The following is a 144,179-nucleotide window of genomic DNA, read 5'->3' on the forward strand; positions in this document are numbered from 1 at the left end:
ACATATGAGAGAGCTGAACCCTGTTCAGAGCAGTTTGTTGCATTAACCCTTTCACAGCCTGAGGCTGCTGAGGCTGTGAAGTCGTATACTCTTGTTTACCCTTTCTGTGCCAGGCAGCTTCCTTGTTGCATTACAGTTTCCCCAACCAATCTACAGGGATCACCAACGTTGCAGGTTTTACTCAATTCCAATGAGCACAGGTGTTTCAATTAAAATAACTTTAGGACAGATGGATGCTTTTAATGCAAAATCTACCTATTCTCTGAAATGTTACATGTACTTGACAGTGCAATCACATTTCCATGTCAAAGAGCTTCCCAAAATCATGAATAAAGTAATGGCTGGGGCATAAAAAATGTATGGTCAGATCTTTTATTTAATTATTTTTTTTAGCTCAAAATTAATTAAAACATTTAACGTTGCGTACTTTACTGGTACATATCAGATGACACATGTACTACTTAAAATGGTATTCACTTTATTCTTATGAAAATCATTTAAAAAAAAATTGTATTGCATAATGGCTTTTTGTGGCAACAAAAAAAAAAAGACGGTATTCATTTTTTTTTTTACTTTTGTTATTCCAATTGTTATTGAAATGAACTATACAGCCTGAAAACTGCCACTGGAGTACTTTTAATGGTCCCTGAGTACTGGAGTTAGCTTAGGTTATAAAAATAACACTCAAACTTGACTCGTTGTTGTAAAAGTAAAGTTTTTTTCCATGACAGCCCCAATCCGCCCCACCAAATATAAAACCTAAACCAGCCTTTGAAACAGATCTATACAAGTAGTTCACTAAGAGAAGGAAGCAGGTCAAAAATATCTACCTTCTTTGGAAGAACGTATAGTTATCAATTTACTAAAGGAGTGACATTACTGCTGGCCATGCAAACATGTTTTTTTACATGACGAGTAATGAGTCTAAATGGCATCAATACTTATAATAAAAAATGTAATTTGAGCATGGCTCCTCAAGTACGGAGTTGAGTAAACCGCAGGTCAAGATCTCATACTGGAGGAGATTTACTAAAACTGGTGCACTCAGAATCTAGTGCAGCTGTGCATGGTAGCCAATCAGCTTCTAACTTCAATTGTTACAATTAAGCTTTGGCCATAAAGCCTGGAAGCGGTTTGGTTTCTATGCAGAGTTGCACCAGATTTTGCACTCTCCAGGTTTAGTAAATAACCCTCACGAGGTCTTGTAATCCATTTTATCAGTCCTCGTAATATTAGATTTGATGTATTTTAGGGGGTCCCATGAAGAATAAGATATTGTTAGCATGCATGAATGGCAAACTGATTATTGGGGCTCCAGCATGTTGCAAAAATGTTTTCAGAAGGATGGCTATACATATGTCATGTCTTAAATTCCACAGTATCTAGCAATTAACAGGACAAATTCCATTTCTGTTGTATGTGAATGTATGCCGAGCAGCAAAATGAACATTTGAAAGGTTAAAGAAAAGCAAACGTCATTTGTTCCTGGTAATATACACCAGTCAGCAGGTCTGTGATACATGTAAATGAAACAATGAGTCCTCATGTGCCTGTAAAGTAAATACTGACTGGCCTTCTGTGGTGGTGGCTTTTTAACATTTACTGTTAGAGCCTATTCACACCAGTGTATATCCATATAACATATGCCCATGGGTGTCCTATGGGCTGTCCACTGCATGGTTATAATTCATCTCACCATTACATTTTTAATTTCTTATTTTGTAAAACTTTATTGAAATTTAACAAAATTACATTTCATTCAACTCTATGCACGGCAGCGCCCTGTGATGCAGTGCTGTGCGTCATAACTTGCTGCACTGTGCAAAAATGAAACCTGTCCTACTTTTTCTCAGTGCACACTAACGCAACAGGTTTGTGTGAACTGAAACAAAAGTACCAATTGTTTCATTTCACAGCAACTGCCTTGTTTATGCTTCGGGAATTTCTTGGACAATAATGCCCAATGCAGCCCCATGGCTAGTGTGAACCAACAATGCATGCACTTCTTATATACAAATTAGTTATTATTTCACCCATTGTCATTTTAATGATGATCAAATCACAACCAACCTTATGAAATCTGCCTTTTAAAAAAATCTTATGAATGTCAGCTATTGCTAGAAGAAAGTTTATTGTGACTTCATAGCAATGCTAAAACTAATAAATGTAATGTCTTCTGAATTTAGTGATTTACAATCATTTTCTTAAACAACAAATAACAGAAGCTCAGATGTTATTGGCAATCCATTTATTTGGTATTATGACTCTTTAAACTAAATAACATAAAATATATATAAGCTGTGTCTATCTGACTAGCTGGGTCCCTCTTCCTGTATGGTTGTTTGTAGGGAACACTAGTTCACAGAGTAAAGCTGGCCATACACTATACAATGTTCTTATTCAATCGCCTTTAGATTTACCTTCAACTATGTAGTGCAAGGGCCTGCCTGAATGCATACAAATTGTAAGTGTTTAGGTTTGACCTAATTTTTATATGATTTTCTTAAATCTAAAGGAACAAGAAAATTGGATAATGTATGGACAGCCAATGTGTAATACTTTCAAAATTTCAACATTTCCCTTACAATTTCACAAATATTCAATGGATGACATTTTTAAAACCCACAAAAAATGAAACCTGGGCACACATTGCAAACTGTTTTCTAATGTACATATAATGTACATTTAGGTGTGCATAACACGTAAATGCATACATTTTATGATTTTGTGATGTATATAATAAAGCAACAATTATATTTTTTAGTAAGGAAAAGAAAACGCCTGTTTTCAGCTTGTGTGATTTTGCAAATGTCATCAGTATATTGAGGCCATGAAAAGCTTTATTCCCTAAAATCCACATCTGTGCTAGTCCAGTTAACATTAACTCATTCAGTTTAAGGCTGGGTTCACATATGTTGTGCCCAGCAGGGGGTCCAATGCGTCCCTGTTCACCGATTCAGGTGCGAATCAGGTCCGAATTTTTGTCTGAACTCACACTTGAATCAGAACCAAAGACGCATGGAACCCTTTTTAAATATGGACCGCAGCCAACCTGGGGCTGTGTGAACCGGCTCCATCGAGAGTCGGTCACACTATACTATCATGCAAATTGTATACGGGGAAATCCGCGTCCAATTTACATATGTGTGATCCCAGTCTAAAGGGATTTTATTTTCATTCTGATTTTTGGATGGAGATCTGCTGGTCAGGTGGAAGACTTTGTGTTAAGTAGTGCCATGATACAGTGTAGGAGTACAAATACACCAAAAGTGAACCAACTGAATGATATAAGTATCCCTTTAAGACAGTTGCACCTGCAAAAATGTAAGAGTAAGTTATTAATGATTAACCAAAAAATACACAACAAAAGAAGAAGAAACCCTTATATGGATTTAGAAGTATATCTTGTGTCTGCAGTAAATAAATAAATAAAAAAGTCTCAAAGCATTATATATATTATGTTTGCATCTTAAACAGTTGATTAATTGTCTTAAATCTTTTGCAGTGCAAATGTCTATTACATTCCATACATATATTTATTAGCAACCTTTTTTTTTTGCCTTAAAGTGTATCTTGTTTTTGGATATTACTGTGACTCATATGTATAAGAAATGTTATACCTATTGCTTTTGGAACTGAACCTTTTTTTCACCATGGAAAATAATTGGAGTGTAATGTAACGCCTGTATTAATTAACTCAGCTAACGTTCCTTCATCCTTTTAAATCACTGTTGTCCTAATGATTTCGTAGATGCTTTTCTGGGATTTGTGTAAAATCCTCAATAATCTAGCTGTCATGCAAAGTAATCTGTTGAAGAATTTTTTTTTTCTTTTCGACAGTCATCTATACTTTCTGGAGGGAAAAAAATGGTTCTTCCGATACAGAGACAAGTTTTTATTTTTACATTTTAGTTTTGAGTCCGGGTGGAATATTTTAGTCTAAGTCAACAGTTTCCTACCAATATTTCCTAGGGACTCCAGCTTCCGTCCTCCACTGTGTTCTTTCCCTCTATGAAGTCTCACTCCTCCTGCTATAATGTAGGTGTTTGCACACTTCACGTTGAAGCCCTATAATTCAAATTGAGATATCGATTAATACAAATGGAAGAGTCAAAGCTCCACGTACTGACCTTGGCAGGTGTGTAGATCTGGAAAGACAGCTTAGATTTCTCACCGCTGTAGTGCCTAAAAGATTAACAAAACCTATAGGGGCATTAACTTTAGAGAATCCACCAAAGCTTAAAACACAAGTATGAGGTGGGCTGATCCTTAAAAGAGGATGTAAATAAACTGAGACAATATGTATTTAAGTGAACTGAAAAACCTACCGCTTATTATGTTGTCATGACTTTAGGGGTAACAACTTCTCAGCTCCTCACAAAGGCCCTAAGGTGCTGAGGTTGCTTTGTTGAGAGATATGTGTGACCTTTAATCCTACATGTTATTTAATACAGTGTGGGAAACCAAGCAATTTCTGATCTTTAGAACTAGTTTTACTGATTATATGAACTTCAAAAGAATGGCTTCATTTTCATCCAGCATACCTTTCATAAACACCCCCCCCCCCCCTGTATTTTTATATTTTGTGAGATGGAGACATTAATTGTGGGGTTGTTGTGTCAGCAGGGGGGTTTCTATCTATATCAGAAGCTGGTTTTAGTTGTCTTCATTTAGGTTAAAATCTCATGGTCTGTATAAGAAATCAGATGTTTTTTCATATAGTCCCAATGGGGCTTGTGTTTGACAATTGTTCTAAGAGAAAAAAACTATTTTTGTCTTTAGCAACTAACCAGCTTCCAATGATCATTTTTTATATCTCAGAACTGAAAAAGAGATGTAGGCTTCTGATTGGCTGCAGGGGGCAACAAATATGTATTCCTTGGCATGGTTTTCAGAATCTAAAACATTTAATCTCCTTCTGTTTTACAGTAAAAAGCACATTCAACTTTATCTTACTTTCATTCAGTTTTTTGCTTTTATAGACAGCTCATTTTGAATGTTCAATAGAAGAATCCAGAATGGTCCCTGAAGGTGCAGAAAATATATTATTGTTAGTGAATTATAGTAACCAACAAATCATCACCTTCAAAAACAGGACAAAACTAAACTGCTCAAACCAGCCACCCTCTGTAAAGTTAGTTACCCTGCATAAACACTTCTATTTCAAACGTTTATTCCTTAAATTCTCTAGCACTTTATGCTTTGTTGGATTTCATTTTTCTTTTTATAACACCTTCCCAGTATGACGGCTGGGCGTGCCTTTTGTCCTTCTGAGTAGACATCATATGATGGCCTTTTTAGAGGTACCACTCGTGCAGAGCCCTGCAATCTGTCACCGACTGTGTCTATCGAACACAGCCGATGACTGATCACTATACCGTCCCACTGCCAGTATCATATGATCTCTGTGACCAATCACAGCAGATCACATGACAATTGTAAACAATGGATGGCTTCCTTTAATGCTGTCCATTGTATACAATTGTGATCACATGGTACAGACAGGAACAATCACAGCCCATCTGTACCATGGGATTAGCTGTGTGCATAAGTTCCTCTCAGCCACTCTAACACTTACCTAAGCCCATCTCAATCCAGCGATGTTGCAGGAGTGTTTCGGCTGCCCAGGTCTCCCCTTCTCATTGGCTGAGGTAGCAGCGTGGCTCCATTGGCTCCCGCTGCTGTCAATTAATGCTAGTCAGCCAATGAGGAGAGAAAGGGTGCGGAGCCAGGCTGCAGCTCCGTGTATGAGTGAACACAGGGAGCTGCGGCTTGACTCGGGTGCTCGGCCATAGCTGCTTGCTGTGGGGGCACGCAGCAGGAGGGAGGGGCCAGGAACACAGAAGAGGGACTCGAAAAGAGGATGATCTGGGCTGCTCTGTGCAAAACTATTTCACAGAGCAGATAAGTATAAAATGTTGTATGTATAAAATATAAAATGTATAAAAATAACAAAAAAAACCCCAGAGATTTTAGTATCACTTTAAAGTCAGAAGGTTTTTTTTCTTAATGCATTCTATGCAATAAAAATAAAAAGTTTTCTGTGTGCACCCCAGCACCCCCTAATACTTACTTAAGCCCCATCTCCAGCGATGTCCACGAGTGTCTTAGCTGTCCAAGACTCTCCCTCCTGATTGGCTGAGATACAGCAGCAGCATCATTGGCTCCCACTGCTGCCAAAATCAGTCAGCCAATCAGGAGAGAGAAGGGGCGGCTCCGGGCCACAGTTCCGTGTCTGAATGGACAAATGGAAGCTGTGACGCGGCTCGGGTGCCTCCATAGCAAGCTGCCTGCTGTGGGGGCACTCAACAGGAGGGAGGGCCCAGGCGTGCAGAAGAGGGACCTGAGAAGAGGAGGATCCAGGCTGCCCTGTGCAAATCCACTGCAACAGGGGAGGTATTACATGTTTGTTGTTTTTATTACAAAAAAATGAGACTGTACAATCACGTTAGGACCAGGCAATAAGCAGGTCAAGGCAGAGCGGCGACATATGAAGATATAAAAATTAAGAAGGAAACAGGATTTACAACTCCTATGACAGGTAAAACTGTAATCATATATGTAATTGAGCAGCATAATTACCTGTTTATCTGGAGTTTGGCTTTAAGGTTACAAAAATGGAATGATCTCATGAGCCACCACACACAACTAGGACTGAAGAATAAGAGAAATTTACATACAAATAATATTCTATTTGATATTTTTAGATATTTTAACTGATTTTAAAAAGGAAAGCTTGGAGTTGTATAGTTACAGCATAAAGTCTGATATTTGGTTGGTGTGATTTAAGTCACACCTTTGCATATATTATCAAAGAAGGTTCCTATATACAAGTATGACATCACAGAAGAAGCTGACTTTATATTAAACTAAGACGTGTGCATCATAAAAATAAGTACATTTAATGTATAATCAGAAAATACTAGTGATAGACGGTAGGCGGCCCACTGTTTCTCAGATATGTTCCTAGGCATATATAATCTGCACGCTAACTCCTAGCTCCTGCTACATGTGCATGTTCAACTGCCAAGCATAGATACAAAGTGTTATTGTTAGTTTTTCCCATTGCCTGTTTTTGTTGGAACTACAACAACTATATGTTTGCTATCCTGTTTAGACAAGATGATTCATCTTGATTTTTTTTAAATGGTTGTGTATCTTTGCAGCCTGTGCATGTGTATATATATTGGTGGAGTTTACAGTTGGCAGCAGCATCACAGCGTGTCCGTTTCCCATAACGTTAAAGACTGGTCCAATGCAACATCAAAACACTACTGGCAGTCTGTTCCGATCAGGGGATTTCGGGACACAAACATAATGTGTGTCTATAAAATCAACTCGGAAAGGAAAGGGTTTTCCCATCATCTGGTTAGGATTTGCACTGGTACAATCTGTCACAACAGTGTCTGTTTATTGTGCTGCTCTTCTACACTATACACTCTCCCCAGTGAGGTAACCTCATCCTATATAAAGATTTTCTTCTGCCTAGCAGCGTTTGTTGATAGAGAAATTATGCTTTCTGAATGCAGAGACTGCACGGTGCAGCCTTTATATGTAAATGATGAAGTGTCTGAAAGATTTAAGGGGTAACAGTGATTCACTGGGAAAGGCCCCTGTACCCCCTCAGTGGCGCCTAAGGGGACTGATGCCGCCTTTATGTTACTTCTTGCTTGATGGGCAGTCTGCTCCAGCCTTCCGTTCACTGTGCATCTGTGCCTGCAGGGCTTAAATCTGGAACCCATAATGTCCAGCAACGTTTATACTACCTTTCCATGATGGATTGGTTTTGACTGAAGGAAAGGAGAGAGGGAGGGGGGGTGAAGAGTTATTTGGAATCACAAAGTTAGAGAGAAGTTATGGATCCCTCCCCCCAATTTATTGGCTTGGATGATCCAATCAGAAGACGCACAAGGCCAACTTCTTGTGAAATCCCTCCTTAACATCCAAAAATGAGGAGTGAAAGAAAAGAAGGACGGATAGGAGCATTATTCGGGAAGCCTGTTAAGCTTAGGAGCACACACTCTGCCTGAATCTGCTGGCACACACACGCTGCTTTCCAGAATTTTTTTCACCTTACTTGGTACAGCCTTTTGCCTCCAACACTTTAAAAAGATTCTGGCACAAATAATAGTGCATTCCATAGCAGGCATCTGGGGGAGGATCACAAGTAGCATTCAGGCAGCAGGGACCACTTCATACAAGATGAAAGAAGAAGACACCTACCCCGACTCCCCTGAAGACAGCCAGGTAACCAGTGAGGAAGAGGCTGAGCGCCAACAGAGAAAGGCCATACGTAAGCGCACAGTACTGGTGGGTAAACCTGGTGATGGGAGGGTGCCCCTATCACCAACATGCAAACGCAACAAAAGGAGCCCCCCATTAGAAACATTTGAGGATGTACACACACAGAGAATTATTGCCAATGTCAGAGAGCGGCAACGCACACAGTCCCTAAATGACGCTTTTGCAGAGCTGCGCAAGATCATCCCTACTCTGCCATCTGATAAACTCAGCAAGATACAGACCCTGAAGCTGGCTTCACGTTATATTGATTTCCTGTATCAAGTCTTGCAGAGCGATGAGCTGGACCACAAGATTGCAAGCTGTAACTATCTTGCTCATGAAAGACTCAGCTATGCTTTCTCTGTTTGGAGAATGGAAGGTGCCTGGTCCATGTCAACATCCCACTGAGCCACCAGCCGATGTCCTTTGTGCCTGCTGTTCAAGAAGGTATGTGGGAAAGCAACAAGGCTTGGCAAACAGTTTTATGTCTATTATATGGAATCTGCAATGACTGTGTATCGCCTGCTCATCTGAAATGCAAAGATTGAAAAACTGAGGGTAATCTGAGCATTTAATATGCTTGTTTAGATACCATCCAGGATCTACTATTACAGTTAATATATGTCCTTGTTATCAAGGAACTCTGTGTTATGTAATAATATAGGAGGTGGAATATGCATTAGTGTCCCAATAATTTTCAGAAGAGTGGTCAAAATCTCACTTCTTTCTATTATATTCTTTTTCCCTCTCAGCAAACCACGAGGTGTTGATTCATAAATGTATATTTTCCTCTAGCTGCAGGCATCTACATCATTGTCCACACTTTCTGGAGGCTTGTCATCAATATGTCTTCACACAGGGTTACATTGTTTCACTAGTGGTCACTTTAAGCTTGCAACAGTCAGTGCACATGTCATTTATATCCCTGTCATTCAGACTACTAAGCAAAAAAGGATGTTATACACTCCTGTTATAAATTAGACAAGGAAGGGCTTGGCTGACCTAGGCCACATTATCACTTTTCACGGCAAATCATGTCTCCTGGGTGGGAATGAGGTGCAAGCATTTCCTTCATTACACTATCCAGACTGATTAAACTGTACAGCCGGAAAAGTCTTAGCCACACTTCATTACTTACAACAAGGTGCCCAGTGCTGAACATAGCACAACACTTAGAGCTCAATTAGCAGTGTCTAACATGGAAATTGCAAGGCAGTCTGTAGTTTTATTAAACGTTACAATAGAAACAAAACACTGAGGATGCAAAACAAAAAAAAAAAATTGGATTCCAAGTTCTAAGAGTAATGATATATATTTTTTTATATCACTGCTCTTAGAAGTCAATCCAATTTTACAAATGTGATATTGCACCTTAAAATATGAAAACAAGAATCAAATTAAAGGCTGTAAAGGACAAAAAAAAAATCCTTCTGCCCACATTTGTATATATGTTCTCTCCAAGTTTGTGCACAATTCTATATCTAATGTCAAACACTGATAAGTCACTTGTAGAGGTCTGCAGATCAATACAACCCTTAAAAACACACTACTTGTTAAGAACATCAAAAGAAACTACAGGCAGGGCCCGAGTTACATACAATCATAGATGTCTACAAATGAATGCAAATCATTAAAAATACACTACTTGTTAAGAACATCTAAAGAAACTACAGGCAGTCCCCGAGTTACATACGACTCATACTTACAAACAGAGGGAGGCAACAGGAAGTGAGAAGAAATCTACCCCAGGAAAGGAAAATCACTCCTGTAAGAGTTATCATGGGAAAAAGGTGTCTCCACTGAAGCTTTATCGCCAATCCTTGTTTCCACAACAATCCAAACTTTTCAACATTCAATTATCACAAGGACAGAAAGTGAAGTGAAATCTTCTGAACAGGGGCACAGACAGCAAAACAAACATTACAGGGGTGTTAACCCTTACCTATGCTATCCAAGAATGTAAAAAAAATGTTTTTCACCTGGAGTTACACTTAAAAAAATTTACCTGTTCCAACTTACATACAAATTCATCTTAAGAACAAGCCTACAGAACCTGGTTTGTAACCCAGGGACTGTCTGTACTACAGCAAAGCTTTATAAAGAACATCAAGGTATACAGGTAGATAGAATTATATAGTATAGGAGTCCAAACAGATGTATGATACAAAGTACACTTGACATAATGATATATCTAAAATGTGCCCATTGTGTCTGCACATTATCAATAAAATAGTGTTTCTTGGCAATAATAAATTAGGTGCAAACATATGCATTATATGTTTAGTTTAGGAAAAAGGATGATGCATTATGTTGCACCATTGCTATTTAGGGATCTCTTTTTCCACCAAAGCCTTTTTTATATATTTGCTACCTACAAAATTATGCTACAGCTAAATAATGAAGGCATGTCTTTCTTTCCTCTCATGATTTAAAAAGAAAAAAATATATATATAATGCAGTATATGGATATTTGTTGTGTTCCCATAGCTCATCCCAACAGTAGATACCTTAAAAAATGGTTAGGTGTTATGTAGCAATAAGTAGCATGGATCTAAAAATGATTCACATTCATCTTCCCATATGTCTTTGTATATCTGATAGTATTCATTCCAAGATAGTGGAAATAAACATTGACGTGTCAAGGACCGCATACAACTTTTTGAAATAGTAAGGTTCACCTTTGCTATTAGTATCTTTGGGTTTTAAGTAACAAATTAAGTTGTGGTTAAATCTGAGCTGACAGCTAAATTATACCATGTGGTAGTTCATTTAGTTGAAAATCAATATGTATGGGTTCCGTTGATTTATGCCCATGCTTAGGGTATGCAGACCACCAGAGAAAATCCGTGCAGCTATGTGTGATGTTTATTTCTATACATTGTCTGTGTCCCACAGCTTATTTATCTAGCATTCAAGAACTGTCCAAATGTTTCATCTCAAACGTTTCAGCTGCCTTGCTAACATCTTTCTCCAATAATCAAAGTAGTTTGCCTTGTCTATTTTGTGGTATAGACTTGTTTTTTTAAATTTTGCCTTTGGACGTGGTAACATAAACAAACTTTTAAGCATTCCTTCATTGTAGAACACGCAGGGGGCTGCGTGCATGACAAAGATGTATTTTGCTGTGTGTGTACGTACCAGGAATCTTCCTAGAAGAGAACTGAACTTGCACCTTTACATGTGTTACTGTAATACAGTTAGCTGCATATTATAAACACTCAGCCCATAATAAAGTATTTATAATCTTGGAAATCCCATAAAAGCTAGAAGCAAATGTAGATTTAACAAATCAACTTGGTTTATTCAATAAGGTAATAATAATAAGTACAGAAGAAAGCCAACACTTGATTGATCCAACTGCAGTAAACTAAAACCTGATTGGCTGTTTCGGATTGGTGCACCTTGTACATCCTGACTGCTCACCACACTGCTTTATTACATTCACCAAGTGTATTTCAAGACAAACTAGACAAGGATTGTCATTACCTCTGATTAATGAACTGTTGTGGTTATGGCTAAGAAATATCATACTAGTCTGTAACTAACCAAATAAAGTTTTGATGTAAAAGGACATAAACATTACATCTCATACATTCACTTCTGCGGAAATCTGTTACTTGCTGTAGATTTAGTAATGACTACTGCTGTTCGTCACAGCGTACCGAGTGATATGTTCTGTCATCGCAGGCATTTTCTGCTCATTTTTACTGCCTGCTTAATAATTTTATTATGTTACTGGCTTTAAATGTGCTTATCATTCCCCTTTGTTCATTTTCTTTTTATACCCTTTTGTTTGTCATGCAAAAGGTAAGAAAGAAAATCTCTGTTAAATGTAACTCTAAAAAACATGCAACAGTTTTAGCAAGGTTTTGTGCAATATGTTAACATTTTACATGCAATAATTCTAATAACATAGGCATGTAAATAAAATAAAACTTTAAGCCAACATGTTAACAAATAAATATGAATTAAAGAATGGTATTCCTTAATTCCAACATCTTGGTATAAAATTTTGGTATGCATGATCTTATATAAGTTCTGCATTTTTACATTAATGAGAAAGGAAAGCAAAGCACAGAAAACATTTAGCTTGCTATATTTTAATATATGTCAATGTCAAGCTTATCGTGTTAGTGCTGTAAGACATAATTAAGGTGATATATTAGTTTGAGTTCACTGCAGGGAAGGAGTTTTATTAGACACATCCTTTTACAGACACAAATGTCAAAATCATGCTTGTTTAATTAACACTTGACCTTTCTGCTCCTGTTGGGACCTTTAGCAAATCGAAGAGCAATAGCTACAAGCTGCCTTTTCTTTTCAGGAAACGAAGAGCATAACGCTGTGGAAAACAGACATAAAACCTTGCCTGAAAAAAAAAAAAACTGTGAAAAGCAAACGTTCAAAACTGTTAGGTGGATTAGATCCAGGATTTGGTAAATTAGGAATATTTACAAAACAAAATGTGGTAAGTGAAGTCAAAATTGGCCAATCTACTTAATTTTCACACAACTTCTTTGTATATACTATAACTACAATTTTACCAGGGTCTCATTAGATATTTAAATTTAATATAGAGTAGCATGAAAATGAAACCTTTAGTAAATCACTTTGGGAGTCATCTGCAAAACTTGGCCATGCCTGGTGCCATGGCAGAAGTATTTCTTCACAAAAGGAGAAAATTAAGTACTGTCCGTGATACTGTTTTTATTTGCACTAACATACAATTTTTCAGGACAAGCTTTCGGGGTATGTCCTGTTCTTCAAGGTCCAAGCAGTACTGATTTAAAATGTTTTAAACATTTCACAAAAGGAGAAATCCATTTATTTTATTGTATTTTATATTTCCCTTGAAGCAAAGGATCTGGCCTAGAGTAATATATAAAGGAGCACCTAGAAAGTGTACATAAGCTTTTTAGTCCTGATATTTTCTTGGGAGATTGTGGTATACTACAATCGCATGATATAATAACAGCAATAATAGGATTAGAGACAGCTAAAAAAAAAAAAAAATACCTGAAAAAGCTGAGATCTTAGTATGACAATAAACCATGTTGAAATTTAGAGGAGGGAAATTCTAATAACAAAAAATCAGCATGTCCCTAGCAATAAGGGCGATTGGCAAACACAATTGCCTAGAATCCCTACTCAGTTATCAACTCTTTCACATAATTTTGTTTTTATGAAACACCACAAAATCATTAACTAGAAACTCATTTTGTGATGTGGTTCTTTAAACCACGGTTACCATTACTATTATCTATCATTCATTTTATTATTATTAATACGTTTATTAATTATATATTTTTTCTTATTTTTATGATGGTATTATGGAACTCTATCTAACTTATGTATGCAACACATTGCAAATTCAAACATACAAATTAGCTTGGTGACGTTTTGCCAAAATGACCAATACTAAAAGATTTCTGCACAACTTCCTTGCTATATTATACAAAGCAAAAATGTGCAGAATACAAATTGGCTTATATATGCAGATATAGAATTATAACAACAAGTCCTACATTGGGCTGAATTGCAGTATCTGATCTACACACTCTACCAATGTTTTTAAGTAACATATATTTGACTGACGGATAGAAAGCTGCAATGGACATTAGACTGTACCTAGTGACAGCCTTGATTCGCTAAGAGCTGTCTTTGCATATCAGTCTTTGAGGGACGTGATCTAGTGTTTTAAAAAAAAGGGGGGGGGGGAACAATAAAGCTATTATAAAAAGAACATGAGCAATTGTAATGTACAGTAACACAAAGCAGGAGTCAGATCAATGACATCAAACAGCTGCAGGTAACTGCACTTTGCACATTGATAAGTGTAAAGACCTCAATCAGTTTAGGGAAAATATTAATGAGCTTAACTAGATGTTTAAAGCAAGCACAGGTCTGCTTTGGTAGTGTATAAATTACCTCTTTAGTATATCAGATTTTACTACTATAGAAAAACAGCAGACCGGTGAAAGTTCTATAACACTTGCAGAAGATTCCAAAATGACATACTTTACCGCAGGTTTACAGGTTCTGGCAATGAACGGTGGAAAGCCGGCCATGAAATACAGCCTGCTATTAGGATTAGTGTTCCTGTTTTTGCTGATAAACACAGAGGAATAGAATTTAGGATGACTTCTCCTATAATCTATCGCCTGGCCTGGATTTCCATCAACTTTAACTGAGTTACTCTGAAAACATAGTAAAGTATTGCTTCTTCTCCTGGGACACAGCTGCAGTTTCCAACATGCTGTGCAAAATGGTTTTATCTGAAACAAAAGTGCTTAGTTTTCCCGTAAAAGTCATTTATTACAGAGTAATTCCTGTGTGTGCATGATACTGGTGAATGTATCTCATACTGAATCTAGAGAAATCCAGGTAGCCTTCCTCAAGCTTGAAAGCAGTACTAAGAGAATATAGGAACTGCCATTGCTGCCCTCTCCTGGGAAGGTTTGTAATTTGGCTTCCATGCTAATCCAATGTCTTCTTTCGTTTCGGAGGCATGGACCTGGAACAAGTCAGCCTTACTTCACCGGGACTTTCTAATCTGTATACTTTTTCTGGGTCAGTGATTCAGAAAATATCAAATTTTGAAAGTCAGGTGACTGATATTACTAGAAGATTAACAATGGTAGTTCCCTTACTTCTCTTAGTACAGTAAATATAAGGACCACTCAGTAGCTGATGCAGTCATCTGCAGGTTTGAAAGTGTTAAAGCAAAATAGACTTACGGAGGTAAAGGAACTGATGGTGAAGATAGTAATAGCCCAGACATTTGCTATTTTTTGTTTTCTATAGTTTACCATAACCATTGTTACGTACGTATCCCTAGTTTACCATATCCATTGCACCTATTTATATAATTTATAAATGTGCTGTTGTATTATTGCATTTATCAATTGTGTTTTACCATAGCACGTGTAAGGGATACATTTTGCATTAACAGTTGATTAAGCAATAATTAATATCACAAATTAAAGGTTTAGTCTACCTAGAACTGAATAACCCTTTTATATTTGTTAGAGATTCCAACATCACATCTGCCACATTTCCTACCTGTACCCACCATGCCATAAACATTTATTTTTGCTTCATTCTTTTTAATGTAAAGTATGAAGTATTCAACAAGGAGAATGAGACCACCTTGTAGTGGACAGACAAATGGGCTTTAAGAGTAAAGATCTCACTGATGGAGCTTAAGGCACTTAAGAAGCCATTAGGTTACATTAATCTGCAAATATCAAACTAGAACTCAGAGATTAGGACTGACACCTTAAATGAGCTATGCTCATTATAGATAGATTACATTTTTTCAGTGATGTATACATTTTAATGGTACATTTACATCTGTTTTTGTTTACTTAAGAAAAAGGACCAGTTTCAGAGGGTCTACTTTAGGGGTTTATTGAGGTTCAATACAAACTACCCCATTTAACGTAAACTCTGAAATAGAACATGAAATATTTAAGTGGTATTAAACCAAAGTTGTGTACACTGCACTGATGTCCACAACAGAGATTCAATGAGTTTTATTTACAAGACTAGAACAGAGAATATATCCATAGCCTATTGAATATGGTGAAGTTGTGCTCGCAGATTCACCTTATTTACCAAGCTAAGCTAACACTTGTCTACTCCTTGTTAATCATCAGTCCTATTACCGTATTTGTAAGTGACTCATGGCAAATGCACCAAAATACAAATATGAGGCAAACGTAATGCAACCACAGCTTCAGGTCCAGTGTGAATGCTCCCTTGAAGTCCAGGACAACTCTTTGGAGATGTAGATATGTCAAAATGCTTTCATAGTACAGCCCATACCACTGGCTTGCTTACTGTGGAATATTGTTCATTATATAAATACACAGTGTACATGTAATAAAAGAGTACATAAAATAGAGAAAATCTTGATTAGCTTTTCCACCCTACATTTTTGATACGCTGGCTGATATTTTGGCCTGTGTGATAAAGATCTGAGTGTCACTCATGGTAACTGTGTTTAGTCCATGTTAAAAATATTGTTGAAGTGTCAGCTCATACTGTGTCTGTGCATTTGCCTGTGGCGAGACTTGTGTCTTTTTATCGTAGGACACTGCAAGGAGAGTTCATTCTGAATTGCTGTCTATGAATGCTGCATTGTGATGGGGGGAAAAAAGTCTGCAATATTTTATCTACACATTAATACTCATCTTTCTGATTTAGGTGTGGTGCATTGTATTTTACATTTGATCTAAGCCAGCCATACATGAATTGAAATTCGACAGTATTAACAGGGACCAGCTGAATTTAAATTTATTGTATGGGCACCCTGGTGGTACACAACTCAATAAATCAATTGACTTGTGCACAACCAGCCTGTCAGATTTTCCCCAAATGATTAGTGCCATTGGTTATAGCCAGCAACACTAGCCAGCAGGGAAGTCTCCCCGCCAGCAGAACACAATAGCGCGGTGGGAGGCATTTCCCCATCAACATTGACTGAGTTTATGGGGAAATCAAGCAATTTTCCACCCATGGTGGAAGGAAAGAAATCTGCAAAATCTATGGCCTGCCTTACATGGGTTAACAATGAACTTTATGAGGTTTATTTACTAAAGGCAAAAAGACTAGTCACTTAGCAAGACAAATTGCACTATGGAAGGAAGTTTGCCCCAGTAGTTCACTTAATAAAGAATACCTGAGCACATTTAAGGAATATAAAAAATAAAAAATAAAACAGTATTTTTGCTTGCACACAAGAAAGTCAGCAAAATGTCATCTGAGTCACTAAGCTCTGGGGCAAATTCCTTTGCAAAATCCACCTTTTGTTTTCTCAAGAGAGTGAGTGAAGAACCTATTTGCCATTAGTAAATCAACCCCCTATGTAACATGTGCTTTGAGAATAAGATGTTACAAGCAGGTATTTGTTTACCACACCTACAGCCCACCGGCGTGAATGGGTCCCAAAGGGGCCCAAAATAATGAAATTCACTGAATGTAAATGTAGGCAACATGCAGATTTGTGTGTATGACACAATTCAACCCATTGCTTCCCTCTACCTAAAAGACCTGTCTATGTCCCACCCATTAATTAAAAAAGCAACTTATGATTAGTGCCATTTAAAACTATGCTCACATAAGCAAATGTAAAAAGACATTCAATAATAAATGCTAGTTACTATAGATTACTGGGCTGAGAAAATTAAGTAAATGAATGTGATGTGAAGGGCTAGTAAATCAGTAAATAGTAGTGTTCGTAAATCTGTGCCAGCTTCAGAAATTCAATTGTGTGTCTGTTTTTAAATTTCACCAGTCTTTGAAAGGAACATAGTATTACTGGGCTCAAATATTGGAAGGGAAAATAGCATCACTGGGCTCAAGTATAAAAATGTCTTCCTTAGTAAATCTTTCAGCATGCTGGAAAATGCATCTCGTTGAGAGCAAAATTTGCTCAGAAATTATGTAACTGGCAAAATCCACACTTTTTCATTAATATATTTTAAAAATGAGTACAGTAATGAATTCTGAAAAATATTAATAGGTAACTATAGGAGAATGGGCATAAAATGAATATTATAGCAACAAAAGATCTGTCTATCTGTAGCCATATTACATGGAAAAATTAAATCTGTATTATATTATTTTATAAATGTCATTATTCTACGATGGCAATAGCAGCATGAACTTAAGAAAATACGATTTCTACAGTCAACATATGACAGATTTTATTCTTTCTAATTCACAATGAGGCCCTTTGTGTTTTTTTACAAATCTCAAATTTGATCTCATTTAAAGAAAAAGAACAATAACATAGGAGCTCTGTACATGGCACAGCGGATCCTTCGCCACTGTAATTGTCATTGTGTGCTTTATACAAACTCACAACATGAAGATTTACAAAACAAACAAGCATTACCCGTTCTCACTAACAGAACGTGCAGAGAGGCCACTACCGGGCCAACTTCAAAGGAAGGCGGAATTGTCTCCTGTCGTGCGGTGCAAGTCTGCACAGTATGTGGATCAACATAGGAACATTAGCTGCAGATGTGGCCACAATTTCCCGATAAACTTTGCACATTGGTAGAGATGAAATTCACTCACATAAAAGTAAGAAAAAAAAAATGCAAAGAAGGCTAAGGAGAAAGATCATTTTCAGGGTAATGGTTTACAGTTTCCGTATTTTATTGGTTTATCTAACTGCAGACACACGTTATGTCAACTCTTTACATCACATCTGAATGTGGCAGTGCACAGTAATTAACTGACGAGTACATAACCCTTCCATTTTGTACTCCAGGCTTCACATTTAGCGGTGTCACTTTCACAAAAGTCAACATCTTAACTAGATTATGGAAATTCAATTATATATATCATACTTATGTGGTGTGTGTGCTGCAGTGCCCAGACCTAAAAAACGGAAATCTATAGCACCAACAAGGAAACACTAAAGGCATTGTTTGCGTCTTTGATTAACTAATTAAAATATTGCATTAGTAGATCAGAAAAGCCTTAGAGAAAGGGCAGTTCTAAAAATACAACATCCTATTCTGTTTAAAGCTACTATATTTCTTTGGAAATTTATTATGTACTTTAAAATGGAATTTCCAAGAGAATATGGAAACGTTCTATTTGCCTGGGATCCTTTTGGTAGTAACACTTTATAACTGTGAGCACAAAAGGCTTCATTTACTAAAGCAGTAGTGAATTTTAACTTTTCAAATCTCCAATTAGCTTAGCCTTAGTGAATATGATGGAATTGTGTTTATCTTAAACATCAATTAACCTCCCTGGCGGTACGATTATTTCGGATTTTAGGTGCTAAAAGCGGTACCATTATTTTGCATGAAAATTTGGCGTTTTATATTGTAGTCCTGCAATTCTTAGGAATAACTCACTTAAATCTGTCCAAACCAGAGTCTAGCAGACATCCCGGGTATAATAAAGTTTGAAAAATGAAATCATAAATTATAATATAATAAATAATTATAAATAATTGTACCAAATAATAATATAACAATAATAAAAATTATTCAATAATGTAATCAAATCAAAAACACTGAAATTTGCTGAGTTGCAGAATTGTCACTGTCATTACTTTTCAGTATTTGATGACGGATCTCCCCACAAATCGCTATCGCTCAATTCTGCGAGTGATTCCAATTTATTATCACTGTTTTCTAGCTGGTCTAAAACCATTTTTGATGTAAAGGGACAGTTTTGGTTGCTATGGACAATCTCCAGTTTCCAGGCATAAAGAACAGTTTTTATTATATAAAACTGCATGCAGGACACTGGGCAGACCACTAGGGACAACGGGGATGTGAAATATTTGCATACAGCAATGTAATCTGTAAGATTACATTATACTGTATGTTTACTGTTTGTTTCACTTTTTGAATTTGGCGCCGATCTCCGTCCCCGTGCGTCGCAACGCTCGCAGGGCACGGAGATCTGCGATGTGATGCATCGAGCGAGAGACACGGCTCGCTCGTACAGCGGGGAGACAACGCTGGATCAGAGGGAGAAGGTAAGTAAACCTCCTCCTGGATCCAGCGATGCAGTCCCGAGTCTGGCTCGGGGATACCGCTTTTGGTATGAAAATTCCACCCCGAGCCAGACTAGGGAATACCGCCAGGGGGGTTAAGCATAAGCCAAAATACTTTTTTATTGTTTTTGTAAATGATTGGCTATTTAAAGTGAACATAGCTTCACTGTATTTGTTAAGTTGAAATTTTCTACTGTAGAAAATCAACCTCAAAGACTAGGAGGCAGGTTATTCTTTGAATCCATGAAAGACAAAACCAGAGAAATTACCAGCTCAACTCACCAACCAGTCGGCTTACCAACCGAATTAAGCTGTCTAACAGTGTGTGTTAAAAACAGGGGTTTAGTTAGCACACATTTGCAAAGGCATGCATAAGCTGCAAGGCCTCGTCACAGCACCCTGTATTACCTGCAGTCGTAACTCCACAGTGGAAGCACATGCATTCTAATAGATAGATAGGGGGCAGGTGGGCCTGGGGGTAGCCCAGTTCTCCTTAAAGGCACAGGGGTACAATGAACACCCAGCATTTTCTTTGAATCCACACTAGAAGGGCTGAAATGCAGGAGACAAGCAATCCTATGGAATAGGGTTTGAATTCTTAGGTAGTTCTTTAGTGAAATAATGTATAAAAACCAATCACAATCCATCTTCTACTGTCTGACAACCAATCATTATGAAGTAGAAATAGTAGAAATGGATTCTGAAATGTTGATTTTGGTTACTAATCAAAAAATTATTGTGTAAATCTGATAAGTGCATTTGTGTTGAAATTTCAAATAATTCTATAAAGAGACTGACATTTGGTGAAATAGCTGAATCCTGATTTTGCTACCCATAAAAACTACATTCAAGCAAACTAGAAAATGTTTCCCAGTTTTAATTTTGTTTTGTATTCCTTGATAACATCAATTTTTTTCTAAATACCTTTTGCTCCATGTTAGTTCATCTACAAAACCCCAAAAGCCTGCATATTTATTGCCTGTGCTTTTATTACACCCACTATTTTGAGGTCTGAGCATGCGTCATTTTTTAAATACACTTTAAACCGTTTTTTCAAGTTTAAATAAAAACAAAAATGAGAACCTGTGAAAAAGTACTGCAGGCATAAAATCTGCTACTACTAGGAAACATGTTTGGGCAGAACATTCAGAAATACAGAAACAGGCAAAATGCAGAGAACTTCCAGTAAAAATACAATAAGCACAGAAGTGAATCACTGCGTGGAGCACAGCAAAACTATGAAGGTCTGTGCAACATCAATTTTACAATATGATCTAAAATAAACCTGTATTGATATATAAGGGCTGCAGTTGCTTCTCTATTTCTGAGAATGACAGTTTCCTGGATGTTATGCTGACACTTTTCAAAGTCAATGACCTGAAACGATAATGCAGATCAGGTAGATCAGAGAAGAGGCATAGGTCTTTATCTGCATAATTGTTCTGGGTCAGGGATGCACAGTATTAAAGCCTAAAGGTCAGCATGACAGCCAGGCAACTAGCATCTTCAGAACCAGAGGTCAGTAACATAGGGGTTGATTTACTAAAACTGGAGCAAAATCTGGTGTGGCTCTGCATAGAAACCAATCAGCTTCCAGGTTACTTTGTCAAAGTTTCATTGAACAAGCTGAAGTTAGAAGCTGATAGCTGGCTACCATGCATGGCTGCACATGATTTTGCACATTCCAGTTTTAGTAAATCAACCCCATAATGTTCCTTTCATTTTGTTCATTTTAAACAAGAGCTACAGACCATGAATAATGGTAATTGTCAAAAGTCTACTTAGAAAAAAAATACTTTCCATGTCCATTTATATGTTGTTGGATGGATCATTTATAAAGATATAATAATTTTCTGCAACTTTGGCACTGTAGCAGTAGATGAGACATGAGCAAACTGCATTGTTTTCCTCACTTTCCGTGGCTTTCCTTTAATAAACATTAGTAGGCATGTTACTCAGAGCAAAACATTATTCTGTACAGCACCAGGCATAATATCTGTCTTGTGAATCTATTGATAAAATTTGGTGTCTAGGAAATGGGGGGGGGGGGGGGGGGGTGTTGTACAATGATCAGGCATTTCTAGAATACTGTCAGTCTATTGATAAAATGTGTTATTATTTACTACCGGTATGCATAGAACACAGAAATTTACGCAGTGCTTTGCATATTAGACAGGCATTGCCTACGTGGAGCTTGCAAGGTCCATATGTCACATGCATACATACACATTCTAGAGCCAATTTAGACAGGAACCAATTGGGCTACATGCATGCATTCGGAGTGTGGAGGGAGACCCATACCAGCAAAGGGAGAACTTGTAAACTATGCAGGTATTGTCCTGTTTGGGATTTGAACTGGGGACCGGGGAGTACTAACCACTAATCCAACGTACTAAACACTGAATGCAAATGATAAAGTTCACCTATTATTAATAAAAATAAATTAAATGTAACCCGAATCAACAGCCCATATTGCAGCATAACCAAACAAACTTACATTTTGTACCCCTTTTCCAGACTTTATTAAAGTATATTGCTCTGACCACGATCATGTCATTTTTAGCCTAGGTGTAGGTGATAAGACGGTGGATTTACTAAATAAGTATAGACTGTTCAACAAGCAAAGTGTATGTTCACTTTACAAAGTAACTGCTAACAGATAAGTAGAAGCTGTATTGACTGTGAATAACCAATGCAAGGGAAATAAGTGAGTGAAGTGAAAAAAAATGATTTTTTGCTAGCACATGATTGGGTATTCAGAGTGAGCACAGCTTGATCTTATTTACTAGCAGTCTCTTTGAACATTTACTTTGTGAACATTTATTTTGCTAGGTACAGGTTCTACTACTTTAGCAAATTAACCCCATGGTCTCAAACTGTGTTGCATTGAGGGTGATGGCAGCCCTTATGTACATATGGTATTACTAATGATACATGAAAACAGGGTTTTTAAAGCATTACAGCTCAACTCCGGGTACATGAAAAAAGAGAAAAATAGCCTCCACCAGCTCATGAAGAATTGGTTGCTTAGTTTTTCAGAGGGATGAGCTAACACTCCTTACTTTAAGGTCCTGTGACAGCCAGAACTCTTGTACGTCACTGAAATGTGGCCTTTCTATCAGTGGCATCCTGGATACGTGGTCTCTTCTTCTGCATTGATTACACTGCAGGATTTATGATGTTGTTGATATACCGTATATACTCGAGTATAGGCCGACCCGAATATAAGCCGAGGCCCCCAATTTACCCCCAAAAAAACTGGCAAACTTATTGACTCATGTATAAGCCGAGGGTGAGACATGCCTGTCCATCCCTGTGTGTGTGTCCGTCCATCCCTGTGTGTCCGTCCATCCCTGTGTGTCCGTCCATCCCTGTGTGTCCGTCCATCCATCCCTGTGTGTGTGTGTGTCCATCCATCCATCCATCCCTGTGTGTGTGTGTCTCCATCCATCCATCCATCCCTGTGTGTGTGTGTCTCCATCCATCCATCCCTGTGTGTGTGTGTCTCCATCCATCCATCCATCCATCCCTGTGTGTGTGTGTGTCTCCATCCGTGTGTGTGTGTGTGTGTGTGTGTGTGTGTGTGTGTGTGTGTGTGTGTGTGTGTGTGTGTGTCCAGCCTACCTGTGTCCCGAGCCTTTGTCCCGAGCCTCCGTCCCGTGCCTTGCCTCCGTCCCGTGCCGTGCCTTGCCGCCGTGCCTTGCCTCCGTCCCGTGTCGTGCCTTGCCTTGCCTCCGTCCCGTCCCGTGCCGTGCCTTGCCTTGCCTCCGTCCCGTGCCCTCTTCGTCGGCGCCTCGGCGGCCATTGTAAAATTCAAAAGCCTCCGCCTTCGCCTGTGATAGGCGGAACACTGAATTTCCCAGCAGCCTGTGTTCCGCCTATCACGGACATCGTATCATCCTCGTCCGTAGTACGAGGATGATACGATGTCCGTGATAGGCGGAACACAGGCTGCTGGGAAATTCAGTGTTCCGCCTATCACAGGCGAAGGCGGAGCCGGAGGCGCGGCTTTTGAATTATAGAATGGCCGCTGTCTGTCTGCTCGACACGCTGATCGAGCGGGCAGACAGCGATGACTCGAGTATAAGCCGAGGGGGGCACTTTCAGCCTCAAAAAAGAGGCTGAAAATCTCGGCTTATACTCGAGTATATACGGTAGGTAACAATGAGACCAGCCAGAGACTTGCATAAAGAGTGGCTTTGGTGGCTCGGTCTTCACAACTGCAATCTGAGAGGAGGAAGATTGTGGATCTATGGAGTAATGTGAATATTCCTATGTGTTCTTCCATGCCCTTGCAAAATAGCAAAATACTTTTAGAAATGTGGGGGCTTGGTATTTTTTTTTTTTTTTTTAATGCTAGGTAATAACATGCATTGGTAGGATTCTAGGTCTCTCTTAGAAAAGATTATTGTATGCAGCACAATACCTAGAGTAACACTTAGTAAGAGTTATCGATTGTACAACATACACAACCTACAAATGTATGCACATTGCAAATTGTAACCATTTGCAGCAACTAACTTACATTGCAGAGCTTGTAATGTAATGGAATTTATTTTAAAAATGTGCAATCATGGCTGCAAATCACCCATAAATATAAAGCAAGTCCATCCAATAAAAAAAGGCACATACAATTAAGGAATTTTTAAGATTAGCAATGAGTCATAAAAGAAATATAAAAATGAAGGGAAATCACATAGGCTACACTATGATATTTATATGTATTTCCAGGAGAGCTGATTCCATTATGAAAATGGGGATGGAAGCACAGATTTTTACTGATGATTTCATACATTTATGCACTCAACTTCCCCCACATGTGATTGGATATTTAATGTAAGCAAAGAATTAACTTTTATACTAACATTCTTTGAAGGCAATGAGTCCCTACCCCTGCAGTAAATCAACTCCTTCATGTCCCTTTTATTATTTAAGATTCTCCTGGTAAAACATATGAAAATTAAGATTTTGCCAGCTGGCCAGCCAGCCAATTTCTAGAAAATAAATACATCTCCCCATGGCATTCCATATGGCACTGATGAATTTCAAGTGCAAAAATCTGAAGACAGGATAAGGCTAACAAATCAAGGTTTCACAAGGTCAAAGCAATGCCAGCTTTGCTTGAAAGGGTTCCATCTTGACATGAAAATTACATTCCTGAGATGTTTTAACCAACACTTGGATTTTTTTAAAATTGGGTGAATGTTGTTTATAGGTGTTTTTTTAACACTGCATGTTATCCTACACACTATGATCCGCAGTGGTCCCAAAATTTTGATCTGATATTATGCTTTGATTAATAAATAACACTAGGAAGATGGATGGGTTGCTGGCTATTTTCTACTTAGCACTTACCTAATAAATAAACACAGGCACTTACTTAACATGTATTGTATTTTTTCTACTTTTGAATAGAGTAGAGAATGGTTAAAGCCCCTGCTAGTTTTTTTTTTTATTTGTGTACCATTGGGAACTTTACCTTCATATGCTGTCCCAGATTTCCACAAGGTAGTCAGAGGAAATCTCACAAAGTGAGGGAAATTCCCATCTTAGCCTGCTGTCCCCAGAACAATTGTCCCTGTTAGAATATTTCCCCTCACCTCTTGTTCTGGAGACTTTAAATCCTAAAATGTTTAATTTCATCTCACTTTCTTTCTTGGTGTCACCAGTAAAAATAGAGAGGTAAATGTTCGCAATGTAGACAAAGACAGCAATAAAAAATTGACAGAGTTTGTACTGTAATGCTGCCCTAATGCTGCCCTACTCCATCCAAAGTTAAAAAAAGGTTTTAGAGATACAATGTAATCTTTTGGCACAAATCATAATGTAAAGCAACCCAACATATGCAAACAGATTTCAGCTCTCATGTGTTTAACTGCTTATGGACCGCCCCACGTCCATATACTGTGGCAGTGCAAAATCACATACCTGTACATGATTTTTTTTCTTCGGCTCTGGGAGCCAATCAGTGGGTCCGGCAAAACCCAGAAATCGCTCCAAGAGAGGCAGAACGGCGGCAGTGCAAAATCACATACCTGTACATGATTTTTTTTCATCGGCTCTGGGAGCCAATCAGTGGGTCCGGCAAAACCCGGAAATCGCTCCAAGAGAGGCAGAACGGCAGTCTGCAAATGTAAACAAGGCAGATCGCCATTCTGCTAGTAAGGAAGACAGAGATCTTTTGTTTATGCTAAGCAGGACCACAGATCTCTGTCTTCCTACGTTTAAACCATCCCCCACACAGAAAGAAAGCACTCCCAAGGAACACATTCAACCCTCTGATCACCCCTGATGTTAACCCCTTCCCTGCCAGTGTCATTAGTACAGTGACAGTACATTTGTTTTAGCACTTGTCACTGTATTGGTGTCACTGGTCCCCAAAAAGTGTCAGTTATGCCTCGTACACACGAGCGGACTGTATGGCATACTTAGTTCGTCATACAATCCGACGGACAGTCCGTCGTACTTTCCACTGAACGGACTTGACCACACACGGATGCACAAACAGTAGGTCGAAAGCTTGCGCGATGACGTGTACAGCACGTACGACGGGACTAGAAATAGGAAGTCCAAGACACAGCAAAGCACCCTTCCGCCGTGTAAATCCTTTCTGGGCATGCGCCATTCTTAGTCCGTCGAACTAGCATACTGACGAGCGGATTGTCCGCTGAAACCAAAGTACGACAGACAGAATTTCGAAAAATCCAAAATTCTTAGTACGCCGGACTGCACGCTGAAAAAGTCCACTGAAGCCCACACACGAGCGGATTGTCCGCTGAAATGTGTTTCGACGGACTAAGTACGCCATACAGTCCGCTCGTGTGTACGCGGCATTAGGTGTCCGATTTGTCCGTTGCAATGTTTTAGTCTCATTAAAAACTCACTGATCACCACCATTACTAGTAAGAATTTTTTTTTTTAAATAATAAAACATAAATCTATCCCATAGTTTGTAGACGCTATAACATTTGTGCAAACCAATCAATATACGCTTATTGGGATTTTTTTTACCAAAAACATAGAATTTTACATAATACATATTGGCCCAAATTGATGAGTCAATTTGATTTTTTCCATTTTTTTTATTGGATATGTTTTATAGCAGAAAGTAAAAAATATTTTTATTTTTTTCAAAATTGTCAGATTTTGTTTAAAGTGAAAAAAATAAAAACCACAGAGATGATCAAATACCACCAAAAGAAAGCTCTATTTGTGTGGGGGAAAAAAGGACATAAATGTTATTAGGGTACAGTGTTGTACAACCGTGCAATTGTCAGTTAAAGCAACGCAGTGCGGTATGGCAAATATGAAAATGAACCTTCCGCAGCGGTTAATATAGTCACAAAATAGGCTTTCTTATAGGTTGCTATAGATTGGTGCACCCTATACACTACCGCTTTTTTTATGCTATAATGAGAAGGGTATCATTTTATTACCACCATACGTCTTTACTACATCTTTATACTGACATGTTTATAGTACAGTATACTTCAGCTTTGGGCATTACTTTTATTGAATATGTGGGAACAGTAGAAATAATATGGTATAACTATATGGTTCTAATATACAGGAATACATAATGTCCCTCTATATTAACAAGTGTACCTTGATAAAGTCTCCAGCATCTGGAAAACATGTCTTCAAAGCCAACCATCACCAATTTGGCCTACACTGTGAAATGTCTAAAGACATACCCAGGTGCCACTTCACGACATATGTTTACAGTTTCAATCCTTTTATGTGATATAAACCCAGCTTTCCTTTTAACTCGCACATTTTACTTACTCTTTCTGGATTTTAATAGCCTTCTGAAAGTAGAAGTCTTGCATGTCTTCATATGTCTTTGAAGCTGTTTGATACAGGCAAAAAGAGGATGTAGAGAGAGCCCTAAGGCAGAAAGGATGGGAACTTCCAAATGTTTGTGGAGAAAAGTAAACTAAAGTATACAGAATAACTTTTGCATGCATTAGGCAGCAACAGAGTTGCGTCACTCTTTCACAATAAGTATATTGGACAAACCATAAGGGCTCTTGTACAAGGGCATCAAAGATGGAAGCAAATCAGAAGCAGTATGCTTCAACTGCTTATGAGTAGCTATACATATATACAAATATATATATATATATATATTTTTTTTTTCTCTCTCTCTCTCTCTCTCTCTCTCTCTCTCTCTCTCTCTCTCTCTCTCTCTATATATATATATATATATATATATATATATATATATATATATATATATATATGTATATATCGGTAGATAGATAGATAGATAGATAGATAGATAGACAGACAGACAGATCTATAGCATCTTTGCTATGGTTTCCAGAAAAAAAATGCATAATGTGCATTACATGTAGTTCAATTGTGGTAAATAGAAAACACATAGGTGCATACGATGCACAGCACGTAAAACATTCAGATTTGAACTTATACACTTTTATACATGATAGAAAATGATTGAGGCTTTCATACAACATGTATTTTTCAATACAAAATAAAACTTGGATCAATAAAAAGATTTTGGTCATTTAGGAATAATTGCTTGAATTCACAGGTTACTCATTACGTAAAGGTTTCTGTAGGAGATAAGGAGAAATCTTTACTGAAATGGTCACAAATAGTCATATAAGTACAGCATATGGTTGACTGGCAGCTAGGCATTCATGGAAGGCTAGGTGAATGGTAAGAATAAACTACCACTGTTGTAAAATAACAGCAGATTAAAGCAAAAAATTGAGTTTTTTGGCCAATTTTATTTACATTTTGTCTTGCGAAAAGAAGAGGCATTCATAATTTACAAAACTTTTTGCTCTCGTAAAAAAAGAAACACATTGTAAAAATATTTTGGTGCTTTGGACTATATATTTACTGTCTTATTCAGTGTCTGGAGCCATGGGTAGTAAAGCCACCACTTTGTACCAGAGTTTAACCCCCTCTTCTTTCCGTTAGCTCGAAGTGCTTGGTTGACAGCACATGTGCGGTAGGACAGTGGAGGGTCAGTTGTCAGAACATGCAGAAAAAGTCACAGAGTGGATGGTTGCTTAATGTGGAGAGCCTAGTTGGGGCAATTTGGAGGGTATCAAGGACACCGGTGGACCAAGCATGTACGGTAAATCACATGGCACATATGTTTGCCATTTTAAACCAAGGCATGAATGCGTCTGATGATAACAGAAGCCCTAATCACATAGCACATGGTTGCCATTTAAAAATAAAGCATGAATGCCTTCAGAGATAGTAGGGCTCCACTGATACAATTACCTCTTACAGGACCATTAGTATGTTGTATTAAGTATTAAGTACTGAGATATACTGTATTTCCACTGGATAATGCAGCTGGGAGAGAATCAAACACTAGAGACCCAGACTATTACTGTGGAAGAATAAAAAATAAATAGAGGCCAAGTGTGGTTCCTCCGCCTTAGCACTAAGCAGTTGAGCAGGCAACCAGGAAAACTCTCCCATGATATAGTATGAGATTTCCCTATGTCATTAGTCAGTTTGATGTTATAATGTGCGGACATAAAAACAGAAACATTTTTCTCTTGATGTGAAATGCTGGACTGCATATCAGATTTTCTGCTTCGCAGGGAAAGCAGATTAATCTAATAAATAGTTATATTTAGACATTTTCTAATTTTTCCTAGTATGGAGATCTTTTTTAAACAAAGAAAAGATAAGGCAACGGGTTGCTTCAAAGTGACCCTGACATTGGTATGAAATGTCAATAGTACCCTCTGAGAAAAAAAAAAAGTCATACCTACCTGTCCAGTGGGTAGCCCCTCCAGTCTTTGCTGTCTAGCAGATCAATAGGCACTACTGGTATCTGATAGTTGTGAGTGTGTCAAATATCTTGTACTCTGCTACACACTGTGGTGCAAGTGAGTGAATATTGGAGTCACTGCCTGCTAGAAAGGTACCGTAAGTATTTTCCTCTACATAGTGGCACTATTTCAGTTATTTTATAGTAACAAGATGGCTTCTTAAACTGTTGCCCATAGCTTCACATAATCACCTTCCTTTTAACTACCCGCTGCTCTGGTCATCAGAAGACAAGAGAAAAGGGTTGATTTACTAAGACTGGAGCGTACAAACTCTGATGCAGGTCTGCATAGAAAACAATCCGCTTCCAGTTTAAAAAATTTTTTTTTAATCAAAGCTTCATTAAACAAGCTAAAGTTAGAAGCTGATTGGCTACCATGCAGAGCTGCACCAGAGTTTGCACTTTCTAGTTTTAGTAAATCAACACCAAAATGTGCTGCGTAAGCTGCAAATCAAAAAAAGCTAGGTTCACATTGGAGTGTCTGTATCGCATATTTTTGCGTGCGTTCACGAAACACATGAAAAATGCATGTGGCACTTGCAGCACCATCCATTGTTAATGGCATCCCAAACAAGATAAGCAGATGAATATTTTGCCACACATCAACATGCATGATAAAAAAAACGGGCAAAGCTCAACACCTAAAAAGGTAAATGAGCTACTTTGTTATGCATGGGGCTGTCCATTGAAATGAAGGGGATGTCCTTAGCTTGTAGCATGTAAAACACATAAAAACACAAACAATGTGTGCAAAAAACTTGTATTCATAAAACCCTAGGTGTGATCCTAGCCTTACAGCTAGGTCAGGGATGAAAATTCTGCCTTCCATGTGGGCGCCAAAACAGTCAATCAGCAAGTACCAACACTACTGGTGGTCAAAGCAGAATTAAAGGGATTAAAGGGGAGATGAGTACTGGCAGATGAAAAGGGTGGCAGTACAGTAAACGCGTTGCTTTGTCTTAATGGGTAAAGTGCATGTTGATTCTAAATCTGAACAAAATCAGATATGTAAGAACAAGCTAAATATATTCCTCTTTAAATACGGCACTATGCCTGCTTGTAAAAACTGGGGGCACTGTAGGACTTTATTAGGTCTGTGCAGCACACTGATCTGTTTGTGAAAAATACCACTTAAATATTTCTTTCCGCTGGACAAATGCCAAGGCAGTTTCATGGTGCTTCACATTAAGGGCCTAATTTACTAAAAGTGTATGATCGCTTGCCAAGCTGTCATTCTCAGGCGATGCTGTAGGGTAACCTATGCTGTAGGGTAACTTATTCAGATTTTACTAAAGCCAAGTGTTATATGCACATATGTGCACAAGCCACATGCAGCAACCGAGAACACATCCCACTGGGTGCAACTGCATGTTTTATGAATATACAGCTTACATTGGAGGAAATCTAATAGCGAGCGCACTTTGCAAAGCCAAAATAAAATGTTAAGGAATGATAGCTATTTTCTAATTGTTGACTTTTAGGTTTAATAATAAGTCATTACATTTAATTGAAAAAAAAACTGATAAATTATAATTTACTTAACCACTTGCCGACCAGCCGCCGTCATTATATAGGTCAGCTCCTTCCCGTGAAGGAAGGCCATAGCTGTACGTCGGCCCTTTAAACAGCTATAGCAGGCACCAGCTGCACGGCACAGGAGCTAATGCATGTCGTAGCCGGCTGCTGCAATGTCTGCCTGCCACTCGCGATCGCTCCACAGAGAGGCAGAATGGGGATCTGTCAATGTAAACTAACAGATCATTTGTTCTGTCAGGGGAGTAGAAAGTGATCATCTATTCCTAGTGATCAGGAACAGCGATCTCTCTCCTCTTCCAGTCAGTCACATCCCTCCACAGTTAGAAACGCCTCCCAGGGAACACATTTAACCCCTTGATCGCCCCTAGTGTTAACCCCTTCCCTGGCAGTGAAATTTTTACAGTAATCAGTGCATTTTAATAGCACTATAAATGTCAATGGTCCCAAAAAAGTGTCAAAAGTGTCCGATCTGTCCACCTCAATGTCGCAGTCCCATTAAAAATCGCTGATCACCGCCATTACTAGTAAAAAAGAAAAAAAATGCCATGAATCTATCTATATTTTGTAGATGCTATAACTTTTGCGCAAACTGATTAATATACGCGTATTGTTTTTTTTTTGTTACCAAAAATATGTAGAAGAATACATATTGGCCTAAACTGATGAAGAAATTATTTATTTTTATTTTTTATATTTATTATAGCAATAAGTAAAAAATATTGTTTTTTTTTCAAAATTGTCGGCCTTTTTTTGTTTATAGCGCAAAAAATAAAAACCGCAGAGATGATCAAATACCACCAAAAGAAAGCTCTATTTGTAGGAAATAAAGGACTTCAATTTTGTTTGGGTACAGCGTCGCACAATACACAATTGTCAGTTCAAGCGACGCAGTGCCATATCGCAAAAAATGGCCTGGTCATTAAGGAGGAAGATCTTCCGGTCCTTAAGTGGTAAAAGCAGTATTAACCACTAAAGGACCGAGCCCATTTTTGACACTTGTTTACAAGTTAAAATCAGTATTTTTTGCTAGAAAATTACTTAGAGTCTTTTTATAGAAAACAAAACACCTATAAGTGATTAATTGATTGCAATAGTAGTGAAAAAAAAGTTGATCTACCCCTCTAATAAATCAAACATACCATAATTTATAAAAATAATTATAAATAACAAGTGTTAATAATGAAAATCGAAAAATCCCAGTGAAGTGATAAAAAAGTCCAATATATGAAAAATAGTCCGGTGAAAACGTAATAAATACCTAAATTTCATAAGAATTCATGGAAAAATAAAAAATATTAGATTAATAGTAGCAATAAGAATGAAATGTAAAAAATATATATTAGTGATAATAATAAAAAATGGTGATAATATGAGTGTAATAATAATGTAAAAATAAAAAATAAAATAAAAAAATTAACAATACAAAGTGTTCAATCTTCTGTTTAACCAAAACACACCACGGATCGTGACCACCACCACACAAAATATGCGCTTACCAAAAGGCAAGTGATTTCATGCCCATAGTCAATCTCCACAGCACCTCCTCAGACCATGATCACAGTAGGCTCCCTTATTGAATGAAACAGGCCCGGACCGTCAACAGCAGTACGTGAAGCAGAAAGGTAGTACTCGGGATTTAATTTTTATTATACTATTAATCTAATATTTTTTTATTTTTCCATGAATTCTTATGAAATTTAGGTATTTATTAAGTTTTCACTGGACTATTTTTCATTTATTGGACTTTTTTTATCACTTCACTGGGATTTTTCGAATTTCATTATTAACACTTATTATTTATAATACTTTTTATAAATTATGGTATGTTTGGTTTATTAGAGGGGTAGATCAACTTTTTTTCACTACTATTGCAATCAATTAATCACTCATAGGTGTTTATATTTAATTTTATTTACAGTATTTATGCATGTGCACAGCTTTTTTCTTTTGTTATCTTATTGTGTTTACGTGTATCGTGTAAAACTGGGCTGCCGCGATTTTGAGATGTACTATGCAGATTAAAATTTAGCGCAGTATTTATTTTTATTTTTGATCTTTTATAGAAAAGACTCTGCAGAATAAAATAGCGGTCATTGCAATATTTTATGTCGAACCTTCTTTGCGCAGCGGTCTTTCAAACACAATTTTTGGGGAAAAAATACACTTCTTTGAATTAAAAAATAAGAAAACAGTAAAGTTAGCCCAATTTTTTTGTATATTGTGAAAGAAGATATTACGCCAAGTAAGTAGATTCCAAACATGTTTTGAACATGGTTGAAAATTGCACACACTCGTGGAATGGCGACAAATGTAAAAATATCCATAGGCGATGCTTTAAAAAATTTTAAGGTTTACCAAGTTAGAGTTACAGAGGAGGTCTTAAATATATTGCTCACATTCTGCCAATCGTGGCAATACCTGTGTGATTTGAACACCGTTTACATCTGTGGGCGTGACTTATGTATGCGTTTTCTTTGCTGCGTGAGAACGTGGGGACTGGGGGCGCTTTAAAAATATCTTGTTTTTTTCTTATTTATTTATTTATTTATTTTTTTAACTCTGTCCCTTTAAAAAAAAATCTGATCACTTTTATTGCTGTCATTGCTGTAAACATCCCTTGTGATAGTAATAGGTGGTGATGGACACTCTTTATGGAGGGATCAGGAGTCTAAAAGAACCCAAATCCCTCCTTACAACTTGAAAGCATTCAGATTGAAAAAGTCAGCTAATAATTTTAGGCACCACTGTCAGTGATAAATGGTTTGTCTCAACCCTCTAAGGCTTCATGGGACGTTTAAAAACCTCTCCTCCGTTGTGCTATGTTTACATGCCGCGTTTAGCCGCGTTTGCTAGGGTTTTTTACATTGTAAATGGTCAGAAATGTATCTCCTTTCAAAACGCCTAGAAAAACACCTTAAAGGAGAGTCACCGCGTGTATACGCATTTGCACGCTGTTACAAGCATTTAGCATTTCAAATGCCAATAAACATCCGTCCTGAACACAATTTTTTGCTTTAAAAAAAATGCCACAAAACTCAACTGCTTCTAAACGACTATAAACTACCTCTACTGTGTTCATGGACAGATAAGATAACATAAAGGAGAGTTCAGGGGCTACTGAAAAAAATGTCTGTTTATTTGCAGCAGTGTACATGAGACCTTACTGATACATTTGTAGGAGAGTTCGTTTTTGTTGAAAAACAACAGACTTACTGGCCAGATCACCAGGTGGAAAAAGTAAAAAACAGCCTTAAAAAGAAAATGAATTCAGCCATCACATCAAAGAATTGGTAAGCTGTAAATATAATAAATGTTTGCTTCTGGGGTTATTTTCTGCTAACTAACCTGTGTAAGAAAGATGTGAATACTTCCCTATTTTCAAGCTGATGACAATGGATGGGCCATTGAAGCCTGTAGGTAACGTCATCACTCCAGACCAGCCTTTCTCAACCTTTTTACCCCAGGGGAACCCTTAAAATAATTTTCAGGTATCGGTTGAACCCCTGATAAAACCCATTCATTGTGGGTCAGTGGGAAAAATGCCCCTTAGTTTGGTGGTCATTGAGAAGAATGCCCTTTTTTTACAATGGTGATAAGAATGGCCCCCTTGCAGAGAGCTATAAAATCATTGGTGTCATACCACTGGCTCCTCCAAGTGGCATTGACACAGAACTACGTAGCCACCATCAAAACAGGAGGTAAATCAACCACAGCTGAGGGAACCCCTAGCCACCTCTGGAGGAACCTTAGGGTTCCCCAAAACCCTGGTTGAGAATGGCTGCTCCAGACTTTACTAGCCATTGTCATTGAGTTTTGGCCCCTCCCCTCTCCCTGCAGCCACCATTTGCTGACACAGGGGAGATCACGTGACCGAGCCGGATAGGTCTGAAAATAGGTAAGTGTATACATCTTCCTTACACAGGTAAGTTAGCGTAGGTGTTAGGAAGGGGAATTCTACTTCAACTGACTTGAATGTCCACTCTCTAATTCACTGATCTTATTGGAGTAAGCCTTTTCAAACTGCACATGCATATTCATGTTGAATCCCCAGTGCCATTTTAGAATGGCCATTTAAAAAAGGCACTAGGAATCAGGGGTGAGGTGTTCAGGCTGAAACTGCCAATGATTGCCAGCATCCATCACTATACTCAGGAGCTGAAATGATCAGCGACTTGTCTTCCAATGCTCCTACAGAGCTCTCCATAACCGGCACTGTTGCGTCAATTTGTGCCCTTGTCAAGCCAAATGAGTTTTATCTTAACCTCCCTGACAGTATTCCCAAGTGTGGCTCAGGGTGAATATTCAGTACCAAAAGCGGTAACCCTGGGAGCGCATAGCAGGATCCAGGCAAAGTTACTTACCTTGTCCCCAGGATCCTGCGATCCTGCGACTCGCACTGTGTGTGAGTTGTGAGCTCCGCTCGATCTGTCACGGTGCGGAGCTCTGTTCCCTGCAAACGTTGCGACGCACGGGGATGGAGAACGGCGCAAATTCCAAAAGTTAAAAACCTATAACATATACAGTACACTGTAATCTTACAGATTACATTACTGTATCACAGTTTTTCCCCTGCCTTTGTCCCTAGTGGTTTGTCCAGTGCCCTGCCTGCACTTCTATATTATAAATACTGTTCTTTCTGCCTGGAAACTGGAGATTGTCCATAGCACCCTTTACATCAAAAGTGGTTTTAGACCAGCTAAAAAACAGTGATAATAAATTGGAATCACTTACAGAATTGAGCGATAGTGATTTCTGGGGAAATCCGTCATCAAACACTGAAAGTAATGACCGCGACAATTCTGCAACTGAGCAAATTTCAGTGTTTTTGATTCGATTACGTTATTGAATAATTTTTATTATTATTATACTATTATTTGTTATAATTATTTATAGTTATTTATTATATTATAATTTATGATGTCGTGTTTCAAACTTTATCTCACCCGGGATGTCTGCTAGACTCTGGTCTGGACAGATTTAAGTGAGTTATTCCTAAGAATTACAGGCCTACAATATAAAACGCCAAATTTCCATGCAAAACATTGTACCGTTTTGAGCATCAAAAATCTGAAATAATCATACCGCCAGGGGGGTTAATGCAATAAAGGCAATTCAGACTGATTTTTCCATTCATATGTGTTTGTGTGTGGCAAAAGGGAATAAAACTCCCCTAAATGCTTTCACTTTAAGCTTTACCATTCCACTATGTTACATAACAGTAGCATTTTAATCAGCAGATTTTATTGATTTTTATTTTGATATAAATAAAATCATCAAAGTCTACTGATTGAAATGCTACTTTTATGTATCATATATATGGGAGTGTACATGAGTTGGCTATAGGTGTACCTCATCCTATGGATATTTGGTTACAATCTGGGGGCAGTAGGGTTGTCTATCAGGCCCTCTGCCCGACCCAGGTGGTGGGGTTGAGGTGGTAGGATTTCCACTCCTGTCAGGCATTCTATGGTGTAATTGTTCCATTATATAGAAATGATATGTGGTTTATCCAGTGTGCAGAAAATTGGATGGTATGGCCTAGTGTGCATATGTGGGGGGTTCTGATTGCATAAGTGATGCTCATTCTTCTCTGTCCATTTTAGGGACAGAGTTTGGATGCTCGTCATTCAATATTGCGACACTCGTTCCGGCTCTAGTGCACATGCGGTCTTCGGCCGCAATCTGGTTCGGCGCATGCACGGGAGTGCAAACGGCTCATTGTACTATAAATTCCCTTCCCTACCTGCCCCACAGCCCGCCAGCACCCTCCCATTATTTCACCTGTTTTGCATAATTTGGATGCCGTTTTGGTGCCAAAACCGGCTATATAATCTTGATTGTAAGGGCTTGGTGAATGGTGCTGTGTTTGCTGATGGGAGACATAGGTGAGTCTATCTAAGGTTGTGCCAATGGACAGATGGCTATGCTTATTATGTGAGCTGATTTCAATTCACTGGATATGCAATTATCTATTCCTTAGATCCTTTGGGTGATGAATGTGGGTGGAAGATGAGGCAGGGGATATTGGCTAGACAGCAATATTAGTAGGGTGTAGAGTTTCATATGCCACCAGTCAGATGGTAAGTTGCAACACTGTTATACCCTGTTTTCAGTGAATCTTTTGTTTTCACTAGAACGCCTATACACACTTATTGAATATTAGTGAGTCTCCTTATTATGCAAGTTTGTATTATCTGCAGAATATACCTCTTACGTTGTTCTTACAAGTGAGTGAACACTTGGGGGGATTGTCGGACAAACAGTGACTGCATTTAATGAGATGCAGTCACTGTCTGGGTATTCAAGTAGCCATGGTGCTGCAGCTACTTGAATAAAATAGTTGTGAGTGCAGATTCCTCCATGCATGCTGTTTAGCTTGGGTGGTGGAAGTTATTGATTTTCTCTTGTTCCACTTCTAGGCTGCACAAGAGCTTTGATCATTGGGTTTATGTCACTAGCTTTAAACCCCTTTCACACTGGGGCAGCGGGTCCCTTAGCGGTAAAGCGCCGCTAGTTTTAGCGACACTTTACCGCTGTTATAGAAGCACTTGAGAGTTCCCTGCTAGCGGCCAAGGAAAGGGTTAAATAGTGCCCATTTTGTGGCACTGCTGAGGCACTTCGGTAGCGCTGCCCATTCATTTCAATGGGCAGGGCGTTTTGGGAGCGGTGTATACACCACTCTGGCACCGCCCCAAAGATGCTGCTTGCCGACTTTTTTTCCTGTCCTGCAAGTGCTCTGTCCCAGTGTGAAAGAACTCAGGCTTTCACACTGGGGTTGATGTGGCTATCTTTAGTGAGTTATTGGGGTTGATGTGGCTATCTTTAGTGAGTTATTGGGGTTGATGTGGCTATCTTTAGTGAGTTATTGGGGTTGATGTGGCTATCTTTAGAGAGTTATTGGGGTTGATGTGGCTATCTTTAGAGAGTTATTGGGGTTGATGTGGCTATCTTTAGAGAGTTATTGGGGTTGATGTGGCTATCTTTAGAGAGTTATTGGGGTTGATGTGGCTATCTTTAGAGAGTTATTGGGGTTGATGTGGCTATCTTTAGTGAGTTATTGGGGTTGATGTGGCTATCTTTAGTGAGTTATTGGGGTTGATGTGGCTATCTTTAAAAAGTTATTGGGGTTGAAGTGGCTATCTTTAGTGAGTTATTGGGGTTGATGTGGCTATCTTTAGTGAGTTATTGGGGTTGATGTGGCTATCTTTAGTGAGTTATTGGGGTTGATGTGGCTATCTTTAGTGAGTTATTGGGGTTGATGTGGCTATCTTTAGAGAGTTATCGGGGTTGATGTGGCTATCTTTAGAGAGTTATCGGGGTTGATGTGGTTATCTTTAGGGAGTTATTGGGGTTGATGTGGCTATCTTTATTGAGTTACTGGGGTTGATGTGGCTATCTTTATTGAGTTACTGGGGTTGATGTGGCTATCTTTATTGAGTTACTGGGGTTGATGTGGCTATCTTTATTGAGTTACTGGGGTTGATGTGGCTATCTTTAGTGAGTTATTGGGGTTGATTTGGCTATCTTTTTTTTCTCAGAAAGGATTTTATTAACAAAAAAGATAATAAAAATACATGGAGAAATACACTTCCCAGAATATAAAAAAAGAAAAAAAAAAGTACAAAATTTCCTTACATCCAGCAGCATGACATTCAATAAGTATAATGTAAGACAGGCCTCAGCACCTTTCAACTATACAGTTCCGATACAGTTATCTGTTGCAATGCACAAATTCGGCCCTCTCTAAACACAATCACATATGGTTTATAGAAGCAATCTATCCAATACTGATGTGGCTATCTGTAGTGAGTTATCGGGGTTGATGTGGCTATCTGTAGTGAGTTATCGGGGGTTGATGTGGCTATCTGTAGTGAGTTATCGGGGGTTGATGTGGCTATCTGTAGTGAGTTATCGGGGGTTGATGTGGCTATCTGTAGTGAGTTATCGGGGGTTGATGTGGCTATCTGTAGTGAGTTATCGGGGGTTGATGTGGCTATCTGTAGTGAGTTATCGGGGGTTGATGTGGCTATCTGTAGTGAGTTATCGAGGTTGATGTACTAAAGCAACAAAGACTGTTCACTTAGCAAAACAAATGTTAGAAAATAAGGTGAAGCTAACTTTGAATACTTAACCTTGTATGAGGGAAATTATAAAACAGGATATTTGTTAGCATGACTGGTTACTCAGTGAACATTTGCTTTGCTAAGTGAACAGTCTCTACCCCTTTTGATAAATCCCTGTGACCTGAAACTAATTTGAAGTTCAAGTGTTATAGTACTTGACTGATTGCATACCTGTTTTGAGTCACTGGGGATTGATTTGCTAAAGGAATATAAGGTGATCACTTTAAAAAACGTGAACAAAACAGTTGAAATTCAGCTGTTCAAATTCCGCGCCATGTGAAAAAAACAACAAATGAAAATAAACAATAAAAAGCAGCTCCCTAGAAAAGTGAGAAAAACACCTATGGAGTGATAACAGTGATTAAGTCAGAGATCCTAACTAGAGATCTTGACAAAGTGTCAAATAAGGAGAGACAATACCTATTGACCCCCAAGCCCAAATCCACTTTTAAGGGCGATTTAGCTTTTGTGCCAAGATTTAATAGACACTATAAACAAGTAGAGACCATTTTTAAAAAATATTGGCCCATTTTACTGAAAGATAAAGACCTTGCATCTACCATTTCAAATAGGCCGAGGTTCATCTATAGGAGGGCCCCGGGCCTTAGAAATCGGATAGCTCGAAATGTACCAGACCCCCCAAAGAAATTGGTAACTTTCTTGGATGGTTCTGGTTTTCATTTCTGTACCAGGTGTCGTGCATGTAATATTGCTAGGGGTCCTGGGACACCTAAAAAAATGCCGAATTTCACATCATGTGTAACGGGAGAGGAATTTAAGATCAAACCTCTCATCACTTGCAATTCAGACCACGTAACATATTGGAATGTCCGTGTTCATTGCAATATGTAGGCCGCACCACCAGACAACTAAAAATTAGAATAAATGAGCATCTTGCTAATATAAAGAAAGGTTTTCCCAATCACAGTGTCTCGAGACATTTTAAACAGTACCATAATAGTGATCCTTCCTTATGTAGGTTTTATGGGATTGATAAAATCACGAGACACTGGAGAGGAACACATATGAAAAGAGAAATTTCGAAAAATGAAACTAGATGGATTTATAAATTACAAACTTTGCAGCCATTGGGAATGAATATCGAACTAGATCTAAATTGTTTCTTGTCCAATGATTAGTGGATTGGAAATAATTTGGGGAATCTTTCAGGGTTCAGAGGTACACGAAGTAAGGTCCACTTTGTTTTCTAGTCTTGGCCCCCTATCCTCTCTCCATTTCCTATTTTCAGTTTTAAATTCTTATTTGTTATCGAGTGTTTAATCATTTTTTTGATTATATTTTATAGGGTTTCCTGTCTTTTTTAGGCAGGCATGTACCCTTTTATATGATAGGCGCTTGTGCTTATTTACATTTATTTGTTTTATTTTATGGTTGGTATATGCTTTTGTACATGTTTCCTCCCAATGGCTTAGGATGTGTAACATGTATATTGTTCATTTTCTTTTTATATTCCTTACAATATATATATCCTCAAAAAATATATATAATTTTTTATTGTTATATATTTTTATATTATCTTTTTGTGTTAGAATTATACAAAAGACTAGTAATTCATCTGCCATTTGTTTATGATTAGTTAATCATGTGCTTGTTTTATATATTTTTACTTTCGAATGGAAAATGTATTGTTGGTGCATTTTCCTATAAATTAATATTGAGGACATTAATGTTAATGATTGTATCTGTTCGTTGTGTTGCCTGGGTGGTACTGGGGCTGCGCACGACCTTTTTTCCCCATTCGTTAGAATTTGTTAGGGATCCGATACAATTGCATACTATATTCGCTATAATTCGTTAAGGATTTGATATAGTCTCCAATTGTATTTGTTATAAGTCGTTAAAGTTTTCCGACCAATTTTTAATCACTAGTGTTCGTTTGCCTGATTGTACTGAGGCTGCGCACGATCGGTGTTTCTTATTCGCTACAATTCGATGAGTGATCCAATATAAGCAGTAATTACGAGTGACCCAGTACGCTTCCTGAAGACGTTAACAACGAAACGTACGTCGGAGCGGTACTTGGTCACGCTATTCGACGCCACTTCCGGCCCTCTGGTTTGTCGGTCGGCAGGCCTGGAACGCACGCCCATATCGATTGCGGAAGGACCCCTTCTATGATTCGGAGAGTGAGTCTTTTAGTCAGAGCGAGCAGTCCCAGTGCCAGGTCAGGCACATAACCATATAAGGAGCCTTTTGGCTGTCTGTTTTTTTATGTATTTTTTTTTAAAGTCACTATTATGCTATGGATCTTTTTGTATTCTTCCACATTTGCCGCTTGAGTCTGTGAAGAGAGACATCCCAGCTACTGTCATTTGCATCATTATCCATATGAGCAGGCATTATCCTGTACAAGCGTTATTTGACTTACTTTTTCATTAAAGTGGTCAAACGGATCTGGTAAACAGTTTGGACTTGCATCTTCACAACTGGTGTAATGCTGCGTTTATGGTGGAGGGAGTCGCAAGCCTTTTTTCCCGACTTACTGTTTTATCACGATTAACATTTGTTTTCCATATTCTGGATCAGCAGAATTTATTGTAGAGACACGTCATTTTGGACTTTACTTTGCTAATTCAATTATTTTTGGTGGTTCACCATTGTTCACTATTATTTTTTCAGTGTAATGAATGTTATCAGTATATGTGCATATTTTCACTCTGGTGATTATTATATTGTCTTAAATTTTTTTCCACAGTTTTTGTAAATTAGTGGTTTAGGTAATATTTTTCTGTAGAGCGCCCCTAATCACTGTTATCACTTTGAAAAACGTACATTTACTTTTCAAAGTGAATAATAGTAAATAGAGGGAATCCCAATCGCGTGTGAAGAAATTTAAAAAAAGTATGTTTCCTAGCACATGATTGGTTCATTGAAGTGAACACAGCTTTAACGTATTTACTAAGATCAGTGAACATTCATTTTGCACTTTCTATTTCTTTCATACTGGTGGATGCCCTGCTGGGATTCTGACATTACTGCCTGATAGGGCTGTACACATGCCATGGCAGCAATGCTTTGCTTTTTACTTGTGCCGCAGTTATCAATGGGGGTGCACAGGAACTGTGAGCCATTTGGCTCACACAGTTGCAGTACAGTCCTGTAATGTAAAATTGCCATTTGTCAATTTAAAAAAAGTATAAAAAGGTGTGAAGAAGCAGGAGAAGTGCCTCCTGAATGCCAACCTGCCACTGCTATACCATCCTCTGAAAGGCAAACCACTGCTGATTCCTTTTCAGAAGGCAGTAAGCATTACTGCCAGTGTGAAATGGCCCTTGGTAGGTAAACATCTGTATCTTATCAAGAAGCAGGGAAAACAGTGACAGCCCTGAAGTTTGTACTTTCAAAAGTAAGTCGGCAATGTCAGCTCCAGCATTTCTTGGCTGGTTCCCTAAAGGTGAAGGGGGCTTTGAAGCCAATACTAGCCTAGGGGCAAATCCTGTACAATAAGACATCTGCAAATACTGCAAAGAACAGAAAAACACTACACAGTAACTTGTACAAAGCAAGGGTTAACTGCACTGCTAAATTATCCTGACGCTAGCAAAGCTTAGCTTTGATTTATACACACTTGCTCATAAATTCATTGTGTCCCATGGGATCCGGCTTTTCAAAGGACAACAAAAATACGCACAGTATTTTCTCAGATCGTTATTGTTTTTTAAATTACTTTTAAGAAGCGGTTTTGCCAGAAATATCTGAAGTTTTGCCCAAAATAATTTAGCGTGCAAGCAGATATGCCAAGTGCACACATGGGAACTCCAGTAATATGTTAAGAACGCAGATCTGAATCCATCCAAAGACCTAAGCGGTTTCCTGAATTGTGGGTAGGGATAGGTCAGAAATGACTCACCTCAGAAATTGTCTGTATGTGTGACTAAAATGATTAAAAGCCTCTAGGAAGCCTAAAACATAATGTAAAATGTAAAAAATGATGCCGGGGTACTTTAGAAGCTGAATGCTACGAAGGAAAATGTAGTCAAAACACAATTTGTCTAATAGATAAGTCAGGTTTGGTGATTTAAGGGAAAGTTGCACGATGGTTTTGACTTATCACAGCCAAGGCTTTGAAGGTTGCCATTCCCCGACTCACAGAAGTGGCAGTTTTGGGGGAGAAGATATCACTGTATGTAGGGGTGCTTTGTCCCAAAACTAGCCCTCCCCATAGCCAGGCAGTGGCAGTATCCAGCACTGAATAGGACGCTTGACTGTAATAGATAACAGTCTATAACAAGTTCTCTTTAAGTTTGTCAAACAGTGTTTTTCTTCTAATTTCATTAGTAGCAGATAAAAAAAACATGTTAATAGCAGAATTTCAAAAAAATTAAAGGGACAAATATAATATAAAAATTGCAGTCAGGTCAGTTCATGTAGACCAAGTCTTACCTGACTTTGCAAGCAACATATAACATGCTTAAAAAACACCATTTATATGGTGGTAATTGACTAAAGTCATAATTTTCACTCTTTGCCGTGTAAACCTGTTTGGTAAAAAAAAAAAAAAACATGCAGATGATCGAGTGTGTAAAGTGAACATAAATTAACCGCTTCAGCCCCGGAAGATTTTACCCTCTTCCTGACCAGAGCACTTTTTGCGATTTGGCACTGCGTTGATTTAACTGACAATTGCACGGTTGTGCGACGTTGCACCCAAACAAAATTGACGTCCTTTTTTTCCCCACAAATAGAGTTTTATTTTGGTGGTATTTGATCACCTCTACGGTTTTTATTTTTTGCACTATAAACAAAATAAGAGACAATTTTGAAAAAAAAACACATTATTTTTTACTTTTTGCTATAATAGTTATCCCTCAAAAATATATAAAAAAAAAATAATTTTTTCCTCAGTTTAGGCTGATAAGTATTCTTCTACATATTCTTCTACAAAAAATTGCAATAAACGTATATTGATTGGTTTGTGCAAAAGTTATAGTGTCTACAGAATATTGGATAGTTTTATGGCATTTTTATTATTAATTTATATTTATTAGTAATGGCAGCAATCTGTGATTTTTATTGGGCCTGCGACATTATGTCGGACGCATCGGACACTTTTGACACTATTTTGGGACCGTTGTCGTTTATACAGCGATCAGTGCTATAAAGATGCATTGATTAGTGTGTAAATGACACTGGCAGGGAAGGGGTTAACTACTAGGGGGCGATGAAGGGGTTAAGTGTGTTCTAGGGAGTGATTCTAACCGTGGGGGGATGGGCTTCAACTCACATGACAGCGATCACTGCTCCCGATGACAGGGAGCAGTGATCTGTCATGACACAAGGCAGAACGGGGAAATGCCTTGTTTACATAGGCACTTCCCCATTCTGCAGCTCTGTGACACGATTGCCGGGAGACCGGCGGACATCGAGTACGCCGGTCCTGCGAGCATGGTCACTCTATATGTGGCGCACTGTACGTCCCCAACTCTTAAAGGGGATGTACAAGTACGCCCATTTGCCCACCGCTGCCATTGTGCCAACGTGTATCGGTGTGCAGTGGTCGGCAAGTGGTTAACTTAATCAAAAGTTGTAATGACGCTGATGTTTTTAGCAGATCAAACCTTCTGCATGTTGTGTCTGTGTGTGTATATCTATCTATATCTATATATATATATATGTGTGTATGTATATATGTATATGTGTCCTTGTTTGCCAATGTGTCTCAGATATGTACAATGTGTCTATGTAGAGCCACCAATTGAAACCAAACCTACACCTAAAAAGACCTTTGAAGAATGAATATGTGGATGTGACTAAAGTCTTTGGAGAGGTACATATTGTGCATAGAAACTGAAGGCAGAAAAAGAGAGATTGGTTCTTTATTTAGAAGAAGAAATCTAAAAGCTGGCCCCACATTTTACGCTATAACTCTGCAATCTATAAACAAACTCCAACCACACATCAATTTCTAAAGCCAAGTACAAGCAATGAGATTATTAGACGAATGATCCATCCGTTTTTTGCATGCTAGTCTCCATATTGAAAACAAAGAGGTTACTAAAGTACGGAAATTCTCGTATGACAGAATAAAAACATTGAAGTGATGTAAGATATTGTATTGTATTTTCAGATAAAAACTGTACTGATTGAATGAAAATCTGGTATCATATGAGAAAAAAATTTGTGTTTGTCCTTTCGGAAAATTTAGGACGAAATCTGTGTATTAACAATCAGATTATTGTACAAACCTTTTTGAAAGTGGTATTTTTTGTACGATTTTCTCATCATGTGTATGGGGCTTTAGACATTTTCTGCCAGATTAAATTTACCGATAACCATGTCTTGAAAGTGCCTACCAATTTGGCTATGAGGATGGTTTTGGTGACCCCCACACCCAATACATAGAACAGCCACATGTATTAATTACTAACAGATCAAGTTTAAGAAAAACTTAATTTGTGTGGTACCAGATTTACCAACAACCATGTAGTGTTAGGATCTATTAGTGTGAGTTGGATAATTTATGAACAATCATATTGTTGCTATAATTAGTTGCCGGCTCCTGAAGAGCATGCGCTCTGTTTTTGAAATTTAATGTTACACCTGAATTGCTGTTTGGTTTGGGTATAATTATTCCAAATTTTGACCTCAGCATCAGTCTGATTGGACTATAGGGTGTTCAGCCTGGTCACCGGGGGCACTGTCTCTTCTGGCAGGCATGGAACCACAGTCTCGGGTGCTTTAAGGTTACTTTCTCTCTGAGCCTGACCAGTGGCAGTGTCACTCTTGCTGTGCTTTCTGGGAGAGGGTACTTAAGATGTGGATGTCACATGGTTCGGGGTTCCGGTCCAGAAGTATGTTCTGACTCCATGGTTCTCCTGACCAGCTCCCAGGAAGGCTATGACCTGGGGTGCAGATCCACCTGACATTGTGTCGCGGGGCTGGCTAGCCCAAGACAAGGGAACTAAAGAAGGGATTCCGAGGTGGTCCGGCGCCATCTCTGGTTGTGGAGAGGCCCAGCAACTTCGTAGCTATCCAGCGGAGGACTCTTCAGAGGAAGGCCACGTATGGGTTGGCTTCTTAGTAAGAGCCTGGTGAGGCTGAGGGACCTAAGTGAATCCAATCTCGTGGGTATCGTCAAACTGGCTGAAAGATCCAGGTATCACACGAGTGTTCTACAAGTTCTAGTTTCCTACATGTTCTACAACAATGTCTGTGGCAGAGACTTATTCCTACATGTTCTACAACAATGTCTGTGGCAGAGACTTGTTCCTGATTTAAGCACCTTGTTGGTTGCTAGGCCTTGTGAGAAAGGGACTATCCAACTTGAGTGAACATCCAGCTATGCGAACTTTGCTCCTAATCCTCTGATCCTATACTAAGAAACTGTGCCTTACGTTTTTGCAAATAAAAATCCCTTTAAGCGGATCTGTCGTCAGTCTCTAAAGTTTCTGGGCCATCTACCACGGGAACCCCTAGATGTAAATCGAGATGAAGAAGGTAACGGTTAGTCCAATCAAACCAGCAGCTCCTTCGGGGGTTAATCCTACATACACATTTAATCCCAAGTAGGGCAAAGCAACAGGTTCACTTTAAAGTGGTTGTACACCCTGTACTACCACTTTTACCTACAGGTAAGCCTATATTAAGGCTTACCTGTAGGTGCTTGAAATATCTCCTAAACTTTCACGGTTTAAGAGATATTTACTAAAAAGGTGAGCGCCGATGACTACAGCACATGCACACTTTATAAAGGGAAGATCATGCTGTTTCTAAAAGGGGTCATGCCGTGCATATTTCTGATATGTGCCTTGTACTTGTATGAAAAAAGTATTGTTTTGTCTTTGTATTGTTTTCTTTGTGTATCCTGGGGTATTCCTCACAGTCCCTCTGCATGCTTATTTTCACACTAGGTATGAGAGTACAGCATGGTCTGTTTTATGGCTGTGCTGGGAACTCAGCCTTCTATCCTCCAATGATTAGACTGGTGCTGATACGCCCCCCCCCCCCCCCAGCTATTCCATGGGAAGATTAGTGTGCTATTGTTTCTCTTTCCTTAGATTTTTCAGCTCATTATGCAGCTGAGCACTTAAAAAAAAAAAAAAGGAAAAAAAATGTGCTTAGAATGTTTTTATATGTATACACAAGTCTTGCCTTTCTATTTTAAACAGAATCGGTTGTTTTACAAGGTGAGCATTTACATAAACTTTAATTTCGTACACGTAAACAAATTGATGATGTTTAGAACAGAGGTCTCCAAACGTTCTTCAGACTTTAGGGTAGCCAAACTATGGCTGTGTGAGGAAGTACAAAATTCCCCAGCATTAGTAGGAGTAGCCAACGTCTCAGGCTTGGTGGTCAGCAGGAGTAAAAAAAAATTACATAATGCGTGTGGTCAGCAGTGGTAGCTGGTTGTATATATTTTGGAAGGGGGGCGGCAAACAATCCACTCGCACACGCTGACACCCCCGGTCGGTTGGATAGTCTGGTCACAGCCACCCCCCCGATCAGTCACCAGCCCCACACTTACCCTATCTAGGTCTCACAGGCAACGCTTCCTCTGGGCGGGGGGCAGTGGCTTCACCATGTGTCTCCTCTCCTCCTCAGCTTTGGCGGCTTGCCCTGCTTCTCCTCCTTGGCAGCCAATAGGATCACTTCTCTCCTCAGCCAATCGGTTGACAGGTCTTTCCTGATTGGCCGTGAGGAGAATCAGGAAGATAATAGTGGATATTCATTCGCTATTGTCACACAACTGGGTGGGCTGGGGGCGCAGTGCTCTGCGCCCCCCCCCCCCACCCTTTTTTGAAGCCAATTGGAGCCTCAGGCTCTAATCACATGCTTCTAAAAAAAAAACCCTATTGGAATCCATGTGGCCGGCTCCCTGCATGTAGATTAGGGGCCGGGTGCATGGATTAGGAGAGCGGCGCCCCTGCACCATATGTGGACAGACCACCACTGCTGGTCAGGTAGGATGAGGAACAGTGCCCCATCATTGGTAGTAGTGGGAGGAATAGTACCCCTTTGTTGGTATCAGTGGAGTGCCCCTTTGTTGGTGTCAGTGGGATGACTTGTGTCCCTTCTTTGTTGTCAGTGGGAGGAAAGGTGCCCCACTGTTGGTGTTAGCGAAATGAATGTTGTCTCATTTTTGGTGTAACTGGGATGACTAATGCCTGTATCAATGGAAGGAATAGTACCCCAAGGGCTGACTAAAGGCAAGCTTCTGGCCAGTGGGCCACAGTTTGGAGACCACTGAAATAGATTATATCCTAAACCGGACACCTGCTGTGCCCTGAAAGGTTATTGAAGTCAGTGGTAGACATGTTGTCTTTGTCCTTTCCTTGACCAATGGCAGCTACAATATACTAAGCAAAAGCAGTAGAAGCAAAACCACACACACACACACACACACACGTTAGGATTGTTAGAGACAAGGGACCCATTAAACAGTGTTTTCATTTCTACAGAAAGTTTTTTTTTTCTTCTGAGATGTATTTAGTTTACACTATGTGGTCAGTTAGGAGCAAATAAAGCTTGCAGAAATCGTCTTTATATTTCCTCTGCTATACTTTTAAGCTATCCGTTCACTCATAAATGGTAATCTAGTGAGACACTGGAGCAAAGAAGTGAGAGGATACACCAGTCTCATGTCATATTTTATACTGTTTTTTTTCCACTTTTAAAGGACCATATACCTAGATTTCATTGAATGATACAGATCATTTTTGAATCTTTAATAAAAATAATCTTTCTTTTAAACTGGAGCTAGCCTGTAAATGATCTATTTATGACACTTACGAATAAAATTTAAACAGATATTGTACATAAAGGCAAAATTTAGTTTTTCATTTTAAATACAGTAATGGAGAGTATAACCCTATTAATTTATTTGTTTTTTATCGTTTCCATGTGTCCCACTGGGGAGATTTTTCTTCACTTCCAGTCCCATAGCCAGAACAGAAAGTGGGAGGGAATTCCTCCAAAGTGAGGGAATCCCTGGTTATTGCTAGGGTCACTGGAATCTGTGTCCCCCTTGGGGGATTTCCCCTCTATTCCTGTTCTGGTGACAACTCAACATTTTAGATTTTCTTTTACTTTCACTTCTGATGATATTGGTAAACAGGACAAAAAATAGGGTAAATCTCCGTACTGAAGGCACATAAAGCATTACAAAACTGACAGATGTTCTAATCTCTCTCCGCTATATCCAAAACTATTCTTTTTTTACCTTTAAAGAAATTGTAAAGCTTTGTTTTTTTTAAATAACATACCTCCACTGTTTTGCCCCGATCATCCTCTTCTGGGGTCACCCAGCGGCATTCACTGCTCCTCTCTGCATCAGATAGCCCCCTAGGAGAAGCGCTCTCCCGAGGGGTTACTTTGCGGGCGTGCTTCAGAGTCCAGCGTTTTTCGTCCATAGACGCAGAATGTAGGACGCGGCCTGCCCCCGGGATTTGATTGACAGCAGCGGTAGCCAATGGCTGTGATGCTATCAATCTATCCAATCAAGAGCCGAGAACCCCGGGCAGAGAGGTCTCCGCCGAGGGAGTATAGGATGCATTAAGGTGAAAAAACACAAGGTTTTACAACCCCTTTAAGCTACAAGTTAAAATGCCTTATATTTTAGAGAATGGCCAAAGGTGTGGGGACAATCCAATAGCCCTAGCTGCATGCACATGAACGCTAGGCTGGGACAAGAGTTCATGCTTTCTGCTGTGAAATAAAGGGAGATGGCTGGTACTACTTAAAGCAGGAGTAAACCGGCTGACATTTTTTTTTTTTAGACCTGCAAGGGAAAAGGCATAATAAGCTAGTATGCACTGCATACTAGCTCATTATGAAATACTTACCTTAGAACGAGCCCCTGACATCTCGCCCAATCCATGCCGAGGGAGCTGACACGTTCCCTCAGTGTGTCTTCCGGGTATCGCGGCTCTGGCGCTGTGAGTGGCCGGAGCCGCGATATCGTCACTCCCACGCATGCGCACGGGAGACTTCTTTCCGGGATAGTCTGGCGTCTGCCGGGCTTTCAGCCGAAAATCCCCTGTGCGCATGTGCTACTGCAGTCAGCGGCGCATTGCGAGGGGAATATCTCCTAAACCATACAGGTTTAGGTGATCTTTTTTTTACCTACAGGCAAGCCTTGTTATAGGCTTATCTGTATGTAAAAGTAAAAAAGTCTGGTTGGCTGCTCCCTGCAGCGTGGCTGGATGACAGTGGTCTGAATGAATCACAAACAGAGGCTTGCTGCCCGAGCAGTTGCTAGTGTCAGGATCTCTAATGCCATGTACACACGATCGGAATTTTGGTAGGAAAAAGCTCTGACGGTTTTCCTGATGGAATTTCCGACGGGATTTCGCACAAGCTGTCTTGCCTACACATGGTCACACCAAATTCCAACCGTCAAGAACGCGGTGATGTACAACACGTACAACGGGATTGGAAAAGGGAAGTTCAATACCAAGTAGCCAAAAGCTTCCATCTCGTAGTTGAATCTGAGCATGCGGGAGTTTTTGCGCTTCGGAATTGCATACACACGATTGGAATTTCCGATAGAAACTTTTTCCGTCGGAAAAATTGAGAATCTGCTCTCAATCTTTTGCTGGTGGAAATTCGGCCAGCAAAATTCCAATGGAGCATACACACGGTCGCATTTTCCGCCAAAAAGCTCTCATCGGTCTTTTGCTGGCCGAAATTCAGATTGTGTGTACGCGGCATAAGAAATGGCTTACTTGCTTCTATGTAGTCCTTAACCCATAGACTGGGGGAAAAAGATGGTACTCACTTGATGACCCCTTGCTATCAAAGGAGATTAGGTGGTATTCCGACCAATGACAGAAAGATTTCATAAAGATAAAGATAAACTTGGGTGATTCTGCTGCTGGTAATGTGTTGCCAGCAGAAGAATTGTTCACGTGGCACGGCCCTGTCGGGTATTGAGGTTTTTTGCGTATATGTTTATTTAAACAATTAGGAGGCATGCACTGAAATATACAGAAATGCAAACAGTTACCACTAGTCAGAAATACAATCTTTGATTTTAAATGTAAAAGCGAGAAAACAAATAGAAGATAAATATGAAAAATGTTCACACAAGACCTTGAAAGGCTCATTCAGACCTTGACATTAGGTCTTTGTCCTCAATTCACTTTCAGACCCTTGATAAAAAAAAAAAAATTTAAAAATTTTAAAAATTTCAATAAAATAAAGTAGCAAAAAATAATAAAAAACATTAAATAAAAAATGACTGACACTAGTGCCAAACTACCTGGGGTCCCAAAGGTCGCACTTGCAGACAGGTCCTGGCATTCCGGAGATCAGGGGGAGGGCTTTCATGGTTTCTTGCACCGGGGGGCCCTGAAAGCTTCTGTTCACACCTCTAGTGACAAGTCTTTTCTCTGCCCCTTCTGTAGTTTTCTGCCGGCAACCTTTAGTCGGTGGGGCATGCCAGGTCCCTCCCACAGTTCTACTCTTAACACAGGCTATGTGTAGCACAGTGATGAGGTCAATAATAATTTTACAAGGTAATATATGGGTTTTCAGAGTCGCTTGGTGCATGCAAAATGAATTTAAATCCTTTGTGGCTATTGAGAAGTCTATTTAAATTAATGTTTTTGTGCCCGGGGTTCAGCTTTAATTAAAGACAGAAAAAGAAAGGTGTCTTGGGATTTACAGGTCTTGTAATTCACCCAACTATATTAAATAAAATGTAACCAGATAATCAGAGGTGGTTTATATTATATAGATCAGTTTATACATTTTTAGTTTACCAGTTTCCAAAATCTAGCTTACTCTAGAGCCCCATACACACTATCAGATTATCTGCTGAGTTTTTCCTTCAGATTTACCAAAAACCATGTAGTAGAAGGGCCTGCCTGATTGCATACACATTAAAACTCCTAAGGTTTGTCCTCATATTATATGGTTTTGGTAAATCTGAAGGAAAAACTCAGCAGATAATCTGATTGTGTGTATGGGGCGTGTCTATGTCGCACAATTCGATTGTGTGCAGGCTAATCCGATTGTTTTTCGTTTAAAAAAATCAGACGGACCTAGAAATAGAACATGTTTCAAATCTGTCCGACGGACTCAATCCCTATCGGGAAAACTGTTCATCTGTATGCTGGTCCAACAGACCAAATACGACGCAAGGGAATCTATTGGCTACTGGCTATTAAACTTCCTTTTCTAGTCCCGTCTTACGTCATCACGTTCAAAACGAACGGACTTTCGAAGGGACTTAGCCCGTTCGTGTGTGGCCAAGTCCGTTTGTTCGGAAAGTCCATCGGAACTCCGCCAAAAGTCCATTGGGAAGACTGTCGGACCTAGTCTGCCAGCAAGTCCGGTCGTGTGTACGTGGCATAAGAAGCCAACGGACTGGTAACAAGTTGAAACCTCATTGTGATTACAATTGTTTTATCACTTCTGCCGTGTGCCGGAATCCCTTCTGGACACAGAAATATCTGCCGAAATCACATTTCCAGCTAGTCATTGTACCGCCCCAGAACTAGTACATGCCGGGTAGTCTGAGGACTTTTGTAATGTCAGGAATATAAAATCATATATGTACAAGATAATATTAAAATATAAAACAATTCATATGAAATATTCCAACACGTTGAAGCCATCAGTTAACTGATCTTTTATTTCATGAGGTTAAAAGGTTCTACTTTAATAATGGGTTCCTGGATAGTAAACTTTTCAGCCTCCTTTTTAATGACACATCCCAACCTGTGTAATTTTGCCAAAATCCTTTTTTTAAATAAGCACACAAACATCAAACTTCATGCCGCTTGGATTATTTTCCTCTGATTACAGCCAGCGCGCATACAAATTAAAGTTATTTCCTTAGCTGAGCTTTCGTGCAGCCAAAAATGTGGCAAGATTTCTCTTTTAAAGAGGAACTGTAGTCATTTTAATGCGTTTAAATATTGACTTTGAAGAATACGTTTTTATGTAACCAATCTGATCTATGAGTTTTTATGAATTAAAATCCCTGTCCACTGGTAAATTGAATTATTTTCTACATATGTGAGGGCAGCATTTTTTATTATCTTATCACAATATTATTGACCGGTAGCTAGAGACCGTGGGGTTGATTTACTAAAGGTAAATAGACTGTGCACTTTGCAAAGTGCAGTTGAACTCTGTAAGAGCAATTGCTCCGGGGCTTAGTAAATGAGTAGAAGCTCTCTTGCCTTCCATCATCCATCATGTGCAAGCAAAAATCCTTTTTTTTTTTCCTTGCACGTGATTTTGCAAAGTGAAGCTTTACCTTCTTTACTAAACTTTGGAGCAACTGCACTTGCAGAGTGCAACTTCCCTTTGCAAAGTGCACAGGGGTTGATTTACTAAAGGCAAATCCACTTTGCACTACAAGTGCATTTAGAAGAGCAGTCGCTGTAGATCTGAGGGGAAACTCTGCTGATTTTATCATCCAATCGGGTACAAGCAAAAATGCTGTTTTTTATTTTCCTTGCATGTCCCCCTCAGATCTACAGCGACTTTACTTCCAAGTGCACTTCCAAATACACTTTCAGTGCAATTGTGGCGCAAAGTGGATTTGCCTTTAGTAAATAAACCCTACAGTCTATTTGCCTTTGGTAAATCAATCTCTAAGGCCGCGTACACACGGGCGGACTGTCCGCCCAACTAGGTTCGTCAAACAGTTTGACAAACAGTCCGTTCAAAATTAGCATGAACGGACTTGACCACACACGACGAACGAACAGTCCGCTGAAAACTTGCGCGATGACGTGAACGGCACGTACGACAGGACGAGAAATTCGACGTCCAATACACTGCAATGCAACCTTCGCCGTGTAAATTCTTTCTGAGCATGCGCGAGACTTAGTTTGTCGAACAAGCCTACACACGAGCGGACTGTCCGCTCAAACCAAGTTTCAGCGGACAGTCTTACGGAAATTCCGAAAAACTTTGTTCGTCAGACTGTCCGCTGAAACTGTCCGCTGAAGCCCACACACAAGCGGACTGTCCGCTGAAACACTGTTCAGCGGACAAAGTTGGGCGAACAGTCCGCCCGTGTGTACGCGGCCTAAGTGATCTAGATTGCCTTGGCTGGAAACTGGAGAACTGTTGTTTTTTTATTACGTCAAAAAAAAAGTTCAAAATAATCATCTGATTTGGTATGTTAACATGTGTTCTACTGATTCATGTGAAGTGTGATTTTTATTGATGGGAACATTTTAACCACTTCAAAACAGGGTACTTTCACCCCCTTCCTGCCCAGGCCATTTTTCAGCTTTCAGCGCTGTGAATGACAATTGCACGGTTATGCTACACTGTACCCAAGTGCATTTCTAATCATTTTCTTTACACAAATAGAAATTTCTTTTGGTTCTATTTAATCACTGCTGGGTTTTTTCAATTTTTTACAAAGAAAAAAGACTGAAAAAGTTTTTCTTTGTTTCTGTCAGTAAATTTTGTAAATAAGTAATTTTTCTCCTTCACTGATATGCGCTGATGAGGCGCAACTTATGGGCACTGATTAGGTGGCACTGCAGAGGAGGCATTAATATGCCGCACTGATGGGCACTGATAGGTGGAATTGATATGCAGCACCGATGAGCACTGATAGTGGGCACTGATAGGTGGCTCTGGTGGGCACTGATGGGTGTCCCTGGTGAGCACTGATGGGTGGCATGGATTGGCAGCACTGATGGGTGGGACTGATGGGTGGCACTAAGCAGCATTGATGGAAGGCACTGATGGGCATTCATTTGGCAGCACTGATGAGCAGGCACTGATGGGCACTGAAAGGCTGCACTGACTGGCATCACTAATGGCCACTGATTGGTGTCACTAATGAGCACTGATTAGTGTCATTAATGGGCACTGATTGGTTGAATTAATGGGCACTGATGGGCACTGCTGTGGCTTTTCTTTAATCAGGGCACTGATAATCAGTTTCCTGATTACCTGCCCTGGACTCCCCTGCATTGAGATACCGCTGATCAGCACTCCTTGCCACACGCTCTCTCAGTGTGAGGCAAGGAGAGCTGATTAAATGGCATTTCTGCATTTACATATGTGACCGGCTTTGATTGGACACAGCTGATCACATGGTTAAAGAGCTGTGTCATCAGCTATTTACAGAGATTGGAGTCATGCCCTGTCCTAGGAACATGGTGCGGTCACGATTGCTGCATGAGAGCGGCCGCTTTGGTGCGCCATCACATGACCTCCTCCCAGAACGAGAGCTGCACTGCTACTCCATCATACATCCCTAGACCCTGTGCTTTGTAAAGAAAAAGTTTAACATTTCTGATGATTTATTACTGCAGAACAAAAAACACTGATGACGTGAAAAGTACAAGTAGCAATTCATCAGAAATCATATGTTTAATGACCTGCGTATTGTAATGTAATTGGTTCATATGGTTGTTTAGACTGTGCACTTCTTAACCACCCTTTGCATCCTTAACCACTGTGGTTCACAACATGGGGTCCGTTGCATCTCTGTTCACCGATTCAGGTCCGAATCAGGACCACATTTTTTCCTGAATTCGCACCTGAATTGGGCCAGAAGACACACAGTACCCTTTACCAATGCGGACAGTGGCTTTCCCAGAGCTGTGTGAACTGTCTCCTTTGAGAGCCAGTTACACTTTTCTGTCATGTAAATTGGATGCAGGGAAACCCACATCCAATTCATATGTGAACCAGACCTAAGGGTTTATGTGTGCACCAGAGGTGTACCTAGCATATCTGGCACCCCAGGCCGATCTTTTTTTCAACTCCCCTTCTATTCCACGCACAGACTGCTAGCCAACATTTGTTGGCGGAAAGTCCGACAACAATTGTCCGATGGAGCATACACACGGACAGATTTACCACCAACAGCCTGACATTGAACATTTCCCGTCGGAAAGTCCGAACGCGTGTACGGGGCTTTATAGTTTTCTCTTAGACCCCTTTCACACTGAGGCGGTTTTCAGGCGTTTTAGTGCTAAAAATAGCGCTTGTAAACCCTGAAAAGTGCCTCTGATGCATCCACAGAGTTCTTTCATACTGGACGGGAAAAAAAGTCCTGCAAGCAGCATCTTTGGTGCGGTTTGGGAATGGCGTATACACCACTCCTAAAATGCCCTGCCCATTGAAATGAATGGGCAGTGCTGCTGAAGCGCCTGCAAAGTGCTTTGGCCGCGCCACAACACGGCCATTTTTAACCCTTTCTTTCAGCTGCTAGCAGGGGTTTAAAGCATGCCGCTAGTGGCTGAAAAGCACCGCTAGAATTACGGTAAAGTGCTGCTAAAACTACCGATGCGGACGCTGGGCGCTTCCAGTGCGCTTCCAGTGTGAATGTAGCCTTAGTCTCCCTGAAAATTGCGCAAATACCTATTGATCCTGCTAGTAAAGTCAACCTCATGCAGCTTCCTGTGATGGCGTGACAATGATGCTGCAATGCTCCTGAATTCAGAGCAGAGTTGTCACTCTCATGTAGGCTGTGCCAGTGGTATGAAAGATGTTGCAGAGAGCATTGTCACTGCCGATTCAGCCTGCAGCGTGTCAATCAGCACCTGACCACACCTAGTCCTGCCAACTGCTTACTTGATTGACAGCACTGCCTCTGTTGCTGACACCCTCCCACTGTGAGCTGCAGTGTCTAGGACAGGAAGCATGTGAGACACAAATGGAGGATTTGGCTCAGTCAGGGAGGGTTTTGGTTTACATTTTGAGGCTTGTGAATCAAATAGTAACTGGATGTGTTAGTTGTGTAGACTGCCATACAGAAGACTTTGGCCTTTGGTCTCACCAAATGCAGCTCTGAAATTGTGCGACTTAACTTGAGACTTGGAAGACATCTGTGCAACTTCATGCACAAATGTCTATGCAAGTCGTACCTGAACTTGCATAAAGTAGTGCAGGAACTACTTTCAAAATCAGTGTGACTCCAATGGAGTTGAAATTGCACCGATTTGACCTCTTCCTTTGCAGACAATAGGGTGCGACTTGTCATGCGATTTGAAACGATCAAATGACAAGTCGCATCAGTGTGACAGAGGGCTTAGTTGTACTTTAACGACGTGGAATATACTGGGTGTGTTTGGTGAGGTAAAAGGAGAAATTCACTGAGGTGAGGTTGTCCTTTAACCTATCCTAAAACCTAGGTGCTTATCTAATGCTTAAAGTTAACTCTTAACATTTAACCGTAAAGTTAAAATGAACTTGTAATGCCAGATTATGACAAATCAAAAACTTTTTTTATTAAAAAAATATGCGCTTCCATAAACTGAAAATGTGATGTGTTTTCTGTGTAAGCCCTTGTACACACGGTCGGACATTCCGACAACGGATTTTGTCCGAAAGTGGTGTTGCATACACACGGTCCGACAAAGTTGTCGGAAAATCCAATCGTTTGGAACGCGATGACGTTCGGTCGTTGCGATGGGACTACGTTCAGGCTAGTAGCCAATAGCTTTGGTTTTCGTAATTTGATCTGAGCATGCGTGGCACTTTGTCCGATCGGAATTCTCTACAAACGATCGGACAAAGTCCTATCGGATCATGTTGTCGGAAAATTTTATATCCAGCTCTCACACTTTGTTGGTCGGACATTCCGACTGAAAAAGTCATATGTAGCCCACACACAGACGGATTATCCGACAACGTGGTCCGATCGGACCTTTTCCGTCTGAATGTCCGGCCGTGTGTATAAGGGCTAAGAGTGATAGGGTGTTTGCTGTATTCTGACTGCTTTTATTGTGTTTGCCCAGGACTGCTTTGGATAAAAATCTCTCCTGTTCCTGAAAATCTTTATAATATTAAACATGCAAAGAATTAAAAAAAAATGTTGCAGACACATTTAGCATCTGCTACAAATTTGAGAATAGATTAGCAAAATATGCAAAGTTTGTGAGCCCGACTTGTAACAAATATTCTAGTTCAAGAGCCTGTAACTCACCCTTGGGGGCATAGTAATAAAGCAGCAATTGTGATTTTCACTAAACATTCACTGGAGACGAATTAATTGGTAGTGATGGCCGAACGGTTCGCCCGGCGGTCGTTTCGCGGCGAATTTCCGACTTTCGCCGTCCGCGGGTTCGAACGCCTTTTTCCGTCGTTCGCCCCGGCGGACTTACGTGTTTAATGTATACAAGAACTTTAACCTTTCGTGACACGTTTATCATGTGTTACAGGACAACCAATTGAGACATGACAGCTCATGGACACTTGGACATTCCCCCTAACCTATAAATACACCCGATCCGGTGGCCATTTTACATTCTTTCTTCTGTCACTGTAGGGAAAGGATCCTGTGTGGAGTAGGGACAGAGAAAACGCTAGCTATTTGGTACACAAAAGTTCTTTTCAGGACTGGTATAGGTGTTAGGTCAGCAGCCTGAGTTTCTTTTGTCAGTTTAGATAAAGGGACAGAGCGCTGTATGCTGCTATTTTAGGGACAGCTCAGCCAGATTAGTCTTTCTTCATCATCATCATCATCATCATCATTAGCTGTTACTATCAGGTCCACAAAAGAGCTGTTCCAGCTAATCGTTCCAGCCTACTCTTTTTTGCCAATTTGTATAGGGACAGGCAGGAAGCAGTGTTGTCAGGCAGTGAGGATAATTTTAAAGACTTGCTGTTACTATTAGTTCCACAAAGGTTCTTTTCAGGACTGGTATCAGTGGTACGGTAATAGGCTTGTACACGTATAATATTCTTTCTTCCAAATATAGAAAGAATATTATACTTGACTGCTGCCCTTCTGCTGCAGTCTGCTAATCATTCACAACTCACTTGTTCCACAAAGCTCTTTATCAGGACTGGTAACTTGGTCTGTCTAGGGTGCTACGGTACATAGGCTTGGGTGCGGTACAGTCTGCTGTTCTGTAAGGACCGCTATCGGTCCACAATACATAGGGTTGCCGTGCACTACTGCTGACCGCTGCCCTATACTGCAGCAGTCCTTCATTGGTATAGGGACTGACGTACAGTCTGCTAATCACTAACACACAACCTGCTTGGTCCACAAAAGTTCTTATAAGGACTGGTAACTTGGTATAGGGTGCTACGGTACATAGGCCTGAGTGCAGTACAGTCTGCTGTTCTGTAAGGACCGCTATCGGTCCACAATACATAGGGTTGCCGTGCACTACTGCTGACCGCTGCCCTATACTGCAGCAGTCCTTCAGCGGTATAGGGACTGACGCACAGTCTGCTAAACACTAACACACAACCTGCTTGGTCCACAAAAGTTCTTATAAGGACTGGTAACTTGGTATAGGGTGCTACGGTACATAGGCCTGAGTGCAGTACAGTCTGCTGTTCTGTAAGGACCGCTATCGGTCCACAATACATAGGGTTGACGTGCACTACTGCTGACCGCTGCCCTATACTGCAGCAGTCCTTCAGCGGTATAGGGACTGACGCACAGTCTGCTAAACACTAACACACAACCTGCTTGGTCCACAAAAGTTCTTATAAGGACTGGTAACTTGGTATAGGGTGCTACGGTACATAGGCCTGAGTGCAGTACAGTCTGCTGTTCTGTAAGGACCGCTATCGGTCCACAATACATAGGGTTGCCGTGCACTACTGCTGACCGCTGCCCTATACTGCAGCAGTCCTTCATTGGTATAGGGACTGACGTACAGTCTGCTAATCACTAACACACAACCTGCTTGGTCCACAAAAGTTCTTATAAGGACTGGTAACTTGGTATAGGGTGCTACGGTACATAGGCCTGAGTGCGTTACAGTCTGCTGTTCTGTAAGGACCGCTATCGGTCCACAATACATAGGGTTGCCGTGCACTACTGCTGACCGCTGCCCTATACTGCAGCAGTCCTTCATTGGTATAGGGACTGACGTACAGTCTGCTAATCACTAACACACAACCTGCTTGGTCCACAAAAGTTCTTATAAGGACTGGTAACTTGGTATAGGGTGCTACGGTACATAGGCCTGAGTGCGTTACAGTCTGCTGTTCTGTAAGGACCGCTATCGGTCCACAATACATAGGGTTGCCGTGCACTACTGCTGACCGCTGCCCTATACTGCAGCAGTCCTTCATTGGTATAGGGACTGACGTACAGTCTGCTAATCACTAACACACAACCTGCTTGGTCCACAAAAGTTCTTATAAGGACTGGTAACTTGGTATAGGGTGCTACGGTACATAGGCCTGAGTGCAGTACAGTCTGCTGTTCTGTAAGGACCGCTATCGGTCCACAATACATAGGGTTGCCGTGCACTACTGCTGACCGCTGCCCTATACTGCAGCAGTCCTTCAGCGGTATAGGGACTGACGCACAGTCTGCTAAACACTAACACACAACCTGCTTGGTCCACAAAAGTTCTTATAAGGACTGGTAACTTGGTATAGGGTGCTACGGTACATAGGCCTGAGTGCAGTACAGTCTGCTGTTCTGTAAGGACCGCTATCGGTCCACAATACATAGGGTTGCCGTGCACTACTGCTGACCGCTGCCCTATACTGCAGCAGTCCTTCATTGGTATAGGGACTGACGTACAGTCTGCTAATCACTAACACACAACCTGCTTGGTCCACAAAAGTTCTTATAAGGACTGGTAACTTGGTATAGGGTGCTACGGTACATAGGCCTGAGTGCAGTACAGTCTGCTGTTCTGTAAGGACCGCTATCGGTCCACAATACATAGGGTTGCCGTGCACTACTGCTGACCGCTGCCCTATACTGCAGCAGTCCTTCAGCGGTATAGGGACTGACGCACAGTCTGCTAAACACTAACACACAACCTGCTTGGTCCACAAAAGTTCTTATAAGGACTGGTAACTTGGTATAGGGTGCTACGGTACATAGGCCTGAGTGCAGTACAGTCTGCTGTTCTGTAAGGACCGCTATCGGTCCACAATACATAGGGTTGACGTGCACTACTGCTGACCGCTGCCCTATACTGCAGCAGTCCTTCAGCGGTATAGGGACTGACGCACAGTCTGCTAAACACTAACACACAACCTGCTTGGTCCACAAAAGTTCTTATAAGGACTGGTAACTTGGTATAGGGTGCTACGGTACATAGGCCTGAGTGCAGTACAGTCTGCTGTTCTGTAAGGACCGCTATCGGTCCACAATACATAGGGTTGCCGTGCACTACTGCTGACCGCTGCCCTATACTGCAGCAGTCCTTCATTGGTATAGGGACTGACGTACAGTCTGCTAATCACTAACACACAACCTGCTTGGTCCACAAAAGTTCTTATAAGGACTGGTAACTTGGTATAGGGTGCTACGGTACATAGGCCTGAGTGCGTTACAGTCTGCTGTTCTGTAAGGACCGCTATCGGTCCACAATACATAGGGTTGCCGTGCACTACTGCTGACCGCTGCCCTATACTGCAGCAGTCCTTCATTGGTATAGGGACTGACGTACAGTCTGCTAATCACTAACACACAACCTGCTTGGTCCACAAAAGTTCTTATAAGGACTGGTAACTTGGTATAGGGTGCTACGGTACATAGGCCTGAGTGCGTTACAGTCTGCTGTTCTGTAAGGACCGCTATCGGTCCACAATACATAGGGTTGCCGTGCACTACTGCTGACCGCTGCCCTATACTGCAGCAGTCCTTCATTGGTATAGGGACTGACGTACAGTCTGCTAATCACTAACACACAACCTGCTTGGTCCACAAAAGTTCTTATAAGGACTGGTAACTTGGTATAGGGTGCTACGGTACATAGGCCTGAGTGCAGTACAGTCTGCTGTTCTGTAAGGACCGCTATCGGTCCACAATACATAGGGTTGCCGTGCACTACTGCTGACCGCTGCCCTATACTGCAGCAGTCCTTCAGCGGTATAGGGACTGACGCACAGTCTGCTAAACACTAACACACAACCTGCTTGGTCCACAAAAGTTCTTATAAGGACTGGTAACTTGGTATAGGGTGCTACGGTACATAGGCCTGAGTGCAGTACAGTCTGCTGTTCTGTAAGGACCGCTATCGGTCCACAATACATAGGGTTGCCGTGCACTACTGCTGACCGCTGCCCTATACTGCAGCAGTCCTTCAGCGGTATAGGGACTGACGTACAGTCTGCTAATCACTAACACACAACCTGCTTGGTCCACAAAAGTTTTTATAAGGACTGGTAACTTGGTATAGGGTGCTACGGTACATAGGCCTGAGTGCAGTACAGTCTGCTGTTCTGTAAGGACCGCTATCGGTCCACAATACATAGGGTTGCCGTGCACTACTGCTGACCGCTGCCCTATACTGCAGCAGTCCTTCATTGGTATAGGGACTGACGTACAGTCTGCTAATCACTAACACACAACCTGCTTGGTCCACAAAAGTTCTTATAAGGACTGGTAACTTGGTATAGGGTGCTACGGTACATAGGCCTGAGTGCGTTACAGTCTGCTGTTCTGTAAGGACCGCTATCGGTCCACAATACATAGGGTTGCCGTGCACTACTGCTGACCGCTGCCCTATACTGCAGCAGTCCTTCATTGGTATAGGGACTGACGTACAGTCTGCTAATCACTAACACACAACCTGCTTGGTCCACAAAAGTTTTTATAAGGACTGGTAACTTGGTATAGGGTGCTACGGTACATAGGCCTGAGTGCAGTACAGTCTGCTGTTCTGTAAGGACCGCTATCGGTCCACAATACATAGGGTTGCCGTGCACTACTGCTGACCGCTGCCCTATACTGCAGCAGTCCTTCATTGGTATAGGGACTGACGTACAGTCTGCTAATCACTAACACACAACCTGCTTGGTCCACAAAAGTTTTTATAAGGACTGGTAACTTGGTATAGGGTGCTACGGTACATAGGCCTGAGTGCAGTACAGTCTGCTGTTCTGTAAGGACCGCTATCGGTCCACAATACATAGGGTTGCCGTGCACTACTGCTGACCGCTGCCCTATACTGCAGCAGTCCTTCATTGGTATAGGGACTGACGTACAGTCTGCTAATCACTAACACACAACCTGCTTGGTCCACAAAAGTTTTTATAAGGACTGGTAACTTGGTATAGGGTGCTACGGTACATAGGCCTGAGTGCAGTACAGTCTGCTGTTCTGTAAGGACCGCTATCGGTCCACAATACATAGGGTTGCCGTGCACTACTGCTGACCGCTGCCCTATACTGCAGCAGTCCTTCATTGGTATAGGGACTGACGTACAGTCTGCTAATCACTAACACACAACCTGCTTGGTCCACAAAAGTTTTTATAAGGACTGGTAACTTGGTATAGGGTGCTACGGTACATAGGCCTGAGTGCAGTACAGTCTGCTGTTCTGTAAGGACCGCTATCGGTCCACAATACATAGGGTTGACGTGCACTACTGCTGACCGCTGCCCTATACTGCAGCAGTCCTTCAGCGGTATAGGGACTAAGAGTTTTGTCACAGGGTGATTTAAAAAATGACAGGCAGAGGAAGAGGCAGGCCCTTCCGCAGGGGTGGTAGGGGTAGGGCAGGAGCAACAGCCTTGAGCCAAAGTGGGAAGTTGCAGAAGGTGCGTTCAATTACTTTAAAGGACGCACCAGACTTGGTTGAGTGGCTCACTCAGCCTTATTCTTCTGCACCCTCCTCATCCTCTCGATCTGCACCCTCTTCTTCACTCTCTGCTATGTGCACCCCCAAAGACACTACCACCAACAACACGACCACCACCACCACCACCACATACCTTCCGCTTGAGTCACTGGAATTATTTTCCGATCCATATCAAGAGGACATTTCTGATGCGCAGCCACTCTTGGTATTGGATCAGGAAGAGGAGGTAGCAACAAGCGCTACTCAGCAGTCTGACGCCAGTACCCAGATCAGCCCAAGGAGGAGGTTGGTCCCCGGTGTTGCTGCCTACTCTACTTATAGCGGTGGGGAAGGTGACGTTGATGATGACGTGTCTAGTGATGTCACGTGGGTGCCCACAAGAGAGGAAGAGGAGGGGAGTTCAGAGGGAGATATGGACCAGCAGATAGGGAGGAGAAGCAGCAATGACTTACATTGCACAGCAGGGACAAAGCAGACTGCAAATGTATCAGGAGCGAGTCATCGACCATGTACGGTCACATCTGGCGCTCCCAGGACACCGGCACATGGCTCCGCAGTGTGGGCTTTTTTTAACGTGTCCGCTGCTGACAATAGCGTTGCCATCTGCAATCTTTGCAGTCAACGCGTTAGTCGCGGTAAGCCCAATACTCACCTAGGGACGACCGCCTTAAGAAGGCACATGAGCAGCCATCACCGAGCCCAGTGGGAGCAACGGAACACACAAAGCCACACTGCAGGCTCTCACCGTCCAGCCTCGTCTTCTACTTCTCCTTCTCCTCTCTCCTCACAATTGTCCTCCACTCCACCTTCCATCACGCCAAGCTCACATTTTTCTGCAAAAAGGCAGGCTTCCGTGGGCCTAATGTTTGAGCGTAAAAAAATGATGACGCCGGATAACCCTCTTGCCCAACGGTTGGCGGCTGGCTTGTCAGAACTCATAGCCCGCCAACTACTGCCATATAAACTGGTGGACTCGGAGGCCTTTCGCAAATTTGTGGCCATTGGAACACCACAATGGAAGGTCCCAGGAAGGAAGTATTTCTCAGAGAAGGGCATCCCAGAGCTATATGGCCATGTTCAGCGGCAAGTGAATGTATCTCTGGCACACAGTGTCGGTGCCAAGATACATCTGACCACAGACACGTGGTCTAGCAAACACGGGCAGGGAAGGTATATCAGTTTTACTGCCCACTGGGTGAACCTTCTGACGGCCGTCAAGCATGTAACCCGTGGCACCCGTGTAGATTTGGTTTTACCGCCACGGATTGCATGCAGGCCTGACTCTTCTTCTCCTCCTCCTACTCCATCCTCCTCCCTCTCCTCCTCAGCTGCCTCCTCCTTTTCCGCTGCTAGCGTCTCTTCCACTGCACCGCCCAAGCTCCCCAGAACCTATTCCACATGCCAGGTGAGACGTTGCCATGCCGTGCTGCGTCTGTTGTGCCTGGAAGCAAAGAGCCACACTGGCCCGGCACTCCTTTCAGCTTTGCGTTCACAGGCAGATGAGTGGCTAACACCGCTCAATTTGACAGTTGGTAAAGTGGTGTGTGACAACGGTGCCAATCTGCTTAGCGCATTGAAACAGGGCAAAATCACGCACGTGCCGTGCATGGCACACGTCTTAAACTTGGTCGTGCAGCGATTCCTTGTCAAATACCCTGGGGTCCAGGACATCTTGCGGCAGGCAAGGAAAATCTCGGCCCATTTCAGAAGATCTTACACGGCCATGGCTCGCCTTGCTGACATTCAGCGGCGACACCATCTGCCGGTCAGACGTCTTATTTGCGATTGCCCGACGCGATGGAACTCAACCTTCTATATGCTTGATAGGCTGCTCCAGCAGAAACGTGCAGTTAACGTCTACCTGTATGAACTCTGCGAAAGAAACGGTTCTGGGGAGCTGGGTTTTTTTTCACCGCGCCAGTGGCTGCTCATGCGCGACACATGCAGACTTCTGCGGCCATTTGAGGAGATCACCAAACTGGTCAGTCGCAGCCATGGCGCCATCAGTGACATGGTACCTTATGCCTTCTTTCTGGAGCGTGCATTGCGTCGTGTCATTGATCAGGCTGTGGAGGAGCAGGAGCGGGAAGATGAGGAAGTCGCAATGCTGGATGAATTCCCAGGGGGGGCTACTCTATCTGAGACAAGTCAACAACAGGAGTCTGATGAGGAGTCAGAGGAGGATGGTGCCGGGGCGGATGAGCAGGAGCAAGAAGAGCATGCTTTAAACCTTTCTGGGATCCCTGTTGTGCGAGGATGGGGAGAGGAGAATGAAGAGGACGACATTATCCTGGATGATGAGCAGGAGCCAGGCCACCACACCGCTTCCACTTTAGTGCAAATGGGGGCCTTCATGCTCCAGTGTTTTAATAGGGACCCCCGTATAAAAAGCATGAGGGTCAAGGACCAGTACTGGGTGGCAACGTACTTAGACCCCCGGTACAAACACAAAATGGCGGAAATGTTACCGCCGTCGCAGAGGGCTGTCAGAATGCAGCACTTCCAGGCCTTGCTTCGAGAAATGCTGCATTCTGCTTTTGCGTGCGCTGGCAGAGGAGCAATTCCCACTCCCAGAGAAGGATTTGCGGGTACCAATCCAACAGCGCCTGCAAGAAGAGGCCGGTTTGAAGATGTGTTGGTGACTTCGGATATGAGGTCATTCTTTCAGCCGACCCATCGACAGGTGTCATCCGGATCCAGCATCAGGGAACGCCTAGACCGTCAGGTGTCCGACTACATTGGGTTAACGGCCGATGTGGACGCTCTGAGGAGTGATGAACCCCTAGACTACTGGGTGGGCAGGCTTGACCTCTGGCCAGAGCTTGCCCAATTTGCAATCGAACTGTTGGCTTGCCCCTCATCCAGTGTCCTGTCCGAAAGGACGTTCAGCGCAGCAGGGGGGATTGTGACCGATAAGCGTACTCGCCTAGCTCACCACAGTGTTAACTACCTCACATTTCTAAAAATGAATGAGGCATGGATCTCGGAGGAATTCAACACATGTGATCAGTAGACCATGTATATGTCTATAAACAATTTTTGGAATCAAGCACACAGACCTTCTTAATTCATTTGGCTCACTTCCCTGACCCAAAAAAGCACACCGTACTATATGCCCCTACCCTCCTCTTTGAAGAGGTTGAGCGGTGTCATATTTCTACTGGGGCTGCTTATTATGAGGGGTTCCCACCATCCCTGTGCTGTGCTGACTTCCTCCTGGGTGTTCTTATTATGAGGGGCTCCCACCATCCCTGTGCTGTGCTGACTTCCTCCTGGGGGTTCTTATTATGAGGGGATCACACCATCCCTGTGCTGTGCTGACTTCCTCCTGGGGGTTCTTATTATGAGGGGATCACACCATCCCTGTGCTGTGCTGACTTCCTCCTGGGGGTTCTTATTATGAGGGGATCACACCATCCCTGTGCTGTGCTGACTTCCTCCTGGGGCTGCTTACGGTGCTGCTGTCAGCGCTGTATGTCACGGAGCTGCTGTCAGCGCTGTATGTCACGGAGCTGCTGTCAGCGCTGTATGTCACGGAGCTGCTGTCAGCGCTGTATGTCACGGAGCTGCTGTCAGCGCTGTATGTCACGGAGCTGCTGTCAGCGCTGTATGTCACGGAGCTGCTGTCAGCGCTGTATGTCACGGAGCTGCTGTCAGCGCTGTATGTCACGGTGCTGCTGTCAGCGCTGTATGTCACGGAGCTGCTGTCAGCGCTGTATGTCACGGAGCTGCTGTCAGCGCTGTATGTCACGGAGCTGCTGTCAGCGCTGTATGTCACGGAGCTGCTGTCAGCGCTGTATGTCACGGAGCTGCTGTCAGCGCTGTATGTCACGGTGCTGCTGTCAGCGCTGTATGTCACGGAGCTGCTGTCAGCGCTGTATGTCACGGAGCTGCTGTCAGCGCTGTATGTCACGGTGCTGCTGTCAGCGCTGTATGTCACGGAGCTGCTGTCAGCGCTGTATGTCACGGTGCTGCTGTCAGCGCTGTATGTCACGGAGCTGCTGTCAGCGCTGTATGTCACGGAGCTGCTGTCAGTGCTGTATGTCACGGAGCTGCTGTCAGCGCTGTATGTCACGGAGCTGCTGTCAGCGCTGTATGTCACGGAGCTGCTGTCAGCGCTGTATGTCACGGTGCTGCTGTCAGCGCTGTATGTCACGGAGCTGCTGTCAGCGCTGTATGTCACGGAGCTGCTGTCAGTGCTGTATGTCACGGAGCTGCTGTCAGCGCTGTATGTCACGGAGCTGCTGTCAGCGCTGTATGTCACGGAGCTGCTGTCAGCGCTGTATGTCACGGTGCTGCTGTCAGCGCTGTATGTCACGGAGCTGCTGTCAGCGCTGTATGTCACGGAGCTGCTGTCAGCGCTGTATGTCACGGAGCTGCTGTCAGCGCTGTATGTCACGGAGCTGCTGTCAGCGCTGTATGTCACGGAGCTGCTGTCAGCGCTGTATGTCACGGTGCTGATGTCAGTGCTCTGTATTACGGTGCTGCTGTCAGTGCTCTGTATCTCCTGCACCCTCTTGTTTGCCTACCCTGGTCCCTGACCTTCCCTCTCCTCCATTGCCTTCATTAGCTCCATAGTCCTGAATTGTCAGAACAATTTCCCAAATAAAAAAAAAATGCTTGTAGTTATCGATCCCAAATTCACCTCATACATGTATTATGCTATTGTCCAGGTGGTGGGACTACGTGCTACCCCCTAATAATTACCCCGTGGCCGCAAATTCGACCTAAAGGTTTGCGAAATTCGCCTCCCATTGAAGTCAATGGAGCCCGCGGCGAACGGTCGTTTTCGCGAACGTTTGTGCCCGTTCGCGTTTCGCGTTCGCGAAACGTCCCGTCGGAAGTTCGTCCATCACTATTAATTGGTGCCATTTAAAAAAAAAATTAACCTGGAAAAACCACCTTCAGTGAATCTTTGTTGACAGTCACATATATCCCTTAGCCCTGGTTCACACTGGTGAGATTTGTCATGCGATTTGACAGTCCAAATTGCATGACGAGTCATACCCCATTGCTGGCAATGAAACTGTTCAAATCGTTGCGACTCACGTCACAGCGACTTTGAAAAAGGTTCCTGCGCTACTTTTTTGAGATTTCATTTACATAGACTTCTGTACAATGAAGTAGCAAGCCGTAATGAAATCAGGAGGTGCAAATTGCACTGATCTGCGGCTTGGAAATCACGTTGAATTAGTGCGATTTTAAAGCCTCACTGGTGTGAACCAGGGCTTAGTGTATGGATCATTTCCAAAGTGTATATTTCAAAATGAATAGTGATATTATTGTTCATCGCTGAATTAAAAAAAACTAAAAATAAAGAACTACAGCCTAGAAATGTAAATTTTATTTGAACCCCAGGGACAGTGCTATATTAAAATGACTAAATCACAGCATGCTTTGAAAATACTTTAAATGATATTTTTACCCCTGTGGAAAAATACTATAAAAAGTATTATCCATAGGTGGCCACTGACCTTATAAAACAGGTCCATAAGAATTCGCTGCCCTTCTATTTTTTATGACTTACATATTTAAACACAATAAAAAGAACTCCCCATACTAATATTTATGACTTAGTTATATATCGTTCTTCTACATTTTCTACTTATCATCGTTCTTCTACATTTTTTTCCCTTTTATTCATGTGTAATCCCAGGGCACTTTCTTCTGATGTTAACCATAGTAATTTCCACGTAAATTGTTGAGCCAAATTTTTTTTTACTCTTTTTAAGGCTTGCCAATTAAAGTGGAGTTCCACCCTAAAAATAAAAAATATGTAATTTATGTGCATTAAATGCCTGTTGCTAGAGGGGGTCCCTCGTAGTCTGCCTCCTTCAGCGCTTGGATTCTTGACGTCACTTCCCTCAGCGCAGGAGGGGAGATCAGCTCTGCCCCCTCCCTCTTGTCAATCATCTGGGACACGTCACAGGTCCCAGATGATTCCCCGGCTAATCACGGCGCACGGCGCCACTCGCGCATGAGCAGTGGGTGCCAGGCTGTGAAGTCACAGCCCGCACCCACAGTTACAATTCCGGTACTGCCAAGCGGAGGGTAGAGATGAGCGGGGCTTCGATCGCTGGACCCTGGGACAGGTAAGTGTCCGATTATTAAAAGTCAGCAGCTGCAGTATTTGTAGTTATAGTAGTATTTGTATTTTTTTAAGTGGAACACCACTTTAAATCTAACATTTTCTGTTATAAGGTGCCAGGACCAGGAGGATTCTGGAAAATGAAAGTGACACTAACAGATATCCTTATTCTCCAAAAATAATCTATATACATCCATTACCTAATGACCCTGTCATCTATTTTTCATTAAATCTTTTCTTTCTATGTTTTTCTTACCACTTGCAACATCTGAGCTCCTGAACCTCTCATTTTCCTACTCACTTTCGTTTGTTTGGAACAAGCAGTGCTTGTTGGTTGCAGTCATGTGCACTACCCTATGCACAATACAAGTCCATAGTCCTTAGTCCAACTCAGGAGTAAACAAAAGAGGGTGGCTACATGCCTACATGCAGTGGGACACATGGAGAATACAGGTAGCCACCCTCTAATAGGAAATCGGATAACAGCAGGAAAAAAAAAAAAATCGGAGACTGAGAGCAATAGAAGGAGCTTTTTGAGTTAAGAATACATACTTGAATAGAATTTTTTTAAACCAGGATTTAGTGTTACTTTAATCCGATTCAGCCCTGAAAGATTTTACCCCCTTCCTGACCAGAGCACATTTTGCGATTCGGCACGGCGTCGCATTAACTGACAATTGCGCAGTTGTGCGACGTTGCACCCAAACAAAATTGAGGTCCTTTTCCCCCCCCCCACAAATAGAGCTTTCTTTTGGTGGTATTTGATCACATCTGCGGTTTTTATTTTTTGCGCTATAAACAAAAAAATAGCAACAATTTTGAAAAAAAATACAATATTTTTTACTTTTTGCTATAATAATTATCCCCTAAAAATAAAAATAAATATTTTCTTCCTTTGTTTAGGTCGATATGTATTCTTCTGCATATTTTTGTTAAAAAAAAATCGCAATAAGCGTATATGGATTGGTTTGCGCAAAATTCTAGCGTCTACAAAATAGGGGATAGTTTTATGGCATTTTTATTAATTTTTTTTTTTTATTAGTAATAACGGCGATATGTGATTTTTATCTGTACTGCGACATTATGGAGGACATATCAAACACTTTTGGCACTATTTTCAGACCATTGTCATTTATGCAGCGGTCAGTACTATAAAAATGCAGTGATTACTGTGTAAATGACACTGGCAGGGAAGGGGTTAACCACTAGGGGGCGATTCTAACTGTAGGTGTGGGTGGGCTTCCAGTCACATGACAGTGATCACTGCTCCCGATCACAGGGAGCAGTGATTTCTGTCATGACACTAGTCAGAACGGGGAAATGGCTTGTTCCTCGTTCTGTGGCTCTGTGACATGATCGCCGGTAGACCGGCGGACTTTATGTCTGTCCTCTGTGACCCACGGGCACGGTTATGCTGTCCGCCTCTTAAAGGGGACTTACAGGTATGCCCATTTGCCATTGTGCCGACGTATACCGGCGTGCATTGGTCGGCAAGTGGTTAAAGTGTTATTATACTCAAAAACAAAAATGTAATATATTGCAACTTACCATTCTTTCCCTTTATTTCACCTGGTGACCCAGCCAGTAACATATGCCCTGTCTTATGTCCTGTCTTAGGGTGTCTACATTCTGGATGAAGTGCAAAGGAGACACCCTTGGACAGCAGCTAACACTTTATAACCACTTGCTGACCAGGTCTTTTTCTGACACTTGTTACTTGCAAGTAAAATCTGTATTTTTTGCTAGAAAAATACTTAGACCCCCCAAACACACACACACACACACACACACACACACACACATATGTGTGTGTGTGTGTATATTTATATATTTATGGCCGTGGCCCTATGACCGAGACAGATATGGATCACATAGACACGCAACAAGACTTACAAAATAAATAGACCTGCAGTGTGCATTGAGGATCTGGTTGGTATGCCAAGAAAAGGGGGCATACCTAAGATAAGTAATGGGTAGTTATGGAGAAGGATGTGCTAAGAAATGTCCTGAAAAAGGGAAGGGAGGGAGGGTATGGCACACTGGAACCGACAAAGATCATGGGCGAGAGGCTGCTTAAATACCTCCCAGGCTCCTCCCATAAATTCAGACCACCATACTGGCCTTCTTCATGTCATGGTATAAAATTGCGCACGGTACTTAAAAATCTCCATAGGCAACGCTTTAAAAATGTTTACAGGTTGCCAGTTTAGAGTTACAGAGGAGGTCTATTGCTAGAATTATTTTTCTTGCTCAGACATTTGGGATGATACCTCACATGTGTGGTGAAAACATAATTTACATATGTGGGCGTGACCCACATATGCGTTCACCACTGTGCGCAAGCTTGTGAGGACGCTTTAAAAAAAAATATTTATTTTATTAAATTTTTACACTGTCTCATTCCAAAAATGTTTTGATTACTGTTATTGCTATAGCAAGAAATGTAAACATCCCTTGCGATAGCGATACAGCATGACAGGTCCTCTCCTCTACCCTAAAAGGGATCAGAACTACTGATCGCCCAGGTAAGCCGGGAACCAGTGGAAAGCACCCCGCCACTTCTTAAAGTGATCCAATGGCGAATGCGCTGCTTGGATCACTTTTATCATAAAGACCGGTGCCTGAGGGAAAACATGATGCCAGGGTGATGGCATCTAGCTGCAGCCAAAACCTCAGTGTTTAACGGCAAAGTAATGACGTATTTTCGCAGTTAGGCAATCGACAAGTGCAGTTACAGCAAACAGTATTTTTCTTCCTTTAGGGATTAAGGATTTACTTTCATTAATGAACACGGACCACTATACGAAACTCTGTCAGAGTTAAATGGTTTGTAACAACCTTCTAACTGCTACTTTGTCTGGACAGCCTGGTCTGTTAAAGTAAGTTGAAAAATTCCTTGCGGAGATGTAATGATTTATTTTTTATTTTGTGCAAATATATACTTTAAGTTTGTAAAGGACTTTGTTCAGTGTACTTAAATAAGAAGGTGCAGGTCAACGTATCTAGAATACAGCTGGTCAATGTTATCCAGCACACTCCAATAATGCACAATACATCTTGGAGGAACACACAGCAACATGCATGAAAATCCACCAGTTTCACCATGTCCCTATAAAAAGCATAGCCACAAATAAATGGAAGCCCATGCCAACCAATCAGGTTTTATCTTCCAAAAGATGTAAGCAATCTGGTTGCCGTTAGCAACTGCTCCCCTATTGTTCGAGTTTTATTGTTTCCTGATTAAAATCAGCCTTTGAGAAAAAAAAAAAAAAAGCATATCTGTAGCTGGCTAGGCATCAAAAGAGTTGGTAACAATGAACTGCCAACTGTTCATGATTTGGGGATTATTGGAAAACGACGCTAGTGCCGTATCTATAGCTATCAGTATGAGGTCTTTTATTTGCAGGAAGTTCTGAAAGCCAGTAAATGCCGACTTAGAAATGCTGAGGTTAGCAATAAATCCGTACCATTCCACTTGGCATTTATTTCACACTGGTTGGGTGTTTAAAGGCGTTTCTAAAGCTGCAGACATTTTTATTTTCCATCTAACTGCATTAAAAGACTTTATTAGATGGTCAGTAAGTTTTATAATATAAAACAGTGTGGCCTAAAGCTTGCTTTCCCAGAGCCTAGTAAGAAATACACTATTTGTTCATTTATTTGTAGTTATTATTGATGCTTTTTTTTTTTAAAACCAACACCATTACTTTATTAGAATAAATAAATACTTCGTGTTCATGTTCGCAGATCTTTTTTTTCCCCAAACCATCATTTTTTTTTTTACTCCCAAGTCATAGATTTCAATTCAATCAATCTCTTCTACTACTTATACAGCACCACACATCTGAATCTATTTCATAAAGCTGGTGTCTTTTATTAGCTTTGACTATTTTGTATTTAAACTGGCCATAGATGGATCAAAATTCAGCCAGATCAGCAGGGATCAGTTGAATTTCCTTCCATCTATAGCTATTCCCATACTTAAAAAGTGGATATAATTAAGGCTTGTTGGAAAATGTTTGTTCGATCAGTGCTGCAGTCATTTGGTTACAGCACTGATCAGTGTATTCTGACAGCGGAGGAGTCCCCACTGTCAGAATAAAAGTGGAGCAAGAAATATGGGATGCTGGTAGACAAATAAATTACAGTTTAAACCAGTTTATGGAAGTTGTTATTACTTACCTATGATTGGCTTATGAGGTTTGCCACGGTCCTGGCACGAGCAGGGATCTATAAAAAGCAAAAAATGCGTCATTGGCAGTGCAGTCGGCAGGGATCAGAAGAAAGAAGCACATCCCACGCTCCCTCCTATGTCGTGGCTCATATTATGAGGTTTTTGTCCTTTTCTTTAGAAAAGGGACTTTAAGTTATTGTTTTTTTGGCTTGAGCTTTAATAGTGAAGCTAAATGTGTTGTTGTTGATATATTAAAGAGGGATTTCACTGTGAAAAAAAATATTAAAAGCCAGCAGCTACAAATACTGCAGCTGCTGACTTTTAATAAATGGACACTCACCTGTCCCAGGATTCAGCAATGTCGGCAGCCGAGGCCGATCGATCGCTCGGCTCTTGGCTGCTGCCGCCGCCATTCTAGGTGAGGAAATCAGGAAGTGAAGCATTGCGGCTTCACTTCCCGGTTCCCTACTGCGCATGCGTGAATCGCGCAGCGCAAAAGGAATTGTCCGCGCTGTCTCTGGGACCCGTGTGTGTCCCAGCAGACAGCGCGCAGGGACAGGAAGAGGCATAGACTCCCGTGGGAGTCTATGCCCGGAAGTGGGTGCAAATACCTGTCTTAGACAGGTATCTGCAACCCCCTCCCCCCTGAAAAGTGCCAATTGTGACACCGGAGGGGGGGAGGGTTCCGATGAGTGGAAGTTCCACTTTAGGGTGGAACCCCGCTTTAATATCGGTATTTGATCATATGCTGTTAATATATATTATATATACCTATAATAAAAGGCTGTGGCCAGTTAAATCCACACAAATATGAGTCCAGTGTTCCAGTGTTGTATATTATATGTATAAGTTAAAGTTTTATTGAAAATTTCTGCCTAGCATACCATATAATAACACGGGGGGGGGGGAGGGGGGGGCCTTCATCTACCTTGCTTGAGTGATTGGAATCCATTCGGTTTTTTTCGATCATCTCACTGGAGGATCGGATCCCTATACTTATAGCCTGCTAAAGGTTATAGCTACACTTTAATGAAGACCTCTCAAACCTGTTTAGGGAAAGAGAGCCTTGACTGATGGGGACACGGGCAGGTGCTGGATAATTTAGGTGTATGGTCAGGATAGGTCAAACTATGGGGGATGGGCTTGGCCAGGGCTCAGTAAAGTTAGTGCCTCATGGAATTATGGGCCTTTTGGAAGAACGGGGCTGGAAGAGCTGTCCACCCTCCCACCCCTTTTTTCTTTTTGGCAAGTCACAGCTTGCTGCAGTTTCTTGACCTTGCCAGCAGTAAAGTTGCTGTAATGGGCTAAGCCAGGGGTACGGAACCTCGGCTCTTCAGCTGTTTTGAAACTATAAGTCCCATGAGACATTGCAAGACCCTAACAATCACATACATGACTCCTAGAGGCAGAGGCATGATGGGATTTGTAGTTTCAAAACAGCTGGAGAGCCGAGGTTCCCTACCCATGGGCTAAGCCCTTGATGGAAAATTGGAAGTAGGCTGTCTGTCCAGCACTTATGGTAAAGACAGGCCTCCCTTTTGGAATTGCGTGCTCACAGTGCAACTGTGACTGGCACTTGTTTAAAGTGTTAATATGTTATGTATTGGAATTTAAATAAAGCTGTGGCCTTGCCAACCTAATGGTTATAAGTGTGTTTTATTAAAAGGGGCAAGGGGGTAAGGATGCGCAGGGGAGTTTATCCCATTATGTACAGTTGATTTTTGCCTAAGCTCATTGCCCCTCAGCAGTCAAAGATATTACATGTTAAGATTTTTACCTAACATTTTCAGGTGTTTTAAGCCTTCCTTAGCCAAAGGTTACAGCTAGCATGCAACAATAGGTTGCAAAACAAATTTTTAGAAAAGACATTGATATGAATGTGCCTATAGACATTCAATAGTGAACTATGTACGATGTGACCACCAAACAAGCATTCCAATAAAAGATAATTCTTAAAAAATGTAATTCCATATTAGGTAAACTTGCATGATTGTGCTTACTGGGGTAAAAATTATAATTTTATGTGAAAAAAAAAAAATAGCCACCAGCTGTAAAAATCCAATTCAGACAATCTACAAGATGTAAGACAGGTAAAGGTAATTTTAGTATCAATCTCTATTTGACATTTATATTGGGTTTACTGGTAGAAATTACAGACTACTCAATAGTCTACTAAGAAGATTAGACACTAAATTGGGATTTCAAGGATGTTCCCTTTTTTTGCATTCCTCCAAGTATTATGGCCCTGAATGTAAGAATATAATATATATTGAAATAGGCTAGGATGTCAAGGGTTCTCCCACATTGCTAGCAATTTCCGGTTGTCGCGACATCGAGAAAAAGGTAAGTAAACCTCCCCTAGACTGAAGGAGCATTTAATCCTTGCTACCATCTGGGAAAGGGGGAAGGAGGATTGATACAATAGTGATAATTTATGGCTGACTGAAGTTTATCTTTAACGTATCACTATTAAGAATGGTCTTTGTAGCCTCAGTTACCCAAAGTTGACTGAAATATTCAAAGATTAGTTGTAGTTTTCTATGATATTTTTGAATTTGAGTGGTTACTGTAAGAGAATATAGACAGTTCCTATTCCTCTTGATATGTCAGGGGCAACAGCTTGCTGTTGATAAAAAGGTACATCTAATACATGAGGAGATGGGGAACAAAGTGTGGGTTGAACCAGGAGTGCTCAAAAACCGAAAAACACTGGAAACCTTGAAACTGTACATTACAATAAAGGATGCCCACTAGATTAAAAGCAATTTTGGGTTGAATTTCCCACAAACATGACATTGCAACTTTGTAACTGTGGAGCATGCAATAAGATAAATTGAAAAGTATATTTGGAATCTAAGCTTCAAACTGTTCGTGTCAGTTTTTCTGGAATGCATTGGTCTTTAAAGGTCTTTTTACTTCCTAACCATTGTTTCATCGTTCTTCATGGTGTATAGCTAAATGGCCCACGCACACTTAGCCGGATGTGCGTGTTACACAGGATATAAAGAACGCAGCTTTGGTTTGAGCTAGTTATAGGCTTAAAATAAAGGAAGGAATGCATCAATTGTTGCTGCTTTTTGGTAATCATTGTGAGTCATAAAGCAGAATTTACAGAAACCACAATAGAAGCAAATATTTTACTGTACGAATTATGCAGTACATTATTGGATCAGAATTAAAAATGGCAAACCAAAAGGCAATTTGTAGGGTGGTTTGCGTGCATTGCTTCTGCTGAAGTGTTTTATCCACTGATAATGGATTTTTTAACACTTTAAACCCCTCCTCCCATGCTCTCCTGTACATCTGATCTCCAGCCTGTTTCTCTTTGTGACCTGTATACAAACTGTTTACCTCCTTTATTCTGTATGTGTGCACAATAACCCTTTCATCTTCATCGTCCCACTGTATGTGACCTACCTCAATACCAACATGTTTCTTTGTTTGCAAAAAATTGGGGCAAAAATTAGATTATTTTGGGGTGCCTTACTTTGAAAAAAGGGTTTATTTGGGGCACAAAGACCAAACAAAAGGCCCATGGGTCAAAACCTGGCCCACCATGCCTTGTCATGTGGCCCTCGCATTCAGTTTTGTAGCTGGAATGTGGTGGATCTCCATTCCACCACCTCCGGCTCTCACCCTCTGTTCCGGCTCCCTGCAGTCATTTGCAAGCACAGAAGCGTTCTGTGCTTACAAAGGACAGTTTTGCTCTCAGCAGCTCAAGGAACAGATCTCTGCAAATACTCACACCAGGACATGGCGGTGATTCCCCAGAATCTAAGAGAGAGAAAACGAGCTCCCTGCAAAGTGAGGCAGAATCAAGGACACAGGAAGGTACAAAAGCCAGGTCAGGTAGGAGAGAGAGATGCGAGGAAGCTTTGGGTGAGGTTGAGGTTGCACACTGTGCACAGTACCCCCCTTAACTCTGCACATAAAGCACTCCTGAATCCTGCACTCTGTATGTAGCGCACCCCTAAACTCTGTACATAGTGAACTCCTGGACTCTGCACTCTGTGCATAGGGCACCCCTAGCACTGCACTCTGTATATAGCAAACTCTTGAAACGTGCACTCTGCACATAATGCACTCTTAAACTCTGCACTCTGTACATAGCACATCCCTGAACTCTATATTCTGTATATAATGCACACCTGAACCCTGCACTCTGTATATAGTGCACCCCTAAACTCTACACAGCGCACCCCTGAACTCTGCACTTTGTGCATAGGGCACTCCTGGAACTGCTCTCTGTACATAGCACACCCTTGAACCATGCACTCTGCACACAACACACTCCTGAACTCTGCACTCTGTACATAGCACACCCCTGAACTCTATATAACACACTCCTGGACCCTGCACTCTATATATAATGCACCCATAAACCCTGCATAATGCACTCTGTGCATAGGGCACCCCTGGAAATGGCACTCCCTACATAGCACAACCTTTAACCGAGCACTCTCTATATAAGGCACTCATGAATTCTGCACTCTGCACCAGTTGTGGCCATCAATATGGCCACCCCCACAATCCATGCGCCTGGCCCCTAGTCTACATGCAGGGTGCCAACCCCACTTCCTGTTCTACAGGGAGGAAAAGCAATGGCCCCAGAGAGTGGAGCCGCCACTCTCATATTCACCTCCCGTGGGGAGGTGAGGTGGGGTTGGGACATCGCCGTCTGCCCGTCCGTCTCTGAGGAGGGGGAAACAATTGTCACCTTTCGTTCGTCTCCCGAGCCGGGAGTTGGCGTTGGTTTTCTGCCTCCCCCAAATTATTGAGCACCAGCTATAATGCTCTGCACATAGCATAATTCTGAACTCTGCACTTTGTACATAACACACTCTTAAACCCTGCACTCTGTACGTAGTGCACTCCTGAACTCTGCATTTTGCACGTATCATAATCCTGAACTCTGTACTCTGTATGTAAAGTGCACATGAATTGTGCGCTCTGTACAAGGCACACCCCAACTACACCTGGCCCTTTGAGAGCAACCCTTACTGCTCATGCGGCCTATAAAGATATTGAGTTTGACACCTCCGATTCAGGGGGTTTATGTACTGTCCTGACATTTTCCTTTTACATGATTTATAACAGAACGTGAGTTTTCTTTTTCAAAATGTTTGTTCTTTTTTCTTTCATATAGTAAGGTTAAAAAAAAAAACAGTGGTTAACCACTTGCCGACCGCCGCACGACGATATACGTCGGCAGAATGGCACGGGCAGGCATATGGGCGTATATATAAGTCCCTGCCTGCCCGCGGGTGGGGGGCCCGATCGGGCCCCCCCCCGGTGCCTGCGGCGGTCGGCATTCCTTCGAGAGCGATCCGGGATGAGGGGGCGGCCATTCATTCATGGCCACCCCCTCGCGATCGCTCTCGACGAATGGAAATCCCCGGTGACATCACTTCCTCTCCTGTAATGTAAACACAGGAGAGGAAGTGATGTATTCTCTCCTCCGTGTCGGTATTTTTCGTTCCGACACGGAGGAGAGCGGATCGGTGAGTTGCACCAACACTCTACACACACAGTAGAACATGCCAGGCACACTCACACCCCCCCTTTACCCCCCGATCACCCCCCCAATTACCCCTGCCCCCCAGTCACAGTGACACCAATGTCATTTTTTTTTTTTTTATTATTTTTTTTGCATTGGTGTCATTTGTGACTGTAATAACTGTTAGGGCAGTTAGAGTTAGCCCCCTTTAGTTCTAATGTGCCCCCCTAACCCCCCCCAATAAAGGTTTAACCCCGTGATCACCCCCCGTCACCAGTGTCACTAAGGCTGGGTTCACATTGCAGCGGTTTATGAGAACGAATGTGATTCGCACCGCACTGCAGTGCAAATCACATCCGATCTCTGTGCGATTCGAGTTCAGCCATTCGCCGCACCCGCCACACCCGCCGCACCCGCCGCAAATTCGCACGGGACCCTTTTTTTGGCCCGCAGCAGAATCGGATCGCATGGGTGTTCACACCATGCGATCCGAGTTTGCAGATCGCACTGCGATATGCGAACTGATCTGGGGGTGTCAGTAACATTTCACTGACACTCCCAGCAGTTCGCATAGGGCAGTGTGAACTGCCGCCGGGAGGCATGCGATGCGGGAACCCGCCGCGGATTCGCGGCGTTTCCGCATCGCTCCAGTGTGAACCCAGCCTAATAAGCGATCATTTTTCTGATCGCCGTATTAGTGTCACAGGTGACGCTAGTTAGGCAGGTAGGTATTTAGGTTCGCCGCAGCTTTTTATAGCGCCAGGGACCCCCATATACTACCGCATAAAGCCCCCTGATTGCCCCCTAGTTAACCCTTTCACCTGTGATCACCATATAACTGTTACAGGTGACGCTGGTTGGTTAGTTATTTTTTTATAGTTTCAGGGCACCCGCCATTTATTACCTAATAAAGGTTTAACCCCCTGATCACCCGGCGGGTGTCATTTGTGACTAATAACTGTTAGGGCAGTTAGGGTTAGCCCCCTTTAGTTCTAAGGTACCCCCCTAACCCCCCCAATAAAGGTTTAACCCCGTGATCACCCCCCGTCGCCAGTGTCACTAAGGCTGGGTTCACATTGCAGCGGTTTGAGAACGGATGTGATTCGCACCGCACTGCAGTGCAAATCACATCCGATCTCTGTGCGATTCGAGTTCAGCCATTCGCCACACCCGCCGCACCCGCCGCAAATTCGCACGGGACCCTTTTTTTGGCCCGCAGCAGAATCGGATCGCATGGGTGTTCACACCATGCGATCCGAGTTTGCAGATCGCACTGCGATATGCGAACTGATCTGGGGGTGTCAGTAACATTTCACTGACACTCCCAGCAGTTCGCATAGGGCAGTGTGAACTGCCGCCGGGAGGCATGCGATGCGGGAACCCGCCGCGCATTTGTGGCGTTCCCGCATCGCTCCAGTGTGAACCCAGCCTAATAAGCGATCGTTTTTCTGATCGCTGTATTAGTGTCACAGGTGACGCTAGTTAGGCAGGTAGGTATTTAGGTTCGCCGCAGCTTTTTATAGCGCCAGGGACCCCCATATACTACCGCATAAAGCCCCCTGATTGCCCCCTAGTTAACCCTTTCACCAGTGATCACCATATAACTGTTACAGGTGACGCTGGTTGGTTAGTTATTTTTTTATAGTTTCAGGGCACCCGCCATTTATTACCTAGTCTCACTAGTGTACCCCTAAATTTAGGGGTGTCTACTTTCCAAAATGGGGTCATTTGGGGGGGGTTTGTGCCATCTTGGCATTTTATGGCCTTCAAAACTGTAACGCCCTTAGAAAGCCTGAAGGCGGTGCTTGGTTTTTGGGGCCCCGTACGCGGCTAGGCTCCCAAAAAGTCCCACATATGTGGTATCCCCGTACTCAGGAGAAGCAGCAGAATTTATTTTGGGGTGTCATTTCACATATGCCCATGGCATGCGTGAGCAATATATCATTTAGTGACAACTTTGTGAAAAAAAAAAAAAAAAAAAAAGTTTGTAATTTTCCCGCAACTTGTGGCAAAATATAAAATATTCCATGGACTCAACATGCCTCTCAGCAAATAGCTTGGGGTGTCTACTTTCTAAAATGGGGTCATTTGTGGGTGTTTTGTGCCATCTTGGCATTTTATGGCCTTCAAAACTGTAATAGGTAGTGAGAAGTGAACTCAAAAATTTACGCCCTTAGAAAGCCTGAAGGCGGTGCTTGGTTTTCGGGGCCCCGTACGCGGCTAGGCTCCCAAAAAGTCCCACATATGTGGTATCCCCGTACTCAGGAGAAGCAGCAGAATTTATTTTGGGGTGTCATTTCACATATGCCCATGGCATGTGTGAGCAATATATCATTTAGTGACAACTTTGTGAAAAAAAAAAAAAAAAAAAAAAAGTTTGTAATTTTCCCGCAACTTGTGGCAAAATATAAAATATTCCATGAACTCAACATGCCTCTCAGCAAATAGCTTGGGGTGTCTACTTTCTAAAATGGGGTCATTTGTGGGGGTTTTGTGCCATCTTGGCATTTTATGGCCTTCAAAACTGTAATAGGTAGTGAGAAGTGAACTCAAAAATTTACGCCCTTAGAAAGCCTGAAGGCGGTGCTTGGTTTTCGGGGCCCCGTACGCGGCTAGGCTCCCAAAAAGTCCCACATATGTGGTATCCCCGTACTCAGGAGAAGCAGCAGAATTTATTTTGGGGTGTTATTTCACATACGCCCATAGCATGTGTGAGCAATATATCATTTAGTGACAACTTTGTGTAAAAAAAAAAAAAAAATTTTTTTTTTGTCATTATTCAATCGCTTGAGGCAAAAAAATAAAATATTCAATGGGCTCAACATGCCTCTTATCAATTTCCTTAGGGGGTCTACTTTCCAAAATGGGGTCATTTGGGGGGGTTTTGTACTGCCCTGCCATTTTAGCACCTCAAGAAATGAGATAGGCAGTCGTAAACTAAAAGCTGCGTAAATTCCAGAAAACGTACCTTAGTTTGTAGATGTGACAACTTTTGCGCAAACCAATAAATATACAATTATTGACTTTTTTTTTACCAAAGACATGTGGCTGAATACATTTTGGCCTAAATGTATGACTAAAATTGAGTTTATTGGATTTTTCTAATAACAAAAAGTAGAAAATATCATTTTTTTTCAAAATTTGCGGTCTTTTTACGTTTATATCGCAAAAAATAAAAATCGCAGAGGCAATCAAATACCATCAAAAGAAAGCTCTATTTGTGGGAAGAAAAGGACGCAAATTTTGTTTGGGTACAACATTGCATGACCGCGCAATTACCAGTTAAAGCAGCGCAGTGCCAAAGTGTAAAAAGACCTCTGGTCATTTACCAGCAAAATGGTCCGGTCTGAAAGTGGTTAATAAATACCACCAAAGAAAGCTTTAGAAAATCAGGCTCATATTTGGGAATGTTTGTAAAAGCATTTTCTTACTTGACAGCTTAACAAATTTAAAGCTTGCTAGGAATAAATTTATAAAATGTATAACCTGCTAGCAAGAAAGCTTGTTACTTTGCCTAGTGCAGGCATAGATAGCACACGTTTATTTGCTGCAGTTTTTTTAATACTGAAAAAAATACTGAACAAAAAAAAAAAAAACAATCTTATTAGCATGCACAAAAAAAAAAAAAAAGTAAGAAAAGTGCAATGTATTAGAAAGAAAACAATCACCGTAATATGTCAGTTACATTAATGAGTTCATGAATTTAATATAAAAATGAATTCAATATTGTATTTACAAGCATATAAAAATGTATGAACGGTTGCTTATCGAATAGACTCCACCCCATCATTTATCATGTATAAAAATAGAGTTCAAATTTAAAGGGTAACATTGCTCAACCTCATAGTAGGGTGCTGGGAAAGCTGAGGATCCCGCCACAAGGTCGAGTGACATCACCTTCACAGCAGCAGGAAGCCGGGGATAAGGCAAGTATATCTGTCTTTTTTGTACTAATGTTTCACCTCTTCAATTTGCTTTTTTTTGCCTGTAAAAAAAAAAAAAACGCCAAACTTTTACATGGGGAGGTGGGAGTCTATAAGATAAGTGTACCTTGTATTTTCATGACTGGTCTGCTTTCAATGCAGCACAATGGGACATGCGTAATATTTAAGAATGTAACATGATCCATGGCAACAATAAACGCAAGTGTAAACTTGTTTTCAATACAAACCAAGTATTGCATTTGTATTAGATACAACATAAATTCATGTATTGAATTCCAATTACTTACAAAATGTATTACAAACATGTTAGTAACACACACCCATACATGCATCATTATTTTTTTTATATGATCCAGTTGATAAAAAAAAAATAACCACATCCAACCAACTAAAACAGAACATTCAGAAGAACATAAAAATATTTCAGAAGAATACAATCTTTCAACATAAATTGTTTTCCTCTGCTGACAATTGTTTTCAATACATTTTACCAGTTCCATTGAATAGTTGTGATGGGCAGATGTAGGTAGAAGCTATGATCCAGAACTGTTTTGCCTGTAATAGCACGAGTTGTGTAAAAAAAAAAGACTGCGGGGGCGTGGCCTGGAGCTTCATGGTGTAGGACGTGCTGAGTGAGAGCTCCGTCTGAGACCTTATCCTTTTACCTTATCCTTTGGGGATTTTTCTTAGCTATTTACCGTACAGACGCCCGGGAACCTTGTGCTCACTTTGTGCCTCATGTCGCCGACTAAAAGACCCTCTGAGGCGGCCGCCAAGCTGGCTAAGTTCCGCCACGAGGGCCAGGGCGCGACGGAGCAAGATGGCGCCGGCCCCGCACCTACCGCGGAGGAGTCTCCTGCAAACGACACCGCTAAGATCCTCGAGGCCGTCTCCTCCTGCCAAACCGCCCTCACTACCAAGATAGAGGAGGTTAAGATGGACATCTCCCATATTCGGCATGACCTGCAGAAGCTGAGGGACAGGGTGTCCGAGGCCGAACGAAGAGTGGAACACGTGGAGACAGACATCCCTCCTTTACAACACTCGGTCGAACGTTTGCAGCACCAACTTAGTGTCGTCCTTCACAAGCAGGACGACATGGAAAATAGGCTTCGACGCTGCAATCTTCGTTTCGTGGGCCTCCCGGAACGATCGGAGGGCTCCGACCCTCCCACCTACCTGGAAAACCTCCTCGTTAAAACCTTCGGCAGGGAATCTTTCTCCTCCACGTTCGTGATCGAACGAGCGCATCGTCTGGCGGCCCGTCCGCCTCCAGCCGGCGCACCCCCGCGGACTTTCATTGCCAAGCTACTTAACTACAGAGACCGGGATACGGTGCTTCGCCTCACCCGCGAACGTGGAAATATCCCGGTTGACAATGTTACGGTGGCAGTGTTCCCAGATTTTTCGGCGGAGGTCCAACGAAAACGAGCACAATTCACGGAGGTCAAGCGCCAGCTGCGAGTTCGCCATTTGCCATATGCAATGTTGTTTCCAGCTCGACTCCGGGTGACCCGTGAGGGCAAGACCCATTTCTTTGAAGATCCTGCTGCGGCCTCGTCATGGTTGGAACGGGATGCGGTGCAAGGCCCTGCTTGACAGCTGACCACTACAGCCCCCGAGTAGTGCCTACCTATCCACCTTGGCTACCGTGAGTGATCCCTGCCCTCTCCTGTTCCCTCTACTATACCCCCCCTCTTTTTTTCTCTTTTGACCCTATGGATTGCCTCCATTTTTGCTGCTATCACCCCCTGCATGGGAGAACGCTGTGCTGATTGCCCTCTGCGGTGACCGCCGCTGGACTTTCTCTGTGCCCTGAATTCACAGTTTCTGCCTCCCCTCCTTTGTCAGACTCCCGTGCACCCTTCATTGTTTTCTCTGAGATGAACACCGGTGTGATGGCGCAGATCGTGAGGGGGGCCATGTTCTGGGACGTGCCACCCCTGCCCCTGTCTCGCTCCATTTTTTCACTCTCCCCTCTCTCCCTTCCCTCCCTATTTTTACTGATGCACACGGAGGTAACCATGTACTGCTTGAACTCCTTGTCTCCCCTATTGGGCCCATTTTTTCCACATGCCTGGGTTCCCCCCCCCCCCCCCTTTTTTTTTTTTTTTTTTTTTTTTTTTTTCTCCCTTTTTCTTTCTCCTGTCAGCCCCACGCGTTATGCTTCTACCTGGTCTCTCAGACGACCTGCTGACTCTTGCTCTGAAACGTACACCCACTGCAACCTGCTGCACTGTCTGCTCTGCAGTCTGTTATAATTGCGCCCATGTTTGTGCTGTTTCCCTGGCCAGCAGTTACTACCGCGGCTGCGGCGAGTGACAGTTTTTTTGTTTTGCCCCGCTGGTCCAGAGTAGGCATTGTTATGACTGTTTTACTGGTTCTATGTGTTTTATATTGTGTTATTTACAGCTGTAACTTTATTGCAAATGTGTTCTTGTATTTGTTGCTGCCAGCCATGGAGGATCCGGAGGTTGCCCAGGCGCCCTGCATGCCCGAACTTTCTGGGCCGGGGGCCTACACTAGTTTAATCTGTGCCGACATGTTCCATGGCTGCGCTTAAATTTGTAACCTGGAATGTCAGGGGCCTTGGCGCTAAACCCAAGAGATTAGCCGTCCTTACTCACCTCAAACGCCTGAAAGTGGACATCTCGATCCTCGTCGAGACTCACCTTACAGGCCAGTCCCAAAGGGCGCTTAGAAAACCTTGGGTCGGCTGGATGTACAGCGCCCCTCACACTTCCCATTCCCGAGGTGTAGCCATTTTAATTGCTAAAACTGTGCAGTTCCAGTTACATGACCTATGCTCAGACCCTCACGGTAGATTCCTATTTTTACATGCCACTGTGAGCGGCCTGACGATGCTTATTATGGCGTTTTACATACCACCACCTTTCCAGTTTCAGGCCCTGCACGAAGGTCTTAATTTTATGACCAAATTCCCTACAGTCCCGGTAATCTGGATAGGTGATTTCAACATGACCATCAACCCCAGTCTCGACCGACTTGGCGCACCTGACCACACGTCTTCCCCCCCTCATACCACTAGATTCGGCAGATTTGCAGCTGAACTGGCCATGACAGACTCCTGGAGACATAAGCATCCAACAACACAGGCCTTCTCTTGCTTCACCCCCGCCCGCCGAGCTATGTCTCGTATAGACATGGCCCTGCTCTCTCCCTCCCTGCTTCCCGAATTATTGGAGGTCGGCTTTGACGCCAGGGTGCTGTCGGACCACTCTCCATACTGGTTGACGCTGAGACTGCCTGCGACTGTCCCCCCCCGTGTGTGGAGACTGAACCCCTTCTGGCTTACGGTTATCCCAGATCTGGAGGACCTACAGAGGGAACTAGTTTTTTTTCTCCGCTCAAACGCGGGATCTGCGTCCCCTGGGTCAATATGGGAGTCATTTAAGCTTCATGCTAGGCTGCTCCTGATCACCCGTATTAACAGGTACAAGGCTAACTCTAGACAGGCACTGACACAGGCTGAGGAGCGCCTACAATCCCTTGAGCAACTGTTTGTGACGGACCCTTCCCTGGAACATGCCACCCAGCTCCGCCTCCAGTCCCGACTGACTGATCACCTTCATTATGAGAAAGCGAAGCAGGGCCTTTTTTGTTTAGTAGACAGCGTGTGTTTGAACACGGCGAGCGGGCGGGCAAACTGCTAGCTTATATGGCCCGGCTTGACCATAGCCCTCCGGTGGTGGTTCAGCTCCGTGGCGCCGCCGACGACTTGATCTCTGACCCTGACCTGATTTTACGTGAGTTTAGAATGTTCTACTCCAATCTATATACCTCCACAATCAGACACACACACGCTGACCTCACCCAATTCCTTCACTCCATAGATTTCCCCTCTATCAGCCCAGAGCAGAGAACCCTCCTGGAAGCCCCCATCTCCCCTGACTGTATTGCCGAGGCACTTGCCTCCCTCCCATCCTCCAAGGCGCCTGGCTCGGACGGGCTGCCCCTGGAATTTTATTCTCATTTTCAAGACACGCTAATCCCAGAACTGCACACGTTATACACCCATATGTTCGACACAATGTCCCTTCCCGCCTCTATGGGGGAGGCCCTTGTTGTCCTCATACCCAAGCCCGGTAAGGACCCCTACTACCCAGAGTCGTACCGCCCGATTTCCCTCCTACAGCTGGATGTAAAAATCCTGGCTAAAATTCTGGCCCTGCGACTCAATAAAGTTGTCCTCAGCCTTATACATCCAGATCAAACGGGGTTCATGCCTAATAAAAATACTGCCTTCAATCTCCGCAGACTCTTTATGAATCTGCAGGCCACCCACGATAACACCGGTTCCCGGGTAGTCGTGAGTCTGGATGCCGCGAAGGCGTTTGACTCCGTTGAATGGAGTTACCTATGGGAATGCCTGACTAACTTTGGCTTTGGCCCTAATTTTATTAAGTGGATTCAGCTTTTATATAGCGCTCCCACTGCCCGGATCCAGGTTAATGGCAGGATCTCGGATCCTTTCCCTCTGTCTAGGGGTACTCGCCAGGGTTGCCCGTTGTCCCCTCTCCTGTATGCCCTCGCGGTTGAGCCGCTGGCCATTGCCATTCGTGCTCACCCGCAAATTAAGGGCCTGCGTTCGGGCCTTTTAACAGAAACCCTCAGTTTATACGCTGACGATATGTTATTATACCTCGAAGACTCGGGTCCCTCTTTGCAAGCAGCCCTGCGATTGATAGAGCAGTTTGGGGAATACTCTGGATTACGTATCAACTGGTCCAAGTCCCAGATCCTCCCTTTAGACTTAGGTGCCCCGTCCGCTGATCAGGCGGCAATGCCCTTGGTCAGGGCAAGTCAGGTGAAATATTTGGGAGTGCAATGTTCACGATTGCTGACTGACTACACCCTTTTAAATGTGGAACCCTTATTCACCCTGCTCAAGCAAAAAACCCAGATTTGGTCCCGTCTCCCCCTTGGGGTGATGGGCCGTGTAAACTTGGTCAAAATGATTCTCCTCCCCAAGCTGCTCTATGTGTTTTGGCATGCTCCCCTGCGCATCCCTCTCAGAACCTTCAAATCCTTGGAGGCCATCTTAAACACGTTTGTTTGGGGTTCGTCTCGACACAAGCTCTCATGGAGTGTTCTGAAATGTCCTACCCACCTGGGCGGCACCGCCCTACCAGACCTGCACTATTACTATCTGGCCGCTCAACTGTCCCATTTCTACTATTTCAATCAGACTGACAAAGATCGCTATGCCTCACTGGTATGCTCCCCACACTACACTCTGGTCGTACACCCGCTCCGTCTCCTTATGCGTGGCTCCGGGGGACCTTCCGTCCCGATGAGAGACATGTTGTCCCACCACTGTTTGATTTGGCAACAGGCCACGTCCATTACTGGGGCCCCTAGGTTTCACTCCCACACCCCCCTTTGGGACAATCCCCTACTTCCCGAACTCTCTACGATCCCCGACCGCTCTGTGTGGCTAGCCGGGGGCGTTATCTTTCTGTCCCAGGTTATTACCAATGGCTCTGTCAGACCCTTCCAGGCCCTCAGAACTGACTTCAACCTCCCTAATAGAATGTTTTTTAGGTATCTTCAACTCCGCCATGCCCTTAGCTCTCAGTTTGGCTCCCATATCCCCAGGCTTGAAACACCTCCGATAGCAACAGCCGTGCTAGGTGATGACCCTAAGAAACTGATTTCTTTTTTTTACACCAACCTGCTCACGCCTGGGGCGACTGCCCGCGCCTACCGACTTAAGGCTAGATGGGAGGCCGACGTGGGGGCTATCGAAGACGCGGACTGGGAAACTGCACTTGACACCCCTAAGCTGGTCTCCCCGAAGCTTTCTGACAGACTTACACACCTCTACATGCTACATAGGTCATACCTAACCCCTGGGCGGCTGTCCAAGTTCAGACCTGGCTATGATCCAGCATGTCCTAAATGTGGTGATCCTCAGGCCACGCTCTACCATCTCCTTTGGTCCTGTCCTGAGTTGCAGGTTTACTGGAAGCAAATTGTTGACTTCCTTCATGACCAAATGGGCTCCCCTCTGACGCTATGCCCCCGCCAATGTTTGCTGGGGATTCTCCTCGTATCCGAGGAGGCAAGGGTCCCGACTGTTTTTCTACAGGAGACCCTATACCTAGCCAGACTGCAGATAGCCCGCACCTGGTTGCGCTCTGCGCCCCCCACCGCCCGACAATGGAAGGCGGCTGTTAATGCCACTCTCCCCTATAAAAAACTGCTGTATATGCATAGAGGCTGCCCGAGCAAGTTTGCTAAGCTGTGGGATAAATGGATGGGGGATTCAGATACATGTACCGACTAGTGTAGTCTGTGGTCTGTACGCCTCTTTACACCTATCCAGGTTCGGCCCGGCGAGTCCGGCTGTCACCGTGGTTGTAGTTGGGCTCCCCGCCCTCATAATAATGATTTTCTGCTCCTCTCTGCAAATTACTTTGAGTAGAATGTATTATGGCTCGGCATATGATTTCCAACCTCTGAGCTCCTCTTTTCCCCCCATATCTGAACACACTATATTGCCCCTTGTTTTTTTTATGTAACGTGCAATCTGTAAACAAAGAACCCCCCCCTCCTTGTGTTTTTCAGCCTGTGGTATTGTTAGCAGCTGTTTTATATCCGTATATTTGGTGCATGTTGCACCCCATATGTGTTACTGTTATCCTATGTATTTTGTATGCTCAATAAACGTTCTTTTTTTCAAAAAAAAAAAAAAAGACTGCATGATGTAAAGCCTGAATCATACACTTACCATAATTTCAATAATGCTCCTTGAATAGTTTAGCTGAAAAGCCAAAGCCTGTGTATAGCCACCCCAGCAGATTAGGAATGCTGGGGCAAAATTAATTGTGTTCTATCAACCACAAAACTGTCTAATCCAAGAACGAGGTAAGCCTCCCATTTTAGTTTAGATGGATACTGAGGTTAGTAGGAGGGACAAAAAAAACTCCCAAAACATATTTTTTTAATAAAAGTTATTTCACAAAAAAGCTTTATCGGCAAAAAAAGACTATCAACTTTTGTGCCCCCCTCCCCGAAAAAAAAGAAAAGAAAAATGGGTTTATGACACTTCAGCTATGCTATATGTTACCAAGGTTTCCATCATGTTATGTTCTGGCAGTACATGCGGAATCCCACTGCTAGTCCAAGGAATCACTGCTTTAAAATGGCGCAATCTCACTATTTCCAGCGTGTGAAGCTCCCATCATCCTCACTCACTATTTCATCTCTAGGGACAGGATGTTTTGGAAGATGAAAGGAGAGCTAATCTTGGCTCTCAATTACTTCCATACTTCTCTCTCTTTATGAGCAGAATCCCTTTTAGGAAAGGGGAGGTGGGGGTTTATGTTTCTCCCTCCTCTTGGATAGATTCCTTTTCATGCCATCTGTTTTGAACTAAAATATAATGTGATCAAACTATAACATTTTAAGCAAATTCAGCTGGGCAGAATCCTACAAAGTGGAGGTGAGAGCAAGCTTGCAATTACAGTAAATAGAGCTCGGATCTCTCATGGCAATTTATAGGTTCGGCGTAACTTAAATACCTGGATGAACCGCTCAGCAGACATTGTTGGCAATGTCCTAATAATCCATTGTGGCAGAAAGGGTTGTGTTTCCTTTGAAATCAGAGAATCAGGGTCTTGCCTTCTGTGACCCCCTCATAGATGAACTTTTTTGATTTTCCCATTTGCTTCAGGCACAGTATTCGTTCTTATTTCCACCATGTCAGTGCTTCATGCAAATCGTGATACTGGTGTAGCATGAATGATTTACAAAAATATATACTTATTAAATCTATGTACAGTATGTCATTTCTTTGCAAAACATTTAAATCCTAATAAGAATTATTGAAATCTGGGCACAAAACACATCAGTTCAGGATCACATTTGGGGAAGTAATCATTAAAGCAAGACTTTTTTGCACAGTTGGGCATTAATAGGGCACTGCAGGGCACAAGAGCAAGCTTCGTGCCAACACATGTTTTTTAAAAAAAGGTTGTTAGACCGGTGGAAAATCTGTTACACTGGTTGGAAAATCTCAGAAGCTAGACAGTTGTTACACCGTGACAGTGCTTGGAGAAACACCAGGGTGGAAGTTGGAAGTTGAAAAGTTTCTTAATTTCCATCTGTAAGGTCCATATTTGGCACCTTTGGGGGGAGGGGGGAGCAGGTACCCCCCCCAAATCCGCCCCCCCTCCTTCCACCACCATGGGCCATTCAGAAAGCGCACTGCGCACATGTGCAATAGGGAATCGGCTGTGAACCGCAAGGCTTCACTGCCAGTTTCCCTTACAAGAAATGGCGACAGCAGCACCCAAGAGCCGATTGAAAAATTGGTTGGGGTGCCGGCATTGCGGGATCCCTGGAATGGTACGTGTCCTAATGTTAAAAAGTGAGCAGCTACAGTATTTGTAACTGCTGACTTTAAATTTTTGGAGGGGGGCTAGAGCGCTGCTTTAAAATGCCTGGGTTTGTGACAGGTTTACATGTTTTATATTTATGACCTCAAGTTTAAAAAACCAATCCATGCAGAATAAATTATCACTATCAAAAGTAGGTTTGCTCATAAAATACACATGCAGTAGTATTTCAGTGCTGACTGAAAATGATTAAAATATTCCAGATCTACAGAGTGATGTTTCTAGTAATGTTTTGCTAAGAAGATCTGTGTGAGATGAATGAATGTTCAGCTTGAACCATGAGGGTAACTTTAGAACTTATGCAATGCTATAAATGTGCTTGATCATTCTTGGTTTCTCGTGATTATGGAAATACTTTTTAGCTTTGTCATACACTTTTACTGTGCTATATTTTGCAACTGATCGTGCACTGTGGCAATACTTGGCAAAATACAGTACGTATCATAGTGTAGCTCCATTGCCTCTCTTTCTATTGTAAAAATAAAGTCTTCCCATCCAAGAAACAAAGTGCTTGACTAGATTAGGTGATTTAGATGATTTATAAAAAAAACATGAAGAATGAAAAATATTTATAAAAAACATAAATAATGAAAAATAATGTTTTTTGGTAGCAGATGGTCAGATCGTTTTTCTTTTTCTTTTTTTTTTTTTTTTTTAACCAATGTTCAGGGCCCTCCTTTTGTATTGAACTGTACTGTAATTGTGTTGTCCCCCCATACATTGTAAAGTGTTGCGTAAACTGTTGGCGCTATATAAATCGTGTATAATAAAAAAAAAAAATTGTTACAAAAATAAAAGCTGGAATCTGACTAGTGTCTATGGGCAGTAATATTTTGATCTTTAGGTCAGTCTGCTTAAATCGTAACTACACTGCATCTGAGCATCACAAATCAAAAATGATATTTAATTCATTTTGAAAGCAAACTCACACATCCATCCATGTCTCCATGCTTTATTTTGCTGAGACATCACTTTGAAAACATCCTCCTAGCATTTAAGACCATAGACATCTTGAGTGAGGTCAGCTAATTTATGTAGCATTTAATTCTCAGATTCCATCTGCCATTAGCTCAGATATGCTTGCAGGAGGGTGTGCTAAGCTGGGAGAAACCATCCTGCGCTCCTGAAGACTTCTGGGATGTATGACATCATTTGCCTAGGCCTGGAAACCAGGAAGTAACTAATAAAATGTAAAAAAATAAATAAAGAAAAGTGAAGCTCCGCTACTGTATGTTAGTGTTTAAAATAACAGGAAAAAAAGCCCACCGTGGCATAAGGAACATGGCATCTTACACCTACATAGGCCGTTTATGGCTCCCCCTCTTCCATTAAACATTTACCTTCATGTAATTTTACTAACAGGTTTGATCTGAGTTCTCAGTTTTCACTACCTAAATTATACTCTACCTAACACACAAAAACCTCTAGTTAATAGTTTAACCGCTTCTGGACCGCCCTCCGCATATATACTGCACCTGTACGTGATTTCATTTCCTGGGTCTGGGGCATGCACAGGCGGTGACCAGCTGCCGATGGGATTGGATATAGCACGAGCCAGTCAGTGGGTCCGCATGAACCCAATGTCTGCTGGGACCCAATGATTGTTCCCGAGGCAGACAGAAAGGCGGTCCGCCTATGTAAACAAGGAAGATCGCCATTCTGTGACAGAAGAAGACAGAGATCTTGTGTTTCTGCTAAGCAGGAATACAGATCTCTGTCTTCTTACAGTACAAGCACCCCCCACAGTTAGAAAGCACTCCCAGTGAACACATTTAACCCTTTGATAGCCCCTGATGTTAACCCCTTCCCTGCTACTGTCATTAGTACAGTTACAGCGCATAACTGTACATTCCGTCTTTATTGTCTGAGACACAGAAGTGGTGCCATTGGCTCCTGATGCTGTCAATCACAGTCAGCTAGCCAATCAGGGGATAGAGGGGACAGGGCTGGATCAGAGCTCTGTGTCTGAATGGACACAGGGAGCTGTGACTCGGCTCGGGTGTCCCCATAGCAAGCAGCTTACTGTGGGGGCACTCAGCAGGAGGGAGGGGCCAGGAGCATAGAAGAAGGACGCAAGAAGAGGAGGATCTTGGCTGCTCTGTGCTGCTACTTGGCAGGATTGAATGGATCACAATTAGAATTCAAATTGCCCAGTCAAATATGCTGAACAGTGGAACAGGGAGAGTCCCACCCCAGAGATCCGGTCCTTCCAGAGCCCTGCTTCCTATGAAGTGATTAATTTATATATGAAGGGAACTCCTTGATAATAACCTCCCATAGCCCTTCCTCTGTAAAAAGAAAGAATTAACCATTAAGGATTTTTTTGTTGCAGAGGATGCCTCAAATCTGACTTTTTTCTTAGTGCAGATTTCAGGGAAAACCAGTGAGCCAATCACACGAGCAGGAAGTGAAATTTCTGTGAGTATTCTGTACATCAGTGGTATATAGAACACCTGCAGATTGCCATATTGCATTGAATTTTAAAGAAAATTACAGTTCTGCAGACTGAAATGTTATTTTTAAATTAACATTCAATAACGGTATGGCTTGTGCAGCAGTTATATATATATATATATATATATATATATATATATATATATATATACACAGGATATGCTATATTCATTTTTAGATTTTCTATATTTTTTCACTTACAGTCTTCCCTTAAATGGGGTACATAAGCATCCACAAAAATGTTTCAGCCTACTGGCTGTATTTCTTAAAAACAGTAGCCGCAGATTTATTCTAAAAAAAAAAAAAAAACTTCTGGCTAGCAACCCTAGGCATTTGCCAAAACACAGAGCTGCTTGATTTTACATGAAATACACTTCTCATGACTCCACCATCCGGTCTTCTCACACACAGGCACATCAAGCTTCAGCAACACAGCCAGGCAAGGCCTCCAGCCCAGCATTGCTTACTTGGCTCTCCAAACACCAGTCCAACACTTTGTACACTCAGAGCCCTGAGTATCAGAAATCCCGGCAGTTAAGTGTGCTGCTCCAGGCAATGAGACTGACCCCAGTGCAATGTAAATTTTACCCTCAGACAGCTTTGTTAACAGTCAACCGCATCTGTCCAAGCCAGTTTGCGTTACATTCAAAGTAGAAAGTACATACTGTATACAGTGCATTCACACCAGGTCACAACCTTTTATACAGAGGAGGCACAAGCACAAATTATTGCACCAAGGTTACAGCACAATGTAAAGAAAGAAGATGCTGTCCTCTTACAGGGACCTACGGTGCCTTGCAAAAGTATTCCCCCCCTTGGCATTTTTTGTGTTTTGTTGCCTCACAACCTGGAATTAACATGGCTTGTTTGAGGATTTTCATCATTAAATTTACAGAACATGCCCACAACTTTGAAGATTTTGTTTTATTATTGTGAAACAAACAACAAATAGGACAAAATAACAGGAAAAGTCAATGCGCATAACTATTCACCCCCCTAAAGTCAATACTTTGTAGAGCCACCTTTTGCAGCTATCACAGCTCCAAGTCGCTTTGGATAAGTCTCTATGCTCTTGCCACATCTTTCCACTGGGATTTTTGCCTATTCCTCCTTGCTCAACTGCTCCAGCTCCTTCAAGTTGGATGGTGAACAGCAATATTTAAGTCTGACCACAGATTTTTTATTGGATTGAGGTCTGGACTTTGACTAGGCCATTCCAACTCATTTATATGTTTCCCCTTAAACCACTCAAGTGTTGCTTTAGCAGTGTGTTTGAGGTCATTGTCCTGATGGAAGGTGAACCTCCGTCCTAGCCTCAAATCACATACAGAGTGGAAAAGGTATTGCTCAAGAATATCCCTGTATTTAGCACCATCCATCTTTCCCCTAACTCTAACCAGTTTCCCAGTCCTGACTGCTGAAAAACATCCCCACAGCATGGTGCTGCCACCACCATGTTTCACTTTGGGGATGGTGTTCTTTGGGTGATTTGATGGGTTAGATTTGTGCCAGACATAGCATTTACTTTGATGGCCAAAAAGTAAAATTTTAGTCTCATGAGACCAGAGCACCTTCCTCCATACATTTTGGGAATCTCCCACATGCCTTTTTGCAAACTCAAAGCGTACCATTTTGTTTTCTTTTCTGAAAGTAATGGCTTTCTTCTGGCCACTCTGCCATAAAGCCCAACTCTATGGAGCATAGGGCTTATTGTCGACAAATGTACAGATACTCCAGTCTCTGCTGTGGAACTCTGCAGCTCCTCCAGGGTTACCTTAGGTCTCTGTGCTGCCTCTCTGATTAATGCCCTCCTTGCCCAGTCTGTGAGTTTTGGTGTGCGGCTGTCTCTTGGCAGGTTTGCTGTTGTGCCATGTTCTTTCCATTTGGTTATGATAGATTTGATGGTGCTCCTAGGGATCATCAAATATTTGGATATTTTTTTATAACCTAACCCTGACTTGTACTTCTCAACAACATTGTCCCTTACTTGGTTGGAGAGTTCCTTGGTTTTCATGGCACTGTTTGGTTAGTGGTGCCTCTTGCATAGGTGTTGCAGCTTCTGGGGTCTTTCAAAAAGGTGTGTATATGTAATGACCGATCATGTGACACTTAGATTGCACAAAGGGGGACATCTTTTTACTAATTATGTGGCTTCTGAAGGTAATTGGTTGCACCAGAGCTTTTTATAAGCTTCATAAAAAATGGGGGTGAATACATATGCACATGCCAATTACAGACATTTTATTTACTAAAGCTGGAAAGTGCAAAATCAGGCTCACGTCTGTATAGAAACCAATGAGCTTCTAACTCCAGCTTGTTCAATTAAGCTTTGGTAATAAAACCTGGAAGCTGATTGGTTTCTATGCAGAAGTGAGACTGATTTTGCACTTTCCAGCTTTAGTAAATAAACCCCATTGTACTTAAAAGTGGGGTATGCCTGTATCATTTTTTTTTCCGGAAAAATAGCTTTATGTATATATTTTTCTAAATTTACTTCCCCAACTTAGACAATTGTGTTCTGATCCATCACATATAATTCATATTTAAAAAAAAGAGCTGACTGAATAAACTATGTATATATAATTACTTGTTACACACCCCCAAAAGTGAACATCTGCTATATTTAAGCAATCATACGTATGTACTTTGATGGCATTTAGTAAATGTTATGTTTTTTGTGAAAAATTTTTTAATAAAAAATGATAAAACTTCAGCTTTCCGACCTAGTGTTATAATAAATGTTGTTAGTTTATTTCTATGGTTTTACATGTCATATGATGTCATACTAGTAAATTTGCCAGCCCGAGGAGCTACAGACATGCATTAGGAATGTACATGTGAGTGAGGATCCCATTAGTGTTGGTGAAGGACACGGCTTTCTCCGTGTCCAATTTTCCCCTCCCTGTTGATGGGGCACAATTTATCTGACTCCTCTTGTTAAATTCTTATTACTGGCAAGTGAGTATTTTTGCAGAGCACATGTTTCCAAACACTAATACAATAGACTAAAAGCTTGCCAAAATGTTGAGAAGGGTCATTGGTATTGCTTTGGGAACTTTGTAATAAACAGACATTTCTTTTTGATGAATCTTCTGTGTTTACAAGCCTTGCCTTCCACCCACATGTATTCAGAGATGATTGTTAACTCTAAGTTGTTTGGTTAGCAGGGTTGAACAAAAACCTTTGTTAAATCTCAAAATTTCAATTGTAGCCAAACACAAAACCAAACTGCCTGTGCAACACATAATTTGTATTCTTTTGTACTGTTAAAGGGGTTGTAAACCCTCAGGGTTTTTCACCTTAAAGCGGAGTTCCACTCACCTTTGAGAGGTGGTCTTAAACAAAAGACCACCTCTCCACCCCTCGTTTTTGGATATTATTTTATATATATATATATATATATATATATATATATATATATATATATATATATATATATTATTAGTACCTTTCATTGAAGTACAGCCTGTGTTTCCGCAGGAAATCATATCATCATTTTGTGCAGCGAGCCCCCCTCTTCTGGTCTTCTGGGACCTGTGTGTGTCCCAGAAGACAGCTGGCCATTCACAAAGCACTGAGCGACTGTCTGCACACGATCCGATGGACGGATCGCCCTCAGGGGCTGACATCGTGGGCTCCCTGGACAGGCAAGTGTCCTTTATTAAAAGTCAGCAGCTATAGTGTTTGTAGCTGCTGACTTTAAAAAAAAAAAAAAAATTGTGCGTGGAATACCGCTTTAATGCATTCTATGCATTAGGGGAAAAGCCTTTTGTGCTGTAGCCTGCCCAGACCTCCCCCCCTCCCTTTTCTTACCTGAGCCGATCGTTCCAGTAATGGGGAAGAGCACAGCAGCTCCAGATGCTGTCTCGGGTCCTCATTGGATAGATTTATAGCAGCTGGAGCCATTGGCTCGGGCTGCTGTCAATCAAATCCAGTGACAGAGCTGGGGGCGGGGCCGAGTCCTGCTGTCTGTGTCAATAGACTTAGTAGGACTCGGGAGTGTGCCCACACGAGTGCCCCTTTTGAAAGCTGCTCTGCAAGGGGGCACTCGAGAAGAGGAGGAGCCAGAAGAGCCGTGGGGGACCCCAGAAAAGGAGGATTGGGGCCACTCTGTGGAAAACCCTTGCACAGAGGAGGTAAGTATGATATGCTTGTTATTAAAAAAGAAACAAACAAACAAAAAAACTCACTTTAGTAAAGAGTATAACAACAAATGATTTTTAACACGTAACTTTGGTAACGAATTTCAGGTAAAGAGCTGATCTAAGTGGTTGGAATTTTTCAGGTAATTCTGCAATTAAATACTGTGGTCCTGAACTGATGGAGTGCCTGCAAAATGTACTCTGTGTGTGCAGCTTAGCGTAAAAAAAAAAAAAAAAATGCTAGTAGGCAAGTAAGAAACTCATGCACACTGGACGTTATAATAACGCCAGTAGCTTTGCTGTGGGTTTTCAATGTTTTTCAACATTTTTGCAATAGCGTTTTCTAGTGTTTTTCAGCGATAGCTTTTTTTAATATTTTTTTTTTCTTCTAATGGATCAATAACTTTAAAAAACACTGGTGAGCCATGATTTTGAGCGTTTATCTGCATTTTTTGGGCGGTTTTAGGTGTTTTTTGACTTTAGAACGTATTTACAGCTGAAAAAAGATCAAAAACTCCTCTCAGAACCCATTAGTTTTGGGTTTTTTAAAGCCAAAAAACACCCCAGCCAAAAACAGTTGATAACAGCCTAGGTGTGCATGGACACATAGGATAACATACTGGAGAGTATATTGACGGTAGAAAAAAAACCTCTGAAGCCAAAAACAGCAGCTGTAAAAACATCCAAAAATGTCCAGTGTGCATGAGGCCTTATAAGAGAAGAGGGGATGGATTTGCTAAAGGCAAAAAGACTGTGCGCTTTGCAAGTGCAATTGCATTAATTTTCCTCAGAGCTTAATTAATTAGTTGCCTCCCGCCCAAATGATAACGGGGTGGTGCGGCTCTTGTTCTGGGATGGCGTCATATGACACCATCCCAGAACAGCCGCTCTCACGCTCCTGTGGGGGTGGGCAGTGGAGCGGTCACCACCGCGCCGTGTTGCAAGGACACATCGCAACCCCAATCTCTGTAAAGAGCCACGTTTCTTCAACAATGTGATGACTGTGTCCAATCACAGACGGTGACATGTAAACACGAAGATTCCGGTGATCAGCGCTCCCGCCTCATACTGACGGAGTGTGTGGCAAGGAGAGCCGATCAGTGGCATCTCCACGCAGGGGACATCTACACATGTAATCAGGGCACTGATCATCAGTGCCCTGATTACAATATAGTGCCAACAGTGTCACCAATCAGTGCCTACAATTGCCCACCAGTGACAGAAATCAGTGCCCACCTGTGGCAGCAATCAGTGCCCACCAGTGGCAGCAATCAGTGCCCACCAGTGGCAGCAATCAGTGCCCATTAGTGATGCCCGTCAGAGCTGGCTATCAGTGCTGCCTATCAGTGCTGCCCATAAACACCCATCACTACTGTCGATTAATTCCCATGAGTGTCGCCCATCAGTGGAGGCAAACACAGTTACATAATTTACTGATAGAAACTAAGTAAAAAAACATTTTCGCATGACCTCTCAATTGTCATTCAAAATGTGACAGCCTTGAAAGCTGAAAAATGGCCTGGGCAGGAAGGGGATGTAAGTGCCCTGTAGGCAAGTGGTTAATGTGGCATCACTTTTTAAAGAATACCAGAATCAGGTGCAAGGAAAATTAAAAAAAACAGCATTTTTGGTTGCACATGATTGGATTATGGAAATCAGCAGAGCTTTACCACACTGCAATTATACTTGCAAAAGTCTATTTATCTAAACTCCAGAGTCTCTACTGCTATAACAAGCTACCAGTTAGCTTTTTCTTTTCTTTTCTTTTCTTTTCTTTGCAATCCATATAGAAGGACAGAGGTACAAATCTCTAAGCCCAGGTTCACACTGATGTGGGTTAGAAATCATGTGAGTTCAGCTGAATCCGCACGATTTCAAACCGGCAATGCAGTCCGGCTTTGGGGGGCGATGCAGGTACAGTGCCTTGCGAAAGTATTCGGCCCCCTTGAACTTTTCAACCTTTTGCCACATTTCAGGCTTCAAACATAAAGATATAAAATTTAAATTTTTGGTGAAGAATCACCAACAAGTGGGACACAATTGTGAAGTGGAACGAAATCTATTGGATAATTTAAACTTTTTCAGCAAATAAAAAACTGAAAAGTGGTGCGTGCAAAATTATTCGGCCCCTTTACTTTCAGTGCAGCAAACTCACTTCAGAAGTTCAGCGAGGATCTCTGAATGATCCAATGTTGTCCAAAATGACTGATGGTGATAAATAGCATCCACCTGTGTGTAATCAAGTCTCTGTATAAATGCACCTGCTCTGTGATAGTCTCAGGGTTCTGTTGAAAGCACAGAGAGCATCATGAAGACCAAGGAACACACCAGGCAGGTCCGTAATACTGTTGTGGAGAAGTTTAAAGCCGGATTTGGATACAAAAAGATTTCCCAAGCTTTAAACATCCCAAGGAGCACTGTGCAAGCGATCATTTTGAAATGGAAGGAGTATCAGACCACTGCAAATCTACCAAGACCTGGTCGTCCCTCTAAACTTTCAGCTCAGACAAGGAGAAGACTGATCAGAGATGCAGCCAAGAGGCCCATGATCACTCTGGATGAACTGCAGAGAACTACAGCTGAGGTGGGAGAGTCTGTCCATAGGACAACAATCAGTCATACACTGCACAAATCTGGCCTTTATGGAAGAGTGGCAAGAAGAAAGACATTTCTCAAAGATATCCATAAAAAGTCTCGTCTAAAGTTTGCCACAAGCCACCTGGGAGACACACCAAACATGTGGAAGAAGGTGCTCTGGTCAGATGAAACCAAAATCCAACTTTTTGCCCACAATGCAAAACGATATGTTTAGCGTAAAAGAAACACAGCTCATCACCCTCAACACACCATCCCCACTGTCAAACATGGTGGTGGCAGCATCATGGTTTGGGCCTGCTTTTCTTCAGCAGGGACAGGGAAGATGGTTAAAATTGAGGGGAAGATGGATGCAGCCAAATACAGGACCATTCTGGATGAAAACCTGTTGGAGTCTGCAAAAGACCAGAAACTGGGACGGAGATTTATCTTCCAACAAGACAATGATCCCAAACATACAGCAAAATCTACAAAGGAATGGTTCACAAATAAACGTATCCAGGTGTTAGAATGGCCAAGTCAAAGTCCAGACCTGAATCCAATCGAGAATCTGTGGAAAGAGCTGAAAACTGCTGTTCACAAACACTCTCCATCCAACCTCACTGAGCTCGAGCTGTTTTGCAAGGAAGAATGGGCAAGAATTTCAGTCTCTCGATGTGCAAAACTGATAGAGACATACCCCAAGCGACTTGCAGCTGTAATCACAGCAAAAGGTGGCTCTCCAAAGTATTAACGCAAGGGGGCCGAATAAATTTGCACGCCTCACTTTTCATTTTTTTATTAGTTAAAAAAGATTCAAAAGTCCAATAGATTTTGTTCCACTTCACAATTGTGTCCCACTTGTTGGTGATTCTTCACAAAAAATAAAAATTTTATATCTTTATGTTTGAAGCCTGAAATGTGGCAAAAGGTTGAAAAGTTCAAGGGGGCCAAATACTTTCGCAAGGCACTGTACATGCACAAATGTGTATTCAAATTGCCCCCGACGTTGGCAAAAGTAGTAGAGGAACTACTTTTGGGAATCGGTGGGGCATCACAAAGTCGACGTCGCACCGGTACAGACAGTGCCATTGCCGGCAATAACTGCCGATTTCAGCCAAATGTGAACGTGGGCTTAGACTTGGTTCACACATGTCCAGCTGCAGTTTGCAGTCTGGAGTCCAGTGCGGTTTTGCAGTAGTCAATGTATACAAACAGGTCCCTGTTCTGTCAGGGGAGTACAGAGAGATCGTCTGTTCCTAGTGATCAGGAACAGCGATCTGTCTGTACTCTTAGTCAGTCCACTCACCCCACCATTAGAATCACCTCCCTAGGACACAATTAACCCCTTGATCGCCCCCTTGTGTTAACCTCTTCCCTGCCAGTGTCATTTATACAGTAATCAGTGCATTTTTATAGCACTGATAGCTGTATAAATGTCACTGGTCCCAAAAAAGTGTCAAAAGTGTTCGATCTGTCAGAAGCAATGTCGCAGTCCTGCAAAAAAATAAATAAAATAAAATAGCTGATCACCGCCGTTACTAGTAAAAAAAAAAATAATAATAAAAAGTCCCCAACTCTTTTCCCTATATTGTAGACACTATAACTTTTGTGTAAACCAATAAATATATGCGTATTATGATTTTTTTTTTTTACCAAAAATATGTAGAATACATATTGACCTAAGCTGAATAAGACATTTGTTTTTTTACATTTTTTTTTGGATATTTAATTTATTATAGCAAAATTGTTGTTCTTTTTTTGTTTCTAGGGCGAAAAATAAAAAATGCAGAGGTGATCAAATACCACCAAAAGAAAGCTCTATTTGTGTAAAAAAAAAATAACATAAATTTTGTTTTGGTACAATGTCGCACAACCGTGCAATTGTCAGTTAAATTGACGCAGTGCTGTATCGCAAAAAAATTCTTGGTCGTTATCATTATTATTATTATTCATGATTTATATAGCGGCAACAGTTTACGCAGCAATTTACAATGTATAGGGGGTAAACGCAATTACAGTACAGTTCAATACAAAAGGTACAGGAGAGCCCTGCTCATAGAGCTTACATTCTAAGCTGGTGGTACAAGAGGTAACAGCTGCAGAGAATGATTTGATGGGGGTGGCTCGGGGACAGTTGTTAGGTGGGTGTGGGATAGGCTTCCCTGAATAAATGAGTTTTCAGGGATTTCCTAAAGGTCGACAGGGTAGGGGCTGATCGGATATACTGAGGCAGGGAGTTCCAGAGGATGGGAGAGGCTCCTGAGAAGTCCTGTAGGCGAGCATGGGAGGAGGTAACAATGGAGCTAGAGAGCAGGAGGTCTTGGGAGTAGTGGAGGGGATGATTAGGGCAATATCTGCAGATGAGGTTGGTGATGTAGATGGGGGCGAGGTTGTGAATGGCCTTGTATGTTATGGTTAGCATTTTGAATTTTACACGGTGAGGTAGGGGAATCCAGTGAAGGGATTGGCAGAGAGGAGCAGCAGTCACGGATCGGTTAGTGAGGTGTATTAGTCTAGCAGAAGAATTCATAATAGACTGAAGGGGGATAGCCTGCTTAAGGGTAGGCCATTAAGGAGAGAGTTGCAGCAGTCAAGGCGGGAAATAATCAAGGAGTGAGTAAGTTGCTTTGTGGTGTCATTAGTCAGGAAGGGTCAAATTCTGGAGATGTTGTGGAGGTTAAGGCGGCAGGATTTAGCCAGTGATTGGATGTGGGGGCTGAAGGAGAGGTCAGAGTCAAGTATTACACCCGGGACTCTGGCATGTGTGGAGGGACCAATGGTTGTGTTTAACTAGTTGCTGACCGCCGGCCGTCAAATGACGGCCAGGCGGCGCTCCTATTGTGGCGGGAGGCCGTCATATGACGGCCTCCCGTTTAAACAGGGAATGCGCGCGATCGTGCGCGCGCATCCCTGTTTCTTCGGTGGCGGCGTGTCACGGAGACACCGCTCGCCACCGAAGGGGGTGAACAGCCATTCGTTATGGCTGTTTACCACGTGATCGGCCGTGATGAAGTCACGGCCGATCACAGATGGTCACACCCCGAACGTGCACGGCGCATGCGCGCGATCGCGAGCGCGCTGCGCGTGCACGTCGGTGGCGGCGTGTTCCCCGGGAACACTGCTCGTCACCGACGCTGGTAAACAGCCATTGGCCGGCTGTTTACCCACGTGATCGGCTGTGATCCTTTTGGGGTGTAATTTGTTGTATGTATATGCTGTGTGTGAGAAATAACCTGATAATATGACAATTTAGTAAAAAAAAAAAAAAAAATCTTCATTTTGCAAAGAATTGTGGGAAAAAATTACAACTTAAAAAAACTCACCATGCTACTTACTTAATACCTTGGGATGTCTACTTTGTAAAAAGGGGTCATTTGGGGGGTATTTGTACTTTCCTGACTTGTTAGTGTCTCAAGAAATGAGGTACACCTGATGTACTGAAGGCCTGATCAGAAGTGATCAATTTTCAGTGATTGGCACCATAGTTTGTAGACTCTATAACTTTCACAAAGACCAAATAATATATACTAATGTGGGTTATTTTTACCAAAGATATGTAGCAGTATAAATTTTGGCCAAAATTTATGAAGAAAAATTACTAATTAGCAAAAATTTATGACAGAAACGAAGAAAAAGGCATTTTTTTCACAAAATTTACGTTTTATTTTATTTATAGCACAAAAAATAAAAAACCCACTAGTGATTAAATACCACTAAAAGAAAGCTCTATTTGTGTGGAAAAAAGGACGCAAGTTTCATATGGATACAGTGTAGGATGACTGAGTAATTGTCATTCAAACTGTGAGAGCGCTGAAAGCTGAAAATTGGTCTGGTCAGGAAGGGGGTGTAACTGCACTGTACTGAGGTGGTTAAAGGGGTAAATCCTTCCAGGGCTGAATGGTTAAATGGGCGCACAAAATAATGCGCTTGCATTACTGACACATGTAATTTATGTGTAAATTATAATAGTAGGCCATCTTGAATTTTGTTTAACAGGTAGGTACCGAAATATTTTAATGGGGTAAATAATGGAAAGAAAAAACGGTTTCATCATCTACAGCCTAACACGAGATAGATAGATAGATAGATAGATAGATAGATAGATAGATAGATAGATAGATAGATAGATAGATAGAGATCTATATAATAAACAAATACATAGATAAACTGAACACATATTTTTTTTTTTTCAACAGGTGTGCCAGGAGCGGCCATCAAAAGGACAAAGAAATGGTCATCTGCTCCCTTTGATGGCTCCAACTTGTCAACTTCTCTTACAGCTAGAGGACTCTACATAAGTTCATTGACAGGACAATACTGCTATTGAATCTGGATAATGCTTCTGGAAGACCATTATAAAAATAGGATCTATGAAGTGTAACATGTTATCTTGGATGCAAGAACATCACAGCTGAGCTTTTCACTCTGCGAATGTAAAAAATCAACTGTGGACACTCAACCACTTGTAAAGAAATCCTGTGGAAATTATTTATTCAGGAAAATTAGGAAGCCAAACAAATGTTGGTTTGTTCTTCAAAGATAATCTGGAAAGCAAAAAAAGTTTAAGCAACGTTTCTGTGAAGCTACGCTACGTAAAACCGGCTACCTGTCTATATACTCTCCTCCAAGCCTTATGGACATGATGGTGTTTGCTTAGCACGTATCTCCAGCTTATCTGCATGTATCATTCATGAAAAGAGGAACGTTTGTATATTTTAGGACAAGCATCAGTATACTCTGAAACCCTGACCACTTCTGTTTGAAATAAGGAACCCTTTGTCATTCCAGTTTACACCAGAAATACAAAGAATCATCAGTACAATGTACTTAAAATAATCAGAATATAATAAGCAAAAATGATGTTAAACAAAAAGGGAAGACACTGCAATCTGCTTTAAAAGAAACAAAAAAGGCATGGAATAAAATGAAATAACCATAGCAGAATATAACATAGCAATCAAGCAATGGTATTAGCTTATTACCTGCTCTGCCACCTAGGCTTTTATAGTTTTAAAATTCATTGACAGTAAACTGTGATTTATGATGCATTACAAAAATGAAGTAGCACAGAAAAGTAGAAAAACTCTGTGTGGAGGATATCTGTAGGTACCTGCATCAGTAAAATGTAATAAAAGCCTTTTTTCATCTTCACAGCCAATAAATATGTAATAAATACTATTCCCACACATGTATACTATAAGCGGAAAGAGAGTAAAGTATAGTATTAGTGACTGAAGACTTATGGGAAGATGTGCAATTACAGCATAGCAGATGCAAAAGGCCAAATACATAGGGAAAATATTACCCCATATGAACCCACAGCAATGTAAATAGCTACTCATGCATAATCTATTGCCTTACTATTGCAGCACAAGTGCACACATTCCTGTGTCATGGTTCACTTTGGGGGTTATTTACTAAAGGAAAATCCACTTTACACTGAAAGTGCACTTGGAAGTAAAGTCGCTGTAGATTTGAGGGGGACATGCAAGGAAAATAAAAAATAGCATTTTAGCTTGCACATGATTGGATGATAAAATCAGCAGAGCTTCCCCTCATTTCAGATCTACCCCTTAGATTTAGAGTGACTGCACTTCCAAGTGCACTTTCAGTGCAAAGTGGATTTGCCTTTCGTAAAAAAATAACCCCCTTTGTGTTGTAAATGGTCACAATTTGCTTAAAAAAAGACTCATTGTCTAAGTGTTCTTTTTTTGTTTTTTTTGTTTGATGTGTCGCTGCACATATATGCAGTTGCACGCATATGAAACACACCCATACTTCCCCAAAGCAAATTCAGGAATTTCAGGAAGAGAGCATATGAAAAAATATGTCCTATGTTGAAGTACAAATCCTGCACAGGTTCTTCCACCCTACTTCTTTCTATTGTACCCAATAACAGTCCTCAGCTGTAGTACACACCCGTTATACACTGCCCAGCTCTCCTTTGAACCAAACAGTGTTTACATCTGGACTTCTTCTATCATCTGGGCTGCAGTGCCCATGTGGGGTCTTCAACTAACCCCAATAGAACTGGGACAGCTGCACAGTCCCTGAGAGAAAATCAGATATTAACACTACATGGAGCAGAGAAGCGCTGGGCAGTGAAGAGTATATGTATGCTACATCTTAGTTCTTAGGTTTTTGAGTTTTTCATTATAAAGGGTACAATGGTTCTATCTAGGGATGCACCAATGCCACTTTTTTGACACAGACTACGAGTACTGATACTTGACATCATGTACTCGGCGATACCAATTAGCAATAACTGATTTTGGTCATGTGACCTTTTTTTTTTTTTTTTTTTTTTTTAAATAATGAAAAAATTACACATTTTTCATCATAATATGAGGAATTGAAATGCAGTCAAAGGACATTATGAAAGAAAACATGTTTATTTGCTGGTCATAAAGTTGTTAAAGTGCAAATTGCACAGAACACATTATATAAAAAATAATGTCAATGTCATCAATTCATTGCAAGTTCACAATGTTTAGGCATGAGGAGAAGCAAGAACAGTATAGTACCTCAGTCAACTCACAACACAAGACATTAGGCCATGAGGGGACATGGTATAAGGAGGACGCTCGCCATGTGGAGCGGCCATGTAGCAGGTGCAGCAGCAGCAAAACACATGTCATGAGGGAAACAGCACTCACCGCCGCGTGGAGAGGCCCCAACCTTATCTGGTTCCCGAGCTCCGCCCAAGCTGACGTCACTTCCGGTATTGGTTTCTGATATCGGTGAATTTTCACAAGTACCGATACCCCCGAAAATGCAGATACCGGTATCAGTATCGATGCATCCATAGTTCTATCTATATATTGACATTTTCTGTAGCTGCTAGTAATGTCATCAGGTAACTACTTACCTTGTCACACCCGACCTCCTAAAAAAATCTTGGTGACATACAAAGAGAATGGAGAGGCACAGGTGCAGAACTGGTAGACCAGGATTTGAACAAAATAAATATATTTTAATGAAGAAAAAAATACAGTGTCTACCTTCCCAAGGTGCGCTTTGTTTTCTCATTTCAAAACCCATTTGGCAGCTAAGCGGCATGTGTTACTTTACACCATAGAAGTAGGCTTTCTGCTAACACAGAAAATAAATTATCACAAATGGTTACTCCTCATATACAAAATAATTAAGTGTTAGGACTTGGAGTTCTAAAAAAAGCAATGAGAAAACGGAATACTGAGAGTAGAATGGGAAATAAATTTTATTTGTAATTTTCTTTTATGTGCCTTGCTAATTTTCCTCATGGTGCCAAAATTAAAGCAAAACATTTATTGAGTAAACTATGTGAGTCTTATTATGCTTATTCTTGGAATCATACAAATGTAATATCCACTAAACTAATCATGAAAGCTATATGGAGGTACAGTGCCTTGAAAAAGTATTCATACCCCTTGAAATGTTCCACATTTTGTCATGTTACAACCAAAAACATAAATGTATTTTATTGAGATCTTATGTGATAGACCAACACAAAGTGGCACATAATTGTGAAGTGGAAGGAAAATGATAAACGGTTTTAATTTTTTTGTACAAATAAATATGTTAAAAGTGTGGCATGCATTTGTATTCAGCCCCCTGAGTCAATACTTTGTAGAGCCACCTTTTGCTACAATTAGAGCTGCAAGTCTTTTTGGGGATGTCTCTACCAGCTTTGCACATCTAGAGAGTGAAATTCTTGCCCATTCTTCTTTGCAAAACAGCTCAAGCTTTACCAGAATGGATGAAGTGCATCTGTGAACAGCAATTTTCATGTCTTGCCCCAGATTATCAATTGGATTTAGGTCTGGACTTTGACTGGTCCATTCTAAGCCCTTGTACACACGATCGGAGATTCCAACAGAATGTGTCCGATCGGAGCGTTTTGTCGGATATTCCGACTGTGTGTGGTCTGCATCGGACTGTTTCCGTTGGAATATCCGTCGGACCAACTTTTCCAACTTGCCAGAAATATTTTCATACAAAATGCTCCGATCGGAAATACTCCGATCATGTGTAGAGAATTCCGATCGGACAAAGTGCCATGCATGCTCAGATCAAATTCCTACATCAAAGCTATTGGCTACTAGCTTGAACGTAGTCCCATCGTAACAAAATTACGTCATCACGTTCTGAAAGATCGGATTTTCCGACAACTTTGTCCGATCATGTGTATGCAACAGTTTCGGACAAGATCCGTCTGACAAAATCCGACGGATTTGGTTGTCGGGATCTCGGACCGTGTGTACAAGGGCTAACACATGAATATGCTTTGATCTAAAACATTCCATTGTAGCTCTGGCTGTATGTTTAGGGCTGTTGTCCTGCTGGAAGGTGAACCTCTGTCCCAGCCAGTCTCAAGTCTTTTGCAGACGCTAACAGGTTTTCTTCTAAGATTGCCCTGGATTTGGCTCCACCATCTCCCCATCAACTCTGGTTGTAACATAAAATGTTGAAAATTTCAAGGAGTATGAATACTATTTCAAGGGACTGTATTTATTGATTTTCTCCTGCAAAATCAGGTTACTTGGGTTTCATGATATTCAACGTTCTGGCTTCAATACTTATTGATGCATTGGCTCAGAAAAAGTATAAAGACTGGGAGATTGGACATCAACAAGCAAGACAATCAGCCAAACAACTGGTCAGCAATAGCACTGACCTGTTTCCTTAATGGGAACTGAACATATTCAGGCACATCATTTTGGGTCAGTGAAAAATCCTGAATCTGGATAAATGTTCTGTAGTATAAAAGATAATGGTAGACGTGTGTGTGTGTATACATATACACAAATGGCTGCTGTTAAAAATCCCGGGGCCCCTAACAGCCTACCCGACAGGGCACCCCTCCTTAGACAATTTCAAAACAATATTTTTGCTAAAAGTACACATAAATCATTATTAGCGGACAAAAGCACGACATAACTTTAAAAAGTTCTGTTAAATCTAATAGATAAAACGCTTGAATCATTGCGGCAATCGTCGCAAACTGCATTGTGCAAAGCTTGTCGTCCAAAAATGAGCAGAAGCTTGTATGATGCTGTTTGCCACAATTGCCACGTGATTCTGTCGTTCAACAATCATGGCAAAACCGCATCATATTTGAGGTGCCATTAAAAATGAATAGCACCTAAACGTGCATGTTGTGTTTTGCCACGATTGCAGTGCCATTTGGAAAAGCAGCAATTCTGCTTGTGATTACAAATCGCCAGATGTGAACAGGGCCTTTTAAATTAATTACAAAGATTGCCTTCCCCTTGTAGTAGTTGCATCAATTCTCAGCTTTGTACCAGTCACACATAAAGCCAGACACTGGCTACCTACCTGTTGACATGGTGAAATCAAACCATGGGTAATAATGAAGGAATGGTCAGGTAACTGTGGTGCACCTTCTTTATATCTAAGTGTTCCAGTGTACTGCCCTCCTGATCCTCGTGTGTTCCAGCAGCAGCTATAGTTGGCGATAGTGAGAGAATGAGAGCCGGTGTTCTGGCATATAGTGTCCTGCCATCAGATACTGTCTGCCCCATGCGCAGCGCTTGTGCAGTATGGAGCAGAAGAAGCTTCGGAAAATCTCCGAAGATGAACGGTGCCTGCACCGTGAGTCGAGGTGGTAGCCCCACCATCCAAGCGGACATAGGGCTGGCGATATCAGAGGGCCCCTCGCGGGCTCGCTTCACTCACCACGCTTCGGGCTCGGCCTCGCTGCACTCAGCTCTTTTTATTCCAACTCTATGTCCACTTGGATGGTGGAGCTAAAACCAGGACTCACAGTGCAGGCGCCATTCATCTTCGGCTATTTTCGGAATCTGTGTGTGCTGTGTACTGTGCATGCGCAGTACACAGCGGACACTATCCGATGGGGGACACTATATGATAGGACACCGGCACCACTGTGGGAGGAGGGAGCACTGGTGATGAAGGTCCCAGAAGGGGGGTGATCATTGTGGCGAGGGGGAGAAGCACAGATACTGGAAGCAATCGCCTTGCGTCTTTTCCTGCATCAGGGGAAAGGCGGTGGATTGGAGAGGAGGAGAAGCCACTGTGCTTCAGAGGGAGCCACACAAAGATTTGTTTCAGGAATGAGGCAGTACAGTCAGCGCTTCTGCTCATCAGGTGCTGGGTCCCTCTTATGAACTGATGGAGCCCGGGCCTGGTACAGGAGGGCCGGCTGTACTACCTTATCAGCGGCCCTGCATACACAAACTGTATCCACATAAGGGTAAATTGCCTAATAAATAATAATTTATTATATACTGCAGTGCAGTGTGTAATATTAAAAACTGGGCATGCTTTATACATTTTAAATCACTAACTAAGCCAAGAAAGTCATGAAACGCGTCACCCATGCTACCCTCTGTGCTGTCATGATGCTGTAACCACAATGGTTTTTTCACGTTGGATGTTTTTATACCAATAAAGCAATTTTCCTTATCCTTGGAGTGTGGTCAATCGTTTTGTCTCCTGCATCAGTTACCCAGATCACGGACTGGACCTGCACCTGATCATTAAGGAAGGTATTACCATCACCTGGAGCGGTGTTACTCCCTGCTTGTTGTTTACAGTGATCAGTGGTCAAAATAACCCAAAATCAGCTTCGGATTTTTATTTGAAGAAAATAAGGAAATCCGGCATGTAATTGATTACAGTAGAATGTTGCATTTACATAAAGCATCTTGTGTATATGTGAGAACCAAAATTGTTACATTACATACAACTGAATGCAGTATAACTAAACAAAAACTATTTTATTGACTGAATTTAATAGTTTTAAACTTTTCCAAGCAGCTGACAGCTTTTCTTATCACTTAGAAGACTTGCCAAGCGTTATCATTATAAGTGATTAGAAAGCTCTTGGTGTTGCAGTGACAGGACACCTGATAGAGTGGCAGCACATTGTCTATAAAGAAAACCACACTTTCAAAGTTTAATACTTGTATCTCTCTTGTTTGTTTTGCTTGGATGTACTGCTGACAAGCTCTCTCAACAAAGACTGTGCTAGAAATACATATATACAATATATACATATTGCTTTTACACATTTGCAGGTATTTATTATAAAAATGCCGGGTAGTTTCTGTATTTGCTAGATTTAAACATCTTCTATTCTCTAAATGAAGACTGCGTATACCAAACAGATATATTCTGCACGTATCCCACTGTTTGTGCATACCAGCATTTGAGAAGCCACCAGAGCCACATTTGTTGCTTTTGGGTACTAGTGAACTTTTTTTTTGAGCATCAGTCATAATTGTGCATTTTTGCTATGTGTAGTACAAAACATCCCACTAGGACATGTTCTCAATAGGACTGCTACTTCAGTAGAACCAAAAGAAAGGCACAGCTCACCCTAATGCTGGTGGAGCTATGGGGGCAATTGTTTTGTATAATAAGAGATAATAATTTCTTGTTTGCAAAAACTAAATAGCAGATAAATGAATACAACAGACAGTTATATAGTTAAAGCGGGAGTCCACCGGGACTCCGCGTTTTTTTTTTTTTTAAAAGCCAGCAGCTACAAATACTGCAGCTGCTGACTTTTAAAATAGTGACACTTACCTGTCCAGCGCGCCCGCGATGTCGGCACCCGAAGCCGATCGCTAGGTCGTCTGTCGGGTCCTGCCGCCGCCATCTTGGGTATGGGAATCAGGAAATGGAGCCTTTCGGCTTCATTTCCCGGTTCCCTACTGCGCATGCGCGAATTGCGCTGCGCAATAAGGACGCTCCCCGCTGCCTCTGGGAGCTGTGTGTTTCCCAGCAGGCAGCGGGGCACTTGCGGGAAGGGGCGGGCACTTGCGGAAAGGGGCGTAAGTTACGCCCCTTTCCGCAGAGAGCTGTCCCGGAAGTGGGTGCAGTTACCTGGATTATCCAGGTAACTGCACCCCCCTCCCCCCTGAAAGGTGCCAATTGTGGCACCGGAGGGGGGGAGGGTTCCGATGAGCGGAAGGTCCACTTTAGGGTGGACCTCCGCTTTAAGCTTGGTTAAAGGATCAATTTTAAATATAAAGTGTCTTTACGTGGCTCTTGTTTTTTGGTAGAATGAGGCAGTGGCTTTTAGAATTTACTAGAGAAAAACACTTCAGGTAAGAGAAAGAACATACAGAAAATTAATTAGATTGCAAAAAGACAATAATACAAAGAAAAATTAAGACATTGAATGGGTAAAGAATAACAAAGGGATTGAAAACCTACAACTACACTTACTGAAAATTCATTTTATGGCCATTGTCCACAACACTACCAGTTTGATAAACAGTCTCAGTATAAAAGTCCCTGTCCTACCAAAACCTCACTACTGTTTTCTAAAATGTAATGAACACGTCTAATAAAATGTGTAAAATTTAACAATACAATTACACCATGTCTGCTGGGCCCATTGGGGCTTGGGCTGTTATACAGAGCATGGATTATACAGAGCAGGGAACTCCCGTTTACCTGGCTGTCGGATGAAATCCGGCCTTCTGGGCAAGTTCCTATAATAGGCAGCACACTGGTGATGTGTATCATAGGAGGGAGGACTTTGAGCTGCCACGCTGAGTAAATGGGAGGTTACTGCTCTGTATAATCCGTCTGCTCTCCTCTAATCACTATGCACTGGTCAGACTGTATTGATGACCATAGGTAAGGCTAAGCTGATGGGCACTGAACAGGCTGCATTTATGGGCACTGAACAGGCTGAGTGGATGGGCACTGAACAGGCTGAGTGGATGGGCACAGAACAGGCTGAGTCGAAGGGAACTGAGAAGGCTGCATTGATGGGCACTGAACAGGCTGAGCTGATGGGCACTGAACAGGCTGAGCTGATGGGCACTGAATAGGCTGAGTGGATGGGCACTGAATAGGCTGAGCGGATGGGCATTGAACTGCATTGATGGGCAAAGAACAGGCAAAGCTGAAGGGCACTGAACAGACTGAACTGATGGAGGCTGATGAAGCTGCATTGATGGGCACTGAACAGGCTGAGCTGATGGGCACTGAACAGGCTGAGCTGATGGGCACTGGTGAGGCTGCATTGATGGGCACTGGTGAGGCTGCATTCATGGGCACTGGTGAGGCTGCACTGATGGACACTTGTGAGGCTGCACTGATGGGCACTGAACAGGCTGAGTCAAAGGGCACGGAACAGGCTGCATTGATGGGCACAGAACAGGCAAAGCTGAAGGGCACTGAACAGACTGAACTGATGGTGAGGCTGAGCTGATGGACAATGGTGAGACTGAGCTGATGGGTACTGGTGAGGCTAAATTGATGGGCACTGGTGAGGCTGCATTGATGGGCACTGGTGATGCTGAGCTGATGGGCACTGGTGAGGCTGAGCTGATGGGCACTGGTGAGGCTGAGCTGATGGGCACTGGTGAGGCTGAGCTGATGGGCACTGGTGAGACTGCGTTGATGGACACTGGTGAAGCTGAGCTGATGGGTACTGGTGAGGCTGCATTGATGGGCACTGGTGAAGCTGAGCTGATGGGCACTGGTGAGGCTGCATTGATGGGCACTGGTGAGGCTAAGCTGATGAGCACTGGTGAGTATAATGCATTCTACAAATGTGCTTTAAAATGCATGGTTTTCCCTTTTATGAACAAGAAAAAAATGTTGTTATGCGGTTGGGCTAGTATAATAATGCTATGGGGCTGGTATGAAATGATTTCCAGGGTTGGTTTTTATACCCAGTCTGGCCCTGACTGTCTGCCCCTGCAGCCGCAGCAATGCTGCTAATAAATGTACAGCACCATCATATGAATACAGTGCTGCTCTGTGACTATAGCGCCGACCTGAAGTCTCCTCCCTCCACCTTTCTCGGCACTCCCCGGCGTCCCCGCTCAGTGCCCTCCAGTGTTGCTTGCAGAAAGACTATAGAGGTTGGAGGTGGAGCTTCCAGTTACTAATGATCCAGCTGGAAGGATGACTGCAGGAGTTTGTCCTATGGGATGTGTGGAGGGAGTTGAATTGGCGGGTTTTGCAAGATGTTGAGACTTGTGTGCAGGGGCTTGAGATGGGGCAGTGACAGCAGTGTCTGCAGCAGGGTGGGAGGCAAGTACTAGTGCTGTACAGCTAACTTTAATTGCTCTATGCATGCCACTGCCAAGTGGACTCTGCAGTGCTGGAGCAATGAATTATGACTCATTTACACCATATACCTTTACTATTTGCCAATGGAAAAAAATATATATATGTCCCCGGATTTCATTTTAAAAATTTGGTCACCTTATCTTACTTCAAAAGCTGCACATGCTCTGTGTGTTCTCTTTCCTCCGTAGCAGCTACAGCTGAGCTCAGTGTTGTGATAGGGGAAGACACCACTGGTCTTGCTTTGTATTGTAGAACAAGGGCTTGCCCACAACCTAGAGCTCTGACAGTGGTGGAGAATGCCAGCTTCTGGGGGAACAAGATATTAGGTAAGAATTGAATGTTATTCCTTCCACCTAGTCAAACTAGCATTTGAACCATGCAGTTTGTGTGTGTGTACATTACATTTAAAAGCAGCCCAGAGGTGGGCTTTAACCCTCTGTTTCCTCATAGAATGTTTTGGAGTGCAGGTGTCCTCTTGAAGAGCAGTAGTTCAAATGAACTGGTAAGTGCTCGGCTCCTTTGGACCACTTTAGGAAGTCATTGAATGATTTGGGTAAGTTGGATAAGCAAATTGCATTTTGGTTACATAATTGTCGTTGTATAAAACTTTTATATATATATATATATATATATATATATATATATATATATATATATATATATATATATACATATACATATACACACACACGCAGACATACACACACACACACAGCGAGGTAAAAAATATTTGACCCCCTGCTGATTTTGTACGTTTGCCCACTGACAAAGAAATGATTAGTCTATAATTTTAATGGTCGGTTTATTTTAACACAGAGACAGAATAACAACAAAAAAAATCCAGAAAAACGCATTTCAAAAAAGTATAAATTGATTTGCATTTTAATGAATGAAATAAGCAGGGCTCAAGTCCTGCGGGAACGGAGTTCCTGTGCTCTTTCCACAGCTGATGGGCACTGAACAGGCTGAGTGGATGGGCACTGAATAGGCTGAGTAGATGGGCACTGAATAGGCTCAGCGGATGGGCACTGAACTGCATTGATGGGCACAGAACAGGCAAAGCTGAAGGGCACTTCAGCTTTGGTCCCAGCTGCCTTGAGATCATTGACAAGATTCTGCTGTGTAGTTCTGGGCTGATTACTCATCATTCTCATAATCATCAAAACTCCACGAGGTGGGATCTTGCATGGAACCTCAGATCCATTTGTGAATAATCACACCAACTGTTGTCACCCTCTCACCAAGCTGCTTGGCGATGGTATTGTAGTCCCACACAAGGCTGGATTGGGCTACAAACTTGTCCCTGTCATCCTTGGAGAGCTCTTTGGTCTTCGCCATGGTGGAGAGATTGGAATTTGATTGATTGCTTCTGTGGACAGGTGTCTTTTATAAAGGTCTCAGCTCGTTACCTGTATAGAAGACCCCTGGGAGCCAGAAATCTTGCTTATTGGTAAGGGATCAAACACTTATTTCACTCATTAAAATGCAAATCAATTCATAACTTTTTTGAAATATGTTTTCTGGATATTTTTGTTGCTATTCTGTCTCTCACTGTTAAAATAAACCGGCCATTAAAATTATAGACTGATCGATTCTTTGTCAGTGGGCAAACGTACAAAATCAGCAGGAGATCAAATACTTCTTTCCCTCACTGTTCTATTGGGTTGAGGCCAGGACTCTGTGCAGGCCAGTTAAGTTCCTCCACCCCAAACTCACTCATCCGTGTCTTTATATATATATATATATATATATATATATATATATATATATATATATATTCTGGTTAAACATTTTTGCCTCTAAATTTGCTGGAGTTTCCCTTTAATAATCACTAATTGCATCTTTCCCAACACACACTATGTACTATAAAGACAGACAGTTGGCAGAAATGCCCTTTAAAAAATCTGACAATTACATAAAACATTGGTTTAGGTAAACATTCTCAGGCCGCGTACACACGCGCGGACTGTTCGCCCAACCTTGTTCGTCAAACAGTTTGGGCAAACAGTCCGCTCAAAATTAGCATGAGCGGACTTGCCCACACACGAGCGGACTGTTTGACGAACAAGGTTGGGCAAACAGTTCGCTCAACTTTTGAAATGAACGGACTCGCCCACGTAAGGCGGAGACAAGTCCGCCCATTTCGAGCGCGTGTACAGGTAGGCGGGGCCCGCGAAGGAGACGTCGCGGGCTCCGCCGCCTGGAATGGGCTTAAAGGGGAACCCCAACGCCGGAAAAAATCGGCGTGGGGGTTCCCCCCAAGTCCACACCAGACCCTTGTCCGAGCACGCTACCCGGCCGGCCAGGAAAGGGGGGCGAGCGAGCGCGCCCCCCCTCCTGAGCCGTACCAGGCCGCGTGCCCTCAACATGGGGGGTGCCTTGGGGAAGGGGGGGCCGCGCGGCCCCCCCACCCCAAAGCACCTTGTCCCCATGTTGATGAGGACAAGGGCCTCTTCCCGACAACCCTGGCCGTTGGTTGTCGGGGTCTGCGGGCGGGGGGCTTATCGGAATCCGGGAGCCCCCTTTAAGAAGGGGGCCCCCGGATACCGGCCCCCCACCCTATGTGAATGAGTATGGGGTACAATGTACCCCTACCCATTCACCTGTGAAATAAAGTAAATAAAAACACAACACAGGGGAAAAAAATATTTTATTGCACAGCCGGGGGTCTTCCGTCTTCGGGGGTCTTCTCGCCGGACTCCTCCGCTATGTGTGTGTAGCTCTTTTGCCAGCGGAGGAGTCCGGCTTTCTTCCTCCCCGCCGCCGGCCTCTTCTCCCGACTTCGGGGGTCTTGTCCCCCTCTTCGGTTCTTCTGCCGGGCCACCGCGCCTGGTCCGGTGGCCCGGTCTTCTGTCGCCGTCTTCCGTTCTTCGGTCGCCGCCTTCGGTTCTTCTGCCGGGCCACCGCGCCTTCTTGTAGCTCTTTTACAGGCGGTGGCCCGGTCTTCTGTCGCCGCTGTCGCCGCTGGTGGCCCGGTCTTCCGTTCGTGTTCTTCTTCTTGTTCTTCTCCAGGAGATGTTGACACGTCGCTCCCTCCGGCCGGAATGCCAGAGCCGCCCTGCGCTGTCACTTTTATAGTGACAATGGGGCGGGGTCACATGGTATATGTCACATGGGTTGGTCACATGGGTTGATGTCACATGGGGACTATGACATCGTAAGGGGGCGGGGTCACCATGTGACCAACCCATGTGACATATACCATGTGACCCCGCCCCATTGTCACTATAAAAGTGACAGCGCAGGGCGGCTCTGGCATTCCGGCCGGAGGGAGCGACGTGTCAACATCTCCTGGAGAAGAACAAGAAGAAGAACACGAACGGAAGACCGGGCCACCAGCGGCGACAGCGGCGACAGAAGACCGGGCCACCGCCTGTAAAAGAGCTACAAGAAGGCGCGGTGGCCCGGCAGAAGAACCGAAGGCGGCGACCGAAGAACGGAAGACGGCGACAGAAGACCGGGCCACCGGACCAGGCGCGGTGGCCCGGCAGAAGAACCGAAGAGGGGGACAAGACCCCCGAAGTCGGGAGAAGAGGCCGGCGGCGGGGAGGAAGAAAGCCGGACTCCTCCGCTGGCAAAAGAGCTACACACACATAGCGGAGGAGTCCGGCGAGAAGACCCCCGAAGACGGAAGACCCCCGGCTGTGCAATAAAATATTTTTTTCCCCTGTGTTGTGTTTTTATTTACTTTATTTCACAGGTGAATGGGTAGGGGTACATTGTACCCCATACTCATTCACATAGGGTGGGGGGCCGGTATCCGGGGGCCCCCTTCTTAAAGGGGGCTCCCGGATTCCGATAAGCCCCCCGCCCGCAGACCCCGACAACCAACGGCCAGGGTTGTCGGGAAGAGGCCCTTGTCCTCATCAACATGGGGACAAGGTGCTTTGGGGTGGGGGGGCCGCGCGGCCCCCCCTTCCCCAAGGCACCCCCCATGTTGAGGGCACGCGGCCTGGTACGGCTCAGGAGGGGGGGCGCGCTCGCTCGCCCCCCTTTCCTGGCCGGCCGGGTAGCGTGCTCGGACAAGGGTCTGGTGTGGACTTGGGGGGAACCCCCACGCCGATTTTTTCCGGCGTTGGGGTTCCCCTTTAAGCCCATTCCAGGCGGCGGAGCCCGCGACGTCTCCTTCGCGGGCCCCGCCTACCTGTACACGCGCTCGAAATGGGCGGGCTTTCCGAGCGGGAACAGTCTGCTCATTTCGAAAGTACAGCGGACAGGCCCACACACGGGCGGACTGTTCGCTCAAACACAGTTTCAGCGGACAGTTTTTCGGAATTTCCGAAAGACTTTGTCCGTCCAACTGTCCGCTGAAACTGTCCGCTGAAAGCCCACACACGAGCGGACTGTCCGCCCAAACACTGTTCAGCGGACAAGGTTGGGCGAACAGTCCGCCCGTGTGTACGCGGCCTCACACATCACTATTGTAAGCTTTTCTGTGAAAATTCACATCTGAGTTTAAATCCATCCCTTGAGCATAACCATGAACATATTCCATAGCCTGTTTAATGTGAATGTGTGTAGTTAATTTTGTGTGAGGTGAAGGACATAAGGGGTTAATCACAACACTGGAAAAAAATAAATTGGGACACATTTGTGCCATGACCGTGGCAGCTTTATGAATAACCCCACTGGTACGTATTCATACTTGTCCCCCGCCCTCTTCTGATTTGCTGGAGGCTTTTCAAACCACTTTAAATAAACACAACCAGGTCTGGATGGAGAAAACGTTAATAATAGGGGCTGCTCTGTGTTTCATCTCAGGAAGGAAGCAATTGCCGGCGGTTTGCAGTTACTTTGGTTGCACAATTTGCAGGCCTCTCCTGTACAGAACGACTTGTGAAAGGGAAGACAGACCGGCATTTGGGCCTTTACATACCAGGCTGTTAACCCACACATCTTTGCATTATATCCAACATCAGAGAAGAGTAACCTGTGCAGAAACCTCATTTGGTAAATGAAGAAGAACATGCAAAGCCTGCAAAGTATCTGTAGGTGACAGTTCAACAGACTCCCTCCATTCTTCTCGTACGCAACGCTAAGACCTTTGTTCTACAAAATCATTGCATATCTTTGTTATCACTAAGTTTCATTTACTTGATATGGAATAAGAATAAAATAAAATCTGAATAAATCATCCCTACAGCCATAAGAAGGAAAAAAAAAAAGATCAGATAACGAAACCATAGACAGATTGCCACCCCACAAATGTTCTCACCAAAGGTCAAAGCTTACATGGCCCACATAAAGATGTAAAATTGCTCCTAAATGCCTCATAACAGCTGGCAATGTGAAAGAACTGCATGCATGCAGCTTACCAAGGATCTCAACCAAACTTTTCAGTTGTGCATCACCACTATGATCACTCCACCCTCCACATACACGCTCTTTACAAATAAGAAGAGGTCTACATAAGATATATATAAAATATATATTGTGTATATATACAGTGTGTGTGTGTATATATATATATATATATATATATATATACATATATATATATATATATATATATATATATATATATATATATATATATATACACATACACACACACACACACACACACAGTGCCTTGAAAAAGTATTCACACCCCTTCAATTTTTCCACATTTTGTCATGTTACAACCAAAAAACATCAATATGTTTTATTGGGATTTTATGTGATACGCTAACACAAAGTAGCACATAATTGTGAAGTGGAAGGAAAATAATAAATGGTCTTCAATTTTTTTTTTTTACTTTTCTTTTTATATCTGAAAAGTGTGGCGTGCATTTTTATTCAGTCTATACTTTGTAGGACCACCTTTCGCTGCAATTAGAGCTGCAAGTCTTTTTGGGTGTGTATCTACCAGCTTTGCACATCTATAGAGTGACATTTTTTACCCATTCTTATTTGCAAAATAGCTCAAGCTCTGACAGATTGGATGGAGAGCATCTATGAACAGTAATTTTCAAGTGTGCCCCATTCTTTTGCAGACTCTATTGCCCCGTTCACACAATTGGAAATTCCGTCAGCAGAAGTCAAATGTGAGCTTTTGGTCAGAAATTCCGACCGTGTGTGACCTTTGCTGGCAGAATTCCAGCCAGCAAAAGATTGAGAGCAGGTTCTCTATTTTTCGTTCGTAAAAAGTTCCGATCGGACATTCCGATTGTACAAATTCCGATGCGCAAAATTCTTATGCATGCTCGGAAACAATTTGACGCATGCTCGGAAGTTAACTTCATTTTCTTGGCTCGTCGTAGTGTTGTACGTCACCACGTTCTTGACGGTCGAAAGTTCAGAGAACTTTTGTGTGACTGTGTGTATGCAAGCCAAGCTTGAGCGGAATTACGTCGGAAACAAAACATCCAAGATTTTTCCGAAGAAATTCCGCTCGTGTGTACGGGGCATAACAGGTTTTCTACTAAGATTGCCCTGGATTTGGCTCCATCTATTGTCCCATCAACTCTGCGTCCCTGTCCCTGCTGAAGAAAAGCATCCCCACAACATGATGCTGCCACCACCATGTTTTACGGCGGAGATGGTGGGTTCATGGTGACGTTCAGTGTTGCACATCATAGGCACATCATGGCTTCCTCTGACAATACTATCATCTCTTTATCTGTCTAGAAGTGTATAGGTTTCTGGATTATGATGACACATTCAAGCAAATCCTGGTGCCTGTGCAATTTTTGTCAGCTACATTTTTTTGTTCAAAAATTTGATTAGCTCCCCTGCTGCAGTCACTCATATTGTGACATTGTTACAGTCAATGCTACAGTCTCAACAATGGGATAGAGGAGAATGAGGAATTGTTCCTCCTGCCTGCAGTAGACTGTTGGCATCATCTCATCATAGGTAAAGTCACCAGACTGGAGGTCAAGGATTGCTTTTGATGATCAAAAGTATAGCTTTATTTAAATTAATACTGTATATTGTGATATGTAAGGAATGTATTCCAGCAGACTTGTACATTTTCTAAAAGGTCCAATTTAAGCATTAAAGAGGAAGTAAAGCCTTACTGAAAATAAAAATAGACCCTGCAAGGCAAAGGCATAATGAACTAGTATGCATAGCATACTAGCTCATTATGAATAACTTACCTGAGATGGAAGCCTCCTCCGACACCGCCATGATACCCGGAATGACTTCCGGGTATCGCGGCTCCGGCGCTGTGACTGGTCGAAGCCGCGATGACGTCACCCCGCGTTTGCGTGCGGGAGCTGCCACTAACGGCATGATTGCCATTAGCAGCGGCATGCCTAGTGCGCCTGTGCGCCGATGTCACCCGCGCATGCGCCGTAGACACCGGTGCCTGTCATTAGCAAATATCTCCTCAACCGTGTAGGTTTAGGAGATATTTCTTGGGCCTACAGGTAAGCCTTAATCTAGGCTTACCTGTAGGTCAAAGTGGTCTGTAAGGGTTTACAACCACTTTAAATCACAATGCTAGCTTTGTTTCCAGGTATATCGAAACAAACAAACAATTTTTGTCTATCAGAGTTTGGTAGATTCATTGGGGGTTATTTACGAAAGGCAAATCCACTTTGCACTACAAGTGCACTGCAAGTGCACTTGGAAGTGCAGTCTTCGTAGATCTGAGGGGGACATGCAAGGAATATAAAAAACAGCATTTTTGCTTGTACATGATTGGATAATAAAATCAGCAGAGCTTCACCTAATTTCAGAGCTTCCCCTCAGATCTACAGCAATCCACAGTGACTCCACTTACAAGTTCATGTCCTGCTCAATTTCTATTGTAGCCATCTGGCCAGCCTACTTTTTCTCGTCTTCTTGAAAATGGCGGCCGGCGGAGACATTGTCTCCGCCAGACGTGGAGTGGCCGTGGCAAAAATCGTGAAAAACTGAATTTCCCAGGACATTTCCCAGGAAATGATAAAATCGGCAGAAGGGTCTAAATCTAAGGAATGTCCTGGGAAATTCGGGACAGTTGGGAAGTATGGGAAGAGGAAGGTTCAACTGAGGACTCAAACATCACTTGTACATAATAAAAAGAACTGTATGGGGCCTTTACATGGGCAGCAGAATTGTAGACGGATTTGGAGTTACATAGTTACATATTTAGTCTGGTTGAAGAAAAGACACCAGTCCATCTAGTTCAACCAAGAGAAGGAAAAACATATATACTGTATATACAATCCTATACCCACAGTTGATCCAGAGGAAGGCAAAAAACCTGCAGTTTTTGCAGAAGGGAATGAAGATGTAGCTTTGTAAAAGTACACGCACGTCACAAGAAGCTTCCCATGCAAGAATGCAATCATAGTTAAGGATATTTTGTTTCTCTGGTCACAAACGAATGGGTGAGTACCACCGACATAATTTCAAGGGATGAAAGGTGCTGGGTTTAGTGGAAGTTTGCTGCAGTTATAGTAAGGTATATATATGGCTGAGATCAGTGGCGCCACTCCACCCCACAGGAAAAATAAATAAATAATTTTCTCTTGAAAAAGGCCCTTTAAAAAAATACCAAAATAATTTCCTGTAAGTGCACTGTGTTTGTGACGTCTGAAGCTCCATGGAACACACGGCCCGAGCGAAGCTGGTAAGTAAGGCTCTAAGGCTTAAAATAGGTGAACTGCGAGCGCCAGCTGTGTTAGGAAAGCGAATGACTATTTGCTTTCCTAACACTGAACCGCCTCTCCTCCAATCAGGTGCTCGGGTCTGTTAAATGTCACCTGATTGGCTGAAACATCAGGCGCCGCTATTGGACGCCTATCAGGAGGAGAGGACGGGAGATGAGGCAGGAGAGGAGACGCATGGAGGCCCCCGCTCATCGCTGTGACCCGATGCCCCACAGACACAGAGTATGTGCCAGGCAGACGGTGAGCAGGGGGGGGCACACTGGCAGCATTTGATGGGCACCTTGCCAGCATATGATGGGCACAGTGGCTGCATTTGATGGGCACAGTGGCTGCATTTGATGCTTTTGTTTTCAAAATTTTTTCAGCTTGTTTGCGCCCCCCCCCCCCAAAAAAAAATTCTGAGCACCAGCCATCACTGGCTGAGATACTACAAATACAATTTTGCCTGTAGTTCCACTTAAAGGTATTGCAGAAGGATCATTTATAACAGAACACCATTTTTTTAAGGTGTGCATTTGGATGATTCTATTCTATTCTATACTATACTATTCTCCCCGAAACTCAATGCAAATGCACATTCTGCAAAATTATACTTTAAATAGAAAGGAATTTAAAAAAAATAAGCTAGGCAGATCAATAGTCCAGTTAATATCCATATAAAATGACTAATTGTGAAAGGACCCTTTTCTTAAAACTTTTTAAAATAAGTGCATTAAATAGTTAGCTTAGGCCGATTTTTCCCTAATGTCCATAGGCATCTTTAGGCAGATATACAGTATATATACACACATTCAGCAGCAGTGCAGGAGTTAACACCGCCTAATGGTAATAGAAGTAAACATAGAACAGCTTCCCCGTGTTCATTCATTTCCTAATTAGCTGCTCTGTAATCAGTGCTTCCTTCCTTAAAAGTTTCAAGATGGATTTTAGTGTAGCACTGTTTATACTTCTAGGGTATTGCCGCAGTTAGTTTCCACCCCCACTAGGCAGTAAAGCTGGCTGTATGCGAGTTTGAAGAATGATGAAAGATCTAAGAATTGGAAATTCTTGCAATTGCTATGGTTGCTCCCAACATCAATGATAATCCTTACACAGACTATTCTTCCTGACAGTTGATTTTCCAGCAAGACAGAACATTTTTATGGTCAATGCTACAGCTGGTGTCAATCATGTAGTGTGTGATCGGTCTACAGGTGGACATAGATGGCTGTTTACTAGCGATGCATCTATTTTCATGCATCACATACAATTATTAAGCTGTTTCTGGCACTTGTTAAAAAAATCCCCTCTGGGTGATCTATGTATATGCAAGGATTATAATAACCTTTGTTGCAGATTCCTACCTTTGTTATTCTGAAGAATTCCCTGTATGTTCCTCTGTGCCTCTGTTTATCTGTGCTAATGGGAGTGGTTTCATGATTATCACTCAGCTGTGCACTTGCAGAGCACCAAACGAGGAAATCTGCTGGGCCTGCATCCCTTTAGACGTGTTCCTACAGGGAGTATCTCACCAAAAATGAAATTTTTGTTGCAGGGGATGCCTGAAAACTGACTTATATCTTAGGGAGTCTTCTGAAAAAATTAGGAAATTGTGTGATTGGCATTGTGTGCAGAAATTAGGTTTCTGGGTTGTGGTCAGTACACATTCTGGCAGCCATATTGCACTGCATTGAAAGAATATTACAGCGGCTGCAGATTGAAAAGGAAAGGTCATTTTTAATAACATTCAATTACAATATGACTTGTGTCATAATTGTATAAGCTTTGTTATTTTTTATTTATTTGCTATTTTTTTCCCCCACAAAAGTAGAGTCAGCCAATGATAGCTGATCATGTGATGTAAACAGAGCCGATCACCGGAGGCTGTGAGAGGGACATCAGTTCTGATCAGGGAGGGCTACCGCTAGCTCACCTGTGCCCACCTGTGCCACCTGCAAGTGTCACTTAGCAGTACGCAACACTGCTGCCTACCAGTGCCCACAGTGCCACCCATCAGTGCCACCTATCAATGCCCACAGTGTCACCTATCAGTACCCACAATCAGTGCCTCAGCAACAGTGCTGCCAATCAGTGCCACCTACCAGAGCCCATCAGGGTCATCTGCCAGTGCCCATCAGTGCCACCTATCAGTGCTCATCAGTGCCATCTATCAATGGTACCTATCAGTGCCCATCAGTGCCACCCATTAGTGTCACCCATCAGTGCCACCCATCAGGGCCCATCAATGCAATCTTATCAGTGGCCATCAGTGCCGCCTTATCTGTGCCCATCAGTACCGCCTTATCAGTCCCCATCAGTGCTGCCTTATCTGTGCCTATCATTCCTGCCTTAACTGTGCCTCTCAGTGCCCATCAGTGCAGCCTACCAATGCCCATCAGTGCAGCCTACCAATGCCCACCAGTGCAGCCTATCAGTGCCCACCAGTGCAGCCTCATCAGAGCTTATCAATGAAGGAGAAAAATTACAAACTATTGCAAAATTTTATAACAAACTATGAAACATTGTTTTTTTTTCCAAAAATTTCCATCTCCTTTTGTTTGTTTAGAAAACAATAAAAACCCCAGTTGTGATTAAATACCACCAAAAGAAAGCTCTATTTGTGTGACAAAAATTCTAAAAATTGAATATGGGTACAGTGTTGTATGACCGCGCAATTGTCATGCAAAGTGCGTCGGCGCTGAAAGCTGAAAATTAGTCTGTGCGGGAGGGGGGTTTAAGTGCCCAGTAAGCAAGTGGTTAAAGGTTTTATACAGTGTCAATAGTTTGACAAGCACTTTACAAAATAAAGGGACACAATACAGTTGAAGTGGTTGTAAACTCTTACATATAACCACTGAAGTGATGAGGCTGAGAAGAGATTAAACAACTCCTTCTAAATAAGTTGTTTATCTGCAGCCCTCTCTGCTTTACAGCCTCCGAAAGCACACCTTTTACACAGCATTTCTCAGCTCTAGACCTAACCGGTGACAATGGACACACCCAGAGCAGGACTTACCATTGGGCTTGACTGGGCTCAAGCCCATGGGCCCCGCCCAATAGGGGGCCCCGCAGAGATACATAGCCAAGTGTACTCGGCTCAGCTCCGCTCACAGTCCCGCTCTATGATGGACATAACACAGGGACTGAGCGTGACTGTGAGCCGAGCCGAGTACTCTCGACTACTCTCGGCTCCGCTTGGGACTGCGAGAGGACCCGAGAGGACCCGAGAGCCGTCAAGAGAACCCAAGAGCCGGCGAGAGCCCCCCAGAGAATCCGAGAGCCGGTGAGAGCCCCTGAGAGCCGCCAAGATACACAGGACTCTGTATCTCGGCGGCACCATTTTTAAACTTCAAGACTGCAATGACAAGGCTGCAAATGACAAGGCTACACTGACAAGGCTGCAATGACACTGGACAAGGCTGTAGATGGATGGGCAAGGCTGCAGATGGACACTGATACAGCTGCATTGATGGGCATTTAAATGTAAGTTTTTCCCTTAAACTTCCCTCCTAAAAGTTTTTTTCCTTAAAATTCCCTTCTAAACTTGCAATGCATGTTATACGCCAGCGCGTGTTGTACGCTGATAAATACGGTAATGTATAGATGGTAGGGCCCGAAAGTGACTCAAGCCCAGGGGCCCCCACCACCCTAAGTCCTGCCCTGGACACACCCATCTCTACACAGCCTTATAGGGAAACGTGCACAACTGAGACTGGAAGCTGTCTACCGGGATTGTCTGGTATTGGCATAGCCATAGACTGTCATGAGTGACTCATGCAGATAGCAAAGGAATAAGAGAGGAGACAGAAATCACATTAAAGTGGTGTTGCCACCAAAAAAAAAAAAAAGCTTAAAATTGATAAAAAAATAAAAAATAAAATAATTGGAAAAAAACATTTTTTTACTCACCTCTAAATGCCTGTTGCTAGGGGGTCCTTCGTAGTCTACCTCCTTCAGTGCCCGGGCACTGACATCACTTCCTCTCAGCACTGCACAGTCTGGGACCTGTCACGTGTCCCAGATGACTGTGCAGAGTATCACGGTGCTCAGCGCGACTCGAGCATGCGCAGTGGGTGTCCGGCTGTGGAGCCATAACCGAGTGCCCACAGTAAGAATGCCGGCGCTGCGAGAGGAGCGGGGAATGGGGGTGGGCTTCGTTCCCCCACATCGCTGGACCCTGGGACAGGTAAGTGTCTGATCATTAAAAGTCAGCAGCTGCAGTATTTGTAGCTGCTGACTTTTAAAAAAAATTTTTTAGGGGGCACTCCATTTTAAGTGCACACTACAGCATGATATGCTTTGCTAATTTTTCATGTCAGAAGTTTTAAACCACCTAAAAAAAAAATAAAGAAATTCTGTTGGTAACACACCAGGATAAGGTTCCTTATTTGGAAAAAAAAAATGACAATTGCTTTTAGCTTAGTCCAAGGACATTTGAAAGTTTCAGTCACATGGCTGAAAACAAAGATCCTTATGAGGTAATTGAGCCTATAGTAATCTATACAATGTAAAATAAATCAGTTTAACTACTTCCCGACCAGCTGTTGTCATTATACGGCGGCAGGTTGTCTCCCCTGCATGATTCGCCGTAGATGTACAGCGGCCGCTTTAAGGGCTATAGGGGGTACCGGTGCTGATGTGCGTGGCTGGCGGCTGCAATGTCCGACGGTGACCTGTGATCGCTCCTCAGAGAGTCAGAACGGGGATCTGTCAATGTAAACAGAATAAAGGGAAACAGTATACAAAAAGTAATATTTATGAGGCAAACATAGTGAGGTACATTATGAGAATTTATTGGTACTTTAAAGAGTTCCAACATTTTTGTTCACACTTCATTTATATAATGATAGGTCCAGTTAGCCTGGAACCTATGTGTATAACCTCTATCTGAAAAAAAACAAAACACCTCCTAGCTCAGGTCTTTATAGCACCATATCTCAAACAACTCAACCTTTACTTGTCTAATATAGGATACAATAAACATGTGTGTAGGTGGTGTGCAGAGTGGTGCATACATGTGCATCTCTGATTGTTCTGGAATATGTACAATGGTGGTGCAAGACTGTACAGGTTTCCTTAAAATACAACTTCTTCAGGAGTATATAAGTATGTGCTTAATCTGTAATATAAAAAAAAAATACCAAAGCCGAGTACACACGAGGCGGACTGTCTGGCCAACTTAGTCCGTCAGACAATCCGACGGACAGTCCGTCATACTTTCGAATGAACGGACTTGACCACACACACCACTTTTTGAGCGGACTAATACGGCGTACTAAGTCCGCCATACTATCCGCCCTACTTTTGAAATGAACGGACTTGCCCACACATGCGGAGGAAAGTCCGCTCATTTCGAGCGCGTCTCCAGGTAGGCGGGGCCCGTGAAGGAGACGTCGCTGGCTCCGCCGCCTGGTATGGACTTAAAGGGGAACCCCAACGCCGAAAAAAATCGGCGTGGGGGTCCCCCCCAAGTCCACAACAGACCCTTGTCCGAGCACGCTACCCGGCCGGCCAGGAAAGGGGGGCGAGCGAGCGCCCCCCCTCCTGAGCCGTACCAGGCCGCATGCCCTCAACATGGGGGGGTGCCTTGGGGAAGGGGGGGGCGCGCGGCCCCCCCACCCCAAAGCACCTTGTCCCCATGTTGATGAGGACAAGGGCCTCTTCCCGACAACCCTGGCCGTTGGTTGTCGGGGTCTGCGGGCGGGGGGCTTATCGGAATCCGAGAACCCCCTTTAATAAGGGGGCCCCCGGATACCGGCCCCCCACCCTATGTGAATGAGTATGGGGTACAATGTACCCCTACCCATTCACCTGTAAAATAAAAGTACCAAAAAAAACCACAACACACGAGATAAAATACTTTATTGCACAGCTCCGGGGGTCTTCCGTCTTCGGGGGTCTTCTCGCCGGACTCCTCCACTATCTTCTTGTAGCTCTTTTGCTAGCAGAGGAGTCCGGATTTCTTTCTCGCCGCCGGCCTCTTCTCCCGACTTCGGGGGTCTTGTCCCCCTCTTCGGTTCTTCTGCCGGGCCACCGCGCCTTCTTATAGCTCTTTTACAGGTGGTGGCCCAGTCTTCTGTCGCCGCCGTCGCCGCCGCCTTCCGTTCTTCTTCTTCTTCTTCTTCTTCTTCTTCTCCAGGAGATGTTGCCTCGACGATCTCTCCGGCTGGAATGCCAGGGACGCACTGCGCGGCCACTTATATAGGGACAAGGGGCGGTGTCACATGGCTTTATGTCACATGGGTTGGTCACATGGGTTGATGTCACATGGGGACTATGACATCGTAAGGGGGCGGGGTCACCATGTGACACCAACCCATGTGACATAAAGCCATGTGACACCGCCCCTTGTCCCTATATAAGTGGCCGCGCAGTGCGTCCCTGGCATTCCGGCCGGAGAGATCGTCGAGGCAACATCTCCTGGAGAAGAAGAAGAAGAAGAACGGAAGGCGGCGGCGGCGACAGAAGACCGGCCACCGCCTGTAAAAGAGCTATAAGAAGGCGCGGTGGCCCGGCAGAAGAACCGAAGAGGGGGACAAGACCCCCGAAGTCGGGAGAAGAGGCCGGCGGCGAGGAAGAAAGCCGGACTCCTCCGCTAGCAAAAGAGCTACAAGAAGATAGCGGAGGAGTCCGGCGAGAAGACCCCCGAAGACGGAAGACCCCCGGAGCTGTGCAATAAAGTATTTTATCTCGTGTGTTGTGTTTTTTTTTGGTACTTTTATTTTACAGGTGAATGGGTAGGGGTACATTGTACCCCATACTCATTCACATAGGGTGGGGGGCCGGTATCTGGGGGCCCCCTTATTAAAGGGGGCTCCCGGATTCCGATAAGCCCCCCGCCCGCAGACCCCGACAACCAACGGCCAGGGTTGTCGGGAAGAGGCCCTTGTCCTCATCAACATGGGGACAAGGTGCTTTGAGGTGGGGGGGGGGGCGCGCGGCCCTCCTTCCCCAAGGCACCCCCCCATGTTGAGGGCACTCGCTCGCCCCCCTTTCCTGGCCGGCTGGGTAGCGTGCTCGGACAAGGGTCTGTTGTGGACTTGGGGGGGACCCCCACGCCGATTTTTTTCGGCGTTGGGGTTCCCCTTTAAGTCCATACCAGGTGGCGGGGCCAGCGACGTCTCCTTTGCGGGCCCCGCCTACCTGGATACCCGCTCGAAATGAGTGGACTTTTCTCCGGGCGGGAAAAGTCCGCTCATTTCAAAAGTACGGCGGACTGGCACACACACGGGCGGATTGTCCGCCGAAATGCGAGTCCGACGGACAGTATTACGGAAATTCCGAAATACTTAGTCCGCCAGACTGCACGCTGAAAAAGTCCGCTGAAGCCCACACACGAGCGGACTGTCCGCTGAATATGAACTTGCAATATGCTGTTACGTTAGCAAAAACAGTTTCACAAGACCTAAGGCCTTCAACTCTGCGTCCTGGGACTACCTTTTTTTATGTTAGAACGTTATGGGTTTGGTACAAACTTCCTGACTACCCTAAAAGCTATTAATGGTGATCCCAGGTCCCGACTTTCAGTTAAAGGGTATGGTTCCCGACCCATTAATATGCATAGAGATATGAGACAGGACTGCCCCCTATCTCTACACTTATTCATATTAGAATTAGAGCTCCTGGCTGTTAATATTAGAAGCACATTGGATATTCAAGGGATATATTATGGAGATCGGGAACACAAATATGCCTTATTTGCAGATGACATTTTAATGCTCCTTTCGTCTCCAGTTACGTCGATGCCTAACTTACATAGGGTGCTGCGCCGCTTCACTTCAATTTCGGATTTCGGGATCAAAAGAATTTCCCAACGCTTTATAAAAAACTGTCGGAAGACCTTAATAGTCGGTCCAACAATCCTCCATCATGATTCGGTCAACTACATTCGATTAAAATGAATTTCCTGCCAAGGATATTTTACCTGTTTAGGACCCTCCCATTTTCGATTAATACAATATTGCACAAAAGTGAGTACACCCCTCACATTTTTGTAAATATTTTATTATATCTTTTCATGTGACAACACTGAAGAAATTACACTTTGCCTCACACCTTCAAGACCACCACTGCCTTGCTAATGAAGCTGAGGGTAAAGGTGATGGACTGGCCAAGCATGTCTCCAGACCTAAACCCTGTGGGGCATCCTCAAACGGAAGGTGGAGGAGCACAAGGTCACTAACATCCACCAGCTCTGTGATGTCATCATGGAGGAGCTCTGGTGAACTCCATGCCCACTTTGGGCCCAATTTGGACATTTTCACTTAGGGGTGTACTCACTTTTGTTGCCAGTGGTTTAGACATTAACCACTTCAGCCCTGGAAGATTTTACCCCCTTCCTGACAGAGCACTGCGTAAAAATTGACTACGTGTGACACGACACTGATCACCGCTCCCGATCACAGGGAGCTGTGATCAGTGTCCTGTCACTAGGCAGAACGGGGAAATGCTTGTTTACATCAGAATTTCCCCATTCTTCCTCTCTGTGAGACAATTGCGGGACTCCTGGCGGAGATTGAGTCTGCGAGACCTGTGTTCACACTCACGGAGCTCGTGGCGGGCGCAAGCCCACAAAGCCACGTCTTAAGGCCGACGCATCAATTCTTCTGTTACTTGCACACAGTTTTATAAGGAACACGGCAGGTAGGTTGCTCCAAACATCTTGGAGAACTAACCACAGATCTTCTGTGGCTGTAGGCTGCCTCAAATCCTTCTGTCTCTTCATGTAATCCCAGATAAAATCCATGATGTTGAGATCACTGTTGCTTCACTCATTATTGCACCTTTGCAAAAAAAATGCTTCCTGCTACAGCCAAATGTTTCATATTTTGACTCATCTGTCTAGGGCACCTGTTGCCATTTTTCTGCATCTCACTTCCTATGTTTTCATGCGTACCAAGTGGAAACCAGGCTAAGTGTCTGAACTATGTATGAAAACATAGAAAGTGGGGAGCATAAAAATGGCAGCAAGTGCCCTGGACTGATGAAATATTTGGATGTAGCAGCAGTACAATAATGAGTGTCTGCAGGCAACAATGAAGCATTGTGAAAGTTCCTTACAAGTTTGGAGCTGCATTTCTGAAAATGGATTTGTAGATTTGGTTAAGATCAATGATGTTCTCAATGCTGAGGAATGTATTCTGTGGCAAGAAAATGACCCCAAACATGCAGCCAATGACATTAAGAACTATCATCATCGAAAAGAAGAACAAGGAGTCCTGGAAGTGATAGTTTGGCCACCACAGAGCCCTGATCTCATGATCATCAAGTATGTCTGGGATTACATGATGAGACAGAATGAGGCAGCCGACATCCACAGAAGATCTGTGATTATATCTCCAAGAAGTTTGGAACAAGCTACCTCCCGAGTTCCTTCACAAACTGTTCCTTCACAAACAAGGGTAGTGACACCAGATATTAACACTTCTATTTCTAAAAGCACTCTTAATTTATAGCATTTTGACACACCTGCCTAAAATTTTTACACAGTACTGTGTATATATATATATATATATATATATATATATATATATATATATTTATATATCTCACAATGCATTCAATGCTTTCAAATATATGAAAGGAACACAAAAGCTCTTATCTATATGTATTACTGTGGTACTAGTGAAGGAACTCAGCAGCTGTTTCTAGATGTTACCCCTGTAACAAGACAAGAATATTCTTAGAAAACAAAAAAGCGGCTCTACCAATAAGTGTGTGAATGTGTAAAATATAGCTCATCTTTAGACTATAGTTTACTAGAATAAAAATAAAACTGTGTATATGAATATTAACTTAAAAATAAAGTGCAATTAACCACTTGCTGACTGCAATACGTATATATATGTTGAGGTTTACAAGTGGTTTACTGGTATTATAGCTGAAGATATCAGCCATAACCCGGTGCCATTTTTTACAGCAGGCAGACGTCTTTTGCATGAAACCAGACCGAGCAACTCATGTTTCTGGGGCTTACCGTTTCCACCAGTTCGCACGATAAACGATCCAACGGTGCGGCCTTTTCCATTTCAAACAGGGGGGGCGGGATCTGGGGGTCCCCTTGTTAAAGGGGGCTTCCAGATTCTGATAAGCCCCCCACCCGCAGACCCCCACAACCACCGTCACAGGCCCCCAAAGCATCCTCCCAATGTTGAGGGCATGTGGCCTGGTACGGTTCAGGAGGGAGGGGGGCTGCTCTCTCGTCCCCCACTCTTTTCCTGCGGCCTGCCAGGTTGCGTGCTCGGATAAAGGGTCTGGTATTGATATTTAGGGGGAACCCCACGTCAATTTTTTTTTTATTTGACGCAGGGTTCCCCTTAATATCCATACCAGACCTGAAGGGCCTGGTAATTGAATTTGGGGGACCCCCACGCTTTTTTATTTATTTATTTATTTATTTATTTTATCAATGACTTTCAATGAGTGTTCTCTGTATTGCGGAGCTGACAATTCATAATAGCTGCGAGTGATTTTAAAGGACTTTTTTTCCTGCATAAATGACACTTTGTGCAGGGACAATTCTAAGCACGGGAAACATGCGCCCCTTCACAGGCATACTATAGACAACCCCCCCTACGAAATTTAAAGGAATATTACACTTTTATTGTTTCACTTTAATCATTATTAAAATCACTGCTCCCGAAAAAATGGCTGTTTTTAAAACTTTTTTTTGCATTGATACATGTCCCCTGGGGCAGGACTCGGGTCCCCAAACACTTTTTAGAAGAGTAACTTGCAGAATCTTTTCTCTCTGTCAAATCTTTTTTCTCTGTTGAATATTTTCTCTATATAATCTTGGACTAATAGAGGTAAGGTTAGGCACATTCGACCACAGGTTCTATAGACAGATTGTTATTGTCAGAGTCACGTCGAATCTCCTATTCTATATCGAACTGTTGTAACAAGGAAAACGAAAATAAAGCATTTATTTATGTCGGATCTTTCGTTTTTCGGATTCTGTGCTTTCGTTATCGTTTGTCAAAACGAAAATGAAAATACCTGAAATTCGGACGAAAATGCATTCAGACGAAAACGAATGCACATGTCTAGTTTGTTGCCATTCCACTAGCGCAATTTTAAAGCATGACATGTTGGGTATCTATTTACTCAGGATAACATCATCTTTCACATCCAAAAAAAAAAATTGAGGTAACTATTGTGTTTTATTTTTTGGGATGTATTTTTTTTTTATATATATTCATTTGTGGATTTTTTACCCCAAAAATTGCATTTGCAAAACCACTGCACAAATAACGTGTGACATGAAATAAAATGGCGATTGTTGCAATTTTTTTAATTTAAAAAAATGTATAATGTTTGGGGGTTATAAGTACATTTCTAGCAAAGAATACTGATTTAAATTTGTAAACAAAAAGTGCCAGAAAATGCCTGGTCAGCAAGTGGTTAAAGTTATATACACATGACCCTTTAATAATATACAAACAAAATTAGTGAGGGCAACTGAGGGATATTTCTCATTTGACTTTTTTGTTCCATTGGAACTCATTTGTTCCATAAATCAGGTACTAAGAAGCTTTTATCCCAGTAGAAACAAGCTGGGGATATATCATAAATTGCCACTAGATGGCAATAGAGTGTATATGCATTTTTGACGATGATGGTTAAATAGAACAGCAACACTAGACGACAATAGACTGACCAATTTTCTTAGATAGCAGGTTAGGGGATTAATAATACCAGGTACAAATAGTTTGATTGTAATTGTTCTTAATTGTGATCTTCCTCTTCTTCATGATATTTGTTAACCGCTTGCTGACCACCTCACGCCAATATTTGTCAGCAGAAGGGCTCGTACAGGCAGAATCCCTTCCCTCTATGTGGCCCTTTAAGAGACGGCAATCTCCGTGAGGTGGGTCCCGTGGAATCCATCGCCGCGGGGATACCCGCGATCGCCTCGCGGGGAGGAAGAACGGGAAGATGATAATGTAAACAAGCATCTCCCCGTTCTGCCTAGTGACAGTGTCACTGATCTCTGCTCTGTGTTCGGGAGCCGAGTTCAGTGACATGTCACACACAACCACGCCCCCCCCCCCCCACAGTTAGAAACGTGCCCCAGGACACACTTACCTATACACTGCCCCTTAGTGGTTAACCCCTTCACTGCCAGTGTCATTTACACAGGAATCAGTGCATTTGTATAGCACTGATTGCTGTATAAATGACAATGGTCCCAAAAATGTGTCAAAAATGTCTGATGTTTCCACCATAATGTTGCAGTCATGATAAAAATCGCTAATCGCCGCTATTTAAAAAAATTATTAATAAAATTGACATAAAACTATCCCCTATTTTGTAAACGCTATAACTTTTGCGCAAACCAATCAATAATCGCTTATTGCAATTTTTTTTAATCAAAAATATATAGAAGCATACTTATCAGCCTAAACTGAGGAAAAAATTGCTTTTATTATATATTTTTGGGGGATATTTATTATAGCAAAAAATAATGCGTTTTTTTCAAAATTGTCGCTTTTTTTTTTGCGCAAAAAATAAAAACTGCAGGAGTGATAAAATGCCACCAAAAGAAAGCTCTATTTGTAGGCTTCAATTGTTGATCTTGCCTCCGCTTAGGTTGGAACACTCTCTGGCTTCAGCTGATTAGCGGAGACATGGGGCTCCCTTACAGTTTATGCAGGCTTTTCATTCCAGGTGCCAGATCATGCACTAGGCAATATCAGAGCATATGCTTATGTTTTTACATGGGTTTAAAAAAAAAAAAAAGCTGGTAAATGATGAGAGTTCTTCCCAGTCTGTGTCTTTACATGGCCTTTATGAAGTGACTGTTTAGTGGCCTGCTCTGGGTATCTAATGGTTAAAGGAAAGTAGAAGACCCCTTGGTGATAAGGATATTTTTACCTTCTGGGGGTGGAAAGGAGCATGGTGGAGTGAAACGCCAGGAGAGTGTGGATATCCAAGGTATACTCAGACCTAATTATTATTCAGGGGTCCATACAGTTTGGTGAGTGAGCATTTTTTTTAAAAACATGTGTTTTTACATTTATTTATTTTGGGGGGGATTTGGCAATGAGTATATGTAGTATAGCCTTTGTGTAGACTTGTTGTTTCATATGAAGGTTTTAGGGGTGTTACAATACTATTGATTCATTTCATATTAAGGGTTAGTAGTAAGTTAGCAAGTTAAGGTTCATATATATTCACAGTATCTCACAAAAGTGAGTACACCCCTCACATTTATGTAAATATTTAATTATATCTTTTCATGTGACAACACTGAAGAAATTACACTTTGCTACAATGTAAAGTAGTGGTTGTACAGCTTGTTTAACAGTGTACATTTGCTGTCCCCTCAAAATAACTCAACACACCGCCATTAATATCTAAACCACTGGCAACAAAGGCGAGTACACCCCTAAGTGAAAATGTCCAAATTGGGCCCAATTAGACATTTTCCTTCCCTGGTGTCATGTGACTCCTTAGTGTTACAAGGTCTCAGATGTGAATGGGGAGCAGGTGTGTTAAATTTGGTGTTATCGCTCTCACTCTCTCATATTGGTCACTGGAAATTCAACATGGCACCTCATGGCAAAAACTCTCTGATGAGCTGAAAAAAAGAATTGTTGCTCTGCATAAAGGTGGCCTAGGCTACATGAAGATTGCCAAGACCCTGAAACTGAGCCGCAGCACGGTGGAAAAAAATCATACAGCGGTTTAACAGGACAGGTTCCACTCAGAACAGGCCTTGCCATGGTCGACCAAAGAAGTTGAGTGCATGTGCTCAGCGTCATATCCAGAGGTTGTCTTTGGGAAATAGACGTATGAGGGCTGCCAGCATTGCTGCAGAGGTTGAAGGGGTGGGGGATCAGCCTGTCAGTGCTCAGACCATGCGCTGCAGACTCTCTGAACTCTTTCTTATATTGGGTCAGTAGGATGACCATATCACATTGCACTACGCTAGGTACAGCTTTCCTCCACTTTGATATATATATATATATATATATATATATATATATATATATAGATAGATAGATAGATAGATAGATAGATAGATAGATAGATAGATAGATAGATAGATAGATAGATAGATAGATTTTTTTTAGAGCTTTACTATTAATCGCTAAAAAATTGTGATCGCAATTCAAGCCCCCTCACGATCTCAATCTAGAATTTCCCCAATTCATGTTAAACATGTGGTTCTATGCTCAGAGCTGTAAAAAAAAAGACACTCAGCCTTATCAACAGTGATAAACAGAAACAATGCATCTCTCAGTTCTTTTAGATGAAAGGAATGAACTTCCACCTGTCAGTTTAACCACTTAAAGCTAAACCTTTTTGACACTTGTTGCTTACAAGCTAAAATCTATTTTTTGCTAGAAAATTACTCTCAAACATAATATATATATATATATATATATATATATATATATATATATATATATATATATATATATATATATATATATATATATTATTTTTTTTATCAGAGACCCTAGGGAATAAAATAGAGATTGTTGCAATATTTTATGTCACACTGTATTTGCGCAGTGGTCTTTCAAAAGTTATTTTTTGGGGAAAAAATATACTTCAATGAATTAAAAAAAAAAACTAAACCATAAAGATAGCCCAATTTTTTTTACAATGTGTAAAATTATGTTACGCCGAAAATTGCGAGATGCCGCAACTATCGGCATTAATGAGGATTCCAGAGGACGCTATCCCCGCCTGCTGTCTGTCAGATCTGTGTAGCATGGAGCCGAGTGAAGCTCTCTGAAACTCCTCCTCGGTTCTGTGCCACACTGATCTGACAGGCCGAGCTGCACAGAGGAGACGGTACAGCAGGCGGAGGGGGAAAAAAAGCAGTTTATAGCAGAAGCACGATCAATAGTAAGAATAGGAGGAGGAGGAGGATGAATAAGAGAAGCAAGGCTTAATATTTTTTACACAAAATGACTTTCAAAAATTCTGTATACAATATGCCTTGTATGAGGTAATAATTTTACTAAATGTATGAAATGTAATAAATGGATGAATAGGAGAAGGGAGGTGACTGGAAGGAAAAGGGGAGGATGAAAAGGAGGAGGATGAATATGAAGAATAGGAGGATGAATATGAAGAATAGGAGGAGGATGAACAGGATCAATAGCAGGATGAATACAAGGAGGAAGAGGAGGATTTGTAGGAGGAGGATGAATAGGAGGAGGAGTTGCAGGAATAGGAAAAGGAGGATCAATTGGAGGAGTGGGAGAATGAATAAGAGAAGGAGGAGGATAAATAGCAGGAAGAGAATGAATATAGGGAGGAAGAGGATGATGAATAGGAGAGGAAGGAAGATTAGGAGGATAAATATGGAGTAGGATTAGGAGTAAAAGAGAAGTAGGAGTACGAGTATAAGAGGGGAGAACTAGGAGAGGAGTAGGGGTAGAAGAGGAGTAAGAGTAGAAGAGGAGTAGGAATAGAAGTAGGCTATTTGACAGTAGAGCAGACTAGAGTAGAAATAGAGTAAAAAATACAATATATAAAATAAAAATGTTAAATATTTTTTTCAAAATGGTTACAAAATTAAATATAAAAAAGGGAGAGGAAGAGGGGTAGGGGAGGAGAGGAGTAGAAGCAGAAGAGGAGCAGACTAGAGGTAGGGGAGTAGAGGTGCAAAACTAGAGGAGCAAACAAAGAAGAGGAGGAGAAGAACAAACTAGAGGTAGGGGAGGAGCAAACTAGAGGTGGGGGAGGGGAGGAGCAGACTAAAGGTGGGGGAGGAGAGGAGCAAACAAAGTAGAGGAGGAAAGGAACAAACTAGAGGTAGGGGAGCAGTGGAGCAAACTAGAGGTAGGAGAGGGGAGGAGCAGACTAGAGGTAGTGGAGGGGAGGAGCAGACTAGAGGTAGGGGAGGGGAGGGGAGGAGCAGACTAGAGGTAGTGGAGGGGAGGAGCAGACTAGAGGTAGTGGAGGGGAGGAGCAGACTAGAGGTAGGGGAGGGGAGGAGCAAACTAGAGGTAGTGGAGGGGAGGAGCAGACTAGAGGTAGTGGAGGGGAAGAGCAGACTAGAGGTAGTGGAGGGGAGGAGCAGACTAGAGGTAGTAGAGGGGAGGAGCAGACTAGAGGTAGTGGAGGGGAGGAGCAGACTAGAGGTAGGGGAGGGGAGGAGCAGACTAGAGGTAGGGGAGGGGAGGAGCAGACTAGAGGTAGAAGAGGGGAGGAGCAGACTAGAGGTAGGGGAGGGGAGGAGCAGACTAGAGGTAGTGGAGGGGAAGAGCAGACTAGAGGTAGTGGAGGGGAGGAGCAGACTAGAGGTAGTGGAGGGGAGGAGCAGACTAGAGGTAGGAGAGGGGAGGAGCAGACTAGAGGTAGGAGAGGGGAGGAATGGACTAGAGGTAGGGGAGGGGAGGATCAGACTAGTGGTAGTGGAGGGGAGGAGCAGACTAGAGGTAGTGGAGGGGAGGAGCAGACTAGAGGTAGGGGAGGGGAGGAGTGGACTAGAGATAGGGGAGGGGAGGAGCAGACTAGAGGTAGTGGAGGGGAGGAGCAGACTAGAGGTAGTGGAGGGGAGGAGCAGACTAGAGGTAGTGTAGGGGAGGAGCAGACTAGAGGTAGGTGAGGGGAGGAGCAGACTAGAGGTAGGGGAGGGGAGGAGCAGACTAGAGGTAGTGGAGGGGAAGAGCAGACTAGAGGTAGTGGAGGGGAGGAGCAGACTAGAGGTAGTGGAGGGGAGGAGTAGACTAGAGGTAGTGGAGAGGAGGAGCAGACTAGAGGTAGGAGAGGGGAGGGGCGGACTAGAGGTAGGGGAGGGGAGGAGTGGACTAGAGATAGGGGAGGGGAGGATCAGACTAGAGGTAGTGGAGGGGAGGAGCAGACTAGAGGTAGTGGAGGGGAGGAGCAGACTAGAGGTAGTGGAGGGGAGGAGCAGACTAGAGGTAGTGTAGGGGAGGAGCAGACTAGAGGTAGGGGAGGGGAGGAGCAGACTAGAGGTAGGGGAGGGGAGGAGCAGACTAGAGGTAGTGGAGGGGAAGAGCAGACTAGAGATAGTGGAGGGGAGGAGCAGACTAGAGGTAGTGGAGGGGAGGAGCAGACTAGAGGTAGTGGAGAGGAGGAGCAGACTAGAGGTAGGAGAGGGGAGGTAGACTTGGAGCAGGCGTAGAGTAGATTACAGAAAACTAGAGTAGGATTAGACTAGAATAGGAATAAAGTAATACAAAATAATAAAAGAAATATAAACAGACTTAAAGTAAATTAGAGTAGTGTAGGGTCTGGCCAGAGAGGGATTACTTTGAGAAATATACATATATATATATATATATATATATATATATATATATATATATATATCTAGAGAGAGAGAGAGAGAAACTCAACATAATATGAAAAAGGAATATACAATGGATATAAAAAGTCTATACACCCCTGTTAAAATGTCAGGTTTCTGTGATGTAAATATATGAGAAAAAGATAAATCATTTCAGAACTTTTTCCACCTTTAATGTGACCTATAAACTGTACAACTTAATTGAGAAACAAACTGAAATTTTTTAGTGGGGGGGAGTAAAAAAATAAAAAATAAATAATGTGGTTGAAGTGTGGGGATGTAGCTATGTGTAGCTATGTTCAGAATTAAGCAATCACATTCAAATGTTAAATGGGAGTCAGTACACACCTGTCATCATTTAAAGGGCCTCTGAATAACCCCAAATAGCTGTTCTAGTAGGTCTTTCCTGACATTTTCTTAGTAGCATCCTACAGCAAAGGGCATGGTCCACAGAGAACTTCCAAAGCATCAGAAGGATCTCATTGTTAAAAGGTATCAGTCAGGAGAAGGGTACAAAAGAATGTCCAAGGCATTGGATATACCATGGAACACAATGAAGATAGTCATTATCAAATGGAGAAAATATGGCACAAGAGTGACATTACCAAGAACTGGACGTCCCTCCAAAATGAATGAAAAGAAGAGAAAAAAACTGGTCAGGGAGGCTGCCAAGAGGCCTACAGCAACATTAAAGGACCTGCAGGAATATCTGGCAAGTACAGGCTGTGTGGTACATGTGATAACAATCTCCCGTATTCTTCATATGTCTGGGATATGGGGTAGAGTGGCAAGGCGGGAAGCCTTTACTTATGAAGAAAAACATCCAAGCCTGGCTAAATTTTTGCGAAACACACATCTGAAATCTCCCAAAAGGATGTCGGAAAATGTATTATGGTCTAATGAAACCAATGTTGAATGTTTTATCCATAATTTCAAAAGATATGTTTGGGGCAAAAACAACACTGCACATCACCAAAAGAACACCATACCCACTGTGAAGCATGATGGTGGCAGCAGCACAGTGGCCAAGACCATACAGCGGTTTAATAGGACAGGTTCCACTCAGAAAAGGCCTCGCCATGGTCGACCAAAGAAGCATCCTATCCAGGGGTTGTCTTTGGGAAATAGACGTATAAGCAGCGATGTGTCTTGGCCTAGGCTGACAAGGCTTAGGGCAGCACTTTGCAAGGGGGTGGCAAAAAAGCCACCCCTGCACGAAAAAAGCCCCCTAACCCTTCTCCTGCACACAGGACCACCATCAGGGGGGTACAGTTGAATCCCGGAGCCCAGTGCCACAACAATTTCCGGCACTGAGCTCTGGTAACTGATTTGACAGGGGTGTGTTAGTGTGGGCACCTGGGACATCTGCCGCCCGTGGTCCCACATGCTGCGATCCAGTCGCCTTTTGTGGCAGTTGACACCTCTCTCCCCACTGGCAGCTGCTCACAGATCACAGAGGATCCTTCTCCTCAGCTCCAAAGTTCTTGTATACACAGCCAGGAGGAGGAGGAGCCACGAGGAGGGACATGACTGCACTGCAGAGCTGCACTGTTGTTCTGAAATCTGTGCATTGTTTGCAGTGGAGGGGGACACAGTAACCACGAGGGGGGGAGATAACATATATGCACACATGGAGTGAGGGGAGAGGAGGGGGGTAGAGGATTTGTGTTGGAGGTGCTTTATGGGCACCCCCCAGCACATAATCCCTTACCCCCCCCCAAATCAAAATGCTGCACCCCTCTGTCCTCTCACGGCATCCCCCTGTCCCTCCTCCCACGGCATCCCTTTGTCCTCCTCCTCCGGCGTCCCTCTGTCCTTGTCCCACGGCGTCCCTCTGTCCTCTTCCCATGAAGATGACAGGGTGGATCTTAAACAGGAGGGGGTGTGGCCTTGAAAGGAAGTGGTTGGTCATCTTTAAATTAGATGGTGCATGAGTTTAGTCAGGCCTAGGGCAGCACAAAACTTAACTACAACACTGGTTGTGCCAGTTAGCAGAGGAGGGTGAGGAGAGAACATAAAGTGGAGACATCTGGGGTCTGTTTAGACTCCTGAGGTCTCCATAATCAGTTATCCCCAGGGTTAAAAGTTAAACAAAAAAAAGCTTAGCCCGGGTTTTTTTTTTCAAATGCTGCTACTTTCCTGCTCCTTGGCAGCCACAAAAAGGGCCTTCCTTAGAAATCATGGGGCCCAATACAGCCTATCTGACAGTGCCCCCTACCCTTTAAATATCACTTATTGTGAATGCACAGCTCCCAATAATTAAACAAAAGTCCAGGAGTCTCATCCATTCAGCAGCAGAGGCTGAGGATAGAGAGGGGACAATTTGCTCAGGATCAGGCGAAGCAATCATCCATGCTTCAGCTCCTGCCTGCCCCGACAGATTGGCATGGAAGACGAGGCCGGACACTGAGGCATATATTTATAAAGCATTAATTGGCAAAGTCATACACATTTGTACGGGCTGCATTCATATTTGTGACAATTTCTGTAATATGTTTGTCAGCGACATCTAGAGCCCAAAGTACAGTATAGCTTTCTAAAATAGCTTGGTGAGAAAATACACCGCATTTGGGCCCACTCGAATGGGTTTATGCATGTTTTCTGCATGGAAATCAGGTTACAAGCAAAGTTAGCAAATGGTTCTGTGTAAAATATGCATAAGCTACCGGTGTACAGTTTATACATGTGAATGAGTATTACATGTAGGGATGAGCCGAACACCCCCGGTTCGGTTCGCACCAGAACTTTCAAACGGACCCCAAATTCGAACGAACTTTAGAACCCCATTGAAGTCTATGGGACTCGAACGTTCGAAATTAAAAGTGCTAATTATAACGGCTAATATGCAAGATACTGTCCTAAAAAGGGTTTGGGGACCTGGCTCCTGCCCCAGGGGACATGGGTCAATGCCTAAAATGTTTTTAAAAATGGCCGTTTTGGCGGGAGCACTGATTTTAATGACGATTAACCACTTGAGGACCGCCGTATTGCCATTGTACGTCAGCACAATGGCACAGGCAGGCATAATCACGTACATCTACGTGATTGCCTTCCAGCGGGTGGGGGGTCCGATCGGACCCCCTCCCGCTGGTTACGACGGTCCGATTCGGTCCAGGAGCGCTCCGTGATGAGGGGATGGCCATTGGTTTTTGGCCACCCCCTCTGGATCGCTCCTGGCCAATGAGAAGCTTCCTCCCCTGTGTATTGTTTAC

General features: G+C 42.7%; 1 protein-coding gene across 1 annotated transcript; it reads left to right on the forward strand.

Moving 5' to 3' along the window:
• Window positions 1–7,809: 7,809 nt before the first annotated feature.
• Window positions 7,810–108,359, forward strand: LOC143983728 (twist-related protein 2-like). Its single transcript, XM_077483765.1, has 2 exons — window positions 7,810–8,730; window positions 105,258–108,359. The coding sequence occupies exon 1, from the start codon at window positions 8,203–8,205 to the stop codon at window positions 8,689–8,691; it is 489 nt and encodes a 162-aa protein (XP_077339891.1). The 5' UTR covers window positions 7,810–8,202; the 3' UTR covers window positions 8,692–8,730; window positions 105,258–108,359.
• The last annotated feature ends 35,820 nt before the right edge of the window (window positions 108,360–144,179 follow it).

The sequence above is a fragment of the Lithobates pipiens genome, unplaced genomic scaffold (assembly GCF_037356315.1).
Source record: "Lithobates pipiens isolate NorthernLeopardFrog02 unplaced genomic scaffold, aLitPip1_a1.2 Scaffold_16, whole genome shotgun sequence".
NCBI lineage: Eukaryota > Metazoa > Chordata > Amphibia > Anura > Ranidae > Lithobates > Lithobates pipiens.

Excerpts from the sequence above, each read along its gene's own strand:
- LOC143983728 (XM_077483765.1), top strand. The coding sequence starts at position 8,203 with ATGAAAGAAGAAGACACCTACCCCGACTCCCCTGAAGACAGCCAGGTA.